Source organism: Pantherophis guttatus, chromosome 1 (assembly GCF_059756535.1).
Source record: "Pantherophis guttatus breed Tessera chromosome 1, ASM5975653v1, whole genome shotgun sequence".
In the NCBI taxonomy this organism is placed as follows: domain Eukaryota; kingdom Metazoa; phylum Chordata; class Lepidosauria; order Squamata; family Colubridae; genus Pantherophis; species Pantherophis guttatus.
The window spans coordinates 324,562,216-324,675,756 of NC_142063.1; the positions used below are offsets into that span (position 1 = coordinate 324,562,216).

Here is a 113,541-nt window from a genome sequence, read left to right on the forward strand (position 1 = left end):
TTTGCTTATAGCTGCTCCCAAGTAGGAGAACGCAAAGAACAGCATTCAGACTGTGTATACTCCCCTTCCATATTTTAAATTCATATTTAATCCACCAAGACATTCTCCTTGTGTTGTGTATGCCAACCAAACCTCAGTGGGGAAGGGAGAGAATTTGGGTTGATCCCTAGAGCTGTAGGTGGGGTGATACAATACTATGATGGCTTTATAAGCTCTGCAAATAGAAAGAATATAGACTTTTTGTGGTTCTAAATTCACTGTATCTGAATTACAAATAAATAAATTGGCTTTGCTTGTGATAACTAATACCCAGAAGGCAGAATTAAAATTAAAAATACATCAGCATATATGCATTACTTCATGCAGCATTACCCAGAAGTCAGTAGCGGGTTTCAGTGTAGTTTGCTACCGGTGTGCGCAACGCATCTGCACATGCTCAGAAGCTTTTGCATATGCGCAGAAGCCTCTGGGTGGGTGGGCGGAGCCTCCCGCCACTGCTACTGGTTCGCCCAATGTGGGGTGAACCGGTAGCAACCCACCACTGCCAGAAGTCAATTCACCAATAAATAGCAGCTGTAAAAACCAACCTTCTACTGTTAAAATCCAAAATGCTTTTGATATGCACAGAAAAAGGTAGAAGGTAATAGTGTGATTTATGACAGTGCAAAGTTCTTCATTTTAGGAAATAAAAATCAAATGTATCAGTGTAGGATGCTAGATACCTCAGTTGATAATAGTACTTTTTTAAAAAGAATATGAAATAACAGTTGATTGTAACTGTTACAAGTCAGCAGTGTGATGAGATTGCAGCAAAGACAATTTTAGGTTGCATCAATGGAAGTATAATTTCCAAATCATAAAAAGCTCTTGTTCTACTTTATTTTGCTTTTGTAGTCTCCATTTTGAATAATGTTTGCAGTTCTAGGCACCACATATTTTAAATAAAGATTCAGAAAAAATAGGACCTATGAACTAGAAACTAAGACTTCTTCGTCTTATTGAAGGACCTGGCTATGTTTAGCACTGAGAAAAGACTGAAGGACCTGGCTATGTTTAGCACTGAGAAAAGACAATTGACAGAGGATGCAATAGCACTCCTAAAATATCTGAAAAGATGTGACAGAAAAGGTCCGAACCTGTTCTTTCTTGTTCTAAAGATGCAGGGAACACACACACACACACAAATGGATTTCAGAGCCATGGTGGCGCAGTGGTTAGAATGCAGTACTGCAGGCTAACTCACCGCTCACTCCAGGATTTTGATTCTGAGCGGTTCAAGATGGACTCAGCCTTCCATCCTTCCGAGATCAGTAAAATGAGGACCCAGGTTATTGGGGGCAATATGCTGACCAGGAGCGGGTTTCAAAACCCTTCGCTACTGGTTTGCATGCGCAGAAACGTCCAGGCAGGTGGGTGGAGCCTTCCGCTGCCACTGCCGCTACTGGTTCACCCAATTCAAGGCGAACCGGTAGCAACCCCGCACTGATGCTGACTCTTCAAACTGCTTAGGGAGGGCTGTAAAGCACTGTGACGCAGTATATAAGTCTAAATGCTATTGCTATTAAATTACAGGGAGAAAAAATCCAATTGAATGTTAGGAAAAAAATCCTAAACATAAAGGCAGTTTGATACTGGTACCAGTTATCCAAGAAGGTGCTGGGTTCCCCTTCTGTGGAATGTATTTACAGAGTAGAAAACCATCTGCTGGGAACTCTTTAATCTATATTCCGGGCTCATGAGGGGATTGACCAACTTCATTCCACATCACTAAAGCAGTGGGGGGTTGCCCCCGGTTTGCACCGGTTCTGTAGAACCAGTAGTAAAACTGGCAGGAGGCTCCGCCCACCAACCCCGACATCATCAAAATGCTTCTGCGCATGCGCAGAAGAGCACGCGTGTGCATGAGCGAAGCGCGCATGTATGTGTGGCCCCATTGCAAACCGGTAGTAAAGGTAAGTAGAACCCACCCCTGCACTAAAGCCATTCAAATCTGTATACACCTCTAAATGGCACAGTTAGAACTAAACACATGGTATTCCAGGTGATGCCTTATCAGTAACAATAAGATGGATACATTCCTGTAAATTTATTTATTTATTTATTTATTCATTTATTGGTTCGATTTATATGCCGCCCTTCTCCGGAGACTCAGGGCAGCTTACAATGCGTTAAGTAATAGCCTTCATACTTTTGTATATACCTGCTTAGTAAGGCTTTTGGCCCCCCCTAAGCAGTGTTCTTTTTTATACAAAGTCAGCTTATTGCCCCCACAAACCGGGTCCTCATTTTACCTACCTCGAAAGGATGGAAAGCTGAGTCAACCTTGAGCCTGGTGAGATTTGAACTTGCAGTAATTGCAGGCAGCTGGTGCTACTTAATAGCACTTTAGTCTGCTGCGCCACCAAGGCTCTTAAATGCAGACAAATCTGCTGCTTACATTTTTTTTCTCCCTATATCATCCTATTGATTCAAGTTTAGCTTATGGTTAAAGATCCTTTTCATTTCTACCATTGAAAGATCAAATAACTGTTCTCATAGCTGTGTATTTCTTTTTATCTCCAATGCAAAACTTTGTATTGACCTCTGTTGCATTTCATTTCATCCTTGGTTTTCATTCTACCAAGACCATTTTGAATTATCTTTTTCCCTCCTGAAGCATATCTCCCCTGTATGAGATGTCAGGATAATATCTAGCATCCATTTTTTCCAGGCATAATTCGGTACCTCAAGACTGGACACTAAATTAATTGCCAGTAGGAAATTTTACAGTTTACTAAAATGTTATATATACTGTGAAGACTGAATTATTGGGATGAAACTTAGAATATATATCCAGAATTCAACTCTGCATTGTATATTTGAGTACCACTGGAGACATTAAAGCTCCTTTTAAGGGACTTAGATGTAAAACACTATTATTTTCTTCTGGCATTATACAAACCCAATATAGGTGTTTATGGCATTAAATCAATCTTTACATTTGAACACCTGCTCATACTAATCCTTCATGGTGCCAGGAAAGAATATACTAAATAATGTCCAAAATAAGTTTCTTCTCTGTGTAACTAGAGAAGCCATTTTACAGTAGTTAAATAATGTTTATGCTGAGCAAGAATCTCCATGAATTATTCACAAGCACTAGCTTAATAGTCATTTTCTGTACAACTATCTTTTGAAAAGTCCTTGTGAAGGTCAGATGCTCCCATTAGATGGCAGTATAAACTGATGTTATGTCTGGGTACCACTCTTTCTGATCACCCATTTTGCTATTCATTTCCTCTCCCTCTCCTAGAATGAGATAGTTTGCATTTTCAGAGAACGTGGAAACCTCTGAGAGCTATGTTTCATATTTCTCCTGAAATTGCCAAAGCAGCAATCTCTAAATTGCTGAGCAACTGGATTGTTCTTCTATCCTACAAGTCACCTAAGGAATTGCCATTTATAAATGGCACATGTTGTTATGAGATGTTTTATTTATTACTCTATTTTAAGTCACTCTGCCTCTTTTTTTAATCAGGAGCAGGTTGCAAATTATTATCTCTCTCTGGTTCTGACACTAAATTGCTATATATTTTATATAACTTAAGACCACTTTCTAATGAGAAAACACATTCCAAGCGGTGAACGATTAAAATGAAAACAAAACTTTCCATTGCATTCAAAGCAGAAGTGGGTTTCAGCAGGTTCTGACCAGTTCTGGAGAACCGGTAGCGGAAATTTTGAGTAGTTCGGAGAACTGGTAATAAAAATTCTGACTGGCCCCACCACCATCTATTTTCTGCTTCCCAAGTCCCAGCTGATCGGGAGGAAACGGGGATTTTGCAGTAACCTTCCCCTCAATTGGGGAGGGAATGGAGATTTTGCAGTATCCTTCCCCTGCCACGCCCACCAAGATACACTCACCAAGCCACACCACGCCCAAGCCACGCCCACAGAAGGTAGTAAAAAAATTTGAAACCCACCACTGATGCAAAGGACATTAAAATAATGAAATCAAAACCAATTGAAAACTTTTTCATATTAAACCTAAATTTAAAAAAAGCTATGGTGGAGGGAGGGAAAAAAACCATTCAACAAAGGGGCATAATTATTAAAGGTAAAGGTCCCCCTCACACATAGGCGCATGGAACGCTGTAACCTTCCTACCAAAGGTGGTCCCTATTTTTCTACTTGCATTTTTTATGTGCTTTCGAACTGCTAGGTTGGCAGAAGCTGGGGCAAGTAACGGGAGCTCACCCCGTTATGCAGCACTAGGGATTTGAACCGCTGACCTTTCTGCTCCACAAACTCAGCGTCTTAGCCACTGAGCCACCGCCTCCCACTGCATAATTATTAGATGTCTCCTAAATATTAAGAGAGAAATCATTTCAAAACATAGATGCCACTGCAGGCAAGAATGAAGGCGAAATGAAAACCTCATAGACTTTGAGGGACTGAAATGAGAAAAAGGCAGAGCTATTCTGGCTAAAAGCACAAATCCCCTGCTTTTGAAAAACCAAGACAGGATATCATCAAGAGGCTCAGGCAGACTTCCTCGCCCTGTTTTCCCTCATTTCTCTGGTACTTTCTATGATTTGAATTATTCAGCATCTACTTTTGTGCTGTGCCAGCTGTGGCTGCATTATTAATTCCATTAGCCCCACATGAAAGGGGCAACTTTCCAACAAACAAATTAAAGACAAGGGAATAGACAAGATGAGGAGAAGTGGAAGCACCATGCAGGTAAGTTGAGTGCCCTTGAGCCTTGAGCCATCTTTGCTGAGATGACCTGTACTGAGAAGAAGACCTTAGGATCAATTTCCTCCTGTGCTAGGAACACGCTGCTTTTCACATAGTACATAAGCAATATTAATTCAGGTGAGTTTGGATACCCAAAAGAGTAGTTCAACAATAACTGCAGACAGGCACTGTATTTATTAGTTAATAATTATTTGCAACATACTTGTAAATTCTAGCAATAGCAATTATGGGTTGATTTGTTCATAGAAGATATGGGAAAATGAGGAGGAAATCTTTCTTCTTCCAATTTTCAAAGCTCATTTTTTCACCTGCCGGAGAAAATATTCCATCACAGGTGATTAGAGAGGTTGGAGATTCAATACTTAATAAATACTAGTTTTGGTTTGATTAAACTAAGCCTTCTTTGTGGGGCGGGCAGGGAGAGTGCTTCATGTCAGTACGGACTCCTGGTTGACTGCCTGGACAAATCCATACAAGAGTTCAGAAGTGGTCTGTCATTCCTCGGCTTCCAAAAAAAGTCCAACATTGGTTTCAAGACTATGGTCAGTGCTTCTCTCTCCAGATACATTAGATCAGTGATGGCTAAATTTTTCTGGACTGAGTGCCCACAGCGCACACGTGTGCACAAATGCACATGTGCACACCCGGAACCCCAAAATGTAATGTGCGCGCAGCCCAAGCATCTGCCCCGCCCCACCCACACATGCATGTGCAACCCCCTACGTGCCCTGCCCCCCACGCATGCGTGGCAGAGACCCAAACAGCAGCTGGCTGGTGAGAGGCCCGCACGCATGCGCAGCAGAGCTGAACTGGGGCGACGGCTTGTGTGCCGTCAGAGAGGGCGCTGCGTGCCACCTCTGACACGCGTATCATAGGTTCACCATCACGGCATTAGATAATCACAGCTATTAGCTTTACCTCCTTTAGCAAAAGGATCCACAGCTGCTAATTGGGAAGACATGACCTTGGGGAAGAAATAATAGAGACTTTGCCAGTTTATAAGATTTAAGATGTCACCTCCAAAGGAGCTTATCAAAGATTTGTGTTGGTAAATTTTCCACCTGAATAAGGAGGCAAAGAGATTGGAGGCAGATGAAAGAAAATACCTTTTATCAGCACGCACAACTATAGTGATCATTGGGCTCCCAGACAAAAAGAATGCAAAAGAGATCTGAATAAAGAAGATTATAGGTTATATACCTTGGTTTTGTTACATAGGCGTGATAAAGGAAATATTGTAAGCCATACAACTAGAACACAGCATCTGTTGATACTATGGAACGAGAGCCAGTTTGGTGCAGTGATTAAGGCACCAGGCTAGAAACTGGGAGACCGAGAGTTCTAGCCCTACCTTAGGCACAAAGTCAACTGGGTAACCTTGGACCAGACACTCCCTCTCAGGCCTAGAAAGCAGGCAATGGCAAACCACTTCTGAAAAAATGGAAAGGTTTGGAAAATGTGCTGTTACAGTAGACCTATACTATTTCAGACAAATGGTTGTCCAATCTCTTCTTTAAAACTTCCAGTGTTAGAGTACTCACAACTCCTGAAGGCAAGTGGTTCCACTGATTAATTGTTCTATCAGGAAATTTCTCCTTAGTTCTAAGTTGTTTTTCTCCTTGATTAGTTTCCATTGCTTCTTGTCAATAAAACTCCAAATATTTGGCCAGGTAGTATCAGGAGTCATCACTGACTTGAAGGCACAGAAAGAACCTCTGCTCCCCACAACTTATAGGATCTTTTTACTACAGCGCCTCTATATTCCCCTAAACCAGAGCTCCTCAGTCTCAGCATGTTTAAGATGTTAAGATGTGTGGACTTCAGCTCTAGTCTTAAACTTGCTGAAGTTGAGAAATGCTTCTCTCAGTCAACCGGATTCTATTACTGTCCTGATTACAGATACCAACACCCTGTACCATAACAACAGCATATATACTGCCTCCCTTCACACCAAAGAAAAGACGAACAGTCTGGTTTCAGTTATCTGTCTCTTTTTCCTCCAAGGTCTTCTCACACTGCCAGCTTGCTTCTACTCATCCTAGTGCCACATACAAAACCGCAGTACATGTTATTAAACCTCCACACATCAAAGAAGACTGACATAGCTATGTTTTCTTTCTTTTTAAAAGTAGCTGTCCATTCCAAATGTTGATTGTGCAAAAAGATTCTAAAGAGTGCTGCAAAGAAATTACCAAATATCCCAATAAAATCTAAACTAAATTCACAAATATATTTATTACCTATGGTCCTAGAGAATATAAACGAAAAGCAACACTATTTACAGGTAGTCCTCGACTTATGTCCACACTTAACCAAAATTTCTGTTGTTAAGTGAGACATTTAAGTGAATTTTGCCCCATTTTATGACCTATCTTGCCTCAGTTGTTAAGTGAATCATTGCAGTTGATAAGTTAGTAACCAGGTTGTTAAGCAAATACAGCTTCCACATTGACTTTGCTTATCAAAAAGTCGCAGAAGGTACCACATGATCTTGAGACACAACAATCATAAATATGAACCAGTTGCCAAACATCTGAATTTTGATCACATGATCATGGGGATGCTAGAAAGTCGTAAGTGTGAAAAATGGTCATAAGACACTTTTTTTCAGTGCCATTGTAACTTTGAATGATCACTAAATGAACTGTTGTAAGTCGAGGACTACCTGTATTATGATATATGCTAAGAGCAGCACCAATCGGTCTGGCACAATATTGGAAAAGAGAAACCTTGCCATCAACACCAGATAGGGAGACTAAAATTATGTGGCAGTGGAAAAAAGTATTGGTTGGAGATACTACCTTTCACAATTGGGGTAGCCCAGGGATGAAATCCAGCAGGTTCTAACAGGTTCTGAAGAACCAGTAGCGGAAATTTTGAGTAGTTCGGAGAACGGCCAAATACCACCTCTGGCTGGCCCCCGAGTGGGGTGGGAATGGAGATTTTGCAATATCCTTCCCCTGCCACGCCCACCAAGCCACGCCCACAGAACCGGTAGGGAACAAATTTGGATTTCACCCCTGGGGTAGCCCTATTATAAATGCAGTGAAGTAGTGGAGCACATGCAAATTCCAGAAGGAAACAGAATTGTGCTGGAGAAGAAAACTTATCTTGCTTATTTATTTATATCCTGCCCTTATTTATTTTTTTTACAAATAACTCAAGGCAGCGAACATATTCAATACACTTTCCTATTTTCCCCACAACAGCTCTGTGAGGTGAGTTGCGCTGAGAGACCATGCTGGCCCAATGTCACCCAGCTAGCTTTCATGGCTAAAGCAGAACTTGAACTCATAGTTTCCTGCTTTCTAACTACATAGATGAAATTGGATCTCCAAGTCTGCTGCCTTCAGCTGCAGTGGGAAAACTGCAGCAGCACTATTAACCCAAAAATGCTTTTCAAAAGGCAATTGGACTTCCTTGGCTCCCCCCCCCCCCCGAAAATTTCATTCTCATCCAAGAAGCTTCTTCAGAACAGTTCTGAAGAAACTTCTTAGAGGAGAAGTGAAACATTTTCAAGGGAAAACAAAACCAAGAAAGTGCAGTTGCCTTTTGAAAAGCACCTTTGGGACAATCATGACCTGGATGATTGAGAATCTCCATAGCAGCACTATCAATTACCTCAGGAAGTCAAATCAAGATGATTTTCCTAAGAGGGAGCCTTTTCAGCCTCCCATCCCTTGTGCAGAGTATAATTTAATTAATTGTTTAGCAATAGCATCGTTAGGAACTTTTTATAAAATGCTGCAACCTGATCTGCTTAGAAAAAGGCTTGGCTTTTACTTTTCTTCTTTTGCCTCATAAGCATCTCAGATAATCCATGTCTATCCTCATGGTGCTCATTGTTTTCCTCTCCTCTTCCTCCTTTCCCACCTACTCTGGAGAAAAAGATCAGACTTTTCCATATAATGTAATTATGTATAATAGTAACAGCAGTGGTGAAATCCAATTTTTTTTTACTATCAGTTCTCTGGGCGTGGCTTGGTGGGCGTGGTGTGACTTGGTGGGCATGGCAGGGGAAGGATACTGCAAAATCCCATTCCCACCCCACTGGGACCAACCAGAGGTGGTATTTGCTGGTTCTCCAAACTACTCAAAATTTCCGCTACCGGGTCTCTGAACTGCTCAAAATTTCCACTACCGGTTCTCCAGAACCTGTCAGAACCTGCTGGATTTCACCCCAAGGAACAGGCAACATTGCTTCTATGTTGTGGATTATCTTAATCTTTTCTCAAAAGTGAAAGCTGCTTCCCCAACTAAGATCTAGCTCTGAAGACTCAGATTATAATAATGGGCTATCATATTCAAAGCATACCTCCATTATATTCTAACCCTATAAGAAAGAGTTTCATAATGGTGAAGGTTGAGATACAGTCACCTCCACCTATTTATTATGCAACTGGCTTGCAAAATATGCCTTGGGGATAGTAATTTTCATGGATCATCTTTTCTAGCTGACAGCTTGAATGAGGGCCAACACCTAATCTTTAAGAAACAGGTCACAACAAAGGTGCTTGCATGGCATATTAAAGTATAAACAATTTAGTTTACATGTTGTAGATCCCGTCTGTGTAGTTAGTCTGATTCTACTATATGTACTGTGCAAATTAGTACTCCATGGTCAGATGAACGATACTTACAGTAAGCATGTTGTGCAGGTAAGACTTTGTGTGAATAAGGGCTGCAACTTTTCAGATGTAGATAAACTCCGGATACCATCGCTCCCAAAGTTCAGAGAAAATAGTAATAAATTAGACAACCGTGCCTTGTTGGGTCACTTTTCAGAGGTATTTCCTTACCTAAACTGATAAACAGAATGACCACAGGCAAGTAAAAAAAAACAAACAATGGGAGCAGGAAGGACTTTTAACTTCCTTTGGGCTTCCTCATTGCCTTTGCTCCTCAGGGGGCAAGAGAGTGTTGGAAATCACAATCAAGTAACTGCAGGGATACTGCAACAGTTATACGTTTGTGGATAAAAAGTGATCTGAAGATCCTTGAAATTTCAATTCATGGGTTTTGCCTGATTGAAGGTTACAAACGGACAGGAAAGATTTAGCAGTATATAGATAACTCATCCAAACCTATATAATCCCCATCTCATCTCTGACAACAGGTCTCCAACACCGTAAGACAATGATACCCGTAGTTTATTTATTTATTTATTTATTGGTTCGATTTATATGCCGCCCTTCTCCAGAGACTCAGGGCAGCTTACAATGCGTTAAGCAATAGCCTTCATACTTTTGTATATATCTGCTTAGTAGGGCTTTCGGCCCCTCCTAAGCGGTGTTCTTTTTTATACAAAGTCATTTTATTGCTCCCACAATCCGGGTCCTCATTTTACCTACCTCGAAAGGATGGAAGGCTGAGTCAGCCTTGAGCCTGATGAGATTTGAACTTGCAGTAATTGCAGGCAGCTGGTGCTACTTAATAGCACTTTAGTCTGCTGCGCCACCAAGGCTGTTAGAACACTGGCATTTTTGAAACTATCTTGCATTACACATCCTTTAACTTGGTGATAATTTTCTGGTTTAACATTTTTATTGAGTTGTAACATAAAATACGTTACAAAACACAAAAGTAAATAGGAGAATGGTGAAGATGAAAAAGGGGAAGTGAGGAAGGGTAGAAAAAAAAGAAAAGGAAACATTGACTTCCAACTCTCTCTGTTGCAGTAAAATAAGGCATCAAATCACAACTTTTTGTTTTTTCATAATAATATAAACTAGCCATTTCTATAAAGATCTATCAGTCTAATCGGTAAAACCCAAAATCAAAATTTCATTCTTTTCCACTTCAAGCACAAAGTTCAGAAGCAGTCTCCATGTGGAAACAAAAGTACTTATATTTTCTTTAATCAAAATACTAAATTTTGCCATTTTAGCCAACTCCATCAACTTCTGCAATGGTAGGAATCGAAGGGTCTTAACCCTAACTTGGTGATAGTTTTGAACACGGAATTAAAAAGGAAAGCAATTCATTAGTAAAGTTACTCATCACAAATATTTGAATGTCAGCATAACTGCTACTATCTCCAGTTCTTAAAAAAGAACATATATGCTTATGTGAGAACTCCAATTTTCTTGCATATGGAGACTCTCAGTCATCCAGATTATGGTTGTCCCAAAGGTGCTTTTCCAAAAGGCAACTGCACTTTTTTTTTCTTTGAAAACATTTCGCTTCTCATTCAAAAAGCCGAAGAACAACAAACCCTAAATTTTTTTACGACCGGTTCTGTGGGCGTGGCATGGCTTGGTGGGCGTGACAGGGGAAGGATACTACAAAATCTCCATTCCTACCCCACTCCAGGGGAAGGATACTGCAAAATCCCCATTCCCTCCCCATTCTTGGGGGAAGGATATTGCAAAATCCCCATTCCCACCCCACTCTTGGGGGAAGGATATTGCAAAATCCCCATTCCCACCCCACTCTTGAAGGAAGGATATTCCCTCCCCGCTCTTGGGGGAAGGATATTGCAAAATCTCCATTCCCACCCCACTCCAGGGGAAGGATACTGCAAAATCTCCATTCCCACCCCACCCTGGGACCAGCCAGAGACGGTATTTCCTGGTTCTCCAAACTACTCAAAATTTCCGCTACCGGTTCTCCAGAATCTGTCAGAACCTGCTGGATTTCACCCCTGAATGTGGTTACACAAACAGTAATTTACTTTAGGTATGCAAACGCAGCAGGCAGACCTCAAGCAGCCACCCTTAAGGCTATGTGGAAGCAACACTTCCACCGCGCAGCATTTCAAGCGCTCCCTCAGTGGGCGGAGTTGGCGCACGTGCAAAAACCAGGCAGATTCTGCAGGGATAGCCAATCCCATCCGAGCAGACGCTCCTCTACCGCTGCCTTTCTCGCGACAGCATTCCTCCTTGGAGACGAGGCGTAGCGGCAAGGGGAGGGGGGGGAGGAATACGGGAGCGGGAAAGCGGGCAGGGAAAAAAAATTAAGGGGGCGTGTCCAGAAAGTTCGCCTCTTTGGACCCGAAGCCCAATTAGCGGCGTGGCCAAATGAATGGCAGCCTTTGAAAGCCAACCGGAGGAGCGGCATTGGCTAGTCCTGTCAAGAGCGCAAAGCGGGCCTTCTTCCACGCCGAGATGGAGCGCTCGAGTAGTTCCATCAGGGACGGCTCCAACCCGCTCGCCAAGAGTTTGCGGGGCCGCCGTCGGCTCTCGGCGCCGGCCTCGGCAACAGCCTTGAGCGGCGGAGGTGGCGCGGCCGCGCGGGCTGGTGCCGGAGGGGCCCTGGTGGATGTTGCCGAGCGCGACGCCTTCGAGAGAGGGCAGGTACCCGGCTGCGGGAAAAGAGTTTGCCGTGGGAAGCGGCGTGGAAGAGGAGGGAAAGTTGCCGGGGAAAGCGGAGTGGGTGGGTGGGGTGGGGTGATGCGTGTGTGTAGGTGGCACAAGGGGGGTCCGAAAGGATCAGGGTGTGGTTGGAACTTTTTACCAACTTTTCAGCTACTTTTGCAAACTTTCGGGCAAAAGTAACAAACTTTTGTTACGCGCTTTCATTGGCGGGTAACAAACTTCGACGGATTTTTAAGTGGGAAAGGGGACTTAATTTGTCATAAACCGGAATAAAGAACAAGTTTGAGCTTGGATGGAAATGTTTCAGTATTAACAGCTTCTCTTTCAATCCTTCCCTGCGTTTTGCCAGGGTCATTTTAGAGACTGGCTGTCACCCTTCAAAAAAGACACCCGGCTCCTCTTAACTAAAGGAGGAACATGGCTAGAAATATGGTAAAAAAATCACATAATTTTTTTCCCCCATTTAAAAAGCAAATAGCCCTAGGACACTCTTAAAAGGCTGGGCGGAGAAAGCTTGTACAGGTAGTCTTTGGCTTAGGACCACAGTTGAATCCCATATTTTTCACTTTTGCTAAGTGAGACATTTGTTAAGTGAATTTTGCTCCATTTTACCACCTCATGCCACAGTTGTTAAGTGAATCATTGCAGTTGTTAAATTAGTAACACGGTTGTTAAGTGAATCTGTCTTCCCCGTTGACTTTGCTTGTCAGAAGGTCACAAAATGTGATCACATGACCCCGGGACATTGCAATGGTCATAAATGCAAGTCAGTTGCCAAGCATCTGAATGTTGATCATGTGATTATGGGGATGTTACAGTAGTCATAAATTTGAAAAATGGTCATAAGTCACTTTTTTCAGTGCCATTGTAACTTCCAACAGTTATTAAATGAACTGTTGTAAGTCGAGGACTACCTCTAACTCCTTAGTGCAATGGATTCATTGCATTAAATTAAAGATCAGGGGGCTGGAGAAGTGGATGTAACTCAAGCAGACCATTTTAAAAAATTGTTTTAACCTATCTAAGAAGGTTAACAGTACAGCATCAACAAAATCACAACATTTATTTGTAAGCATTAATGGATGTGGCTAGAAATTATTGAATAACGATAATACTTTTTTCAATTCTGAAACAGTACTGTAACTATTCATCTGTTGCTTCAGAAGTTCAAAAAGAGCCCTATGATTTCTTGAAAATCAGTACTAGATACTGTTGTGATATGTAGTGAATATATACCACCAAGATAGGCAATGTAATGAACACTAATAAACTTTCAAATGCTATAGCCGATATTGTTACTTATGAAAATTAGTTGCCAAAATGGTGAAATGTATGCTTTCCTAATTCAGAGCATACTTTGGTGGGCAAGTTAGGCCAAGGCCAAACCACACAAGAGAGTTTTGTGGACCAGAGCACAAATGAATACAAGTCTGTATGTGGATGACCTATTTCTGGCTAGAAACAACTGGTAATGATAAAAATAAAAAGATGGATTGTTTATCATGAGACCTTTGCTCTAAGTCTTTTTTAGGTTGAGAGTGTCTTTGTCAAATTTTCCAGGTGGCTGGTTATGGGTTTTGGCAGACCAGATTGACAGAGTGGGAGTAGAAGTTACTCTTGCTTTACAGAACAACATTTCATATAACTGATGTTTTCCCCCCCTCTTGTATAAGAAAGTCTTCAGAGTTTGTGTGTGAACAAAAAAAAATAAATTATGAAACAAAATCCACTTTATGCTTTCTATTCTCCTGGTACGTAGGGTAGTATGCTAAGCCCTGATGGCATTTATGCTAAACGGAGGAACTTCATTCAGAAGTGTTGTGCTGCTATAGTTATATGGTTTACTTTTCTTGTATTACATATCTTCACTTTTTGGCTCTTCAGCCTTTGAGCAGAGGAAATAATTAGTGAGAGACCATAGAAAAACCATAGAAGCATGTTGCCTTCCTAGAGATTAATAAAAAAACCTACAACTAAATAAATTTTATAAATAAAGAAACTACAAATAAATAAATAAATAAAAGCTTTTCTATAGGTGTACAATGGTTAGTTGCACACTTCTTTTTTTGTTTTCTAGGGCTTGGTTTTTCTCAACTAAGCAGGTATTTATTTACAGTGCTAACCGTGGTAGAGAGCTGGCAAGAATCTTACTTATATCAGGAAAGCTGTTGCTCATGTCCCCTGTTAAACATTCTTATTTTCTGTTAGAATACCTAATTGTAAAGTTGCAGGATCAGGAATCCCAAACCAGGTGCTCTTTAAAGTTATTAGAATACAGTGTTTATCATTTGGCACTTCCAGCACTTGAATGTAGTGATAATCCAACATAAATCAAAGCACCAAGTTACAGAGCCAAGTTACAAGTGGCTAAACACCAATTTCTATAACAGCCTTTCTCAATTTAGGAATGTTCTTTGGGAATTCTGGAAATTTTGATCCCAACATATAGAGATTAAATCTTCTTGTGGGAGCCTATATTACAGTTTATTATGATATATGAAGTTAGCTGTTCGGTTGGCAGCACATCTAACTGCTGGAAACAAGTTGATTTCCTTGGGCAATGATTATTAATCCCAAATAACAAATATGTGAGGAATTTGATATGTTTGCTGTGACATGTATTCTGTTTACATCTTGTGGTATCATTGCTGTTGTTCAGGGACTGCACAGAGGTGAGCAAACTCTCTTGGTGCAATCTGGGAAGGTATATTGAGTGTGTGTGTGTGAAGTCTTCTGAAGGAGCTCTAAAATAAAGAAATAGGTATAGAAATAAAATTATTATTATTATTATTATTATTATTATTATTATTATTATTAAAATATAAGATGAAGTTTGTAAGAGTGAGTTTAAGAACGGTTTAAGGGTGGGCTGGCTTTTTCATGCTATAGGTGCATTTACTCATGCTGGTCTCCATAAATATTGAATAAACATGGATGGTCATGTATTAAAGGGGAGAGGTTACCTGAAAATCCACACAAATAGGTGGGATAATCTTATATGTAGAAGTCATTTCTACAATAGAGGAATCCTTTCACTTTTCTCACAAGGGAAACTAAAATGTTTTAATTTATTTTGCTTTATATAAATACTATTACCAGTATTTTTGAAGATTTTTTTTCCCTGTTAGGGAGTCAATAGTTGTTTGTTCTAGATTTATCTAGACAATACAAGATGTACATTTTGTTTGGCAGATACCCAATGTGTTATCCCTTGCTATATCAGCATTAAAAGAATCGTGCACAAATTAAACAGTATTGTTAGTTTTGCTTAAATTTTAGTTTTCTAAGTGATAAAACTTGAGGACACATGTTTCTTACTCCTAGCTATCTGTCAATATATATTGATTTGCTCTGAGCTCCTTGTGCAGTATGGGTGGCCATATAAGTCAAACAAATGTTGTCTATAGAAATCTGGCTTCTTTTAAAATGCTCTAACATTTAAACGGTTGTTTTAAACAGCTATTTAGGGTTTTTATTAATTTAATTTAATTTAATTTAATTTAATTTAATTTAATTTAATTTAATTTAATTTAATTTAATTAATTCAATTTATATGCCGCCCCTCTCTGAAGACTCAGGGCGGCTCACAATACATTCCAAAAAATCATTATAAAAAAAACATTTAAAAATTAAAAACATTAAAAATATTTAAAACTCATTCACGCCATTCATGGCCGGATCTCGCCAGATCACAAGAGCGAGATCAACTGCCCCAGGCCTGCCGGAAAAGCCAGGTCTTCACTGCTTTTCGGAAGGCCAATAGGGTGGGGATGGTCCGGACCTCAGGAGGTAACTGGTTCCAGAGAGCTGGGGCAGCCACAAAGAAGGCCCTCCCCCGCGGGCCCGCCAGCCAGCATTGTTTAGCTGACGGGACCCGGAGGAGACCAACTCTGTGGGATCTTACCGGTCACTGGGAGCTATGCGGCAGAAGGCGGTCTCGAAGATAATCTGGCCCTTAAAAACAATATATTTTTAAGAGAATAAAAACATTACAAATTTTGAAAGAAAAAAGTAAGGAAAGTAAGATAATAAGTAAATGAAAAAGTGCAAAGAAATAGAGAAGCTGAAGAAATAAAATAAGAAAACGAAGGGAAAAGTTATAAAAAGACATCTTCCTATTTTCTTGAAGCAAGTACAAGTACACATATATTTTACCCTCTTTTTCTAAAGTTACAATATAATTTTCTTATTTTCATAGTTTATCCTTTCTAATCCTCAAACCCATAAGTCACAAGTTCAGTTTTTTTTTTCCAGCAAAAAACCCATAAGGGATTTCTAGTCATTATCAAATGTAATTGTCCTTTCTGTAATCAAACAAGTCAATTTTGCTATCTTTGCTACTACTGTCTTCAATAGGCATTAGTCCACTCTGGGTATTAGAGTCTTTCTATTTTTGTGCATATAATAATGTCACCACAGTTATATATAAAATCTTCTATAACTCGCTTCTAATTGTCTCTCCAGCAATCCCAACAAGAAAAGTTCTGCTTTCAATTGAATATTAATATTTAAAGTTAATTGTATCACTGTGTGTATTTGTATCCATTTTTGGGCTTTTTTGCAAGCCCATCAGGCATGCTAAAATGGCCCTTCATGTTTCCACATTTTCAGCATACATTTGAAGTAATTATAAAAGAGTATCTTGTAATATGATATGGTAGAACTATGTAATCATTTTAGACCCAGAAAACCTGATGAATCTGGATGATTTCCTGCATTTGGGGGGTGGGGGGGGGGTTCATTTCATCCTCTACAATATTGTGAAGTCTTGATTGACATTATTGTTCCTAAGCATTTCCTGCCCTTTTACAGAGTTCTGCCATCCCCTTTACTAGAGAGCTAATCTCAATGAGGAAGATAGAACATCAGCTATAGTACTTGTGAATTGTCTCAGGATGCAGCAGATTGAGCACACAGTCTGTTTAAATAGAGAAAGCAATGAAGAACGTTATTACTTCACTGCCTTCATTGCTTCTGCATGGAACAACATGGCATTGCTTTTTCATATTATGAATCAACTCCTTTACTAAAATTTTAAGCGGAGGACTGAAACAATTTATAATCCATCATGGACAATAAATTAATAAATTTAATTCTGAATAAATTGGCCTTGGAGTCTAATGTTGGGGGAAGTCACAGGAATATAACTTGGCAACCACTTATGCGGTTATTTGGATTCTTTGGGGCTTGTAAATCTCAAGGAAGTCAGCAAGATGTATAGAGAAATTTGGACTGCCTTCCTACTCAACACTTGCTCTGCCTAGTTGTTTAATTTGACCAAGATGAGACTGGCCCCTTGAAGAAGGAGACGATCTATTCCCTTGCAGATGGATTACATTTACCCAAAAGATTTATGAGGTTGTAGTTCAGCTTCAAATACTCCATTTACTGGAAAGATCAATGAGAAGGCAGTGACCTTGGAATTTCAGACCCAATTGAATGATATTGATTGTCTGATTGCCAACTGAAAAGGGCAGTTCGAGTATGTTGCTGTCGTCACTTGTTTTATTGTATGGGTGAATGGGAGGACAGTCCTGCTAGTTCATTCTGGTGGCTTTCAGTATGGTATACAGCAGTGGTGGGTTGCTCCCGGTTTGCAAGAACCAATAGTAAAAATTTGTAGTAGTTTGGAGAACCGGTAATAACATTGGCTGGCCACACACCCGAACCTGTCCCCGGCCCGGTTCCCGTTTGCTTACCCCACCCACCTCATCAGAGGCTTTTTTTTTTTTCTTTTACTTTTAAAAGCATTTTTTCTACAACCTCTTCGGTCGAAAAAATACTTTTAAAAGTACAAAAAAAAAAAAGCCTCTGATGATCGTGCGGCTCAGCTGGGATTGTCAGAGGCTTTTAAAAGCATTTTTTTCTGCAACCTCTTCAGCTGAAGAGGTTGTAGGAAAAAAATGCCTTTAAAAGCCTCTGGCGATCCCAGCTGAGTTGCCTGATTGTCAGTGGCTTTTAAAAGCATTTTTTGCTGCAACCTCTTAAGGTCTTAAAAAAAAAGGTTGGCCATGCCCACCCAGTCACATTACCCCCACCACCAAGCCACGCCTACAAAATAAGCTATGCCCACAGAACCGGTAGTAAAAAAAATTAGAACCCATCCCTGGTATATAGTATCAATGCAAAATTGCTAGGAAATTCAGAATTTTGCAAAATTGTGAAATTTGGTGAAATTCAACTCAACTATGGTCTATTCCAGGAAGCAATCAGTACACTAGTATTTCGTCTAAGTTTAGTAATGAGCCAGATGAGGAGAACAAAGTAGTATTAAATTTGGACAAGATGGATGTTGGTAAATGAAAAAAATGGACTTGGAAATTGAGGTTTTGCCTGTTTACATGCCTCCAGAAAGAGCAGTTCCATAACCTAGGAGTTCTTCATCCTCATCTGTCACAGGTTCTCAGGTTCATAGTAAGGAAGATATTTGCACCACCTATGTCCCTTCCTAGGCTTGTTGGACTTGCTGGCAATTATCCATATCCTGGCTATATTATGCATCAACTATTGCAACATATATCACATATTGCCTTAGTGTCTAAAAGTGTCAATAAGTGAAAGATGCAGCTATGCTTGTAAACTTGTATTCCACAAATAACATAAAGAAACAAAAAAATCTACCTCCCTTAACTGTAAGTTGCTTACCGAGCATTATTTAAGATGTTGATATTTCTTTAAGTTGATATACCACCAACTATCAGAAGTTTACAAGAAACAAACACTTTTAAATCAAAACAATAACAGTTAAAGTAACAAAACAACAAAGCAAGTAAAAATCAACAGTTAACACTATAAGATTCCTTGACTCTGCAGGGAGTGCATTTCAGAGATTTGATAAGGCAAGAGTGAAAGCTTGATCCAGAGTCACATCTGGTCCAGATGTGCCAGCTGCAACATTTGCAGATCTCAATACAAAATTATATAGAAAGAGATGCTATTTCAAGTAGTCCCAGTCTAAGCCATACTGGGTGTTAATTGTAATAAGCAAGACTTTGTATTCTGCTCAGAAAATAATTGGCAGCTAGCTCTGTACTTTATGCCTAGGTAAAGTATTGCATGGGATTTTCTTATTTCTAGGAATAATCTGGTTGCTGAGTTTTATATCAATTGAAATTTCCAGATGCTAAACACAAGCAGTCCTATTTAGAGCAGGTTACTATAGTCAAACCTAAAATCTAAACTACTTACAAACTGACCAGCCAAGAGATTGCCTTTCTCATTGTGAACTTTCCTGGCTTTAGGTTCTGCAGGACGGGTTACTTAGAAAATAACTAGGTTATCTATAATAAGGTTGCTAGACAACCTTATTTTTAGTATGAAGGACCATATTCTTGGCTTTTCTTATATTGCTCCTGGATTATGGAATGTGCTCCATGGATGTTGCATCTTTGACTCCAGACTTTTAATCATAGATTAATGTTTGTACTTTGATTTATATTTTACTATTTCAATATATTGTTAATTGTCTTTGTTTGTTAGAATAGAAAGATAGGATATGTAGTACATTGGATATGAAGTTAAAAATAAAAAATCATCTACAAATAAATCACAAGGTACTTCATCCAAGATGGTATCTCTACTTAAGTAAGCAAATATTAATTGGCCAACAAGGAAATATACCAAAAGAGAAATGCCTTTAAAAATAGTTGATCAATTGACTAGATTTTGATTAACTAATTTGGATACCACTGAAAATTAATTATGAAGTATGGCAGTGATCTGAATTGGGAATGGGTATACAGATGGCACAGGCTTGCTAAAGGACAGTTAAGAATAGTTTCATTAAGGATGAATGGTATTCTCATAGTAGTATTTTCATTTTTTGTGACTTTCACCACATGTGAATATAATAAATCCATTGCATGTGAGGATAAGCTACTTCCTTTAAGGCATACAGATTCTGAAAACTGAAGTTATAACTTCTGATAAAAATAACTCCATTATTGTGGCCACTATTGACAGCCATCAATTTGTGTTCAGAAGATAATACATTAAATATTTATTATGCAGAAATAAAGCAGCTTTTAACAAACAAGAGAGGGGTGGGAGGGAAAAAACATCTTAGGGTTTAGTGGTTTTTTCCAGCAAAGATAGCACTATGTTTTCTAGAAAGTGCATGGGGTTATTCTGACTTTTATCTACTTGAAAACAGACCAATAAAATGATTTTGGAGAAGCTAATACTGTATCAGATGATGGGATTTATGTAGTAAATGTGTTAAACATGAAGTATTTGTTATCTTCGATATGAAAGAGTGCGTTGCTCACTGATCTTGATGGTCATAGTGCAGAACTATCATAGGCACACTATCAAGCGGATTTATAACAGGTAAAATTTTCAGCACACGGAATACACAGAAAAGGATCAAACTGTGGCTAAGGGCAGTTTTATATTGAAGTCCAAACTAAAGGAAATAATTGTATAATTTCATCTTTTTAGAGCATTTTATTTAATTTTCTTAGAGGTCTAGTGAGAGGAGTACTCTGTAATTCAAAAATTAGGTTTGCATATTATGCTAGAAACCATAATATGATTAGTTCAGCTTTAGCTTTATTACATACATATACACTTATACCTTTTTTCTGAGCACTAAAGGTGGGTGTACTTAGGGCCTCTCCACAATATTATTCTTCAGAGATTTGTTGGGCTACAAGAGTATTACTGGTACAGAATCACATAATGAGCTCTGTGGTCAAGTGGTGTCTTGATACAAGTCTAACAATTACAATTATGGTTTACATAATTGTTTAGTGTTAAGTGTCTTTATATTCAACAAGCTATGTGTAAACAAATCATGGCTTATCATGATTGATGAACTTCAACCATTAAGCATCACAGTCACTCAAACAAATGTGCTGTTAACAGAGCCATTGAGCTGGATAGGGTCTACCATCTTGTCAAGTGCCTCACTCCCAAACCCCAAAGCAGATGAAAAAGACCAAAATGGAGGCAACAGCACCTCCAAGAATCAATTGATCTACACCTCATGGGAAATATTCGTTCCATCAACCAACTCCTCTAAGATCATATCTGATGCAGATGACAAATGCTACAAGACAACACCATCCCCCTCCTGCCCTTTCTAAGGAAGCCTCATGGGGAAATGGAGTGAAACATCTGCCAGAAGCCTGCTTAGTATGTCAGTATTAATCCCCTAAAGTCTGGAGAATTTGACCACAAAGTATGTGCAGTACAGCAAACCTGGACCATCTTCTGTTCGAAAAATACATAACCTATTGGGTTAAATTGAGCTATGCCCAATTCGTGTTTTTTATCAGGTTTTTGAAGATTCTCTTGAGAGTCCCTTGGCTGAAATGAGAATATTGTAATCATGAAAGAAGGCTACATTGTTATCATTAATGGAAGAACCGTTAGAAAGAAATAAGAACAAGTCTGGGATTTCATGAATTTCTATATGCTGCTCCTACAGAATTTTGGATTGCAAAATTGGAGCTTTATTGTGAGATTGGCGGCTATATAAATGCAAGAAATAAGTAATTTTTAAGCATGCTGTTGATCACTTATTTTTCAAAATTCAGGGATATACTGTTTCTCATACAGGCTATCCAGAATGCAATTTTTGGACAACTTGTTCAAAAACTCTCATGTTTCTGAAGTCTAGGATGAGCAAAGAAAATAAGTACAAATAACTTTCAGAACAGAGACAAGTATGCGAGCAATAGCATGATACATATGTTTCTTTGTTATGCATTGAGAGTAGGCTGCATTGGCTGGAGTTTGTAGTATTCTGAAATCGGTCTTTATACTTCTGTATTTGATGCTAAATGTCAAAATTTCAGATGATCCCATTTTTTTTTTGTTCAAGGCAGGTAAGTGTTCGGTCCTGGTCACACTCATTAATTGAATGTGTGGTGATAAACATTGTCCCAATAGAAGACATAGCAAATGCTTCAGAAAATTATTGAAAACTCTTCTTTCATAATATGATTTAAAATTTCTCCTTTCTTTTCTTCCATTGCTCTTCCCCCCCCCAGAATAATCATCATGTGTGTTTCCATTTAACCCCTATAAATTCTGCATTCAGCCATTTGGAGTTGTCTAGTAGACTCCAAATATATTTTTCCTTCCTGATTCTTTTTTCATTATTAATGAAACATTAATGTCCATGGTTCTGATTTTTATAAATAAAAAGCAGTAAGTGAATGCTGCTGATTTATTGATTAAAGGTCAGATCCCCCTAATCGCTGAGATTTTCTGGGTTGGTAACTGAAAAGACAGTTTTGCTCCTCATTACATCCTCTATTGAGCAAGTAGCCCAGCTTGACATCTGTCATTTTTTCTTTCAGAAAAAGACCATTGAAGAAAATATGGTGACTAGCACAATGCATTTTGATAAGTAGCGTTAAAGAGGCTTTCATCTGGAACATTTCTTGACATAAAACATAAGCTAAAAGCCAATGGCAATCCTGAGAAGCAGAAGCAATATTTGGGAGCTATAGGCATCTCTGCTATCACGTTTTTCTTAAAGCTTGTTTTTTTCTCAAATATACAGCTACAACTTAATAACATTTTTAATGTTTCTATTTGATTTGTTTGATTTAAGCAGTGGAATTCACATACTGTTGACATCTGTTTTCTGACAAGTTAATCCTAATACTTTTGAAGGAAATTAAATATAATTCATGTCTATTTGTTATAGTCTTTTCTAATACTTTTGTTTTAGAAGCACATTAATTGTCTGGAATATTTTTGGCAGGAGTTTGACTTTATGAAAAAATAAGAAAAAGAGAAGAATTCAGATAGGGATATGGTAAAGAGAATATGCCCTTTCATTACTGTTTAAAAACAAATTTTGGTTGCTCATGTATGTTCTACTTGCTGTATAGAGAAACAGTCTTCATGAGATTAATGCTTTCTAATTATTTTGAAATGCCTTCCCCCCCCCCCGTAAACTCCATTTTTTAGGACTTATGTCTGAGGTATGTTCTTCAAAAAATGCAAGTAGCTAATGCTAAATAAGTGTAACATTAAAAATAAACTAATGGTATTCAATACATTCATGTTTTTATACAATAAGGGTCCCATAAAGATAATACATGGTATTATCATATAAACAATACCTATATTTATTTTATTTTTATTTTATTTTATTTAATCAAATTTCTATACCGCCCTACTCCCGAAGGACTCAGGGCGGTGAACAGCCAAGATAAAATACAGATAATACAAATATTAAAAATCCCTTAAAATTATTAAATGTTTTGGCCGAAACACAGATTAAAACACCCAATTTATAAAATCACGAATTTAAAAATTTAAAAATTTAAAAGAGGGGAGTTAGGCCAGGCCAGCTTGCTGAAATAAAAAAGTTTTGAGAGCATGGCGAAACGTGCGCAGGTCCGGGATCCTCCGTATCTCTGGGGGGAGCTCGTTCCAGATGGTAGGTGCCCCCAAAGAGAAGGCTCTCCCCCTGGGGGCCGCCAGTCGACACTGTTTGGCTGACGGCACCCTGAGGAGCCCCTCTCTATGGGAGCGTACTGGTCGGTGAGAGGCTATTGGTAGCAGAAGGCGGTCTCGTAGATACCCCAGTCCGATGCCATGGAGCGCTCTAAAGGTGGTAACCAAAACCTTGAAGCGCACCCGGAAGACCACCGGGAGCCAGTGCAGCTCGCGCAGGAGGGGGGTCACATGGGAGCGCCACGTCGCTCCCATAACCACCCGCGCAGCCGCATTCTGGACCAGCTGGAGCCTCCGGGTGCTCCTCAAGGGGAGCCCCATGTAGAGAGCATTGCAGTAGTCCAAGCGGGAAGTAACGAGAGCATGAGTGACCGTATTTAACGAGTCCTGATCCAGAAAGGGACGCAACTGGCGAATCAGGCGGACCTGATAAAAAGTCCCCCTGGCCACGGCCGTCATGTGCTCTTCTAAAGACAGCCGTGAGTCCAGGAGGACACCCAAGTTGCGAACCCTCTCCGTGGGGGCCAATGACTCGCCCCCAATAGTCAGTAATGGCACCAACTGACTATATCGGGATGTCGGAAACCACAGCCACTTGGTCTTGGATGGGTTGAGCCTGAGTCTGTTTCTCCCCATCCAGATCCGCACGGCCTCCAGGCACCGGGACATCACTTCAAGGGCATTATTGGGGTGGTCCGGGGTGGAGATGTACAGCTGAGTATCATCAGCGTACTGATGGTACTTCACCCCGAAACCACAGATGATCTCACCCAGCGGCTTCACATAAATGTTGAACAGAAGGGGCGAGAGGACTGACCCTTGTGGCACCCCACATACAAGGGGCCTCGGGGTCAACCTCTGCCCCCCTGTCAACACAGACTGCGACCGGTCAGAGAGAAAAGAGGAGAACCACCGTAGGACAGTGCCCCCCACCCCTAACTCCTCTAGCCGGTGCAGCATGATACCATGGTCGATGGTATCAAAAGCCGCTGAGAGGTCTAATAGGACCAGGACAGAAGAACAACCCCTGTCCCGAGCCCTCCAGAGATCATCAACCAACGCGACCAATGCCGTTTCCGTGCTGTACCCAGGCCTGAAGCCCGACTGGAACGGATCCAGATACGACGATTCATCCAGGTACTGGGGGAGCTGTCGCGCTACCACACTCTCAACAACCTTCGCAACGAAGCGAAGGTTGGAGACTGGACGATAATTTGCCAACACTGCCGGGTCCAGGGAAGGCTTCTTGAGGAGAGGCCTCACCACCGCCTCTTTCAAGGCGGCAGGGAAGACACCCTCACTCAAGGAAGCATTTATAATCCCCTGGAGCCAGCCTCGTGTAACCTCCCGAGAGGCCAGCACCAACCAGGAGGGACACGGGTCCAGTAAACATGTGGCTGCGCTCAGTCTGCCCAGTATCCTGTCCACGTCTTCGGGCGTCACAGAATCAAACTCTTCCCAGATAATACTCACAAGACCTGCCTCTGTCCTCCCCGCTGAATCTACCCAGTCAGAGTCCAGGTGTTCCCGAATCTGAGCGATTTTGTCATACAGATACTGTACAAAATCCTCGGCTCTACCCTCCAAGGGGTCCTCCCGCGCTTCCTGGTGGAGCAGGGAGCGGGTCACCCTAAACAGGGTGGCCGGGCGATTATCTGATGACGCAATAAGAGTGGCAAAATAGTTATACTTCGCCACTTTTATCGCCACCAGGTAGGTCTTAATATGAGACCTTACCAGTGTTCGGTCAGATTCAGAATGGCTGGCCCTCCAACCACTCTCCAGGCGTCTTTTCTGGCGCTTCATCTCCCTCAGCTCCTCGGTGAACCAAGGAGCCAGGCGAGATCGACGCCGGGTCAGAGGCCGCAAAGGCACGACCCAATCCAAAGCTCCAGCGGCCGCCCTATCCCAGGCGGCCACCAGCTCCTCAGTCGAGCCGTGTGCCAGAGCCTCAGGAAATGGCCCAAGCTCCGTCTGGAACCTATCAGGATCCATCAGGTGCCTGGGGCGGTACCACCTCAATGGTTCCGCCTCCCTGCGGCGGGGTGCGGCGGTTCGAAGGTCAAAGCGAAGGAGGGAGTGATCTGACCATGACAAGGGCTCAATCACTATATCCCCTATCTCAAGATCACTCAACCACTGACCAGAGACAAAAACTAGGTCTAGCGTGTTTCCCCCCGTGTGAGTAGGGCCATGAACTAACTGGGACAGGTCCATGGCCATCATGGAAGCCATGAACTCCCGAGCCACCTCAGACGTCTCACCGACGGATGGCAGGTTAAAATCCCCCATGACCATAAGCCTGGGGGTGTCAACCGCCACCGCGGCTATATCGTTGAGCAGCTCGGGCAGGGCTGCCGTCACGTGGCAGGGAGCCAGGTACGTAACCAGCACACCCATCTGCACCCCATGACCCCACTTCACAAGGAGGGACTCACAACCAGCCGTCTGAGGAACAGTGACCTCCCTCGGACCAAGACCTTCTCTAATGACAACCGCCACCCCCCCGCCCCTCCCCTGTGTCCTCGGCTGATGGAATGCGCGGAAACCGGGTGGGCACATCTCAACGAGGGGGACCCCCCCTCCTGGCCCAACCATGTCTCCGTAATACCCGCCAGGTCCGCTCCCCCCTCCTGAACAAGATCACAAATGAGGGGGGCTTTATTTACCACGGACCGGGCGTTGCACAGCATCAGCCGAAGGCCCAGGGCCTGAGGGTCTGTGCAACCTGGGGAACGAGGGGAGCATTGGAGGCCGGAGCGCGCCACCGCTTGGAGCCAGCAGGCGCGCGCTCCCACAACCTGATGTGGCCCCCTGCTCCCGCCATATCTGCCCCTCCCACCCACAGTACTGATGTAATGTCCATCCACAACACAAGCTCTAACCCCCTCCTTGACCCCGGTTCCCACATCTCTAGTGCCGTGCTCTTCAGCCGGCTCTGGCCTCCTCCCTGACAGGTTCTCCCCCAAACCCACCGAACCCACCCCCCTCCCAGAAACCTTTAAAACCTTATCTAAAAATTTCCCCCCAAAACCCCACAACCCCCTCCTCGCCACATGCCACCTCTCGGGATTCCAAAATCCGTCATCAAGGTAGGCCCTCGATAGTGAGGAGGGCCAAACCTGCAAGAGGGGGGAGTCTCGCAGCAGAAGCAGGTCAGCAGCCGTAAACATCGCACAAAACAGAGATGGAGAGTCAACTGGTCAGGGCTTCACCAGATCGTCCAATAATACTGGGTCAAAGTAGATCTTCATATCACTTATATAAATAAGTATTGTTTAGATGGCGAGACAAGATAACTGTTTTTTAATACAGTATTGTAATGGTGAAATGACATTCTAGAGAAAGAAAAGAAAAGAAAAACAAGCCTCTGGAATAGGCAAAATACCATCCTGATTATGCAACCTGCACACAGATTAGTAGGGCCGCTTTGTTGCAAAGCATTGCCTTAGGAACAGAATCAGTTTACTGGCAGTGGTTGAAATTATGGACTAAGATTGGGAAAATCCAATTATGGAATCTCAAAAGGCTATACTGGGCCTGAGAATATTTCTTAGCCTAGGCTACCTTATAGGACAATTGTCATGATAGAAGTGTTATGTATATTATTTGAAGTACCAGATGAAAGGAAGCAAATAAATTGAATAAATAAAAGCACAACTTATTACTCATACCAGTTGTGTACTTGATGTTTGCTTAGATAACATGCACTGAAAGGTTGCAGGTAGCTGTTTAAGTTGTAAAATTGGTAGCCTATCAAAGCAATAATTAACTCGTAGCTTTAATAGGGTTAATTAATGGGAAAAGGTCTATTAAGAGAGATAGTCTTGAAAACTAAAATCTCTCCATGTTGGGCACAGCATGCTTCTAAAATTCAGGTGCAAATGAACAGTTGCAGAAGAGTGATAAATCTTTCTTTCATTTACAAGCATCCCTGAGTTAGTGACCAGTGTGAGAAAATACTGGAGTAAACCTTGTACAACAGAAGTTTTCTTATGTTTTTATTTAAGAATTTACCAGGCATTTGTTCCCTTATAAGACCAACAGGATATTTACATTAACATTTGAAAAGCATGCATAATGTATTGAAAAATAAGCATTTTGATATTCATTTTGTAGTACATTATGTGCCTTAATATGTAGACAGGATAAAGTAATTGACGAGGTAGTGCTGCATGATGGCTCTGTCAAGTCCGTAATGTTCTTATGAGTAAGAGCTGAGTGGTTTATCTCAGGCCATGTATTCACAAACATGCAGAGGATTTTGCACAGTTTACTAGGGAGTTTTCAAGCAAATGAACAAGTGGCAAAGGAAAGATACATACAAACATGCATGCATGCATACACATGCACAAGAAATCAAGTCCCCAAAAGTACAGTAAGCTTGCCTTGAGAGAGAGTCCCAATCCAAAACAGCAGGCACAAGAGTGGTCAGGCAAAGTCCAAATATTGTAGCAGGGTCATCAGCCGATCTATATCCAGAATCACAGTCACAAGATTTCAAATCAAGACATAAGACACATGGAGTCTAGGTTAACTAAGGGTTGTTGCTAATGTCAAGTGAGCTTGAGCTCGCTTCTCTTCTTATCTGGAAGCAACCCTGGTGTTGCTCATTTTGGAAGTGTGAGGGTCTTTCTTGCAAGGAACCCTTGCTCTGTTCTCATGTCCTCACAGAGAGCCCTTGCACTGGGAGGGGGTGGCAACTCAGACTCCTCATCTGTGTCTCCTGGCTGGGAGGTGCCCCCCCTCCCACTCATTATAGAGTGAGGTGGCCATGACACTGAAGATCTTCTGGAGTACTAATGGTGTTTATAGCATGGGTAGACTACAGCATAGTTAGATTGGACATGGTTAGTTGCTTATGTTGCTATCCAGAAAAAGAAAATCTAAAGGAAACATAGTAGAAACATGGAAAAGCTCAACACAGTGAAAGACTGAGTAAATTGACTATACATTGACATCTTAGGCATCAAAGAAAAGAAAAGGACTTTAAATCAGAACATCAGACTGATTACTATTCAAGGTACAAACATAATGAAGTAACAATATTGTTTTTCAGAATCAGGAATAATATAGCAAGAAGACTACTTGGGTACAATACCATCAGCGATCAAATATTATCAATTATACTTTGCAGATAACCCTTGAAAATGATGTTTATTAAGAAGGAAAATATATTTGGATTGCAGAGTTTAGGAACCTGAAAAGAAGTAGGATTTTTGCTAATCCAAGAATTCTTTCAACCCTAACACAATCTTCCAACAACTAAAATGCCTATATGCATGGACATTACCAGGTTGGGTACACAGAAATCAAACTGGCTATATTATTGGCACAAGGAAGTGGAAGAGCAGAGTTACAACAGCAAAGAAATGGCTAAAGGTGTACTGTGGAACAAAACACAAACTGGTCACATGCTTGTTCCAAATCAAGCTAAAGTGGAAGAAGGCCAATCAGTTTCCAAATATGTTGAGCATACACCTACCATTTTCAAGAAGAAGAAGAATCATTTTGAAGTCCTAAACTTCATTGACAGGGAAACAGAGTGACTGGAATGAAATTAGGGAGGGGAAAGTTAACTCTTTCTGAAGTTAAAAAAGAGTGAAGAGATTGCCAGAAACCAAAGTATACATGAAAGGAAATTGGATGTCAGACTAAACAGAGAATTCCCAAGAAGACAAGAAAGATATTTCAGAAAATAACAATTTCAAAGAGCTGATAGACAAGAAAATAAGCAGTATTATGATGGTATCTGTAATGACATAGAAGATTATCTGGAGATCCAGAAAAACAAGGAAAGTATTCCAAAAGATCTTTGAAATCAAATGGAAGTTCCAATCTCAAAGTTAAAGGATGCAAGTGGATAAACAGCAACTGGTTCAGATATCAGTTAAAGATAGGAGTACACTAAAATTACGAACAGAAGAAATGACACTTTAGAAGATATTATTTAGAATGTTGGAGGTATTAACTAGATAGAATATTTAGTGCTGGGATGTGAAGTTAGATTAGCACTCCAGTCACTACCAAGTTGGGAGGCTACAGGAATTTGTACAATGTCTATAGAAATCTAGTAAGCCATTGAAAAAGAATCAATAAACATTCTAATCAAACAATGCCAGCAAACCTGAGATTGGAAGAGGTCAGTCTACTCTGAAATGGGCAATAGGAATTACCTTAAGGAATAAGAGGAGGGAAGGAAGAAGGTAGCATATTCAAATTTGCAAGAATCTGTTACTGTAACCTTTGGTTTCCTAGTCTGATCTACCTCAAAGGGCTGGCATACATGCCAATACTTGAAGAAAAAAGATAGCATAGTCTTTCATAAAATATCTTTAATTTCCCATGCCAGTAAAAATAATGTTTAGGATTATCCAATCCAGGTTAAAAATGAAAAGGGAGATAACCTCGGTCTTTTAGGATTGACTATTAACAATAAAGGAAGTAGCAGTCCAGAAATATGCTGCACACTGGCACTTGGTAAAGTAGCAATGAAAGCCTTGGAAAAGATACTCAGATACTCAGTATGCAAAGATGTTCTAACATATCTTTGCCTATAGAGATCAGAATAATTCGCAATAGGCAATGGTTTTCTCTATGACACACTATGGAAGTGAAAATAAAAGTTGGACAGAAAAAGGCAAGAACATAGAAAGAGAATTGGCATTTTTTAACTATGGTTAAAACTCCTGAGAATGTCATGGACAATCAAGAAAAATAAATGCTTTGTAGAATAAATCAATTCAGAATTCTCACTCAAGGCATAAATGACCAGGTTTAAATGACCATATTTTGGACACATTATACCTAGTTCTCTTGAGAAGTCTATAATGTTGGGGAAGTCTATAATGTTAGGAGTTGTGGTGGTGCAGTGATTAGAATGCAGTATTGCAGGCTAGTTCAGCTCACTGCCAGGAGCTTGATCCTCACCGGCTCAAGATTGATTCAGCCTTCCTTCTTTTTTTTTTTAATTTAAAAAGTTTTAACAATCATTACAACAATTTTCCCCATTTTTAAACTGTTTCAAATAATGAAATATTTTTCTCCTCTTTTGTGGTGAATTTAGGCCATTAACATTCCAGGTCAAAAATCTAGTTGCCATTCTTGGCCCCCTGAAGCATTTGGAGCATATGCTGGAAATCTCCATGCATTTTACTTTTTGGCCTTGCTCCTCCCACTGCTTCTGTTTTTGTAGTATCTTGAATCATTTAAAGTTGCTGCACTCTTAATTCTTCTTGACACTTGGCTGCTGCTCGGGTCTATCTTTGATTCTTAGGTTCTTCTATCTCCAAAGCTTGAACAGTAGTCGAAAATTGTATTAATTCTTCTTGAATAATCAAGTCACCCTTTTGGGCCTGTGCCAACAATTCTTCTTTCTCCCCCTTTCTTGCCCCCTCTATTTCCATCTTCCTTCTAGCTTCCTGGGGCTGTGGGCATCCAGCCTTTAATACATTGGTATAGAAATCTCTTGCCTTCCACACTGAATTGAGATGATATCTTTCTCCTGAATAATTCACCACTAGACCAGCTGGAACTTCCCATCTATACTGTATCTGACGGTTTCTCAGTTCTTCCACCAGAAAGGCATATTCCTTTCTGGCTCTCAACATTTGGGGGGGAATTTCTTTCAATATTAAAACCTCCTGCCCCTGCACTTGAAGTTTATTTTTAAAAGTGACTTGTAGGATTTCATTGCATAGTCTCCTTGTTGTAAAATAAACTACAATGTCTCTTGGTAGATGTTTCTGTCTGGCCACCCATGAATTAACACGATAAATTTTGTCAATTTGCCATTCAAAATTTGCTTTTTGATCTCCCATTATCTGTGCAAATGCTTCTGAAAAGATCTCTCTCAGATTCTCTTGCTTATTTTCCTTGAGGCCTCTTATTCTCAGAGCAAATTCCATGTCTCTATATTGTATCATTATCACCTCAGCCTCTGCTCTTTCCATCTTATCCTGGACCTCCCCCATTTTATTTTCCAAGTTCTCATTAGACTGCTTAATTTCTTCCACTTTTTCATCTATTGCTTCAATATGTCCTGCCAATCCTTGTACTGCCATGATAATATCTTCTCTAATTTCTTGATTTCGTTTTTGAATAGTCTCTTTGACTTGAGCTATCTCTTCAGCAACCTCTCGAGTTTGCTCCTGAAATATTGAAGCAATTTTTTTTCTGTAACAGAGGCTTGTGTTTTGAGGGCTTCCTGCAATATTTCAAATGTTAATATTGTTGGTTCCGTTGGAACAGAAAGAGATTGCAATCTGGACATTTGAGCTGACGAAGTCCCAGCACTTTTGGGGACAATAGCCTTAATTTGTTTTGAAGCCATTTTTAGTTTCCAATTTAAATTCAATCAGCTGCCAGAACGATTAATCCACCAAATCCAGAAATCAGTCTTTAAATAATATCAATCGTTTTTTTTAAAAAATCACTGCTGTAATCTTTGATCTTCTCCTTTTTTTAAAAACACAAATCTGTAATTTTGAACAGGGGATGCCAACACTAAAAGAAACTTCCTTTTTAACTTTCGCTTTCACGCCCCATTAAAGCTCAATCGCCATCTTGGTTTCACTTTCTCCCCTTAATAAGTCAGAAGGAAGTAATACACATTTGGAGTTAAAGTTCAGTATTTGCAGATCTAATCTCTCCTGAGTTTGCTCAGCCTGCCTCCGAATGATGTTTATTCCAAGCGTTGTTTGCAGGAGTGGTCGCGGCGTCTTCTTCTGCTTAAAGCAGAAACGTCCCAGATCCGGAGGTCTGTTGGGCTTCCAGGGAACTCTCACCCTTCAAGCCCCAGAATTGTTCCTGGGGCTCCTTGAGGAGCTCTACCTACGCCCGTCTGCTCTCTTCCTCCTCTTTTCCTGGAGAGAAAGTTTCCAAGCCGCTAGACAGCTGATTTGCGCTGTTCTAGCGGCTTAACAAGATTGCGGGACTGGTGCTCAAGAAAAGAGCATCCTCGGTGTCTGCAGTGCCACCGGAAGTCAGTCTGGCTCCTTATTTTACCAACCTCAGAAGGAAGGATTCAGCCAGATTGTTGGGGGGCAATATACACTGTAAACCACTTTGTAAAGCACTATGAAGTGGCTTATAAGTCTACGTGCTATTACTATTGCTAAGGTGGAAGAGAAAAAGATGATCAACAAGCAAGGTAGATAGAATTGAATACAGTGGTGATGGATGCACTGTTTGAGGATTTGAAAGGCCAGGTTGGGAATAGATCATTTTCTAGTGCGCTGTTCAAGCAGGAAATCCATTTCAGACAAGTGGTTTTCCAGCCTCTTTTAAAAACTTTCAGTGTTGGAGCACCCACAACTTTTGCAGGCAAGTTGTTCCACTGGTTTATTGTTCTCAGTGTCAGGAAATTTTTCCTTAGTTCTAGGTTGGTTCTCTCCTTGATTAGTTTCCATCCATTGCATCTTGTCCTGTTCTGCAAGCTGAAAAACTGCCACAAATATTTAAAAAAACACAAAAGCAAACAGAAAACTATCGTCCAATCTATTAATATTAATTTTGGAATGGTGAATAATGATTTGTTTTCAGTTGCAGACAAAATTAAATTTTCAGGTGTGGTTTTGCTACAAGTTATTCTGGCCTTTGGCAACATTCTGTGATTACATATTTTGATGCATGGTGTAGCCTGCTTTTAAACATGTATTTAAGTGGCTACTTCTTTAGAACTTGGCAGTCTACTTGGAAAGTCCCCGTGTGGATCATTTTCTCAAGCGTGAATTAATTTGTCCTATAAGATGACCATTTCTTGTTTTCCTTGCTGGTAAGCATAACAGTACCTTTCTTGTTTAAAGTTGTTGTTAAAGAAGGAAGATATTTTTTCCATAAATAAATGTTGGGAAATAAATAAAACAGGAAGGCAATCTTAGATTCATTCAGAATGTAGTAATAGAAGTAAAATTGGACAAACTAAGCTTTCTTTGTGGAAGGACATCATTTTAAATTCAGGGGAACTTTTTATAGTTAATATAGGACTTTGAAAAGAGGGAGGCTCTTAGTGAAAGGGAAAGAGTTGCTAAATCCAAGATTAAAAGGAGGGGGGAGTAAAATTGTAATTCACTATTTACATGCTGTCAAGTGGACAACAGGCACTGATAGAACAAAGTTTTCTTTATGAGCCATACTTCATATCACTTACTTTCTCAAATACCATACGTAGTGGGCTTTCAGTAAATTTTCATTCCTGGCTATTAGAAGATTTTTTTCCCCCTGTTATCAGCAGCCTCACTACTTGTGTTTTGTTGAGAGGAATGCAAAGTGATACTTAATGAAAAGGATGGTTTGCCTTTAGCATTTTGTTACTTCTGTGTGTTTGTGTGCATGCACATAGATTGATAATGAGTTGAGGACTAGCTGTAATCTCTCACATTTGCCTTTCTAGTTCTTCCTGAAATATATTGAAGTATTTTGTAAACCTGATTTTAAGGAATGTTACCCAAATGCATTATGCATTTGCAAGGAAAAATTACTCCTGTATCAGACTGCCCATTTAAAATGAAAACATTAAAGTTTGTTTTATTTTTCATTCTGTTGTCTCATGTATGATAGATATTAATTGTAATATAGACATTGGGGTGGATTTTTTTTTAAAAGCAAAAAAAGTCATTTTTAGGAATTGTTTAGTAGTTTTCCCTATTTTTTATTGTATAAGGTGAGCCACCAGAATTGTGAATTTGAAGCATTTTTTCCCCTGGATTGTGTACTACTTTTGCATTGTAAATATGCTTTGGGTGCAGACATTGGTCTTTGGGCCTTCCAAGGGAGGATGTTTTGCCAAGACTGTTATTCTTAGCTGTAGAGAAATAAATAATCGTGGTTCTGTATGTTTCATTAGACCTTTCACTCAAATTTCTTGGCATATTCTTAATTCTTTGTTCACATGAGATGGTTCTTCCTTCTCGATTTTGACTGCTGGGAAGTCTCAACTAAAGATAAATTTCATGCCTGCTCTTCATTTGAAATTGCCCATCTGTTCCCACATTGACACAGTGTCTAAGTCCCAGTAGCCAAATCCATTAGCTGGGTTCATCCCTTGTACCAATATGACCTGTATAAGTCACAAGCAATGTGAATAAACTAGTTTATGGCTGAGTAGGATATATTCTGCTCAGAGTTTGAATACTTTTCTGTTTTCTCTTAAGGTAGGGTTCCATTAATCCAAACTGATCCTAGTCTTCTAAATCAGTTGCTGTAAAATTTTGATAAGAATGTGCTATCTTAGTTGTTGCCTTTGGTGTAGGCAGGGTATGCTGAGAAATGTAAATCTTAAGAACAATACTGCAAAGACTTTCAGCTACAGGTAGGTACTTCTCTGTACAGATTAACAACAGTTGTTTAGAAACGTAGTTGATCTGCAACTGCTGCTTTTCTTTGTAAATTCAGCCATGGATGAAATTGCAGAAGGGTAGAGGACATGTCCCTTAGATTTGGTCTGAAATTATCTGTATCTAATTTTACACAGCCAGTTCCATCAAGGTTAAGTATAGGCAAAATTTTGAGGCAAATAAGAGAAAGAGGATTTATGTAACAATGGGAAAAATAGATTGTCCAGTTTTTTTTCTTAGCATTTAAGAGAAAGGCTGCAAGGAAACAACAATTCTCTCTTCCTTTGCTTCATCCATTCCGTAACCTTTATCATTCCTTAGATTGGAAAGAACCTGCCTACTTAGTCCTCTTCCTCCAGGTAAAGAAAAAAACTTGACTGTTATTTCCATTTCTCCGACAATGGCGCCCACGGCAGTCATACTGGGTATCGACACGTTCGCTATCCAATAGGACCGAGTCTACTGGAACTTTAGTCCCGCCTCTTCCTGCTTCAGTCCCAGTTTTTCGGCTCGGTCTCTATCAGGACAGCCGTGTCTGTAGCCTTTCCAGCTCTAATTGGTTCATTTAAAGATATTTCCATCGATTCTGAGAAGTTGGAGCGTTCCCAGCGAGAAAGTCGGATTCTGACTCCGCTGACGGCCGCCAAGCGGCGAGAGCTGCCGGCCGGCAGTCTCTCCATCGCGCGCACGGGCCTGCCTTGTCTAGCCCCGCCGCGCTTTGCCCTGCCTTCCCGCGCCTCATCTCTATTAATTTTGGCGACGTTTGGAGGAAACTGCTCTACAGCTGAGCGGCGCGCACGGGCTTGCTTTGTCTAGCCCCGCCGCGCTTCGCCCTGCCTTCCCGCTCCTCACTTCAGCTATTTTCGGCGATTTCTTTCGGCGCCACTTTGAACATCCCGCTCTACAGCTGATCGGCGCGAGGGCGATTCCGCGCTCCTTCTTCCCCTCGCTTCAAGCCGGACGGCCAGCGAGTCTGCGGGGCAAGATACCTAAGCTCATTTCGTCAATTTAACCTATTGGAAGGTATTGTTTGGGCTTCTGAATTACCTAATTTCCCATCTGTGGTAGTTTTCACGTTTGGCGCCTTTCTGCTTCGTTTGAAAATGGCGGACGCCCCTGTTGCTAGGCAGACTGGCTCGAAGGCGAAGAGCAAGAAGCGCCATTGTACTGAGGATCCAGGGGAGGGGCCCTCATCCAGCCATAAAGGAAAGGAGCAGTCAACCTCCAAACGTGCCCATTCTTCTAGAACCTCCTCTCTGGCCAGAGATGAGAGCCGGCGTCATAAAGCTATGGAAAAAGCTTTCCAGAGGGCTCATTCCCGAGCAGCACAGGAATCTAGGCTTCTCCCAGTGGCCTCCCACTCTCCCTTACCAGAGGATCCCTCAGTGGCCCCCCCGCTATCACCTGATGTTTCCGTGCAAGGGGATTCCACTGGGCCAGCTGATGCGGCATCAGTTTTTCCTTCTACCTCCACGGGATCCGGGTCGCAAATTCATCAAACTTCCTCGGTTTCCCATCCAGCTCAAATCTCCTCTCAACAGTTCCTCCAGGGAAACCAGGTCCCACCAGATCTGCAGCCTTCACTGGCTGACCTGATCTCTGAGGCGATCCGCCAGGGCATAGCGCAGGGTCTGCAGCAACACACCGCTTCCACCCAGACTGGCCACAGGTCTTCTCGGCCTCGACCCTGTCATGCGGAGACCATGGCGGATGACTATGCTCAGGATTCTGCTAGCCAGGGCTCTCTATCAGAAGAGGAGATCCTTCCTGAGCAAGATCTTTCGGAAGACGAAGGATTAGAGCCAGATCAACCGGCATTTGTGGGACTTTTCAAGCCACACATGTTTCGCTCTCTTCTATATAAGGCGAAAGCTGTCACCGGATTGGGTGGAGGTCCCACCGCTTCTGATTCCTCTTCTTCTTCGTCTACTCAAGTTGATCCAAAGTCCGCTTTGTTCCAGGAACCTCCTGTTCATTCCGAGGTGGTCCCGGCTCCGAAGTTATTTTCGGACGTGCTTAAGCGACAGTGGGCTTCCCCCAGTTCCGGTCCCGTCCCTAACAACCTGGACAGAAGGTTATTCAATCTAGCCACAGATTTCTCCTCTCTCTTGCAGGTGCCCTCTGTAGATAACCCGGTCGTGGCTCTCTCCTCTTCTACTCCTATCACCGGACCATCCGAGGAGTATCTGAGACCGGAGGAAAAGAAAGTAGAGCGGACTCTTATCAAAGGCCATCAGGCCTCGGCCTGGTCTGCGCAAGCGTCGTCCGCTGCATCTTTTTTTAATAGGGCGACTATTCTGTGGTTACGCCAACTGCAGGAACGTATTCCGGCGTCTGAGCAGCGCACTCACCAAGATATTGTCAAGATCTTGGCAGCGGTGGAGTTTTCCGCTGATGCCACACTTTCCGCTGCTCGATTTTCGGCCAAGGCCATCGGTTCCTCGGTGACTTCACGACGGCTCCTCTGGCTCCGCAATTGGCAGGCTGACGCCAGGAATAAATGGCGCCTCGCTTCCTCGCCTTATGCTGGCCCTAAGTTATTTGGAGAGCAACTAGAGCCTTTACTCATCGAGACCAAGGATCATCGGAAGATTCTTCCTTCTCTCTCTCGCCGCTCCGAATATCGCCTTCAGGGACCCTATCGTTCATCCTCCTTTCGAGGCTCCGACTCTACGGCCTTCCAGCACCGTCATCACCGGCCCTTTTTCTCCAGGGGACCGCTGCAACAGGATAGCCAGGTCAGACAGGGGCCCCGCTTTTCATCAAAACGGCCCTTTCGAGGCGGGAGGGGCCGCCCCTTCCGACGGTCCCGCTAGGTCTCTCCCTGACACCTTGATTGGCGGCCGTTTAACCTTTTTCGCCGATCAATGGGACTTGTCGGTGTCTGATTCCTGGGTCAGGAATACTATCAGGTTTGGTTTGTCCCTTGAATTTCATTCCATTCCACCTAGTTTCTACCTACCTTGTCCGATTTCCCTGGACCCGGTTAAACGGGCCCGGGTTAAGGAGGCCATCCAACACTTATTAACCATCAAGGCCATTCAACCTGTCCCTCTTTCGCAAAGGGGTAACGGGTTTTACTCCCGTTTGTTTCTGGTCCCCAAGTCCTCGGGAGGTTGGAGAGCCATTCTCGATTTAAAGTCCCTCAACCGGCACATCGTCTACCGTCGGTTTAAGATGCAGTCGCTTCAGACCATCCTGCTCTGCATCCGTAGAGGAGACTTTATGTCTTCCATCGATTTAACCGAGGCCTATCTCCATATTCCCATCCTCCCCTCTCACCGTAAATTTCTTCGTTTTTCCTATAACGGGCAGCATTTCCAGTATGCTGCCTTACCATTTGGCCTTTCATCTGCCCCCAGGGTATTCACTAAAGTAATGGCGGCCCTAATGGCCCATGTCGCTTCTGTCCCTATACGCGCACTTTTTTATTTGGATGATATCCTTATCCTGTCCCAGTCCCAAATTCAAGCAAACAGAGATCTTTCCTCTGTTATGGCTATTTTACGAAGTCACGGCTTTTCCATTAATGTCTCTAAGAGCCATCTGTCACCTTCTACGTGCCTAAAACACCTTGGGGCCATTATCGATTCATCCACCCTGCGGGTTTCTCTGTCACAAGAGCGCCAGTCCAGTCTCTCTGACCTGGCTTCCTCTGTCAGGGGGCGGGCCTCGGCCTCTCTTCTGGTCCTCTCTAGTCTGCTGGGTAAGATGGTCTCCGCTTACGGCATTGTGCCGTGGTCTCGCCTCCACAGCCGGGAGCTCCAGTGGCTATTACTCCCTTTCCAACGGAGTTTCCGCAGCACTTCGGCCTCCAGGATTGTCCTGCCGCCGAGAGTACTAGACTCGCTCAGTTGGTGGACGCCATCAGCGGTATCCCGGGGCTCTTTCTTCGGAGAGGCCGACAGGATTGTCATCACAACGGACGCCAGTCTGTCTGGATGGGGCGCGCACCTGGGGAATCTTCTAGCACAGGGTCTTTGGTCTTCTTCGGAGCAGACCCTCAACATCAACTTGCTGGAACTGCGGGCCATCTACCTGGCTCTACTGAACTTCGAACCTCAGGTCCTTGGCAGGGACGTCCTCATCCTGACGGACAATGTCTCTGCCAAGGCACATGTCAACAGACAAGGCGGCACCAGATCTCGTTCTCTGCTGAAGGAGTCTCTCCGCCTGGGGCTCTGGGCGGAGATCCACCTGTCGTCGCTCCGAGCGGAGCATATCTCCGGAACGGCGAACGTCTGCGCGGATTCCCTCAGCCGCCACATCATCGACCCTGCCGAGTGGAGCCTATGCCCCCTCCTCTTCAAGGACTTAATCTCCCGCTTCGGCACCCCGTCATTGGACCTGTTTGCCTCGAGCGAGAATCATCAGCTGCCCCGCTTCTTCTCCCGCTATCCTTCTCCGGGTGCGGAGGCGGTGGATGCATTACGCAGCCCTTGGCCAGTCGGACAGCTCCTCTACGCCTTTCCTCCATTGCCACTCATCTCCAGAGTCGTTCGGAAAATTCTCTCGGAGAGAGCGGAGGTCATCCTGCTTGCCCCACACTGGCCTCGCCACCCGTGGTTTCCCGACCTGAAGTCCCTGTCAGTTGCTCCTCCGTGGCGGATTCCCGACGATCGGATATCCCTACGGCAGGGGCCCATCCTGCACCCGGACCCTCAGTCCTACCAGCTGACAGCCTGGCGACTGAGCGGCTCTTATTGACCAGGGCCTTCGTTTCCACGGGAGCCATCGAAGTCATCCAGGCGGCTCGTAGGCCCTCCACTCAGCGCATCTACGGCTCTACTTGGAGAACTTTTTCTGATTGGTGCCGTCGCCGTTCCATCTCTCCTACTGAGGTCTCGATCCTCCAGCTCTTGGACTTCCTTCACGACGGTTTTGTGGCTGGTCTCGCTCCTAATACACTCCGTCGCCAGGTAGCTGCTCTTTCTTCGGTACTATTCTGCGGTTCCAATACTTCACTGGCCAATGATCCGCTGATTCGGTCTTTTTTGAGGGGCGCCACCAATCTGCGACCCCCCACAGTACACCGCTTCCCAACCTGGGATTTAAACAAGGTTTTGATAGCCCTCACGAGTCCTCCATTCGAGCCACTGCGAGAGGTTAGCCTCAAGTTCTTATCATTTAAGGTTTCCTTTTTAGTTGCTATCACCTCCGCGCGGAGGATTTCTGAGCTTGCAGCCCTTTCTGTACGACCGGATCTTTGCATTTTTCATACGGACAGGGTAGTCCTCCGCCTTGACCCTGCCTTCATCCCAAAAATTAATACCATATTCCACAGATCTCAGGAGCTCTCCCTCCCGAATTTTTGCCCAACGCCTCGTTGCCGGCAGGAACATGTCTGGCATAAACTGGACGTACGCAGGGCCCTTCGGATTTATGTACACAGGACGGCCCCATTCCGGAGGACCGAGGCCCTATTCCTGTCCTTCCAACCTTCGTCGATGGGATCTCGTGCCTCCTCGGTCACTATAGGACGGTGGCTCAGGGCCACTATATCATCAGCTTACGAGGCTCATTCCCTGGAACCTCCTCGTGGCATCACTGCGCATTCCACACGGAGCGCCTCCACCTCAGCCGCATGGGCCACCCAGGCCTCTTTGGAGGAGGTTTGCCGGGCTGCAACATGGTCATCAGTGACTCCTTTTATACGGCACTACCGCCTGGATTCATATGCGTCGGCTGACGCAGCGTTCGGCAGGAGGGTTCTGCAGCAGGTCCGGCCTTTCCCGCCCTAGGAGACACCACGCTTTGGTATGTCCCAGTATGACTGCCGTGGGCGCCATTGTCGGAGAATGGGCGTTGGTCTTACCTGATACGCCCCTTCTCGAGCAGGCGCCCACGGCAGTCATCCCCACCCCTTCTTTTTCAGGCCGTACCTGGTTCTTGCCTAGGGTGGGGGGGGATTTTTTCACTTCTCTGTTTCTTTTGCTACAGACACCACAGTCTGCTGGTCAACCTCGCCTCCAAACTGGAACTGAAGCAGGAAGAGGCGGGACTAAAGTTCCAGTAGACTCGGTCCTATTGGATAGCGAACGTGTCGATACCCAGTATGACTGCCGTGGGCGCCTGCTCGAGAAGGGGCGTATCAGGTAAGACCAACGCCCAATCTCATAACTGACAAAGGGCAACATACTGGAATTGGAAGTGATTTGGAAGTTGTTCCTTTTTTGTTTTCCCTTAAGAGATAGTGAGAAACAAGAATTATTGTTTGAGAAGAGATTTTCCTGTAATTTTTGCAGATTAGCAACTCTACAGTGATAAATAAATGGAATGATTTGAGACTATTTGCATGTTCCTATTGGGTCAGTTGCTGACAAGACTAAATCTGTATGATATAGTGAATATTTCAGAGAAGAGACCAACACACTAATGGCTTATATAATTTCAAAAGTCTATATATGATATAGTGAATATTTCAGAGAAGAGATCAATGCATTAATGGCTTATAATTTCAAAAGTAACCTGACACTTATGAATAATCATTGTCAGTTTTTCAGAAGGTCGTTTCTTGCCAGCAAAAAGTAAAAATAGAGAGGGAAAGCAGAAGAATTGAGTCAGTCAGTATTTTATAGTTGTATATTTTATCAGATAAATCAATTTCCGATTTCTCCTCTCCATAGTTCAAGAACAATTGAAACACAAGTTTTATAGATTTGATAAAATGTACTGCTTTTTCCAATTCTTCCACAAATCATATTGAGAAAAAAGCTCTGTTATAATTACGGTAGAACAACTTGCATCTTGCTTTCATTTCTGAACTCATGACAGGAAGTAATTTCCAAGTTCCTAAAAACTGGGTTTATAAAAAAAAAATGTATTTTGCTGTTTCTCCAAGCAGTTTGAAGCAGCTTATATATCATTTGCAGGCAACTATAAGTCCTGCTTATCTGCCAATCAATTTTCATTCAAATAATTGTGCCAGTGGCTTAGAATCTGACAGTGTTACACAGCCTATTCATAAGCTTGATTCCTAAAAACTCTGGTGCAGTCTTGGTCCAAGATGTGGTGATGGTGCCTAGAGATGTGAAATATGCCTCTAACACATTTGTTTAATCATGAACACAAAGTTACACCAGAAAATACAGTAACTCAAGAATTTTTTGTATTGGAGAGCTAAGATAACTAGGCTTTACTTATTTGTCCAGCCCTTTTGTCCAGCCCTTTTGGTAGTTTGTACAAAATTTGATAGTTTGTGTTGCTGAAATGGCACCATTGTTTTTAACATCTGTTGCCTTTGTGATTTTTATTATTTTTAATAATAGTTTTTTTTATCTGTTATCTGTTTTATAATCTTACGGTATGCTGCCTAAAATAACTTTTCAGGGAGATGTTGTTACTTGCGAAGTCGTGTCTGACCCATCGTGACCCCATGGACAACGTTTCTCCAGACTTTCCTGTCCTCTACCATCCTCTGGAGTCCATTTAAGCTCACGCCTACTGCTTTGGTGACTCCATCCAGCCACCTCGTTTTAGGGAGATAGGCTATATAAATTTGACGTATAATTAATTAATTAAACATTGGGATGTTTCTTCATAAAATAAGCCTCCTATATAATGTTTTGGATCAGCCTGTACTGAGATGAGATTTTTCGCTTCTATTTCTGGAGGAGTTGGCTGTTGGCCAATTGAGATTTAATTGTGAAGGAAATTGCATATCCACCCAAACCCCCATTCAACTCAGCTTGGCGTGGGCACTGTGGAAGCTTTCTGCTCTTGTTCAGTGTTATTTGGACAATTTGTTCCTGTTTGCTGCATATTGTAGCTTCCAGCTATGCTTTTTCAATAAAGAAAATTTGAGGTGGGAGACGTTGTTGAATACCCTAATACTTTAGTTAAATAATCAAGTTGAGGTTGGCAGTCTTTTATGAACATATACTCTGTATTACTCTTTTTCTAGCTGGTTTCAAAGCTGTTGAAGCTTTTTCACTGTTTTAAGCTTATGGAATCATAATGTGTTTCAACTCTCTTTTCTGAATAACAAGGACAAAAACATATACTTCTGTCTTCCCTGTGAAACATATTTTTTCTTTTGACTTACAGATTCATACAATGTACATACATAACAGCCTACATTTTCAAAGGCTTTTCTTTTTTGTAAGGCATCACTCCCCCCTTCCCCTTTTAGCTTTTTATTAACTTGTTTTAGTGACTTGCTGACTGTTTCTGCTTGAAATTATTTTCAGGTATTGATGTTGTGGATTGTGTTAATTTAGGCTTTAAAGATTGATTAAAAAGTAAGATGCTTATGGTCAGAATAAGTAAAACTGTGTACTGTAAAAGCATTTGTAAGAAACAAATATGTGCTCTGTAGAAGATACCAAAAAAAAAGAAAATCGTACATTCCTATATGTGTATGTGTATGAATTAACATATTGTACGTATTACAAGTCACTCAAGATTTAAACATCCTTTTGATGGCTCAGTGGCTAAGCTTGTCGATCAAAAGGTTGGCAGTTCAGCGGTTCGAATCCCTAGTGCCGTGTAACGGGGTGAGCTCCCATTACTTGTCCCAGCTTCTGCCAATCTAGCAGTTCAAAAGCATGTAAAAAATGCAAGTAGAAAAATAGGGACCACCTTTGGTGGGAAGGTAAAAGTGCTTTGGCATTTAGTCATGCCAGCCACATGACCACGGAGATGTCTTCGGACAGCACTGGCTCTTTGGCTTTGAAACGGAGATAAGCACCGCCCCCTAGAGTCGGGAACAACTAGCACATATGTGCGAGAGGAACCTTTACCTTTACCTTGTACATTCACATTAAATTCAAGTAAATTTCATTTACTGCTGCAGGATGGTAATAATGGAAATATATTTTTAAAGATAGATTGTGTAATTTGTCTCATTGGTAAAGTCTTATTTACAAGATCATGAGAATAAATGAAGGAAGCAGGCTTCCCAAATTTTTTTGGGGAGGAGGAGGGCTAGTTCCTAGCAGGGTGGATAAAAATCAATGATTTTTTTAAAAAAATCAAAAAAAATCAGATTTTTTTTATTTAAATCGGATTTTTTTGATTTAAATCGGATTTTTTTGATTTTTATCGAATTTATTTTAATAAAAAACTTTGGGGTAAAAATCTATTGTAAGATAGTTTTCTATTTAAGATACATAAATAATTTAGTTTATTCAGCATGAAATGGAGCTTAGTTATGTAGCATGAGGCTGTATATTCTGCAACACTGGGACTATCGGTGAGTCAACAGTGGGTCAAAGGAGTAGCAGAGATGACAGTTGCTCTTTAAAAATTATGATTTAAATCGAATTGATTTAAATCAAGCCTTTTTACTAGTGATTTAAATCATGATTTAAATTGTGATTTAAATCAACTCGATTTAAATCAAATCCACCCTGGCTCCTAGATCCAATTTGTTTTTGTTAGAGGTAAAATATTAATCTCAAATCTTCCAGTAGCAATGCTCAGGTATTAAAAATAGCACCCAAAACCTTTTAGTCAAAAATATTAAAACCTATATAATTGTACTAAATTTGCTTGACACATACCAAAATCATATTCTTTTTGGCCAGGGTGAGAGCCTGAATCTTTCCTATCATTTCTAGATTATTTTTTAGGGGGGTGGGGGAGAGAGAATGACTTAGCATTTGATGAGGGAGAGGAAGTAGAAATAAGCAGCCATGTGCAATTTTTGCAAGACTGCTTTTGCAATCAAGTGGGAAATCTGTACAGATGGGAGCAGAGGAACAACTTTAGGGCATTGAATCTGTCACTGCAGTGCAAAAAATTGCAGTTAGTAATTAGCAGGGCTGTAGGTCCAAATCGTTATGTAAAATTCAGTGGGATAAGAGGAATTAGCCCCTGGGAGTTTTCTTCCTGTGAAGACAAGAGTCCTGCCTCTTAATTGCAAGTGCTTCCCCCCGCCCCAATTCTGCTCTGTGCTGCTTCAAAATTCTGGCTGCCTATCTTTATTTCAGTTTTCATCTGGTAACTTTGAAGAATCTTTCATACCTTTCTGTGTTTAGTCAAACTCAAGTTTCCAATGTGATTTACAAGTCAAAATCCAAAATGAGCCTTTTTTGGAAATTTGCAGCCCTGTATGAAATCGGTGTTTGGCGCTTATGGGTTAGCCCGTTGCAGTTTGTTTTATTCAAATTACATGATCCACATTCTGTTTTCATCCGTGAAAGCGAAGGCTGGCGCTGGTGAAGTGAGGACAGCTCTATATTGGGAAGTTAGGATGCTGTTCCAAAACAATCATGAGAGCATCTAGACCAGTGTTTCTCAACCTTGGAAGCTTGAAGATGGGTGGACTTCAACTCCCAGAATCCCCCAGCCAGCGTTGCTGGCTGGGGGATTCTGGGAGTTGAAGTCCACCCATCTTCAAGCTACCAAGGTTGAGAAACACTGATCTAGACACAAGGCCTGGTGCAGCTTTGCCCGAGGCTCCCTCCCTCCCTTCAGCTTCAGAGGCCGTGGAATTTGATGGGCGCGAAGGGGGCGTGTTGGAAAGAGGCGGGAATTACTACTTGTCAAGTCAAACATTTCAGCGCCTTTCCTGACAGCGACCAAGACCGCTCGGCTAATTGATGTGGAAGAAGCGTGTTTGCTGTGACGGAGCATTGAACGGGACTGGGGCGGGAAAAAAAGGGGGGGTTTAGCCCCTTCGGCCGCTCTGAAACCCAGAGGAGTCACGCGCAACCCAGAGGAGTCACGCGCACACGGGTCTCTGAGGAGGTCTCAGGCTCAGTGGCCTCCAGCGGCAATAAAGCCACCCAGCCACCCCCCCCACCCCCTTCTCCTTTCCCGCCAGTCAGCGGCCATCCCTTTGCGTGCAAAAGTGGTTGAACGTGGCATTAAACCGGGAAGCCGCTCTGGCGATCCCTCCAGGCAGGAAAATCCTCCCTCTCCCGCGGGCGCAGCAAAAAGAAAAAAAAAAAAAGAGGGAGAGAAAAAAAAAAAAAACTCCTCCCTCCCTCCTTCCGCCGGGTTTGTGACGGGGCCTCGCCCGGCGGTGGCTTCTGCACGGTGCCTTTGTGCCGCCTGAGCATCTGCTCGGAGGAACCCTCCCTGTCCTTCGAGGGAGGAGGGAGGAGGAAGGGAGGCTGAGGCTGGGCGGGAGCGCCAGCGCCTTTTGTCATTCCGAGCACACAGGCAGACGCGTCCTCGCTCGCTCCGGCGCTGCGCCTGGCCGGGCGTCGCAGTCCAGCCGTCTCCTGGTCGCCCGCACATCCGCCACCTTCCCGCTGCCTCTCTGGAAAGCCCGGTCCGGAGGGAAGCGCTTGGCGGAGGGGCCGAACATGTCTATCTCGGCGCTGCGGTAGGAAGATTGCGAGAGAGACCCGCCCCGCCGGCCGGGGAGGCGCGGGGCGGCGGGGCCCGGGCGACAGCAGCCCTCCCACCATGGAGGTGGGCAAGATGGTAAGGCTAAGGGCATGGCCCAGGAGAGGGGCATCCTGGACCGGTCCTAGAGGACCGGTGGCCAATGGAGAGCGGGATAAAGGGCGTTTGAACTCGCCCTGCCTGTGCAGGTGGGTGATCTCGGGATGCTCTCCCAAGTGGGGCATAGGCAGAAGCTCTGAAAAGGAGGCAGGTCGGCTAAGCTGGCTACAGGATTCCTAGCTGAGCCTCCTTTCCATAGAAAAGCTGGTACGATCGCTCCTACAGCGGTTCCTTCGGGCCCTGGACCAAATCCAGGAAACCCGCTGGAGCGCTCTGCTTTTCCGTTCGTTGGCACTGGAGAAGGGACTTACGAGCTTGTCGCTTCCCTTCCATTTCCCGGAGAGAGTTTGAGGGAGGTGCTTGAGCCAAGGTTGGGATCACTCACCGTTTTTAATTCCACTCCTTCCCTGTAACATTTTTCTCTCCCTAAACGCCAGACTGTTTTTTTTCCCCCTCTTTATAGAAGGATCCTCTTATCCATAATCATTCCTGGCACATCCACTATCATCCTTTCTCACTCTTTTTGCCAATGGACTTTGACTAGAATGGGAAGAACATTTATCGATAGATAGATAGATAGATAGATAGATAGATAGATAGATAGATAGATAGAGGCATGAAGTTTGTAAGAAGTTTGCAGTTTGTTTCTACAGTGGAAGATTGCCTGCTGCCTTCCTTTTGAGACACAAGGCTGCTGTGGAAAACAGAGGGAGCATTTTCTTCTCTATATCCCCAAGAGAGCATTTTCTTCTCTATGTCCCCAAGCTAGAACTGAAGTCAGGCCAGTGCTGATTTTGAGACACAACATGCAAATACAGGTATTGAGATCTCCCTACCCTCCCTAAGAGAAATGGGAGAAGAGTCCTGCTGCAGCTTTCTGCAAGGATTGGAGCTGCTGTTTCAAAGGCTCCCAGAGACTTCTTGGGTTTGTGGGGAAAAGAGTGGGGGTGGGGCACAGGAATAATTTTCTCTCTTGCAATCAAAGCACATAAAAGGGGGGGGAATCAGAACTGCTCAAGCAACAAAAAGAAGGTAGGTTTTATAGCATTGGGGGCCATTCATATTGTCCATCATAGTATACATGAATTGTAAAGATTACTGATTGGTGGTTAGTGACATCATACTATTGTGGTAATTAAAATTATACTCCTAATTAATATTTTAAGGATGACTGGATACTACAGCATGGTGTTGACTAGGCAGAGAGTGTCTTGGTTAAAGCCGAATGAAAGTGAGTTGCTGGCATGTAGCTTCAATGGATTACCTTGGGCAAAAAACCTGATGCATTAAGAAGTGGAGCTAATGGAAAAGCATTGTGCTTCATATTCTACTTGCACATTCTGATATTTTCAAAAGGCAAAAATACTTATTAAATTTAGAAGATAGAACTGGATATCTGTTGCTTTCTGGATATTCTGCTGTAGTTCAGTAATGCTTCCTTCTTATTAGCTTTATAATAGTAGCAATATCAACATGATTCTTTTAAAGCAATGTTCTTTATTGAAAAGACAAAACTCCAGCTGGTCCTGATACTCAATACAAATTTTTAGGTTTATAAAGTCTAGGTGCAAGCTGCAAGGTTTTGGACTTTGGAATTCTGATTTTAAAACAGGTGGATCCTATAAGCTGACATCACAATGTAACACAGGAACTTACCTTAGCAACAGAAAGTCACTTGACTAATAGGATGTTGCAGTGTGTGAGATCTTTTGCAGGGTAGAAAACATATTTGGCAAAGGGATGCCAGAAAGGTACTTTTCCGTTCCTATATCTTGATTTAATATATATATATGGACATAATGAGGAAGATGTCTGTTTTTTTATTTAATAGCTGGATATTATTTGAAGTAGAGATAATACCTTATTTAGCCGTTCAGGATTTTCTAGTTAGCACCAATGCCTTAAAATCTAAAGAACAAAAATAGATGGTTGGCTTGTCAATGTAATTTCCTTAGGGCATCACAGCCTTAATCAAAGGGACCTATAGAGTTTAATGGGCGACTAGAAATATCATCCTTTAAATGATCATAGCTATAATGTTATCAGATTTAGACAAGGCATTTTATTTATGGTCACCCAATATGTATGACTCCAGGCAGCATACCAGCCACAATTTGAAATAAAAACAAACAAAAACCCAGCCCCCTCTCCCCTGCAGCTGTGACAGACAAAATGGAGCAAGCAACTTGATCTGCTTTGTATCAGTTCAGGGCCCCCCAAACCCACTGACAGAATCATGTCTTCAGGGCTTTTCAGAAAAGTAGCAAGGGAGAGGAACAATCTTATCCCCTTGGGAATGATGGTCTGCAAGAAGGGAGCCAATACAGAGAAGGCACTTTTTCTTGGTCCTACCAGATGTACTTCCTTAATAGATGGAACTTGCAATATGCCCTATCTTCCCATTCTTGTGGGCCAGGTAGATGTAACTGGGAAGAGGTGATCCTTCAGATATCTTGGCCCCAAGCCATATAGGGCTTTAAGAGTGATAACTAGCAACTTGAATTATATGTGGAAGCAAATCAGCAATCAATGTAGCTCCTGCAGAAGAGATAACACATGCACAAATTTAGGCTTGTGCAAAACTGCAGCTTGCTGCATTTTTGAGCCAACTGAAGCTTCCAAATGCTCTTCAAGGGCAGCCCTGTGTAGAGCACATTACAATAGTCCAAACAGGAGATGACCAGAGCATGAATGACTATGAGAAGGGTCCATTGATCTAGGAATGGATGTAAGTGGCGCATAACATGTCAGTGTTGACAATTTTAATCGTTCATTCTATGATAATTTTAATCATTTATTCTATGCTCAAAGCATAATTTAGCACTGTTATTCAGAAGTTGATACTAAATCTTCAGATTAGGAGCCATGAACCTCAAAGGTTGAAATTAATATGGGAGATGCTTTCTCTAATTGCATATTTTTTTCTTAAATTTACTATGGTTTGGATGAAGCAGGATATAAACTGTTGGAGTTAGAAAAAAAAAACCTGGTATAAGGCTAGATTTTTTTTGGGGGGGTGTTTTAATATGTAGTAATAGAAAAGTAAAAGAAAGAGCAAAAATAGTATAATTCATATATAAAAAACAACTCAGTTTTAAACACAGCATTGGACCTTAATCACATGGAGTAATATTGATTAGTCCTTCCATTTGATCAATAAAGGACTAATTTATAAATAGAAAGTGAATCCATATTATCAACCCAGCATTGTAAATATAAGGTAGTATTGTCCATCAGATAGGGAGGCTTCATCCTGACATCCTTCCTAGATCTGCCCATACTTGTCAAATAATCCTAGTCTTCAACCCTTTTGAAGAATTTTGTTGACAGAATTGGGGGGGAGGAGCCAAGAGGAAATGAATTATCTAGATTTTTTCAATCAGAATTTAGGTCTGGGCATCAGATGGGAGACTGTAGTGACCTTCAGTACATTATTGCCTACCAGGATCGGGACAATGATTTTCAGTAGTTTTACACCATGAGCCATTGCAATAGTTATGGGGCAGGAGAAATTGGCATGTATATGATGGAGTTATTTTTAATATTTAACATTGTCACTAGGAGAGATCATTTTTTGGTTCAGAATATGGTATCATCCATATGGCTATTGGTTATATGGTTATGATACCCAGTTGTATCTAGGTCGAGGAAATGATGCAATTGAAATTTTGTCCTGATGTCTGAATACTTTTGGGATCTGGATGGGATGAAATTGCTGAATTTGAATTCAAACAAGACAGAGTTGCTGTTTGTTCATCAATGTGTTTTCTCTGCTCCAAAGTTTATTATTATATAAATCTCTTTAAAAGAAGCTGGAAAAAAAACTTTGTTCAAAAAGCCATAATGATAAACCTCCAAAGCATATAGAAGCAAAACAAATCAATATATATGACTTATATTACTCAGGTCCAAGACCTTTTCCTGTTTTCATAGATTTAACAGTATCTATTATTTCCACAAGAGAAAAAAGTACAGCCATATAAATTACTTAGTCTGGTGTAATCTTTGGAGCAGCTTTTTTTTTTTAAACCCAAACAATTTCTCCAGTAACCTTCAACTCAATATTATGAAGTTAAAGGTACAATTGAAGAATTTTTTTAGATCAGTATCATTAGATAATATGTTCTGAGGCCCGGTAATAATAGAGATGACATTACTTTGTTGCTGTTTAACTTAGGAGGCTGATAATTTACTAGGGCTTTTTACTTCCTCCAAATATCTTTGCTTGCTCCAATTCAGTTAATATTCTACAGTATGTACACAAAGGAATGAAATTCTAGTGTAGGAAACATAAAATTTCCAGTGTCATAGTATATGTTTCATATATGTCAAAAGTTTCTTAATTTCCTTCAGTTCATTTTCCTCAATAAATTGTTTGACTGAGAAAATAATGAAGCAATGTGTTATTGAATTTATAAAGAAAAATAATTGCAGGTGAAACTAACTCAGAGAAAGAAAAATAGGAGTAATTATAACATTTATGCTAGGTTTTGAACGAGCAACCTGCTGTTTATAAGATAAGTGTTTTAACTATTGTGTTGTTATACATTCCTGGTAAAAGTAGCTCTGGAAGATGCATGGTAACAAATACCACTGATACAGTTGAGGATGCATTCCTGCTTCTGTAAAATAGGCAATGAACTGCTGGGTTTAGTCCAAAATGAAATGGCCAAAACAGACAGGAGTGCTTGAGGCAAGGTGATGGTTGTGATGGGGAACACTTTTTGTCCTTTCCATGGGGCAATTGAGCTTCAATCTTCTCTTTTCAGAGCTAAATATTTCCAGTTCTTTCAGTCCTCTATACCTATCATGCAAAAGCTACTTTGATACTATCTATCATGCAAGAGTCTTGGTGGTGCAGCGGACTAAGTGCTGTTATGTAGCACTTAGCTGCCAGCTGCCTGCAATTAGTGCGAGTTCAAATCTCACCATTCTCAAGGTTGACTCAGCCTTCCATCCTTCCGAGGTAAGTAAATTGAGGACCCGGATTGTGGGGGCAATAAACTGACTTTGTAGAAATACCGCTTATGGGGGGGCCAAAAGCCCTAATAAGCAGTTATATACAAAACAATGAAGGCTATTGCTATAAGTGCATTGTAAGCCGCCCTGAGTCTGCGGAGGAGGGCCGCATATAAATTGAACTAATAAATAAATAAATAAATAAATAAATAAATAAATAAATAAATAAATAAATAAATAAATAATACTTTGTATCTGGATAAATTGCATTGGATCAAATGGTCAATTTCTACTTCAAATAGGTGCTATTCACTTTCTGTGGTGCTGTAGCAGGATCAGGAGCATTTCTAAAGATTGATGTCTAAAAATTATACTTAGGGAGTTGGTGCACCTTTGAGATGATTTGAAAGCTAAACATGTATATCATCAATACCATCTGTGTTTGGTTTCTTTGTGTTCTTTAAGTCTGCTTTTCTTCCTGCAGACATTTCATTACCAGGCTTGGTAACATCATTGGGGCATAAGAAAGTAGAATTCGGTGGCTGTTTATCTATGGTAAACTATCCCTCTGTGATGTGAGCTAAGCCTGAATGAAAGAGGAGATCCTGAGGATGTGGGCCTCTTCCATCTGGCAAAGACTGGAGGTGTCTGGAAATGAGGGTGGATTGTGTACACAAAAAGCTCCATACTTATCAACCTTACTGTCTGGCACATGATGAATATTCATTCCATTACTCAAGTTTAGTTTAAATGGTATCAATAAAATATTCCGGTTTTCACTTCTGCTTTTATATTTAGCTTTTTTTAAATGTCCCTTTTAGATTATTTCATTGAGATACAATGTCTGTCCTGGAAATATTTTTTTACAAAAAATAATTGCCAAAGAATTTGCTTTTACTGTCTTTTAAAATCAGATCTGGAACATAATAAACACTTTTCCAGATATTAATATCATAAAATCTGGATCCATGCTGGCATTTTGTTTTTTTCTTCTGTCAGTTACATTGTAAGCTGGGCCAGAAATATTCAGGCTGGATGATTGGACAAATACTGTATGTTCTATGTGTCTGAGCCCTAAATAAATTATTGTGTGGGCAAGCATTATTATTTGAGAATACAGTGACATGTACTTATGGGTTCAGGGGTATGTATGAGGTACGTATGTCCTCTCATTTTTCAGCCTATGGACAGTTCTACTATACTCAAAAATCAGTAGTCATTTCCCATCAGTTGAGGCAGGAAATCTAAAATATCATGCATATAAAAGCATCAAAATGGGTAGAATAGAGGGTATTTTTTTAAAAAAAAGCTCTCAAAAACTCCAATGGAAAAATACAAGAAAACTGACTTCATTTGTATGTGTGAATGTCTATCTCTCATCATAGCTCCCAAGCACTCCCAATAATGTTAATATTGCCTCCAAAAGGTTTCCTACATCACATTAGAAAGTTGGAAGAATAGAGAAGCATCCAGTTAGTTTATCGTTTTCCACTGCATTGCTCTTAACAGCCCAGTTATTAGCCAAGCTGTCCACTTGACAGCTTGTGTGTCACTCAGATTTGGCATTGGAGAGAAAAATTCTTCCTTTTGCAGGATTGGAATTTCCACCTGTTCTTTGATTAAGGCCATTTTATAAGTTAAGTGTACCTTCTATTAGTTCTCTTGGACAGTTGGAAAGATGGCAGAAAGGACCTGGATTATACTGAAATGAAACCTGGAAGTATAACCAAGCTAGAACTGAAGAACAGTCTACAACTGAGGTTCCACAGGCTCTATTCTTAATAGCTTAGGTACTCTGTATTCTATAAAAGGAAGCAGTCTTCTCTGTTTATTGTCCCTGAATTTAAATTTAATCTGCAGGTTCCCCCTACTATTTCTGAGTCTACAGACATCCTCAAAAGATGTAATTAGCTGACCCAAGATTGTCTGCTTCTAAAGCCAGTCACTTACGAGTTTAATCTTTGTATAGAGCCAGTAGTAAATGTGTCCCTCCTTGACCCAACTCTGTCTAATTTTCAGCTTAGAGTTCATGAGCATGGATTGGAAAGTAAGCCATGCAATAGAACTGGCACGGACAACTTTTTGGTGGCTGAGACACATTCCTTTTTCATTTGGCAGCCAAACTACTGTGGGTAAGAAATGGTTAGATGATGCAGATGGTTGGGTTTAGCCTTCTCAATGCTATTTGTATCTGAAAATCAGTAAGAAATTGCACCTTGGTTTATTGCTGCTTTGCCATTTAATTTTCAGGGGTTTCAGAGCAGTAAAAAAAAGGGGGGGGGGGTTTGGCTTTCCATGAGAGATACTTGCTCCCCTCTAGGATTCAGGAGTGAACTTATATTTGGGTCCAGACTTGCATGTCAAATTATACATATGATATGGCTAGAAACTCAAAAAGATTTAAACCAAACAAGTTTTTTTTTTTTTGCAGAACTTATAATTAATAGCAATGCTTCAAGATGTTTCTGTAAAGAGAAAGAGGCAAAGTGCTGGCATTTTGACAGCAGAGATTTCCATATTTGTGTTATACTAGGAACTCTTATATGGCTTTACTCTGTTTAGGGAGGGATAATTGAAGAGAAGTAGGAATATCCAGTGCTTGGTTTTCTATTGCTATCGTAGCTGGTGAAGGGGAGGTACATGTGTGTCACCTAGCACACAACATTGTGCATGTTGCAGCTGATAATTGCCTTTTTGGAACCTGTTCCATACAGAGTTGTTGAAACAAGAAGTGCTAAAGAATGAAATTCTTTTGGCTGAAGATTGACTGTTTCCCTCCTTTGTGAGTTATGGAAGCTTTCAACCCTGAGAATGTCCAGTTCTGTATACAAATCTAGGAAAGAGAAGGCTGGCTCTTCAGCTGGTACAGCAGGAAGGAAATGAGGCTTCAAAATTCGGCCTTGCACCCCCTAGTCCCTCAGTTGAGTCAGAGAAATCTCATTCACAATTCTGCAGCTGTGATTAGAATTCCTCCAAAGGAAACCTTTTTCAAAGTTGCATTTACAGTATTGGCTGTCGACTTGGTTCGCCAATGCAACTTCCTTTTTCCTTCCTTCCTTCCCTCCCCCTCCAATTGATAATGTTCCTTTGTAAGATGTCAGGGGAGGTTTAAATACTTCATAACAAGGCAAAGGATCAAGATCTCTGTGGTTTTAAAAAGAGAACTTGATGACTTTCCAAAGAATATTTCGTCTGAGTTTAAATCTAGACTCCACTTGGCAGAGCCAGGAAAAAAAACATTCTTAGCTTCCTAAGAGGCAGGATCCGGTTCTCAAACATTGCAAATGCCCAAGGGAATGTTTCAGATTCCCTGCATAAGCACAGTGGCCCAGCATTAGGAGGGCTTTGGTTAAATGTTTTAGTTTTTCAGTTTTCCTTCTTGTGGTTAGATGTTAAAATAAGAAAGATTTTTATAATGTGCACTTTGGATTTCTGAGTCATGACTATTTTCTTCCTACGTCAGAATCCTAGAAGTTTGTTAAAAATGGGAAGTTACCCTCCATTCTACTACCTTGGTGGTAAATTAATCAGTTATTCATCTTTCCACTTCTTCCTCGGTTTATAACCACCTATGCTGTCAGTCACATATTAAAATCATTTTTGAGTATCCCAAAACAAAAGACTGCATCTCCCAATACCAGAATAGGACATGATGGTCCTGATACCCTATCTTTGTCATTTCCTAAGGCCTTCTGTTTTGGGCTATTCGGAATAAATTCTCCATATACTGTCGCTTATAGCACAGGAGGTAATGAGTAGACATTTTAAGGGCAGGTAAGTGTAGCAATAAAATGATGCAAATTGGGGAGAACCGTGTTATGCATATGGATACGGTTAATGTTTTCTGTCTTTTTGTCTCCTGAGTTATACATACCTTAAGGGGGCATTTTCACTATGGAAATCTGATTTAGGATGTACTGTATATTGTCTATGTTTTCCTTAAATGGCAGGCAACCATGCCATCGTTTTTTCAATCATTCTTGATTAGCAACTGCTTAGGATCTATAAAATAGATCTGGTTATGATCTTGGTTCTTCTGCTTACCAACTATGACATAAATGGTTGAACAGTCTGTTTTGATCCAATTTAGCACTGCAGATATTGAGGGTTGGGAGTCCATTTGACTCTAGATTAGATCTACTGATCTGTGAACTGAAACAGTAGATATCCAATGTGACAATATGATGTTTAAAACAATACAATTTTATTTTTTTTTACAAAAGATGAAAGCAAGCTCCAGTTCCTTTTATGATATCCAAATATGGAGCAAAGTAATGGACAATGCTGAGTCATTTGGGGTGATAGCCTTGACAGGATACAAAGATAGCAAAACATATAATTACTCCTGTGTTTATCTCCATCGAGAGACCTCACAAATAGGAGAGTTGTTTTCTAATTGTTGAAATTACTTGTTTTTTTTCTAGGAGCTACAGTATCTACACTAGTGAAAAATATCCCTTCATTCCATTTTTGTAAAAGAGTAAGCCACTTTAAAGTGAAGTGATTATGAGATTTTCCAGGGGTTTTCTTAATGGAAACAGCTACTAATGAATTTTTTAAAAAATCTATCAAAATAAAGTTACAGTATTTTATAAAGGCAGTTTAAATTTCTTTGGAACTGCTTTTAATTGTATTTAAGCCCAAACCTGCTGGCTTACACATAAGCAAAATTGAGAGTCTTTCTCTCATATCTCAGCATAGTTCTCTCTTCACCCAATTCCTTGCTTTCTAGTGGCAGTTTTCAGCACATCATTGGACTACCAGTAGGTAAGCAGGTCTTCCTACATATTATGGTAGATAAACAAACTAGTGCAATCTACTATGTGGTTCTTCCACTTAAAATATGCCATAAATTTGAAGTTAGTGTCAATTGGTTGTCATGTTGTACCCCCAAAATATTAGTATTCATTCATCAGTTTATGAACCAAACACAGCTAACTTTATGTTTTTAACAAGTGGAAAATATGGCCCTATAAATTAACAAATTGGTAACAGTTAGAGCAATAATTATTATCACCCTGACAAATATTTGCCTCTATGCTCTTGCACCAACCAAGATGGGCTGATTTTGCCTTCTTCCAGCCTAGGAATTCTTTTTTACTCTGACTGGAATCTTTGCATTGTTCTAAGCGAACATTACTTGGCACTTGCTATATATGGCAGCCTGCAGTTGCTTCCCAAAAATGCGTCCAGGAATTTGCAAGATTATGGAGGGCTTGGTGTGAGGATGGGTTTCTGTCTTGATATGATCATATTCTCTCTTACTAACATTTGTCTCCTCTTCCTTCTCTCTCTTTTAAAGACTGTCAGCATCAACAAGGCCATTAATGCTCAGGAAGTTGCTGTCAAAGAGAAACATGCCAGAAATATCCTTTTAAAATTAGAGCTCTGGAAAAAGGATGCTGAAGCTGGAAAGGTGGGATATATCTGGCTGGAGTCAAATTCCATCATGACCTGCCTGTGACAGACTGGAATGAAATACCTTATAGCAGGGGTCAGCAACCCGCGGCTCTGGAGCTGCATGTGGCTCTTTTATCCCCATGCTGCGGCTCCCTGTCGCCGGTCGGCTCCACAATTGATAGGGCTTTCGGTTAGGACAGGTAGAAGAAAAAGGATGCCATGCTAGGAGGAGACTATGGTGGGGGAACTGGACTTCCGGTCGGCTCCAGAATTGAATGGGAGGCTTCCGGTTAGGACCTTTGTGGCTCTTTGAGTGTTTAAGGTTGCTGACCCCTGCCTTATAGCATTATAGTATGAAAAGGAGCTTGCTCCTAACTTTTCTTTGTAAAAGAGTACATGCTGTGACAGTGTGCCCCCCACAGCTGAAAAAGAATATGTGAGCAAGGTTTGAGTTTTAAGACAAGTACACATTTAAGACGAGTACGACATTTTTCTCCAAGATTCTTAGCTTGAGTATAGCAAACCTAGTCTTTACCCTGAGAAGCCATCAGTTCTTGGAATAGTTGAGATATTTTCTCACGTCTGGAAGGATAATTGACAACTCCTAATGAAAGAAACTCCAGCTTGGTATGGAAGACATAATAGCTACAATAGATCAGAGCTTTTCCCCGTGTATCTTCAGGCTAGTTTCCCATCTGGAGTTCTGTAATTCTTATCATGTTGCTGGAGAATGAAAGAAAAGGATATATCTGTGAATTCAGTTAAGTAATATTAAGACAGATTTGGTAGAACTTGATTTTCCAGGCCTCACTTCCCTCCTGCTCATTGATGCTCTTTCTTCACATTATTCTATATCCTTCGTGCTGCTTTTCTCTCATTTTCCTTAGCTTGTCTCTCACCATGCATCCTGGGAACACACCATGAAAAAGGAGCCCACACCTTCTGGTCTGTTGTAAACCGCCTACCCCTTTCCAGCAATGCTGTCCTGTGCTGGAAGTTTTGCCATGTCTTCCACAAGCTTCTCCGTGATGGACACCCAAATGTAAGGCCATACCCTTTTTTTCTGTAAAACTTTTGCTTTTTTTGGTAAGATGAAATAAGTTACATATCTCAATATAATGTCACCATTAAAATCCTAAATAAACCTGGTAAAATGTGTAATAGAAATGTCTTTAAAAGATAAAAGATAGTAAGGGCATCTTTAGATCAAATAGGAGGAATATACTGATTAGGATAGGATAGGATAGGATAGGATAGGATAGGATAGGATAGGATAGGATAGGATAGGATAGAATAGAATAGAATAGAATAGAATAGAATAGAATAGAATAGAATAGAATAGAATAGAATAGAATAGAATAGAATAACAGAGTTGGAAGGGACCTTGGAGGTTTTCTAGTCCAACCCCCTGCCTAGGCAGGAAACCGTACACCACTTCAGACAAATGGTTACCCAACATCTTCTTAAAAACTTCCAGCGTTGGAGCATTTACAACTTCTGGAGGCAAGTTGTCCCACTGATTCATTGTTCTAACTGTCAGGAAATTTCTCCTTAGTTCTAAGTTGCTTCTCTCCTTGATTAGTTTCCACCCATTGCTTCTTGTCCTGCCTTCAGGTGTTTTGGAGAATAGTTTGACTCCCTCTTCTTTGTGGCAGCCCCTGAGATATTGGAACATTGCTATCATGTCTCCCCTAGTCCTTCTTTTCATTAAACTAGGCATGCCCAATTAATTTTTGAACTTGTTGGTTATAGAATATGTTCAGATTTAATATCATAATTTCTTAATGTAATGAGCCATATCGCTTTAACAATTTGTTTTGCTCCACACAAACCTCATTTTTCAATTCTTGAGACTTCACTTTATGACAGTTGCAAATACTAATACAGTAAAGACATAATGTTTAACCATGGTTAACACTAACTAATGTTGTTGTCTTACTCCAGATTGTAATTCTAAATTCCAAATCCAATAAAAAGAACATTATTTAACATATTGAACAAAACTATCCCTGATGACACCAAGAAACATCTGTACAATGAAAAGTACAAAGCTGGTGCTCTGGTCATTTTCCTATGTGCCAATGAAATATTTAAACATACACATTATGTTTCCAGTTTACAGTTTATAGCCAATCCTTAACAGTAGCTCAGATGTGGGTATATACGGTAATAGGCATACAATAGTTATTGAAGCAAAGCCAACCATTATTCTCTCTACATGCCTTCCCCTTTTCTTTCAGTTGACAATACCAGACAGTTGATTAACCTCTTAGATTCATTTTTTTCCTGGTGCTTCTGTTGACCTGGGGGCATTTGATAGCTGCTCATATAGGCTATTTCCCTTCTTTTTGCAGGTCTTGAAGGATTCTGTGAGATACAAGAGTGAGCTCAGTGACATGAGCCGCATGTGGGTAAGTATGATTTGGGCCTACAAAGAACTTCTTCTTTTAATAATAATCATATCTTTCAAGTTCTTGTTCATTTTGAAATCAGGAGGGCACAGAGATGTTTTAGGTCATTTGGGTAATGTAATGTATTTTCTGAAAATTTAGGCTAGAGAAGGTCCACAGATCAGTGAATTGAATTTAGACAAATGTGGCAAACTTTGGCCACGTTGAGGATGGAAGCGGATAGAAGATATGGCATTTCTTGGTGTGTTTCTTTTGCTGTCTTTTTTGTTGAATCCATACTGAATGGGAAGCAGTATTTACATTGCATATACTAGCTGCTAATAGTTTCCTAGCTTTACTGGTCTGCTTATCTTTTTCTTGAGTATTTAGTAGCTCTGAAGAAATGATAACTCAGGTGAAAGAAGGGACTACACATAAGAGTATGTGTTTTTTCCTTTAAGGGACACTGAAATTTTAGGAGTGAATAAATTTTGTTATTTATTTTTTTTACATTTAGAAACAAACGGATTAGTTTATTATTAAACTAGTAAACTAGTAAAAATGAAATCAAAGTTCTTCTTGGAAAGATGCACAAACTAGTATTCAAAACCTCTCTTCCTATCCCTGCTCTTAGCAGGTATTTCGAGGTCTGTGTTTGCCAAGTTAGCATGTAGACTTTTGTCAAACATTACAAGTGATAATTGCCTTCTGGATATTAGTTGCAGCACTATCTCCATTGTGGGTGGAGACAGCAGCCAGGATGGGGTGTGCTCTTCTGTTCAGGTTGATAGACTGAGCCTGTCGAAGTTGCTAAGTCCCGCCCTTGTTACTGGGCAGACCCAGCTTTTGGCTCAGTCTGTCAGCCTAGACAGGTGTGTGGGACTGATCCACTGGCTTTTTTTTTGGCTATTCTTCACAGCTACCTTGCAATTCTTATTGTGATTGCTGGTTTTGACTTCGGACTGTTATTTGGACTGTGTTTTGGATTACGATTTTATTAGTGAACTGTGAGTTTGGTTCCCCAGTAACAGGCTTGTCCATTTCTGGGGAAGGGGGTTGTTTTCCCTTCCTCTTGCCCCGTTCCTTATTCCTGCCTGGGACTTAGTTTTGTTGGGATTGTGTGGTATCGCGTTCCTGTAGGAGCATTGAAAACGGCTTTTTCACGACGTCTCCTTCCTCAGGCAGCCTGTGGAGCTTTCGCGCTCCCTGTCAAATCTCCGAGCCGCCATTTTTTTTTTTGTCAATTGCTTGCGATTTTTCCTCACAGCTCCTTTTCTCTCATCGCTGCCTTACAAAGCCCCTATTTTTTGTGTCAGGGTTTTTTTTCCCTTCGTGCCGGCTTGTGGAGCTCCGTGCCCCCAGCTGTGGCTGTTTGTGCGCCTGACCACAAGGGCTAGGTCCGCTGCATCGGGGATTCACGCGCCGCTAACGGCTTTTGGCACGAAGATTATTTTGCCGCAAGTCGGCCCTGTCAGCGCTTCGCGCTGCCTGCCTGGCGTTGCATTTTGCACCAACGTCCTCAGAGTGGCAAATTTGGTTTTAGAAGCCTTTGGTGGAGCTTCGCGCTCCCCTTCCTTGTGCGTTTCTTTGTGCCTATGGTACAGGCATGTCGCCTCTGAGTTTGAGGAAGCTTTAGTGGAGCTTCGCGCTCCCACTCACAGCATATCCGGCTATCCACCAAGGCGAGCAGTTTTTTCTTGTGAAGCTTTCCACGCTCCCCCATTTACGGGTTTCATTCGGCGACCTAGGGAGGCGGATACATTATTGTGGAGCTTTGCACGCTCCCCCATTAACGAGCTTGGCTTGGGAACTGCTCCAGTGGACTGCATTATTGCATTATATCTACCGTCGCCTCTGCCTCTGGGCCTCCAGGCTGTGGCCTGTGCCATCCACGTAAATTTCTTTGGCGGTACATTCCACCTGCCCTTTTTGTCGCCGCTGACTTTAGGCCTCCAGGCTTTGGCCTGTGCCATATAAGGGCTTATAACTGCCTGGGCATCGTTTATTGTTTGGGCCTGCAACTGCAAGCTCCCTTTTGGGTTTATTCACCGTTTATCAATCCTAATTGCAAAATGCCCAAGGCGTCTCACAAATCAAAACATGGCCGGAAAGCGGGGCGTTCGGGGAGCCCCCATCACCAAAAAACCGGAGCATCTCCCGCCAGGAGGGACCAGGATCTTGCGCCTTCCTCCAGACCTATAACTTCAGTGTCCTCTCGGTCTCATCATAAGTCATCCCTTTCCGCGCCTTCCTGGACCAAAGCCCGTCGTGATAGAGTGCTCACTAAACTCTGTGCTAAGGCGAGCTGTCTGTAAGCTTCAGCGCAAGAGGCTGTCACTGCCTCTTCCCGAACGGCTGCGGCACCTGATTCTCGGGCTCTACCTGACCAGGTATCCCTACACGATTGTCCTATACTTATCCAGCCTACAGCTTTGTGTGGCCCGGAAGCGGCTCCAGCTCCGAACTTGCCGTCAGCCCCTTCTCCGGCTCCAGTCTCGTTGACAGATTCCCCTGAGACGGCTTCAGTCCCTCCTCCAGAGGGTTTGGGTTCGATAGCTCAACAAATCTTTCTCTCACCAACCCAAATACAACAAATGATAATGGCAGCGGTTCAACAGTCATTGGTTTCACAACGTCTCTCTGCCAGCGCGGCGGCCTCAGTACGATCTGACATCTCTGCTAATCAGGCAGCCATCGCTCAGGAGGATACCCTTTCCATTGCAGCCTCAGCTTCCCCCTTCGGGCCTCTGTTATCAATATACTGGTTTTCTTTCAAGAGGGTCTCTCCAAGGGTCTTTCTCCTAATACATTGCGGAGACAGGTGGCGGCAATCTCATCGATACTTACCTTCAGATCATTGTCCTCCTTGGCCAGCATCCCTTGATTCGTTGCTTCCTGCGGGGCACTACCAACCTACGACCTCCGGTTCTACACAGGTACCCAACATGGGACCTGTCAATCGTACTCAATTCTCTTACAGGTGAACCGTACGAGCCCTTGTAGACAGCTAGCCTGCGGCTGTTAACATGCAAAGTTGCCTTTTTGGTGGCTATCACGTATCACGAGGTTGCTGCCCTCTCCGTTCGGGATGACCTATGTGTGTTCCACGCGGATCGCGTGGTGCTTTGATTGGACCCTACCTTTGTCCCCAAGGTCAATTCCACCTTTCACCGCATGCAGGAATTTATCCTGCCCAACTTTTGCCCTCGCCCAACTCACTGGCTCGAACGACGCTGGCATTCTTTGGACGTCCGGAGGGCGCTACGGATTTATATTAAACGGACCGCTGACTTCCCCAAAACGGAATCCCTTTTTATTTCCTTCCTGCCGGTATCTCTAGGTTGCAAGGTGTCCTCCACCACTATTGGACGTTGGATTCGCCAGATGATAGCCACGGCCTACGAACTGTGTTCTCTCCCGAGGCCTCCTCGACTGACTGTGCATTCTACCCGCAGCGCTGCGAGTTCAGCGGCTTGGGCTACGCAGGCCTCCTTGCTCGAGATCTGCAGGGCGGCGACGTGGACTTCTCTGTCTCCCTTCATTCAGCACTATAAACTGGACAAGTTTGCTTCGGCAGATGCCGCCTTTGGTCGTAGGGTGTTGCAACGGGTTGTTTCAGGGGAGGGTTCTTCGGACCAGTCTGGTCCCCCCCAGCTGTAAGGACAGTGATCTTTGGTATGTCCTGTCCTGGCTGCTATCTCCACCCACAATGGAGAAGGGGCATTGGTCCTACCAGAGACGCACCTTCTCGTTGGGTGGAGACAGCATCCAGGCCCTCCCATTGCCAGTCTGGTCTCTGTTTCTCTATCTGTTATCTTTTTTGGCCTCCCACACGCCGAACCTGTCTTCTTGTCTTCGCCAAAAGCTGGGTCTGCCCAGTAACAAGGGCGGGACTTAGCAACTTTGACAGGCTCAGTCTATCAACCTGAACAGACGAGCACACCCCATCCTGGCTGCTGTCTCCACCCAACGAGAAGGTGCGTCTCAGGTAGGACCAACGCCCCATTTCACAGGTTTTTATTTTTATAACTAAATAGGATACTATATGGAGAATAAAAAATGTATAGCTTTATTTTAAAATTACTGTTGTAGTTTTAACAGCTGTTTGCACAAGAATTTGATGGGTGAAAAGTAGCTAAGTGGAGAATATGTGTATCTTTTTCCTCTGAAAAGGGGGAAAGTATAAATGCTGAGGAAATTGACCCATTGATGGCAGCAATAGACCCTTGCTTCTGAGTTTGCCCAAAAATGCTGGCACTTTGTAAGGTTCTTAAAAAACTATTTCTACCTGGCTGATAAATCCCTATTAAAATAGAGTGCTTTGGTAGATGTGGATATGGCCTAATCAGCACAACATATGTGGAGATCAGTGACAGACACTGTCAATGATGCCATACCAGTGTGGATAAGAGAAGAAAAAGTAAAATATACATTCTCCCAATGGACTGCGGAATGGTCCAGAAGTGGGTTTGATACAGTGCAATCTGCCCTGAGACTGAGTCGTAACTTTTTGGGCCACGCCCCCTCTTGTGACCGTTGGGCCCAGTTCTTGACTCAGTCTTCTGACAGAGACACCATTTCGCAGTTGCTCTGTTCAACACACTTCTGGACATTCTGTCTGGTCACTGTCAATGATGCCATTCAAGTGTGGATAAGAGAAGAAAAAGTAAAATATACATTTAATATATGTGTCCTGAAATAATGGTCAAGGTGGTTATGATACATTTTTACACAAAGAGCTATGAACTACATTCTCCCCAGTTTAAAACATTGTGCAAGTAAAGCTATTAAGACACAGTTCTCCAACCTTTCCAGTTTTGCGGATCAGTGGGGGGTGGGGGTGGGGAGAGGGGATTGTTCTGCACGAGTGGCACACAAGCGCACGCTGCTCCATTTGCACGAGTAGCAGGCATGTGAACCCACCACTCGTGTAAGTGGAGCATATGCGTTCACCTGCTGCTTGTACAATTGGGGATGCACACGTGCTTGCCCACCGTTTCAGTGAATAGCTCATGGCCCAATAATGGGGCCAGGGGTTGGGGTCTTGGGGACTCCTGTATTAAGAGATTACTCCAGCCTTGTTACTTTATTTTTTTTCCTTAGGGCCATTTGAGTGAGGGTTATGGACAGTTATGTAGCATCTACCTCAAATTGCTGAGAACCAAGATGGAATTCCACACAAAAGTAAGTTTTTCTTTATTGCTTCTGCACTTACCAGTTTCTTTTTCTCTGCAAAGCACTTTGGATAGCTGTAGAGACCATGGGATGAACAGTAGCCTGAACTAGTGTCCAAACTAGGTTAGAAGTAGGAGCAACTTCCCTGATGAAAACCGTAGAGTTAAACTAATTTATAAATAAGATTCCAGAGTTTTTAAGAGTATATCATAGGCTTTATGCGTATCATTCATTTTGAAGAAAATAGAATATTGTGGAGTATGTCTGTGTAATTTGTAGTCCTGGTTGCTTTTATTGAAGGATCGGTACTCTTTTTGACTGCCCTGAAGATTTGTAGTACAGTACTAATTTATTGATCCCATAGATAAAGTGCTAGGCTAAGAGAGAATGGTCTGCTATATTTTAAATGTTGTTTTTTAATCTGATTGCTATTTTTACAGTATACTCCAGGATCTGATACAGGCTGGTTTTGCTAGCATTTTAATATCAGAATTGTCTAATCAATATCTCTGCCTGCTTGAGCAGGATTTCTTCTTTGCCAGAGAAAGAAACTTTCCCCCAAATTTCTCACCGTAGTATTGCCTATTCTCATGATTAATACAGCCAAATATATTTCCCCTATATATTTTAGAGGAAGATATGGATCAGCCATTTCAGATTCTCTGATCTGTAAATTTTGTGACTCCAGGTATGTGAATTTAGGGTCAGAATGGTTGATTATAGGAGGTTAAAGAGGACTGTGATACATCCATATGTTTGTATGTCTATTCACTTGTAAATAAAGCACATATGAGTTATGCATAACGATGTAGGTGGATTCCCCCTCTCCCCCCCACACACACATTATCTGTCTCTTATCATTGGTATATAGCCCTCTTAATGTTATTTTATAGGCTTTACTCCACTTCTTAACTTGCATTGTAGTTTATATTATGATTAGTTCCAGGCCATCCCATTTGACTCAAGGCTGTATCACACTTGGGAGTGGAGATGGCAGCAGGTATTTATAGAATGGAATGTGGCTAGTTGGAATAGGAAGCTTGGATTATATGAGCGTCTTCATGAAGGCAGGCCTCTGGTTTATAAGCAGTTTCATAGGCTAGCAAAGTGCAGCTTACATGTATGTGTGAGAGGAGGTAATTCCCTCTTGTGGTTGGAGGATGCCTGTGAATAGAAAAACAGTAATGAATTACTGCTTTTGAATCTCTGGCAAAGCACCAACATATCCAGCTGCCTGGATTATTTAATTCTTTTGAGATTGTGTTTCCTTAAAGCCCGCATTGTAGGCAAGTCTTCGTTGTTACCGTTCTCTTGTTTCTTTTGGAGTTGCTGTTTATGATTCCCTATCATTAAGAAATATGCTTTTTTGTCTCCTCTGCATTCCAAAATGAGATTCAAAGATGCACTCACTTCAATTTAAGAGTAGAGTGAGGGAAGGAGATATGTATGCTTCTTCTATATATAAAGCCTTATACCAGGGGTCCCCAAACTTGGCAGCTTTAAGACTTGTGGACTTCAACTCCACAAGCATAGCTGGCTGGAGAATCCTAGGAGTTGAAGTCCACAAGTCTTAAAGCTGCCAAGTTTGAAGACCTCTGCCTTATACTATCCACAGTGATTAAATTGCCAGGCAGAGTTACTCTCATCCCAATTATCCTCTTTGCTTTTTGGGCACTGAAACTCAGATGACTCTGAGAACAGTATCTGGCAGGAGCATATTATCCAGACCTGCCTTGATCCAGATCCTTAGTACTGTTCTTAATCTTTGTTTCCTTTTGTGTAGAATCCCAGATTCCCTGGAAACCTCCAGATGTCAGACAGACAACTTGATGAGACGGGCGAGAATGATGTGAATAACTTGTAAGTGCTACTTGGTGCGAATTATGGAGCAGTTGTGGATTTAAGGATGCACAATTAGTTTGTGGGGTTCTTTCTCAGGTAAACCAGAAAGATTAAAAATCAGGTTGTATGCAGCACCTGTGGGCCAGTAGTGGGTTCTACTTACCTTTGCTACCGGTTCGGAACTGTGAGCGCGCACATGCGCACGCTTGCTTTGCTTGCTGCGCTTCTGCGCATGCACAGAGCATCCATGATGACGTCCGGATGGGTGGGCGGAACTTCCCACCGCCACCACTACCAGTTCGTCTGAACTGGGGCGAACCGGTAGAAACCCACCATTGCTCTGGGCTCTTCCAGAATTTTCCTTCTCAATATTGTTGGATTGCTATGTAGAATATTGTTAGTTTACTCTCTTGGACAACAAAGCTACAAAGTGATTCTGCCAAGTTGAACTTCATTTTACTTTATAGAAGTCTCTATTCAGTCTCTTCTTTCCATTTTAGTTTCCAGCTCACTGTGGAAATGTTTGACTATTTGGAATGTGAACTCAACCTATTTCAGACAGGTAACGTTTTACAGAGGACAACCATTTTAAATATTATAGCAAGATACTTTCCAGAAATTGTTTGTTCACTCTTTGTAAGTTCTGACACACACTCATTTTTATCTCTCTAATGGGGATTATGGCTCATAAGAAGTTATCCTAAACTTTTCTTCTGTTCCAGTGTAGACAAACAAGCAATTTAGTTGATGATAGAGAAAACTGAGGTTAGGAAACTAGTTATGTGACATATGAACTCCAATTCCCAGCATCCACAAGAAGATGATTAATTCTGAGGTATCTGGAGAAGTTTAGGGACATTGTGGGGGTTATGACTAATATGAAAAAAATATTATGTTTTTGCTCATTGGTTTAAATGTAACCTAAACAATAAAATTCACATACTCTTAAGGCCAGGCAGTTGGATTATACAGCTTGGCATATAAGGCATCTTGTCTGGCTTTTTTCAACATAACTCAAAGCCTTTTTCAGATGCAGATTTTTGTGATGCTTCTATGCTTATTCTGCAGATAAGCCTAACATTAAAAAAAAGAATATTTTAAGTCCATTAAACTGAAGGAAAAACTGTAACATCAGTGTTTCATAATTTTATACACTCCAGTCCAGACTAAGAGGAGTAAATACGCCCTTTCCAGACGTCTTAAGACTATCAAGTAGGCTTCAGGCTGGGAAAAAGGCCCTTCCCCTGTTCTCTGTCTCCTCCTGCTACTAAGAGGGGTACCTTGTGTATCTTGGTTCATGACATAGAATTTACCTACTTCTGATGCGTGGCCAATGTCTGCCCCTTTCCTCATTCTTTCAGTCTTTCTCTTGAGCAACAACTGTCGCTGCAAATTACTTAGCACTCTGAATCTCATGAAACAGGCTTTTGCTCTCTGGTACTATAGACGGAGGGACGTGGTGACTCAGTGGCTAAAACACTGAACCTGTCGATCGAAAGGTCAGCAGTTCAGAGGTTTGAATCCCTAGTGCCACGTAATGGGGTGAGCTCCCGTTACTTGTCCCAGCTTCTGCCAACCTAGCAGTTCGAAAGCACGTAAAAAAATGCAAGTAGAAAAATAGGGACCACCTTTGGTGGGAAGGTAACAACGTTCCATGCAGCTTTGGCATTTAGCCATGCCGGCCACATGACCACGGAGACGTCTTCGGATAGTGCTGGCTCTTCGGCTTTGAAACGGAGATGAGCACCGCCCCCTAGAGTCGGGAATGACTAGAACATATGTGCGAGGGAAACTTTACCTTTACCTTTACTGTAGATAGTTCTTTAGAACTATGAAAAATGTTGTAATAACATCTTGTCACTTAGTTCTTGTCTTTAACAGTTTAGGAATTAAATCAGTTCTTCAGTTTTTAGTGTCAGTAAATCCTTGCTCTTGGTTGCCATTTTTAAAGCTCTTTCTGCTCATTGCTTGGACCCTCCTTGTGCTGCATAATTTCCAGACCCTTGTGGGATTTTTTTTTTTTTTGTATTCGTGTTCTCATTTCTTGCTTTCCTTGTCATGTACATTCAGTTGTTTGAGTGCAGGTTGGGTGGCCCAGGGTCTATCCATTAACCTGTTTGTGTACCCCAAGTGTATAATTGAGACCCAATGTATTTTGCTTTGGAGGGCTTTGACAGCTAAAACAAGTGTCTTTAACATTTGCAGAGAGGTAAAGGAGCCATAAGATCTCTAGCTCTTTCCCTCCTCCCCGCAACACCCTAAGTCAATTTTTCCCTTGTTTTTAACTTCACCTTTAACCTTTTACTCTCTTTTTTTGGAGCAATTTTCCTCAAATTTAACTTTGTTAACTTTTGTTATGACTACTCTCTGGCCCTCTTTAGAATATTGTTAATTATGGCATTTCTGGAGGGTTCCTCCCCCCTCCTCCCCGTGATTAGAACATGAATTTATCCATCCTGTCAAGATAATTGAAATAATCCATGGTGCTGGTGTGGTTCCCCTTCAGTGTTCAGTTCCTTGGACATGTCTCGCTCTGTGTCGGTCACAGCTGCCGGGCAGTGCCGCTTGGCCCCTCTGATTCAGGTCATTCTAGACTGCAGCCACCTCTATGACTACACAGTAAAATTGCTGTTCAAGTTACACTCCTGTAAGTACAAACTTATCTATCCTTTTTTGGCCTGAATTCCATCACCACTTTCATTCTTTTTAGCTACTGTAATTAGGATGACCAGGACACTCTCCATCTGATCACCTACAAGGTTGTATTACTATACAGTAAAAATGTCCTGGGAATAGTATATTAATTCATAATATTTTGGTTTTGTTTTAATCTTGAAATTGTTTCACAAACATATTTTAGAAATACAGTCTCACAGTATTATTGTTTCCATATTGGATTTGTTTCTTTCCCTTTTTAAAAAATTCCAGTGAGGGCAGAGGAAAGATGATAAAGTAAGATGTAATTGAATATGATGGGAATCATTCATTCAATCCTTATGAGTGTCTTAAAACATGAGGTATAATGAGCTGAAGAGAAAGGGTTTTAAAGGCAAAGGATGTAAAGATCCGTTGTGGCATTGTGCAACCTGAAAAGACAGGCATTATATATACATTAGTAATTTATCCATCCTATCAAGATAATTGAAATAATCCATGCTGCTAGTGTGTTTCCCCTTCAGTGTTCAGTTCCTTGGACAAGTCTTGCTCTGTGTCGGTCACAGCTGCTGGGCAGTGCCACCTGGCCCCTCTGATTCTCTTGTTTGCATGTCCACACAGATACGGCTAACTGAGTCATCCAAATACTCTGCTGTTCACTCTCTTTCTTGATATCTTTTCTCTAGGTCTCCCAGCTGATACACTCCAAGGCCACAGAGACCGTTTCCTGGAGCAGTTCAAAAAGTGAGTGGTGTGGAGAGGGGGGGAGTTGTTTGTTGAGATGAGGAGGGAATAGAAATTATGTCTGTAGGAAAGTGGTCACTATGCATTTATGGTAAATTCAATAGGCTGTTTATATTCAGCCCACTGAATATAAATAGTCAGATGTTCTGTCTGATTATTGGATATGACACAGTTCTCAACTTTGCAGGATGCAAGGTGTTAGAATGAGAGAATTTTAGGGAAATATTATGTGAAAAGTAGAACTAAACATAGAATCAGAACTAAAACACAGCATTATTCCATTTCAAGATAATTCCTGCTCTTGCTTCAGCTACCCTAGCAATCCAAAGAATTGAATAAATTGGATAAAGAATAATGAATTCTCTAGCAATCCATTACAGGTACTCCTCGATTTACAACCACAATTGAACTGAAAATTTCTGTTACTAAGGGATACAGTTGTTAAATGAGTTTTGCCCCATTTTGTTTGTTTGTTGCCAGAGCTGTTAAGTGAATCACCGCAGTTGCTAAGATAATAACACGGTAGTTAAGTGAATCTGATTTCCCCATTGACTTTTCTTGCCAGAAGGTTGCAAAAAGTGACCATATGACCACAGGACACTGCAATCATTGTAAATATGTCAGTTGATCACATGAACATGTGGGGATCAGAGGTGGGTTTCAGCAGGTTTGGACCAGTTCTGGAGAACTGGTAGCGGAAATTTTGAGTAGTTCGGAGAACCAATAGTAAAAATTCTGACTGGCCCCGCCCCCATCTATTCTCTGCCTCCCAAGTCCCAGCTGATCGGAAGGTGCAATGTGTTACACACACTCTGGCCCCTGGATTTGAAGTTTTCTACTTTCTACTTTCTGATACTACAAATCTTTGTGTATTAACAAACTGATGTTTTGAACCATTGATGTTAACAACGGTCCTTAATAAATTGATGTTTTGAAGCCATACAAGATCTGATTTATACTCATGATATTATCTATATTTGGTTATTGAGTAAAGTGGTATTGAGTTCAGGGGTTTTTTTTTGTTTTGTTTTTTAATCACAAAATTTCCAGGGATCTCCTGCTGCAGTTATGCACTCTTATTGGTAACACTATCATTGGACTATCACTATCCCCTACTCCTAGCTTCTGAGTCCAACTTACACATTGTACAGCAGCTGCCATAAAGCTACTCTTCCCCATAGAGGTTCAGCATCCTGTTCCTAAAACTGTTCCAATCTCTTTTCATATATGCATTATCTAATACTTATACCTTCCCTCCCCCAATTGGCAGAGTGATGTGCAGTCTTGGTCATAGCCAAGTACCTGGATGAAAAATTGCTGCTTGCTGTCCTGCCACCTTTGTAAATCACAAGGACGTTGACTTTCCCTCTGCAGCAATTTCAGAGTTATTGGTTTATTTTGGCAGACCATAAAAATGTATATAAATAGAATTGTGAGATATGTTGCATACAGATGTCCCAAATAAATAAATAATATGTGCAAAAAAATAGAGGTCATAGAAAGGAAGGCTTATTTCTTTTTGTGTGATATGGTAAGGAGAATTTTATTTTTCAAGACGTGGTAATTCAGGGAGAGGACACCAATTTAAAAATATTATTTACTTTCTTCTATTGGTCAGCTAGAAGGAAAAAGGAAGAACACTCATTGGATTATGTTCTCTGTCATCATTCAACTTACAAGTACCACAAACATTGGTAAATGTTCAGCATAATTTGATGCTGATGCTGATTTGAGGATGATGTTGACTATGCATTTAATTTCAAATTGCCTTGTGAGGGAATGGGTTGTGTAAATTCTGATGGTGTGGATATGCTCTTTCATAGCACTATCTCACGGGTGTCAAACGCGATTGTGTCACGTGACATATCATGACTTTTTTTGCCGTTGCGGAGTAGGGGTGGGCGTGGCTTGTGCGTGATCAATCCGACCTGCGGGCTGCCAGTTTGACAGGCCTGCACTATCTGATTAAGGAATCTCCTTTGAACTGTCTTCAGAAGGAATCAGACCTGTCAAAATAGGCTGCATACTAATTCCCAGATGAGCAAGTCCCCTGATCAACCCTACTTCTCATTTTGATTGTGTTTTTGTTTTCTCCTCATTCAGCTCCTTATAGCCATCAAATCAACAGTTAGGAGTTTTTATCTTCTATTAACAAATGTGTGCCTTGAAGTTATATCTTTATTTTGGTCATTGACCAGCATATGGAGAGTGGGATACAAACAGCAATTTTAAAGAAATTATTTTTAAAAAGATTAAAATGTACACATATCAGAGGTGGGTTTCAGCAGGTTCTGACCAGTTCTGGAGAACCAGTAGCGGAAATTTTGAGTAGTTCAGAGAACAAGTAGTAAAAATTCTGACTGGCCCCGCCCCCATCTATTCTCTGCCTCCCAAGTCCCAGCTGATCGGGAAGAAATGGGGATTTTGCAATAACCTTCCCCTGGAGTAGGGAGGGAATGGAGAGTTTACAGAATCCTTTCCCTGCCATGCCCACCAAGCCACGCCCACAGAACCGGTAGTAAAAAAATTTGAAACCCACCACTGACACATATACCCCAATATAAGGAGGGTGGAGTACACACAGGATTAAAAAGCATAAAATATACATCAAAGTCTAATTTAAAAGATGTTGTAGCAGGATTAGTACTATATCTTCAAGCAGCAGAGAGGTATAGAATTCTCCTGTTTGCCCTGGGTCCTCCCTCCCCTCACAGTGATGGCGAGGGGAGGTAGTACCAAATCAATTTTGACTCCTGGCAATAGCCCTAAAGTACTTTGCAGTTTTTTGGGCAAGATTTTTTGAAGTGGTTGTTATTTCTTTCTTCCTAGAACTGAGTGAAAGTCACTGACCCAAGGTCACTCAGATGGTTTTGTGCCTAAGTTAGGAACTCATACCCTGGTTTCTAGCCTAATGCTTTAACCACTATGCCAAACTGGCTCCCCCCCCCCTTATTTTTATAGGATCTAATAAAAATAAGAAATTGTATGCTTATTCTGTGATTTCACTTTCTTGACATCCTCTTTATGGTTCTAGGTTATGTCTTAGAGACCTGACCTCCTTTTCATTTCCTATATGTGTCCTTTTTTGTTTCAATATTATTTTTGGCTGTTTCTTTCCTTATTTTTTCCCTTAATAGGATTAGTATTTTCAATTATGCTTCTAGTATGTTTAGAACCTCTCATATATCTTGAACTCTTTCGTATTTAGTTTCTCTAATTCTACTTGTGACTGCTGTTTTTATTAAAGTCCACATTTTCCTATACTTCTTTTTAGTTCTACTAAAAATGAAGAACTCCAGCATTACATGGTCACTTTCCTACAATATTTCTGTTACTTCCGTATTAGCATAAGGACAAATATAGCTGATTCTTTATTTTCCAAAATAGAAAATGATTAACAAGCAACTCAGGAATTTCCTGGAGGGACAAACTTGGCAGAGTGTTTCCCGACTGGTCAAAATAATTAAAATTTTCTAGCACTTCTACGTTATATCTTTTTGAAAGATTTTCAAAAGCATTATTGAAATGCTTCCTCCATACCTTATCCTTAACTGGGCATATCAGTATGATAGCAATGGCTTCATTCATTCCCCACTTATTTTAACCTAGATACTCTCTCCAGTGCTGCCATATAAATTTACTTGGATGTTTAAGGAGGACATGTCAAGGATTTATTTTTATTAGTTCTGTTCCTTTTTAAACATATAGTATTCTTTAACTATATTTGAATTGTGGGCTCATCCCTCTAGAATTTGTCAATGACAATTCTGCTTTAATTTCTAAACTATATTATTATACCAATATGCTTTTGTTCTTTTATGTTTGAATAAGACAACACTGACTGCTCACCAAGAAATAGTGGTTCTTACTCATATTTAGAAATTTCATTCCTATGCTGAGTTTACTAGGGCTTTTCCAACTGAGCAAGGCCTTGGGTTCAAGTTATGTTCAAAGAAGAACCCAAGAGAAACACTATTGGTGGATTTGTAAAAATCCACTATGGATTTGTACAAAACTATAAGCAGGATATATGGGCAATGATCACCTACGGTTGTTGATTGTGACAGCTGATATTCAAGCTACAGTTCCTTTTTTATTATTATTATTTTGATTTATATGCAGCCCTTCTCCGGAGACTCAGGGCAGCTTACAATGCGTTAAGCAATAGCCTTCATACTTTTGTATATTTTATACAAAGTCAGCTTATTGCCCCCACAAACCGGGTCCTCATTTTACCTACCTTAGAAAGGATGGAAGGCTGAGTCAGCCTTGAGCCTGGTGAGAATTGAACTCGCAGTAATTGCAGGCAGCTGGAAGCTAAATACTACCTTTAACAGTAGCATTAGTCTGCTGCACCACTCAGGCTTTTAATTTACTTGAATCTCATTAGGTGATTTTAGTTATAATATTATGAAAGAGGGAGAGCAATATCTATTTATATCATATGCCTGTGATGGCGAACCTATGGCATGTGTGCCCGAAGTGGCACGCGGAGCCATGTCGCCTGGATGGCATCACCCGTTCCTCTTCCAGGTTTCTGGCGTGCACATGCGTGTGACGATCAAGCTGGCTTTTTTGCATGCGGCAGTGCCAGAAACTAGATTTTCTAGCTGGTCTTCCATTTTCCTATGTGACTATGTGCACCGGCCAACTGATAGTTGCGTGCACATGCGCACCAGAAACCCGGAAGAATAGCTGGCTGACACCGGAAGTTCAGTAGCTGAAACCGGAAGTTCATTTTCGGGGGGGGCGCATGCGCCCTGGGCAGTTCCTCTTACGGGTTGCAGCCCAGATGCACGCATGCTCCCTTTTTGACACTCAGTACCGAAAAGGTTCACCATCATTGCCATATGCTATAGTATTTATGTTTATACCACATGAAAGTAAGAACAATTAATCAATAGAAGAGCTTGCCTCCCAAGAGTTGTGGGTGCTCCCATCACTGGATGTCTTCAAGAAAAGATTGGACAGCCACTTGTCTAGCATGAAATAGATTCTCCTGTCTTGGGCTTGGGGATGGACTAGAAGACCTCCAATATCCCTTCCAGCCCTATTATTCTATGATTCTATTTATTGACATATGCATGCACATATTCAATTTATATGACTGCACACATTTCAAACAAGTGTTTCTGGAGGAGCTAACAATAATTTTAAAAAAGCAAAAAAACAAACAAACCTGCAAAATAAATAGACAGGTGGAAACTGAAATAAGAATAACAGCCATAGATGCAAATATAACACCAAAAACTCAAAAAAAAAACCCCACCCACTCTAATGCACAGAGTCCAACACACATTGTTTTGTATATTATGGATTTAATTCATTTTTCCATTGGCTGCTTTCTAAACAATCTTGAATCTAGTACAAAAAAATTCCCAGAAATTTGGATTCAGCTTAAATAAACACAAAATTCTATCGGTAGGACAATATTGGGCCCAGTGCTGTTATTTGCTGAGTATGATGAGTTGTTTTGCGAATCTAAATATTACAGTGAGTGGTAGGATGGGTCAATATGCCTCTACACCAATTGCTTCGCATTATCATTTCTTCATTGCTGCTATTTAATGTCTCTTCTCTGACCTTGAATGACCTTCCTGGTTCTGGATTGCCATATCATTTTGCTTCCCTCTGAGTCTGACAGACTGCCCAGATTATTGTTTAAAGTTTGCTAGACTTTAATATATCTTTCCTTAAATTTTGCAGGCTGAAGGATCTCTTCTATCGCTCCAGCAACCTGCAATATTTCAAAAGGCTGATTCAGATCCCACAGCTGCCTGAGGTGAGGACCCATGAGTTTCTGTAAATGTCATCCATAAAGTTGCTGTTCTCACTTTTGTTCATAGTGTCTATGCTGAGGCTGCTTCAGCTATGACTTAAGGGAACTGTATGTCATAACCAGGTTCTACTTACCTTTACTACCGTTTCGCAACAGGAGTGCACGCAGATTGCCAAATATGACGTCAGGGCGAGTGGGTGGAGCCTCCCGCCGCTTTTACTACCGGTTCTCAAGAACCAGACAGAATCGGGAGCAACCCACCACTGGTCATAACTGAACTATGACATTTGGATGTATGAATAACAGAATAAAGGGGACCTTGGAGGTTTTCTAGTCCAACCCCCTGCTCAAGCAGGAGACCCTATACCATTCTAGATAAATGGCTGTCCAATTTCTTCTTAAAAACCTCCAGTAATCAAGCTTCCACAATTGCTGAAGGCAAGCCATTCCACTGGTTAATTGTCCTCACTGTCAGGAAATTTCTCCTTAGTTCAAGCACTTCTTAGTTTTCCTTTTGGTCCTTCCTATGGCTAATGTTGCAGTAGAACTTAAATGCAAGTGAGGTTGCTCTCTAGATATAATTTGTAACCCACAGATGTATTAAAAATGACAGATGAATAAAAGATGAAGAGTAAAATCTCAGCTGAAAAGAAAAAAAATAGTATCAACTGAGAGTAAAAAAATGAAATATTAGCTTGTATTTAGTGTAAAAGATTATAGAAAATTAGTAATCTAATAATACTGAAGAGGTTCTTTCCTGTTGTAGTTTTTATAGTTTGTAATCCACAGAAGAAAGTGGAGGGACAATTGCAGCTAAATAGAATCTTCAGTGTCTTATTGCAGTTTAGGGCACAGTTTTACAATCCTCTACAACCCTCGTAAATCAGTTTATAATCTCATAAATTTGCAGTCTTTCTTTGTGGTTAGTGTAAACAGCCTTGATTTGTAATAGTCAGAGAGTCTATAATTTAAGCAGCTAATCTAAACAAAAATTTGAATAAATTAACTGGTATATAATTGCAAATGAATTAGGTGCAAATCTGTTTGCAAAGGTGGTTTTTTTTCTCCAACCACAAGTAGTTTTGGAATGCTAAAATGGGCAATGAGCAATAACGTTGGGCACTACAGTATTGTCTTAGTATATGCGATATGCTTCTTCAGTGCAACAGTTCTGTATCATTCTTCATTCCATGCACTAGAATCCCCCCAACTTTCTGCGGGCCTCAGCACTCTCTGAACACATCAGTCCTGTTGTTGTCATCCCATTGGAAGCTTCATCCCCAGACAGTGAACCCATCATGGATCTTGTTGAGATGGAAACTTCCTCACAGCAGGTGAGCGGAAGGGCAGAGTTCCTTTGAAGAATAGAAAATCTAGGCCCATCCCAAGAAAAAGGTATTTGTTCTGGTTATGATGATGTGAAATAGTATTTCAGTTTAGCAAACTTTGTCACTATTCAGCTTTTGCCTGACTTGTTGACAGAGATTTTCAAGAGTTGGAAAATCAGTGCTAAGATTTTTTTTCTAGGCTTTTCTGCTTTGGGTAATAGATGGAGAGCTGTTTTCTATGAAATAGAAAGATCTGATTACCCTCTCTCTCTCTCAAAAAAAGGGGGGAAGCAGAGTGGAGAAATCAAGTGGATTTGAATGGTTTTCCTGGTGACAAAATAATGGGGAGATTATCTTCCAGGTTGCTGATTTAGAAACAATGCCTGCTCTCCACTATCTGTAAATTGAGCTCCAGTATTGATGCTTCAGTATCAATAATTGTTGTTCCCACCCTCTCTTTCTGATTAGTCACTCTACTGAAAATTCCCTGAAATTTAAGTCAAGTCCCTCTTTCCTTGAGTTAGGATGGTGTGCAAGGCAAGTTTATCTTTTCATGAAGCTAACTGCTTCCATCTTATCTTTCAGAGTCTCTTTGACAATAAGTTTGATGACATCTTTGGCAGTTCTTTCAGCAATGATCCCTTTAACTTTAACAGCCAGAATGGGATGACCAAGGATGACAAGTGAGTGATTATTATTCATTTCTTACTATGCCCTTTATTAATTTAAAAGGAAACTTTACTTTCATTATTGCTGACAGATACTTTTTCATATACAATGAAAACACCAAAAATAGCTTACCAGGAAACATCTTCATAATCTCTGCTTTATGTATGGGACAGTGACAATTGCAAGACCTCCTTTTGGGATGGGAGTAATTTCTAAATATAATTACACAAATAAGTATCCTGTTCCTCTCTGCAACATGGAATATGTTTGTAAAATACAAATTAGTACTATAGAAATTTGTTTTCTTTTTGGGTTTATGTTTTCTTGCTTCAGAATGTGGATTTTTTTTTCTTCTGCACAGTATTCCTGGCACTGGCCATGCTCTAAATCCCTACACAAATGGCATTGTGATGGAAATAATAGCATGACAGCCAAGCATCTGTAAGCTTTATTGCCTTTGACAGAGAACGTAATGTGTTTACTTTGAAGCATCAAGAACCTCTTCTTAAAATATGATGGCATAGTGGTTAGAATGCAGTACTGCAGGCTACTTCTGCTGACTGCCTGTTGCCTATTCAGCAGTTCAAATCTCACCGGCTCAAGGTTGATTCAGCCTTCCGTCCTTCTGAGGTCGGTAAAATGAGGACCCAGCTTGTTGGAGGCAATATGCTGACTCTGTAACTGCTTAGAGAGGTCTGTAAAGCACTGTGAAGCAGTACATAAGTCTTAAGTGCTATTGCTAATAATTCAACTGCTTTCTTCATCTGCATGTAGTCATGAGGTCTGACTTTGTTTTCCTCCCATCCAATTTAAAAATATTTATATCCAATTTGCCCAAGTGTTTCTCCCTCCTTCCAGGGACAGGTTAATTGAACAGCTGCACAGAGAACTTGATGCCCTTAAGGATGAACTCAAGAACTTCAAAGCTGAGGTAAATTTAAAGTCTATTATCACAGGGATGTTTTTTCTAAGCCCAAATACAGAAACTCACATTTGCTTTGGACTCTAGTTGGGAGATGAAAGTATGTAGGAAAACCAGAAAAATACAAAATCCCAAGAGATACAGAAAAGAGGGATCTGCTGTCCTTTGCTTTAATATACAGAAAGAAGTCATAAAGCATTCCAGAAATGCAAAATGCTACTTTAGCTAGAACTGAATATAGACTTTCATTTTTGCTGTCATAATAGTAATCAGAAGCAAGGGCCAGGTATTTCCTTTTAACCTTCTCTGCTCTCAATTACATTAGACCAGGATGAATTGATCCATAGGTATGCAGGCTAAGAATACGGTTTTTTGCATTTGTTATCACTTAAAGCACCATTGATAGACTGCATGTAGACTGCTAGGATGTTAAGACTTCCCTCACAGACCATTGTTCCAAAGCAGTAACCAGAAATATTGATGGTAGTTACCTTTTTCTGTTTGTCTATGTTGTCAACCTTTCTAAAAAGAAAGTTTTGGAATGGCATTTTTAAAAAACTAATAGTGGCAGAGTCCAAAGTTAAGGACCAAACTCCAACCTGATATGCAGTCTTGATATATTTGTTGCGGTGTGTGTTTAACTGCATAGCCAGAACAGTGTAAACGCTTCAATACCATGAGGTTTTTGTGATCTTTCTGTTTCACCCTCTCTTTAAACATGGTACCTGTAGAGTCACCGCCTGGTGATGCAGCTGAAGGGGCGTATCAGTGAGCTGGAAGCTGAGCTGGAAGAGCAGAAGCACCTAAAGCAGCAGGCACTGGATGAGAGTGACTTCTTGCACACAGAACTGGATGAATGGAAAAAGAGGCACGAGGACACAGAGAAAGCCCAGCGAAGCCTGACAGAGATTGAGAGTAAGCAATGAAAAAAATTTGACAACTGGGCCTTTTTTCATCAGAGATAGAAAGATTGTAGTTTAGACATCAATCACAAATTGCAGATATGTGGCCCATTCACTGAACAGTCATTTTACTAGAAAGCAGTTAAAATTAATTTCTTATAGAAGTCACATAGACCATGATAGCAAACTAATTGATACCTATTTTGGCTCTAATTTTTAAGGAACATTTCAGAATGTACTAAAATAGGCAGACTAATAATCTGTCAGCCTCCTTAACAAATAAGCTGGTTCACTCTGGCTGCCTGGCCTCAGTTTATAGAAGCAGGACTTGTATTTGGATTGAAAATGCCATAATAACCATCCCAGAGAAGAGTTTAATCAGTTCCCAGTGAGTTTTCTTTGGGCTAACCAGATGTGGCACTCAAACTGTTCTGAAGCAGGGCTTCAGTTTTAGAATTGATCTTCCAGTTTAGAATTGGAGCATGTGAGAGAGGAGGATTATTCAGATATTCCTTTGGCAGAGGGGCTGAAGGAAAAAGGCCCCAGGCCCCAGTCCTCCCTAGTTTTGGGCTGAAGTGAGAGCTGCACTGGAGGGAGGTGGTTGGCTCAGCTTGTGTTATGAAGTGATCCTCCCTCCCTCCCTCCCTCCCTCCTTCCTTTCAGTCACAGGCCAGGTCCTGTCTCTTTCTGTTATAGGGAAAGCACAAACCACAGAGCAACGCTATGTGAAGCTAAAGGAAAAGTACAGTGAGCTGGTACAGAATCATGCAGACCTCCTGCGCAAGGTAATGCTTTCCTACTTCCCTCAATTGTTCAATGCTAAGAGAAAACTAGGGGTCATCTTGCTTGGCTCTGCACGTTGAAATAGGATTATTCACTGATTGCAAAGCAAAAAGCCTTTGAAATGAGTTAAGGTTAAACCCTTATTAACAGTTGACATACTGACACAAGAGATTTGAGATTGTCTGGGTCAGCTATATGCTTCTTTGCCATCCTCTGTAGAAATATACACTAAGTAATATATTTTTCATTCACTTAGACAACCAGTTACAGTTTCAATTAAATCTGTTCAAGATAGTCTAGAAAAGTAACAGTCAGGCAAAGATGGAAAGAAGGAGGAATATATTTTTGAACTGGGCTAAGTAAAATTATTTGGTATGCCTGCCATTTTGAAGAGATCTGCAAAATTTTCCAAGTATTAATCAGAAATTAAAAGGACTCAAGAAAAAGCTATGTTGAATATTAGGCTTCTCCAGGAATCTTCATCATGGCACATGTGCTCCAGCCAGAAGAGTTACTAGAACTCCCCCCAAAACTTTTACGAGGTGAGGAGGCAAGGAGAAGTTTGTTTATTTGTTTTCTGCCTTTATTATTTTAATAAATAACTCAAACAACGAACATACATAACACTCCTTCCTCCTCCTATTTTTCTCATAACAACAATCCTGTGAGGTGGGTTGAATTAAGAGGGAATGATGGGATCAAAATCATCCAGCTGGCTTTGATACCTAAGGCAGGCCTATAACTGATGGTATCCCAGTCTCTAACCTGATGCCTTAACTACTAGGCCAAACTGGACACTCCCTTCAGAGTGTCCCATAAGGTAGGAGGACTCCACTTTATTAGGACAATGATGGCCAGTGGCTAAAACCTCCCTTTCTTTCTTTCCTTGCCTTCCTGTTCTGTCCTTTAGAATGCTGAAGTCACCAAGCAGGTGACTATGGCAAGACAGGTCCAAAGTGACACAGAGCGTGACAAGAAAGAGCTTGAGGACTCCTTTCAGCGGTTGAGTGAGCAAGCCCAGCGAAAGGTAAGGAGATGCCAAGAGAAGTAGAAGGATCGTCATTTCTGTTGGAAGAGAAATGAAATGTAGGATGACAGTGGTAGGAATATCAGAAAATGGTAGAGGGAGCTGTTTGAGAAGAGCACACAATCATTTTTTGATGCTCCTATCATTTTCTCTGTAGACACAGGAACAGGCAGAGATCTTGGAAACATTGAAGAGAGAGCTCATTGCCAGCAAACAGGAGCTTCAATGTCTCCAGAGCACTGTTGATTCCACTGCACAGGTGGGTCTTTCTTTACCCTTCTGTGATAAATATAGCTGTAAAAGAGCAGGACCCCAGCGACCATTTGAAGAGTAGAAATGAGTAGAAACAAAAACCAGAGGCATGTGGAATGAAATAGAAAATTAGATGACTCAGTTGGAGAGAGAGGACCAAATGCAAATAGCCAATGGCATCCCTGGAGATAAATAGGGTTATGGCTGCCATTTTGTATGCTTTCTTTGGAACTGGTATACTCCAAGGGAAAATAAGATTCCACTTTTCCTTCACTCTCCTCCCTTGCCTATCTAGTCTGAAGAAGAGCACACCACTCATCTGGCTGTCCTGAAGCAAGAGAAAGACATTCTCACTGAGACCATGGCTCAGCGTGATCAGCAGATGGCGGCTTTGGAAGCTGCACTACAGCAGTTAAAGGCTTCACTTGAAAAGGAAAAGGAATACAGCAGTAAGACAATCCAGGAGTTGCAGAACCGCTTGGGGGAAACAGTAAGTTGGCTGTGATTACATGGATAGTATGTTACTGAGAGAGTCCAGAACCAGCTTTCCTTCAAACCATGGAAAGATCTGAAATGTTCTCACCCTCTTCTCAGTTGGGATCTTAGGTTCTTTCCAGAGCCAGGAGAGAAGATGGTCACCAATAGTCTCTTCAACATTCTAACCTTCTAGTGATTTTTCTGATTAATTGAGCCTTAGTCTTGAAATGCACCAATATTTTAGTCCCGTTTCCTATTGTGAAGTGAATGGAATGTGTATTCCATTCCATATAATTTTAAATCAGTGGTGAAATGTAAAATTTGTTACTACCGGTCCTGTGGGCATGGCTTGGGGGGGGAATGTGACTGGGTGGGCATGGCCAACTTTTTTTTTTTTTACTTTTAAAAGCATTTTTTCTACAACCTCTTCGGCCGAAGAGGTTTTAGAAAAAATGCTTTTAAAAGTAAAAAGAAAAAGCCTCTGATGATCGCACGGCTCAGCTGGGCATGGGGGGGTGGGGCGGCAGCACGGATTTTTGCTACCGGTTCTCCAAACCACCCGGCGCCATCGCTACTGGATCAGGCGATCCGGTCCAAACCGGGAGCATTTCACCCCTGTTTTAAATGCAATTGTATAATTCTATCTCTTCTATGAGCCTCACCAACCACAATCAATTTAATTTGCAAACCGTCCCAACAGAAGACATACATGGTTCACTGATACTTTGCATCACTGTGTCTCTTCATTTGCTCTTAGGAAGGCAACACACAGGCTCTTCAGCAGGAGCTCCTGGACAAACAGTTTGTGCTCCTTCAGTGTGCTGTGAAAGAGGCTGAACAGATGGTACAGGATGCTCTCAATCAACTCGAAGACCCCACTCATATCAGTAGCACAAGCTCTGCAGGTTAGCAGGCAGGGTTAAATGAGGTGTAGAGCCAGTTGCTGTTTCCTTCATTACTAAAATGTCTAATTTTTAATTTAAAAATGGATATAGTTGTGTGTGTATATATATCACATTAAAATTGTGCTTCAAGTTATACTTCTTAGAAGAGCTTATGTAATGTATACTTTTGTTGTTGCATAGATTACCTTTTATCAAGGACCCGTGCAGCTTCTGAATGTGTGGAGCGGCTACAGGAAGCATGTAGCCAATACCTTTCTGACCAGTCAGGTGAGACGTTCATAACTACACAAGTTGAACAGCAGTGTACATAGCAAGCATGCAGATAGAAAGTCTTGACAACATACACAATTAATGCATTCCTGAATGCATTATTCCTGCAAATGCAAAATTCCTAACATTTTGAAAATGGAAAATGGAAAAAAGCATAGGTCACTGTCGTTCATGTGGCATTAAAAAGCCTTGGTGAGCATGTGTGTCACCCTTATCCATTTTGGTTCAAAAGGTTCAGGGTTTTGTTAACGTTCCTTTAATTCGCGTGCTCTCTTTTTTCCATCTAGATGTGAGCAGTTTGTTATCATGTGTGCCTCTTTTTGCTCACCTGATTGGTGATGCCATTCTGCAGGCTAGTGCCACATCGCACATGGCCCCCATGGAATCTGCTGATTGTGAGTATACATGGCAGGGGGCCTGATTATTTAAGGGGCCATCTGTCCTCCATTGTTTTTTACACGCCTGTAAAACTGGGTAGAATTGGCATGCTTCAGGTTTTTCCATTAAGCAGTGTTGCATGATAGAACCTGGAAAACATACCTTCTCTGTCATAGCATCTGCCTTCTGGAACATCTCTTTTGAGAAACATCTGGCCCCCACCCTGGCCATGTTCACCTCTAAAAACATGGCTTCTTTCTCAGGTCCTGAGTGGTTGGTCCTGTGTGTTCTATTGTTTTTGAATGGTTGTTCTTCCAGATGTTGTGTTTTTAATTATATATCAGAAATGATTTACTGTATGCTAGCCAGAGTTGTTGTAGACTGGGGAGATACACACACACTTGCTGATTGCATGCTTACATGCGTGTATGCATATACACACATACCCATATCTATGTATATCAGGGGGAGAGAGATATAAGCATCTTCTAGGTCATACCAGTGAGAATAATCCTTTTCTTGCCTGCTTCCAGTGCTGTTGGAGACCAGCAAGCAATGTGGGAATGAGACCTTGCACTACCTGGGAATGCTGAAAGATAAAGCTACCTTGGAAAGTGCTGATTGCGCTGCTGTCAGGAATTGTCTCAACCAAATCACTTCAATTGGACAGGTGGGATACCTCATGGCATAAGGAAGAATGAGAAGCAGGAGTCCTTGTCTGATCCAGGGGCAGCTATCCAGATCAGTGAGCCACTGAAGAGAAATCTCTCTTTGGGGAGTTTTGAGGTCCTCTTTTGTTACAGAGGAAGATTCATGTGAAGACAAGAGGAACAGGAGAAAAAGAGGATCAGTTTATGCATTATCTTTCAATCTGCAGGATCTGCGGCCCAAAGGCCTGGATGTTGAGGAAGAGAAACTGGGGGATCTGGTCGATGAAGAGATGGCAGCAACGGCAGCCGCCGTTGAGATAGCAGCTGCCAGGATTGAGGTGAGATGCTGAAATGTTAGATTCTCACTCTGCCCCACGTCCTTATGTGAAATTACTTTAGAAAGAGAATTTCTAGATTGAGAAATTGGGAGTTTATTTGCAGTTCCATGTCCTGGAAGAATGGGTTCTGGGGTTAAGGTTTAAGTCGGGGGTATCGAACTCGCAGCCCGTGGGCCAGATGCATCTCCGCCTCCCGCCCGGTTTAACAAAGGGGGAAAAAAGTCTTGATATGTCACATGACGCTGCTGTGACGATGCGAGTTTGACACCCCTGGTTTAAGTGGAAATGATTTTCCATTGTTTGAGATATTGGATGTGTTAATCTGAACTCTGACCCACCTCTCCCCCTTGTTAAAACAGGAGATGCTGAACAAATCACGAGCAGGGGACAGAGGAGTCAAGTTTGAGGTTAACGAGAGGTTGGTATTAAAGGCTGGCACTGATGCCTTCAGATGCTAGTTATCTCCTGCCGTTTATAAAGAAGTTTGAACCTGGTGAATTTAAATGTTGGGGAAATTATGGGTGAGAGGGAGAATGGCAACATCTGCCATGCAATTTTCCCCCACATGGCATCAACAGTATTTGAAAACTGGGCTGTATTGCTTTGTCCATTTAGCATTGCTTATTCGTGTGCTTGTATAATGGATTGCAGACCCACATGTGCCCTTGCAACCTCCTTCTCATATTAGCATTGGGACACCAAGGAAAAGTCAAACAAATGCAGACTTCCCATAGATTAAAGCAGAGACTTTTAAAACCATCACCAGCTCATTTCCCACTCACATATACACAGCTTTACCAATTGCATTTTTTAGGATACAAAGTTCTAGAAGGGAAAGATAAGCCTCCTGCTGTCACTCTAGTTGAAGAATGGAAACTGTGTTAACTGCATTACTAAAGTGATGCAAAAAGGTGCACAAAAACATCAGAAAAAAGCTTTTGGGAATCCTACAGTGAGATTACTCTGTTTGTCTTCTCCTGCTACCATTGGTTTTGTATCTTGCAGGATTTTGGGGTCCTGCACAGATTTAATGCAGGCCATTCAGGTTTTGGTGTTGGCTTCCAAGGATCTCCAACAAGAGATTGTGGAGAGTGGAAGGGTGAGTCTGTACCAGTCTTGTAACAGGATAACTTTCACTTCCCACATGCTGTGCTCTACTGTCACCACAACATATTTCTATGAAAAAATATACCAGCAGTTATGGTAGTGCTGATTAAAGGTAAGACAGGCAAACATACTAATTCTTGCTTAAAGAGAGAGCGAATGAAACCTCCTGCTGTTTGTTCGTTTATTGAATCATGTAATAAGATTGGGTGGCAGATTTAAGTATTTATTAATATTTTAATTTATATTAGATTTTTATCCCATCTGTATTTGGTCAACACAAAGTGACATACATACCAAATACTTCTATTTTCCCCACAACATCATCCTTGTGAGGTGGGTGGAGCTGAGAGAAAGGCACTGGCCCAAAGTACTTGCCTAAGAGAGGACAGTCTCCTCATTTCTAGCCCAGCTCCTTAGCCACTAAACTGGTTGCCTCTCTATATTTCACTTATAACACTTAGATGTAATTCCTTTTCTTCTGCAGGGAGCAGCATCCCCCAAAGAATTCTATGCCAGAAATTCCCGTTGGACAGAGGGCCTGATTTCTGCTTCCAAAGCTGTAGGCTGGGGAGCAACGGTGATGGTGTAAGTTTCTGCAGCATGGTCCCAGCCAATTGTGGCATTGTCATGTTGCCATTCACGTTATGTACAAACATCTGTGCAGTGTTGCTTTGAGTCATGGCTAGAAGAGTAGAAGAAAAGGATTTACTGTTCATTTGTATTTGTTTCCATAGAGATGCTGCTGACCTTGTAGTTCAAGGGAACGGGAAGTTTGAAGAACTCATGGTTTGTTCACATGAAATTGCAGCAAGTACAGCTCAGCTTGTTGCTGCTTCAAAGGTAGGCTTTTTCACAGAGATAACCCTTGAAATTTGGTGCTAGAGGATGTAATTAATGACTGTTCATAGTAATGAGTTTTTGATAGGTGACGGAATCATTTCTTGAACATCAAAGGACTTTTAGCCTGGGAGCAAGCTATTCCATTAGTATGCAATAGTTTCTTTTCCTTTTTAATCTATTGTCAGAAACAAATTGAAGAAGTTTGGTTCTGATGGTTTCTTGGCTTACAGTATGGTCTTATAACTCCATGCCAATCTTTGGAAGGATTCCCTGCTATTACTGTTTTCTATGGAGTAGCCTTCCACAACTAGACATTCTCTAGTTGTGGGGACCAACCTCCAGAACTTCCATTAATGGTTATAATGACGGACATTCTGTGAGTAGAAACCCCCATGTTCTGGATGTTGCCAAAATTGAAGAAATTTGTTGAATAAAAACTGTATTAGAGTTTTCTGGAAACACAATTTGGGTATCTTGAAAACATGGAATTTGGGATGGACAGAAGCATTTTTTTGTCATTTTATTTTAGATAATGGTATTGCCATCATTTGCCATTCATTGGCAACCTTCAGTCTCAAAAGACTATGGTATCGTGCTCTGGAAAGAGGTCCTAAAACAGCATCTGGTGTGACTAAAAAGGCCAATTCGAGAGTGGCAATCTCTTCCACACCGAGGTATACATTCTGTCCACTGCCCAGTCCCCAGATTTCACTGGTTCCAGGACTGCCTCTTTGCCTCAGCCTGCCGAACAAGTGTCTCTTTGAATTGGAGAAGGCCATGCTGCATCTTTAGCCTCCAGGCTGAACGATCAGAGGTCAAGGTTTCCCAGTCATTAATGTCCATTCCCAAAGCCTTTAGATCCCTCTTGCAGATATCCTTATATTGTAGCTGTGGTCTCCCTCTAAGGCGCTTCCCCTGCACTAGTTCTCCATACAGGATATCTTTCGGAATCTGACCATCAGCCATTCTCACGACATGCCCAAGCCAGCGTAGACATCGCTGTCTCATTAGTGTATACATGCTAGAAACCCCAGCATGTTCCAAGACTGCGCTATTTGGAACTTTGTCATGCCAGGTAATGCCAAGGATACGTCGGAGACAGCACATATGAAAGGTGTTCAACTTTCTCTCCTGCCGTGCGTAAAGGGTCCAAGACTCACTGCAGTACAAGAGTGTGCTCAGGACACAGGCTCTATAGACCTTTGTATGTTCCGTCAGCTTCTTATTGAACCATACTCTCTTTGTAAGTCTGGAAAATGTGGTGGCCGCTTCAGCTCAGTATCTAAAGAGAGAGTATCGGATATAGTTGAATTGAGGTACACAAAGTCATGGACAACCTCCAGTTCTTGGTCAGGATGTGGATTTATCTTCCTGGTATTGCCATAATATCATCCCATATGCTTGTGATTAGTTATTGAATATTATTTTCAGTACCTGTCTGTCTCACATCTTTGTCTGCAAGAGCTTTTTTTTTTCTTCTTTTAATAGGTTTTGAATTTTCTGTGAAGGCGCATGTTATGGAATGTCTATTTTTTATCTCATTTGTACCATATAATTTTTTTTTCTCACCTGGAAAGAATTATCTGAATCTCCCATTTGATCTCACAGGTAAAAGCAGACAAAGACAGTGTAAATCTCAGCAAGCTTCAGATTGCCTCTCGAGGAGTCAATCAGGCAACAGCCAGAGTAGTGGCTTCCACTAAGTCAGGAAAATCACAAATACAGGAGAAAGGTAATTTTCTTCACTGCACAGGTAGATGGCAAAAATCCCTTTCCTTTTTTGAGAAGTAATTTTATAAGGGTGAGTGGTAAAAGATCTCTAGCTCTCTCTGAATACAGTTACTTTTCATATTCATCCAGTGGCTTATGATCCATTGGCACAATTATGCTTGCCAACTATGTGGCAAGAAACCTCAGCCAATTGAGGGAAGGGCTGGGGAATGGCACCTTTTAATGAAAATAATAGTGAGATATTCCCCTACAGATAGCATGGACTTCTCTGACATGACACTAACACAGATCAAACGGCAAGAAATGGACTCTCAGGTAAAGTGGGCAAGTAACAGAAGGAAGAATGCTTGACCAATTGGAGAAGAGACAAGATGACAGTATAGGAAGGGGTCAGAAAAGGGCCTGGTACTATGGAAAGTAATATCTTTCCTGCTAGGTCCGAGTCTTGGAACTGGAGAGCCAACTGCAGAAGGAACGCCAGCGCCTGGGTGAACTCCGTAAGAAGCACTATGAGCTGGGAGGCGTAGCTGAGGGTTGGGATGAGAATGGTAAGTAAGATCTGATAGCTGTCTTCCTGACTGAGTGATTCACAAGCTCATATATTGCTCCAGAAACAAGGGTTCATTTATTGCTTCAGACACAAGTTTTCTTCTTCAGTTGCAAGGCTTTAGCTGTCCTTGCAATTCTTATCTCCGCTGATATTGTGGAAATTAAGAGGAAAAGGAACATTATTGGCATTTCTCCCTTAACTTTTTGAACTAGAACACTTTGAGATGACACAGGGCAGAGATCCAGAAATAATTCATTCCAATCCGAAACATCTCTAATTCCAAGACCATAACAAGGAGCAAGTTAACAGGCACGGAGACTGAGTCCTTGAACTTGGCCTATAAACATGGGATGAGATAAAGTCAGACTTTTATTTATGTAAACTAAAGCTGGAGATAAATGAAGTAGATTGTGACTGAATGCTAGGATTCTTTGCCTACATAAACAAAGATAATGATTTCAGGACTACAGTTCTGAATAAGGACTTTCATCGGAAACACTACAAATCACACCCTTCTAACTGCACATTTCAGGCTTGTAATCCTTCCATAAATATTTCAGTTGCCTTAGCTCACAAAGAGAGTTGAAACCTATGTGAAGACCTGCCCCCTTTCTGATAGATCTGAAATGATCATTGTTCCTCTTGTTCTTCAGGAGCAGATTAGAATCTCTGAGAAAGCATGCAGAGAAGAAGACCCTTCAGTTGGTGTGACTACTTCTGAATATGAATGATGAACTCATTTGAATATACCACAAAGCCTGTGCTCATCAACAATGCATTCATACTTGGGGCTGGCCCTGCAGGGTCCTCTGTTGACTTAAGAAGAGAGCAGCAAAGCTGTGGGGGAGAAAAATAGTTTCCTAGCCACAACAGTATCCATAGTATTGCCCTGCCATAGCCATAAAACACAAATCCTGCATTCATATGTCTATTACAGCATTTCTGCAGAGTTGGATTTCCTCTTGCCTCTTCCCAGGTCACTTCCTTATTTTGCACAGCCTCTGATTTGTTAACTTTGGCTCTATACCATACCAGAGATAGTGCTGATCTTGCTGCTCATTCTCTTTGGTTGCCTTTTCTCAGACCCAAGATGGTGGCAGGATGTTGGTTAAAAGTCTGAGTCTATCTATACACATAAAGGTACCAGTCTCTCCGAGGGCCACTTCAGTCTCTACAGAAGAAGGGTTTATGTAACCTGGTCTGCCACATCTCAGGAACTGTGACCTTCTCCGTTTCTCATTCTGCTACCCCATCCTGCCTTGCTCCAACAAAGTGGGACGTTGTCCATTGCCTCAGAGTAGTTCACTGTGCTTTGAGCAGCAATAAAGAACTGAGAATCTAGACGTAGGAATTGCTAGTGGGGAAGAGAGGCTGAAGGGGCCCAAGGAACTGACTTTATATTTGACAATTGTTAGGGGCACCAGCTGTTAGTCCACATACCAGCCAGTTGGCCTCTTGACCACCTGTACTCCATGAGCAAAGCAGAAGCTGCCTAGAGCCAGATGACCTCAGCACAGCTTGTTAGCTTTCCTTCAACCATCTAAGAAATGACCAGTAGCACTAGACAGCTGTGCCACCTGGAAGGTGAACTGGATTCTTTTATAGATGATGTGGTTTCTCTTCCCACTGCCTTCTATACCACTGCCTTCCATGACAGCTGTCTCAGGCACCTCATGATCACTGTGAGCCTCTAAGGAAAGAAAATGCAGAAGAAAGAAGAATAAAGATGCTGTTGCCTATAAATTGGATATTTCCTTTCAGTCTTCTTTTGCTGTATAGGGAAGGGCCTGAGGACTAAGCTCTTCCACCAGCATCAGGCAAAATGTTATACCAAAGGAAGTCCTGAGTGAAGAACATCTGTAGTCTGGCATTAGATTAGTCAAAGCTGTCTTAGTGGTTTTCAGATACGGAACATTTTATTTACTCCCATCATACTTGTGTGGACTAGTACCATTGTCAGCCAGACAACAGAAAAACGAGCAGCAAAACCTATATCGTCTCGTAAGTGAAGCAAGACTGCTGAGGGAACAATCTAACCAAGTCTGCTCCGTATCTCAGATGGGGCAATCAGCCTGAAGCCATGTATCTTTCTGGTGTTTTGGGTAGGGCTGCCTTACACCTGATTTTTGCAAGCTGGCTGATGTATGTCAGACATACGGTTGGGGGCCTTCAGGATGTGATCCAAGTAGAATAATTTGGCTAACTCATGTTGCCTAAAATGTCTCCGAAGTGGTGCTTATGTTTAGCAGGTGCTGCCAAGGGACCTGGGGTTTTTTGAAAGTTCAACATTAGAGGAAGCCATGAGAAGGCTACTGAGTCTGGTATCAGCTATTTTATGGAGACTAGAGGCCATTTTGGCTTTGCCTTCAACTAGAGAAGCTCATAAATCTCGTTCCTGAATGAGCTGCCATGGCCTTTGGCATACCCAACTCCTTGCCAACCTCCTAACTCTGTCTCCCAACTCAGATAAGCTTATCTATTGCACACTGCCATTTGGGGAGGGGGCAAAAGACCTAGGGCTTCTTCTCTTCTTTCTCAAAGGGTCTGTCCACCTATCTTCTCTTCTCTTCTCCCCCACCCCAAGTTCTTTTCCTAAAAGCACTGCATAGGCCAACCAGCCTATCAAATACTGGTGCCTGTTATGCCCCAGGTCGCCTTGCCATATGGCTGGCAGCCCAAATACCAAATAGCACTTCTCCCACCGCCAGCTTGAATGAGGCCAATCAGCTGCCTGTCTGCCTCGCTCCAAAACATCAGGTACTATCCTGTTGCCACAGCACATGAGGCATTTCCTATGGCGCTGAAATGTCCTTGCTCAGCCTTTCCAGGGACATCCCTTCGACGTCTGGTGCCCTCCCCAACTACCTCAGGTTTTCAGGCTGACTGGCCATGCATGTGGAGGACAAAAAGGAAGAAAACTAAGAGTGATTTAATGTGAGACTTGGATAAGAACGGTTTTGTTGTGCTAGAACGTGATTTCCTCAGTGCTTGCTCTTTCTTGGTTTTTTTTTTTTTTTAACTTTTCCTAAATTGAGCAGGTGGTAGTGAACAAACTTCCATTAGAACAGTTTTCCTTAAAATGACAAAAAATGCTACCTTGGGCCCAATCTCCAACAACTGACCCAGGCAGCCAGCTCTTTTCTTTCCAAGAAAACTTTTAATTATTGTATTAAATACATTTTTCTTTGTATAATATGTTACATGTGTGTGTTCAATTTTTAAATAAATATTTCAATCCATTCGTATTGGGTTTTAACTTTTGGAAGTTTTAAGAATTGTAGTTCTGTCTTTCGTATACTTTTTAACTAGCTATGAATCCTGCAAAATGCCAAAAGCAGCAACCAAATTTAAATTGGCTGAACAAGATATTATATAGATCAGAAAGGCACAAATTGAGGGTCACACATTGCCCTGTAAAATCTTAGCCATAGATTTTCAGTTTATTATCCAATTGCATTTTTAATGTAATAGGTGGGACAAATGACTAAATATATTTCAGACATACATTTAATTGTTATTACATGTACATATATTATCAAATGTTTTTGTTCTGACCCACCAATTTTCAGGGTTGACCTTCAATACATTGCTTAAAAATCAAGGGCAACCTCTAACCTATAAAAAGTTGCATTTATCTGAGAAAGTGACAGTTTCTCATTGCAGATTGCAATTCCCATACCTAAAAATTTATATTGACTTTGTGCAATTGGGGTCAGAATTATGTAAATTCATAGCAACTGATTTTGTTCTCCTATGTTATAGCATGATGGAAAGCCAGCACCTATTATAATCCCCTGAACACCTTATCCATGACTGAATATGAAAAGTGAGGTGCAAAAGCATTGCCTCACTACCATAATAGAAATAGCTTGTATAGCTTTAAAATATTGATTTTAGTTGTGTGTGGTTCAAATGAAAAAAGATTGTAGAGAAACAATGAATACTTTATTTTCTATCTTCACAGGAGAAAAACGGGGGCACACCCAATTCTCCGGAAGGGGATCAGATGAAATGAGCCATATAGGGGTGATGAGAACTGTGGTAGGCTTTATTGACAAACTGATCTTCAACAAAGCCATCCAGAGTAGCCCCAGGGTGAAATGAGCGGCAAATAAATTTAACAAATAAATAAAGCACCAGACCCCAGTGGCATCCACCCAAGGGTTATTCAGGAGCTTAAGCTGAGATTGTGGACTTTCTAATTAAAATATGCATCCTGTCTCTACACTCGGCCTCTGTAGTTGAAGGCTGGAAGATGGCTAACATAGCACCAACTTTTAAGAGCTCAAGGGAAAATCAAGAAAATTATAGGCCTGTTAGCTTAATGTCCATCCCAGGGAAGACTGCTATTAAAGATTAAATAGTCAAACATTTGGAGACAAGCTTTGCTCAAGGATACCTGATATGGCTTCATTAAAGGGAAGCTTCTGCCTAACTACAATATTAAAAATTTTTGAGGGTGTTAATAAACTTGTGGGTAGGAGTTTGACTTTCCAGTAAATTTAATAACCATGCAATAAAAAGACAGTGACTCTTGTGAATAAACAACTGGCTAAAGAATAGAAAACAAGAATAGGAATAAATGGAAATTTAAATGGAGCATGTAAGTAATGGGGTTTCCCCAGGGTTCTGTCCCAGGACTTGCTTTTTAACCTGTGTAAATGATCTGGAATCAGGCATGACTAGTGGAATAGCCAAGTTTGCTTATGACACTAAAATGTACACAGTGGTAAAAATAAAAGACTGCAAGCATCTCCAAGGGATCTCTGCATATTGGGCATCAAAATGGCAGATGTCATTCAACACTGCAAGTGTGCAATGATGTATACAGGTGCCAAAAATACTAATTATTCATAAAACTAATGGGATCAGAGGTAGCAGTGACTGATGAGGAAAGTAATGGTAAACAGTTCAGCGAAGGTAACAACACAGTGTGCATCTGCTATAAAAAAAGGCCAAGAGCATGTTAGATAATAAAGTATCACAATGCCCTTATAGAAATCAATGGTAAGATTGCATCTGGAATACTATGTGCAATTCAGGTTGCCAGGCATAAAAAAGGGTATAGAGGAGCTAAAGACGGTTCAGAGAAGGGCAATAAAGCAAGGGCTGGATCCAGGAGGGCATTGTTTATCCTCATGTTTTATTTCCTGCTACTCTTTCTGAAACTCCTACTAGTTGTCTAGTCTAAATGGAACTCAGTCCTAAGACAGCCAGGTCCTTGCCCAACTGACAAATATCCATTTATTTGCCACAATTCAGTTATATGCTGGAGAACTTCAGCTATCTAAGCTTTTTATGCCATTTTAATACAAATACAAAAGGTTGTTTCTATTTAAGAGCAGGGATATAATTGTCTCTGTATCCCAATTCCCAGGTCAATGGGAAAAAAATGAAAACAATTCCTTCAACTTAACTATGCTTTTTCAATTAAAAAAAAAAACCCTGAAATTCCAAATGCAAAACAAATTTTCCTCAAAGAGGGAGATCTTCGTATCCTTCTTCAAAATTTAATCTTGGTTTCCTTAGTGTCACAATGTACCATGGCTTGCACAATTCTGATATCTGTAGGTATAGACACATCATGGCACTTGGATACCTTTTCCAATGATTTTGCTCTCCCAAGGACTAGTCTGTTGTGTTATTTCTTACCTACTTGTTTCTTTGCCATTGATGGTTGATCCTAAAATGCAGAAGCTATCCAATGCAGAAGCTCTTCAATATCTTCATTGACAGTCTAAGGCAGACTGTCCTACCTGTACTCATTAGTTCAGTCTTTATATTTTAGTCCCATTTTTTTCACTTTGCTCCATGACTTTCATTATGAGGGCTTGCAGATCCTTTACATTTTCAGCTATCAGGGTTGTAATCAGGTGTCATCAGCTATCATCAGCAAAGCATTGGGGTTTCTTCCTCCAACCATGCTCATCTTCTTCCAACCCAGCTTCCCTTAATATATACATTGAATAGAAATTGAATAAGCAAGAGGAGACTATACAGCCTTTTCTTCTTTGCCAAAGTGAAGTCAGTCTGTTTCCCTATGTCCATAGGGAAGCCCCAGTCCATATTAGGGCTTCCTAACCTATACCTGTTTCTTATGACGACAATGAAATATTCTGGGATTCCCAATTTTCCCATTTTTCAGAGTTTTAATATGATTGATGCATTGTTATTGGGCTTTCTCAATTATCAAGTGTGCATCAACAGCAATGTCTCGTGTTCCTTGGCGCTTTCTCAAACCAGTTTTGAACATTTTTCACGCTGAACCTTTGCACATTATTATCTCTGAGAATTCTTGAATTGCTGTTGAAGTGCCTTTCACATGAATAACTCCTTGAAAACACCAACTTTGCCGATAGATATTAAAAGTACTAGAACCTCTGCCCTCGGCAATATCATAAGCTGCTCTTTATATTAAGATAAAGCGCCATCAGCAGGTATAATACAAGATTATCACTCCAGTATTCCCCATCGGAAAAAAGTGAGAGAAGAGATAAACAGCACTCCTTACTCAGAATGATGATGATGTTACCTAGTTAGGATAATGAAACATCTGGAAAGAAAACAAACAAGCTCAGAGAGCAGCAAGGATCTCCTCAAAAGAGATTCTGCTTGTGCAGTCCCTTTTAGGATGACATGAGTTGTTCCTTCACTTCAGAAGTCCCAAAGGTGCTTTTTCAGGAGACAAATGGACTTTGTTTTTTCTTTTGAAGACGTTTCACTTCTTATCCAAGAACCCTGTGTCCTCAGGGTCACCAAACCTCCAAGTGCTTTAGTGACCCCTTAAAAGGATGCAAATGACCAGCTGTCTGCAAGGAATATAAATCCTTCCATTCCCCACTATCCTGTCAGAACTGAAGAAGCTTCTTGGATGAGAAGTGAAAGGTCCTCAAAAGAAAAAACAAGAAAGTCCAGTTGCCTCCTGAAAAAGCACCTTTGGGACAACCATGACCTGGATGACTGAGAATCTCTGACAGACTTTTAGCTGTACAGTTTGGGATGAACACCCTTTGAGTGGTGTGGAAGGGATTTCCAGAGAAAAAAAAGTATTTTATTTTATTTATTTTTATTTATTTATTTTTGTCAAGAAAGTATTTGGTAATAAGTTTAAGCATGGATTGGATACATAAAATAGATACAAATAGAAGAAACATTAGGACAGGGACAGTGCAGTGCTCTTATGCACACCCCTTATAATTGCAGACTACAGGAACCAGGAACACCACTCAGGTGACCCTGAGGACACAGATAAACCTCCAAGTGCTTCAACGACCCTCTGAAAGGATGCAAATAACCAGCTGTCTGCAAGGAATATAAATTCTTCCATTCCCCACTATCCCTGTCAGGGCTGAAGAAGCTTCTTGGATGAGAAGCGAAACGTCTTCAAAAGAAAAAAAAAACCAGAAAGTCCAGTCGCCTCCTGAAAAAAGCACCTTTGGGACAACCATGACCTGGATGACTGAGAATCTCTAACAGACTTCCCTTCAGAAGGAAATGGGCGGAAAGAGAAGCCGCACTGACTGAGGCCGCCTTTTGGTCAGGTAGCTAGTTCAGACACCAGTCAGTGGACGGGCGCTCCCCCCTCCCCCGCCTCCCCCGCTCCCTCAAGGTCTCTCTGGCTCTCTACGCCGCCGGCAACCGCCTCCCCCCCACCTCCCCCCCCCCAGTCTACGAGACGCCACGCCCCCTTTCTCTTCGCGCTAATTCCTTCAACCTCGAAGGCCACGCCCACCCCCAGCTCGCCTGCCCGGCTGCCCGTCGCTCGCTCCTCTTTGGCGCGCGGTGCATGCCGGGCAAGGGAAGGGGAACCGCGAGAGGAAGGGAGGGCTAGGCAGCCGTCGCGGCCTCGATGTCTCGGGGCGGCTCGGCGCCCGGCTGGGGCTGGTGGCCTCCGTCGCGGCGGCGGGGGCGGCAACAGCAACGGGCCAGGAGAAGGGTGGCCGCCGGTCCCGGCTTCCTGGAAGGAGCCTGGGCCTTTCCCGTGGCGGTGCTGGCGGTGGCGGGACTGGCGGCGGCGTCGCTCTCTTTGCTGGTGCTCGTGTTGGGCCTCTCCGGAGCTGCGCTCTCCCTGATCGTGGCAGCGGCGGCTGCGGGATCCTGGATAGTCTCCTCGGGAATAGGCGGCGGCAGCAAGGACCGGAGGGGGACCCCCTTGCTGACCCACCGCATCTCCTTTGCTTCCAAGAGTAGCGATACGGTCCTGGCCAACGGGGGGCCCTCCATGAGCTCCTCCTCGCCCGGACTGCTCGTGCCTGAAAGGAGGCGGGGGCAGATTTACGGGTAAGGGGAATTCACTGTACAGGAGCCCCTCAGCTTTTTTTCCCCTTCCTTCCTTCCTTCCTTCCTTCCTTCCTTCCTTCCTTCCTTCCTTCCTTCCTGTCTGTCTGTCTGTCTGTCTGTCTGTCTTTCTTTCTTTCTTTCTTTCTTTCTTTCTCTTTCTTCCTTTCTCTTCCTTCCTTCCTTCCTTCCTTTCTTTCTTTCTCTTTCTTCCTTCCTTTCTCTTCCTTCCTTTCTTTCTTCCTCCCTCCTTCCTTCCTTCCTTCCTTCCTTCCTTTCTCTTCCTTTCTTCCTTCCTTCCTTTCTTTCTCTTCCTTCCTTCCTTTCTTTCTTTCTTCCTTCTTTTTTCCTTCCTTCCTTCCTTTCTTTCTCTTCCTTCCTTCCTTTCTTTGTACCTTCCTTCCTTCCTTTCTTTGACGAGCCCTTGCTGAGATTTGCATTGCAATCTGTACATGCTCGTGTGCCTGTGGTGCCGGAATGGAGGGGGCACTTGGAACAGCGTTGTCTGGGTTCTTTTTGGGTCCTCCCCGTTGTGAAAGGGAAGAAGAGCATAAACTTGACCGGATAGATTCTTCTCCTTCCTTTGGGCACCCGCTAATATTCCAGTGACAACGCTTACACTTCCTTCAAACTTGGTTAAGGAACCACTGGAGAAAAATCAGGCTAGAACCTGGTTCTCTTCTCCCCATCTGCTTGTACACAATATGGTAAAACGTAGCTGTATACATTCAGACTGCATGCATATATTTGCGCAGCTCTTATTTGAGTGGGTATGTGTATATAAAACTATAAATACACACACATGCACACACACGCATATGTACATACAAACATACAGAGAGTTCTTAAAGCATATTTTGGACCAGGCAGTTGAGCTTAGTATTTGAACCTCTTATATGCAGAATGAGTCATTTCTTCTATAGAAGTTGGACTACTTTTTGCTGTTCATACCCGGCATTCTTTTTGTTCTTTCTGCTTTGTATCTTCTCCCATTTTATGGGCTTCCTGTAATTAATGGTAGGGTTGGGTTTTTTTTTGTAATTGTTAACAATTTCATTCAGTCCCTCAGGTTAGAGCCAGGTTCTCATCCCATCCTTTTCCCTTTACTGAGGCTCTTTTCCTTCCTCTCTATACACGTTTCATTTTGTTTGTCAGAGGTGGTTACTGTTTTGCTTGACCTTGGTTTTACGGAAATGAAAAGCAGAGGTTTGGAGAGATTGGGGTGCTTTATACTGCCTGGGGAAGAGGAATAATTTAATCATAGCATCTTCATCATACTATGTTTGATCTCTCAATTCATTCTGATATTAAACGTAGCTTGATTTCACTGCATTCCCCAAGACGCTCTTTTGTCCTTTCCCTCATCCATTACTATTGCCTTATCAGAGCTCTTGTCAGTTTCCTCTTCCATCTGTGCTCTGGGTTTCCCTGGTAGAGAAGCACAAATTCCCTTGCTGCTGCATGTGTCTATGACACGTTTGCCAGCTTTCTCATATTGTATTCAGACAAATGTGATGGAACGGAGAGAGTTGGAAGTCTAAGTGGATCTTGCTAGTAACTAAGAATCAAGGTTTTTCTCAAGGTTGTAAGCAAGGCTGAATGTATTAGCCGAGGTAAACAGCTATTCTGTGTGCATGACAGATGTTCTGTCCTTATTGTAAATCGGTATTCTCCAGTGATTCAGTTTTCACTTAAATTGGGTAATTAGATAAAAAATTCAACTCAAAAATAAGCAAATGAATTCCATGGCTGAAGTTTGCTGCAAACCATCTTGAATACATAATGCTATCACTTTCTAGATTTATTGATCTTCATGTTGATGTGCTGAGAATAGTGTGATAGATTTTCTATTTGCACTTTAAAATAACTTTATGAACTGATGGGAAGTGATATCTTTCTATTGCTGAATGAGAAAACAGGACTTAAAGCATTTTGGTTTTGTGTATCTATTCTTTGCTAACAAGAGTAATAAATGAATATAAAGGATGCTGTATATTTAGTCTGAGATGCGTTTCCTGCTGGCCTTTTGAACAGGAACAGTTTTGCTGCTTATATCATTTCTTCATTTTCTTTGATTACATGTTTTATTCTCCATTCTTTCTAGGGATCACCTGAGTCCATCCACTCGTTTTACACTGACTCCTCGGCGGCGCTATCCTATCCAGCAAGCCCAATATGCTGCGTTGGGAACCTTGCCTTCAATTTGCTGGGATGAGTATCGGCGGAAAAACAGGCTATCCATTCACCATTCTAGCATTGCCCACAGCCCTGTAACAGTGAAGATTGCTCGGCCAGAAAGCAGCATTGGCCGTTCTCCGCTGTGAGTTTGCTTCAGTAATTGCTTTTGGGCAGTTTTTAGGTTTGCAGGCTTGACTGCAGAAAGGGTCTTCTCTTGGAGTGATCCCATTTCTCTTCCTGATTTATAGTGATATATGTAAATGTTGTGGAAAGCCTGGCGATCTTCAAGCTATTTCCTTGTGGCCCAGTTACTTAGGACACATCTTGGTTAGTTGATTGGTGGAACTGACTGAGCTATTCCTCTTCCTGTCATCAGCCTCCACAATTCTTGGCCCTAAAATGTTTTCTTAACCACTCATCATATTACCTTAGAAGTATTTTGTGAGGTCACAAGTAAACCCTGAACTGATGTGAACAGACTGCCTATATTCAGCCAGATTTCAACTTGAATCCCATTGGATAGGTCCTGTGGGCATGAGGAATGGGTAACTTAGTTCCTGGGGCATCATATGAACAATGAGAGGAAATTCACATTCTTGTGACTGCTGTCATTTCATCTGACAGGTTGGAGCAGTTGGTTTCTCCTGTGGCTTTCTCTTCAACGTCTAATACTATCCTGGATCCATGTGCAAAAGAAACTGTCTTGAATGCTCTCAAAGAGAGCCGGAAGAGAGCTGTGGAGGAAGAAGAGGAGGACCAGAACTTTCCAAATGGTCAAGAGAACAAGAAGAGGTAACTAATGACTAATGGTCTCCTCCTGCATGCTGCAGAACAAGACTCCGGAAAGTTAGCACAGTAGTTAAACGCTTTGGTTAAAGTTGAGGGGAACTCAAATTAATCTGAACAAAACACTCTCTGAGACGGATCATAGCAATACTGATTACATAGGGGCATGTTTTAGTATTTTAATCCTCAGATCAAGATTCTTCCACATTCCTTGTAAAAGTTCTGTATGAGAAGTTTAGCAGGGTCTACACTACAACAAACAGATAATAGATTTGCAGCAAACATAGTTTTGTATGTAAACAAGCTGCGGCCAGGACTTGTTCTACAAAGCAACAGGGCTTAGAAGAATTAGAATGCTTGCACCAATATTTCCTCCAATACCTTCTGTAAATTAATATCAGATTACCCCACACTTTGACTCTAATTACTCTGTGACCATACTACTACCATGCTAATAATTGAAAAATCTGACAAAGGCAGGCAGGAATGAATGTACAAAATATGCACCTTATTATGGTTTGGGACATCTGATATCTAATGTTCTCTAACATCTGGAACAATCATTTTTGCCCATTATTTTTTGGGATATTCTTTTTATTTTGAATACAGATAACTTATTTTCAGAAATTGCAGTTGTATTTCTTGATCTTTTGATATAAAGCCAATAAATTGTTTCATAGACTTTGTACAAACTATTTTCAATAAGACTGCTATACTTGGAGAATTTTTTTCCCTGCGATGAAGGGTTATAGCACGTGCGATAATAGTACTGGAACTGCTACCATTACTCATGGCATTTTAAGTTTAAGTTTTAAATATTTTAAATATTAAATAACTTTTTCAAATTGTAATCTGTTTCTGATTCATCTTTGAAAAAATGCCAAAATGTGTTTTCTCTTCCTCTGATCAGCCTCCCTATAGATAGAATTGAACTTGTTCGTTATAGTGAGCTAGTTGAACCAGAGATCTTTGGGAATGCTGGTAGACTGAATGTGTTCTTGATCCCACCTGAAATCATTCTTTTAATCTTTTTTTATTTTCTGCAGGCGCCATGATAGTACTGGAAGTGGTCATTCTGCATTTGAGCCCTTGGTGGCCAATGGAGCACCTGCATCTCTTGTGCCCAAGTAAGTGCCAGGAGCTCTGCTGTGAATGAGAAATGTTTTCCTTTTATAGTGCTAACAAACGATCAAATAAATTCTGGAAAAGAGACAGAATATTTGCTTGGGGGACATGTTTAAACCCTTTTCTCCCTATTTGTTACTTCTCCTGTCAGTTGAAGGATTCAGATTATAGTGTGTGTGTGTGTAATTCAGTTAAATAAATTAGAGAAGTAGGTGAAGCAGACATTTTTAGGAAAGGTGGTAGAGAAAATGGGGACATTGCAACTCCAGAGGGTCCTGGAAGGAACAGGTTATCTGGATCCTTTCAGTCGGGTTGCAGGCCTGGATACAGGACTGAAACTGTATTGGTCACACTCATGGATGATCTCTGGCGGGAGCAGGATGGAGGTGGTGCTTCCATCTTTATTCTCCCTGTCCTCTCAGCTGCTTTTGATACCATCAATCATGATGTCCTTTTGGGCCAACTTGAGGAGTTGGGGTTGGACAGCAAAGTTTTGTGCTGGTTTACCTCCTTCCTTCAAGGCTGGTCCCAGTCAGTGTTGATAGGGAGTGAGAAGCTCCAACTCATGGGCCTTCCTTTATGGAGTGTTACAGGATTTGGTGCTCTCTCCGCTCCTTATCAACATCTACATGTAACTGCTGGGTGAGATCATCTATCTCCATGGGGTGAGGTATCACCAATATACTGATGACACCCAGTCATATATCTCCGTCCTGGGTGAATTGAGTATTGCAGTGGACATCGTTTTACAATGGCTGGAAGCCGAAGGATCTGGATGGGGAAACGGCAGACTTCAGCTTAACCGCGGTAAGTCCAAGTGGCTGTAGGTAGGCCCCTCTGTACCCAGGAGTTTATCATCTTTGGTCTTGGATGGAATTGTACTACCCCAGACAGACCTGATGCTTGGAGAGCTGATGGCCATGGCCGGAAGGGCCTTTGCCTAACTACATGTTGTGCTCCAGTTATGCCTTTTCCTGGACAGGGAGTCTCTATCTCTGGTCATGTCCTGATTGAACTATTGCAATGCATTCTACATGGAGCTACTTCTGAAAAGTATCTGGAAGCTTCAGCTGGCACAGAATGCAGCTGTCAGCGTTCTAAGAAATGCACCCATAGAAAACAGAACTCGGAGGTAGGCAGGTTCTTCAAAGAACAGTTTATTGGATATTTCATATTGGCACAACTGGTGGAAGCCGACTCTGGAATTTCCCGCATTATTCACCTAATTAAAAGTAAAAGTTTCCTCTTTCCCCCCAAGTCACTGGTCACACTGTCCATTCCAGGTGCTGGCCGGTTGCTGGGTTAGTTGCTCCTCCTCTGGCCAGCCACCTGTGAGAATGTCTTTGGTTCCCACAGGAAAACTTTATTGTTTTGGCTACAAAACCTTATCTAACTATTTCCCCCCTCCCTCCGTTGTGTGGCAACTCTGAAGCCTCCAAGATAGCTTCAGCCAGGTTCACTTCAGGGTTGACAGCAGCTGCACAAGCCATACTGGGTGCCTGAAGAAGAGCACATATAATACCCCTGCTCTGCAAACTGCACTGGGTACCATTTTGCTTCTGGGTCCAATTCAAGGTCTTAGGTATCATCTATAAACCCTGCATGGCATAGGACCAAAGTACCTATGGAACTGACTTCTCCCAATCTCATCAATGCATCGCAGGCAGGGAAAGTATGCTACAGACCCCATCAGTCGAAGAATTTTGACTGGTAGAGTCTAGGAAGAGAGCCTTCTCTGCCATTGCCCCTGCTTTATGGAACATCCTGCTCCCAGAAATGAGGAAAGCCCCCAATCCCTTGGCCTTCTGCAAAGGGATCAAAATTCTGTGAACTTGCATGTTGGGGCACAGAGAACCATGCAACCATGGGGCTGGCTAGTCCCTTGAGAGCCCCTCCCTCCTATAATAATCCAACATTAAAAGGCCATTTTAGATTTGATTTTTAATTTTAATATTAATTTTTCTATGTCATTTTACTTGCCAGTTATATTGTACAGCACCCTGAGTCCTTCTTTGGGAAAGCTTGGGGGAGTCTAGAAATACGAAAGATGAATATATAAATAAGATTTTAAATATCTGGTTAAAGAGATTTAGTTTCACAGATCTTTCAAAGGTAGGGGTGTGAGCTGAGCATTTTTATCTTTCATACTTCTAGAAAACATATAAAAATATATTTATGAAAGATAAATACATATATAAGATTTTAAATACCTGGCTAAAGAGAGATAGCTTCACTGAGCTCTTGGGAGAGTGCATTCTGTACTTTGAAGTTATGGAAGAGAACGTGATTTCTTTTGAGTTGGATAAATGGGCTCTGAAAGCTGGAACATAATTCCAAGGGCTTTTTCCTGGAGAGAAGATTCCAGTTTGGCTCTGCTGGAAATGTATTCTGTAGTCTTTGTGCTTGTAAACCATAAGAAGCAAGGTAAGTTTCTTCATTGCACTTTGGAAGTTGTGCTTCTGCAAAATGCATCTAATTGTCTTGCAGCAAACCTATAACAGCTGTCTCTTTTCATAGACCTGGCTCTCTGAAGCGGGGACTTGTTCCTTCCCACTGCCTAGAAGATTGCTCCTCTAAGAGATCGCGCACTTCTTCCCTCAGTTCTGTGAATAGTCTGTCTGTGGGTGGTATACCAAGCTCCATCCGCAATGCTATTGCCAGCTCATACAGTTCTACCAGAGGTCTCTCACAGGTACATTGTTAGATGATTAACTCCTTTAATGCATAAGATACTGTAGGTATTTCCCAGTTGTATTTCCCAGAACAAAGATGTGATGATAACTTGCTGTTCTCTTGAACAAAACTTGATTAATCTGCATACAAATATTAGTTTCTGTGTTCTCAAATTAGAAGAATAAATATAGCAATAAAGGATTTTACTCTTAAAATGTAAAAATATGACTGCAGATCAGTGAAGTTTAGTTTGCCAGTTTTCATAAATTATTGTAAAATGATCTATGAATTCAATCCAAGATTTTCATGGGATCTGATATGGAGTATGAATGGAAGGTATCAGAAGAGGGTCTGGAGTTGCCTACTTATTTGGTGGATTTATCAGAGGTGGACAAACCTTGCTACTGATTTGTATGCTGAAAGTTACACTACTCCATTAAATCCTTTCACGTAGTCTGATAATTGTTATCCAGGTTGTTTACTAAGATCCTAGTGACTTTGACAGTCCCAGTTGGCAGCTGAACCTGCAGGGCACATATGGATATCCATACCTGGTGATATCTTCATCACATATCCATCCAAATAATAAAAGTGGAGTATGTGCAGCCTCTCTTGAATTGTTCAAAGGTCCTTGGTTTTATACCCATCAGCCATTGCAGAAAATGATCAGGGCTCTTGTAGGCAACAGACAGAATTAGAAAAGCCCATTAGAATCAAACAGCCAGGAAATCTGGCAATCTAGCTGACAGTTCCACAAAACCTGAAGGTAGCCAGCTGCTATGGCTATACTTGGGCAGATTCATCAGGGGAGTAAGTCTAACTTTTTCCTCACAACAAATAAGCCTACTGAATGCTGATCTATCCAGGCAGAGTCTACCAAGAGACTGAGACAAGGAGATACAGTTGAGTTGGGGAACCTAGTAGAGCAACAATATTACAGGGGCCAGCAGTTGGATAGGGGTTGAAGAATAAAAGTGGCATGAGGGATTCCAAGGCAAGTTTATTATAACTGTATAGGTTTTAGATGGCAGCGTTTAATCATGGAAAATCCTTTTTGCCATTCACTTCCCGTGTAAGTAGATCTCAAAAGGGATTACATTAATTTAATTTCCTCTCTATATAAATGTTCTGCTTAAAACCTAAATAAGATATTGAAAATATTCTTCTTGTTTCCAATAGTATTTCATGCTTTATTTTCTCTCCTTTAGCTATGGAAGAGAACGGGACCAAGTTCCTCTCCTCTTTCCAGCCCAGCATCCTCTCGGTCTCAGACACCTGAAAGGCCTAACAAGAAAGCAAGATATCCCAGTTCCAACATCACGTAAGGGCAGCTTTTCTTTACCCTTTTTGATATTCCTTAGACTTACGGTTCTCAGTAGCTGGAAGGATGCAATTCTTTTGAGGCCTCTTTCTGGTAGATACTCTGGTTTCCATAAACTTGCCTTTTTTTGTGTTTTCAAGCCAATGTTGACTTCTGGCAACTGCCTGCAGAAATCCATACAGTTTTCTTGGCAAGATTTAAAAGTGGTTTTGACATTGCCTGCTTGCTAGGGCTGAGAGTGAGTGACTGGCCCAAGGTATCCAGTTCACTTTATGCCTAAAACAGCACTCAAACTCAGAGTCTCTCAGTTTCTAGCCTGATGCTTTAACCACTATATCAGCAGTTGGTGCTCTCTAAATATATCTACGGCATATGTTTCATCCCTCCCCTTGTTTAATTGCAAAGTTAACCAAGACATCTTTCCTGCGTTTAAACATATTGTGAAGATCAGTCTTCTGCAAAAAAGAGAAGGTTTTTGCATGTGATTTTTAATAGGCAAGATCCTGTCTGAGCTTTTATGGGGTGGGGGGTGTATTTATTGAAAAGAGAGTTGACTATTAAATAAAAAGCATTTTCCATGACATTTTACCAAACTGCATTTCTGAACTTTACCTAACCATTAGATAAATTGAAAGAGCTAGCAATGATTTGGGTTGTTGTCTTGCAATCTGTTGCTTGAAATTTTTTGTTACTATGGGGTCTTCAGAGCAACACACTCGGGCGACTGCTTTCATAAGATGCCTGCTTGCATTATCCTGAGAATCTCCTCAAACCAACATCCAAAGGGTAGATGGCCAGCTACTGTCCATAAAATGAATGACAATAGTATATGGGAGGAAGAATGGTAGGGATGAGGGAAGCAGATCATCCTCCTATCTCTGACTGTCCCTCTGCAAATCTTCGAGCCAGAAGTTCAAAAGAAATTGCTTAAGCATTCTCTTTCACTTGCTTTCTCCTGTTGCTACAGTGAAGAAGAGCCTCAGAAATCCAACTCGCAAATGCCTGTGACAGCAGACAAAGAGACAGAGGAAGAGAAGAGTAAGTTCTGGGGGTGGGATGGGCCAAGAAGGATTGGAGAGCAAAATGGAGGGGCCGCTTTGAGTCTGGGGTGTGACGGGAGGATCCTAAAACAAAAAAGGTAAATAAAAATTACATTGTCAGTAAGGCGGGAGAATGCCTCTGTTTCACAACAGAGTGACAAATGGATTGACATGACTTTGCAGTTGCTCAGAATTTTAAAAAATCACCTATGCAATAATGGCAAAGTAGTGTTTCAATATTTCAGATCTATATTCTGAGTCCCAGTTCTTTACCTGTGAAGACTGCTAAGAGATCTTAGCACTGTATTTTTCTTCCCTCTGTTGAATGCTTTCTAATCAATTGGGAGGTTTTGTTAAGAACACTTACAGAATATATTGATATCTCTGAGGAAATATTGAAATTTTAATTGATAATACTGATTCATATAAATATTCTTACTGTACACCAGCCTAGCTTCGTTCTATTTACTTTTTTGAAGCCTCTATGTTCATATTATGCTTGTCTGTTTTTAAGTCTTCAAAGATTTTGTGTTTAGACATAGATCATTACTACTGCAGAAGCCTGAGCTGCTTCTGATTGGGTAGCCACATGCATAACTTGTCAACTTGGTCTCAGTTTCAGAATCACCCTTGAAGAATAAAAGCAACTATGTGAGTTCACCATCTTCATCAGGAAGCAATGGCAAGCGCAAGCGGAAGATTCAGCTACTTTCAGCTCATCATGGAGATAATTTTGCCTTGGTATGACTCTTCAGGGACTTCTTTCTTTCCCTCCTTTTTTCCAGGAATAAGAATTGTTGAGTACATAGTTGAGTTGAGTACGGAAGACACCATATGGCAGGTGATAAAGTATCCAGCCAAGAAGACAAGATAGTTAGATTGAGTAGGATGGGTGTTGCTAAGCTTTTGACTTTAGTCAAACACACCACATCCCTTGATGCCTGAGAAAAAAGTGGGAAGCACTAAATTCATGTAATCTTTAGGTTTATTTATACATTCCCAGAGCTAGGGGAAGAACACCTCTGTCTTTTGTTTGGTGCTATTTATGAAAGTGCTGTTTTGCGCCTTCAGAACAAATGCTTAAGATGTTGTTTTCTTGGCAGCCTCCACCACCTCAACTGGGCTATACAGTCACCCCAGAAGACTTGGATGCAGAGAAGAAAGCAACACTACAGTGGTTCAACAAAGTCTTAGAAGAAAACATTGGTAGGTGTTCTTGTTGTCTGCTCCAGGCTGTCCTTTGGGAATCTACCCCCCAAATAAGAGATTTATACAAACTAAATAGGGGGTGCGATGGCTCAGGGGTTAAAGACACTGAGCTTGTCAGCTGGAGAGCTGACAACCTGGGTTCAGAGACCCAACAGAGTGAACTCCTGTTACTTGCCCCAGCCCCTGCCCGTCCAGCAGTTCGAAAGCTTGCAAATGCAAGTAGATTGATAGGTGGGAAGGTGACTTTGGTGGGAAGGTAACAGCGTTCCGTGCATCTTTGGCATATAGCCATGCTGGCCACATGACCACGGAAATTGTCTTTGGACAACACTGGCTCCCTCATCCAAGAAACACGGATGAGCACCATGTCCTAACGTCGGTCACGACTGATTGGGAAATCTTTACCTTTACAAATGAAAAGTGGGTAATGAGAGTGACTTTCTTTCTGTGCAGGTCTTCTTTGTCTTCTTTGCTTGTTCTGTTGGTTCTTGCTAGTCAGATTCATTAGTTGGCTTTAATGTCAGCAGATGCTAGATAGTGGATTCTAGTGACTTTGAAATTGCCAGAAAGCTCTGATGGTTTTCCCAACAGATTCTACCCCAAGCCCACCCGTGGAGACCACCTCTTCATCCCAAACTTTGAACTTTCCACTGATCTCCACCAAACCAACACCTGTGTCATTGCCCATCTCTACTGCCGCAACCAATCCCCTTCTGGAGAGCTTGAAGAACATGCAAGAAGGAAAGAGCTCTTCAGCACAAGCAGGTGAGCAATTTCAGAGGGAAAGGGGCATTCATTGCCTGCCTTTGAAGAACATTGGAGTGCAATAAAAGGCCTGTGGTCTGAAACTTGTGGATCTGAAACTGTTCTTAAGTATTCAGCAGCTTCCTATAGAATTGGATGTTGATGAATGAATGCAAGGGGATGAGGACTAAATTTCCTGTAAATAATCTAGGCCTAATCTGGTGACTCTAGAGAGGGATAGGGTTAGAGTTTTGATTTATGTTCATTAAAATATGGATGGTTCCATTAAAAAGTTTATTCTGAGTATTCTGTGTCAGAATACAGACTCTTGCTTCCCTCTCTTCCTTTACAAAGAGCCAGAAGCAGGCTGAACTTCATAGCCTTAAAGCTTAGCTTTAAAAAAAAAATCAGATGGTCCCACAAATTCATGAATTCCTTGTATTTATAATGCAGGAACTATTCAGCTAACATGTTTAACTGACAAGGCTGTTCCTTTCTCCTCTTTAGCCACAGGGGAAAGGCAGAAGCAATTTAAGCTGGCAAGTATGCATTTTTCCATACAGAAAAAGGATTGTTCCTCACCTTCTTCATAAGGAAAAATGTTCTCTTTCTTTTAAAATATTTTTTACAGTTATTAAGAGAAAAGGACTAGAGATCTTCTTGCCCACCAAAGTTTCTGGAGACCAGAATGCAGGCTTTCCCTGAACTCAGTTCTTTACTCAGATGTTGGAGATACTTGAACTCCTCAGGCCTGGCAAATTGCCAGCTTTGTTTTTACTTTTGAGAAATTCCTTCCTCCAGGGACCTGTTCAGTCCATTCATTGGTTTTCTTTTAAAGAACTGGAGTATGTTCTTTTTAGGAGACATTTAGAGCAGTGAGGGGTTCTTGGTGCTCTCTGATCTTGGTTGTTTTCTTGCAGACATTTCATCACCCAAACTAGGTAACATCATGATGTTACCTGGTTTGGGTAATAAACATCAGCAAGAAAACAAGCAAGCTCAGAGAGTACCAAGGACCCCTCATTTCAACCCTGAGTTACAAATATTCTCCTTTCTTGGCTCATTTAGAGTAATTTGGAAAATTCTTAAACAATGTTTTTAATGTTCAGTTTTATAGAATTTTAATCAGCTTTTTATCTGATTTTATCAGAATTTCTAATTAGATATAATCCTGTTAAACTAGTTCCTGAATGCCAAATAGCTGACTGTTACAGACCATTTTCTGGAGATTAACAAACAGAATGGCCTATATCACACAAGAGAGGATAAAATAGATTGTGAAATGTTTATAATGCAACCTAAAGAAATGTTCTCCACACTCCATCCATGCTGGACAATAAATCCGAAATATTTTTGCCTTTTTTATTTATCCAGAAATTTAATTCTTTAATTTCAGGTATTTAATTCTTGAGCATCTCCCCTGGTTGTAGTGACAGATTAGATTGTTTAAGAGGGTTAAAGTATGGAAATTTCACCCTTTTCCTCTGTCTATAAAAAAGCAAAACAAATTCTTTTCTGCAGTAAATACAGAAGGAGGAGAGAAGTTAACATTTATGTATTCCAGATTGTCTGATGTAAATAAATAAGTTTTCTTAATGGTTTACTGTGGAACAGTGTCTCCTAATTACAGTAATGGAGTGCTTTCTCCCTTTTCCCTTCTCTCCCCTCCAGCCAAGACAGTTCCAGGGACTACAGGCAGCCCTCAGCTACCAGCTTTCTCTGCCTCACTGGATTTGAGCTCCTCTGTGACAGTGACATCCCCTAAGCCTCTGGCTCTCAACGCACCTGTTTCCACTGCTGCTCCTCCTTCAGGCACTTCCCTCCCCACCAGTAGCGCAGGCAGTTTGGTGACAGCTGCTTCTGAGCTGGGCCATACTCCAGCCAGGCCCTCATCTGCTCCAAAACCCAGCATCCTTTTTGGGATCCTCACAAGTCCTTCAGCCGACAAACCTCCAGCTGCAACAACGCCATCATCTTCTGTGCCCAGCACGGTGCCTGTTTTCAAACCAGTGTTTGGCAGCCCAGCAAAAAGTGAGAACTTTGGCTTCTCAACAAGTGGCACCACTGTGGTTTCTGCCACTGCGCAATCTGTGCCTTCTTTGGCACCTCCTGTTGCTCCCAGCGGCATATTCAAACCCATCTTTGGATCACTGTCCACACCAGCAACTGCTGTCCTGCCTACCACCACATCATCTTCTCCCTTCACATTCAGTCAGGCCCCTCAGCCAGCAGCATCGTCTGGCCTTCCTGCCATCAATGCCTCGAGCAGCTTAGGGCTCCCTGTTCTCCCAGACGCCACTGTTACCACCTCGGTGTCACCCCCTGGAACAGCAAGCGTGACATTTGTCTCCATGAGCAAACCTGTGTTCAGTTTTGGGCCAGACATCCCATCCCCTGCCACTGCCCCCAACAACAACAGCAGCAATAACACTCCTGCCACTGTTGTCTCCACGCTGGCATCCCAGCCCATGCTATTTGGGGCTGCACCCAATGCCAGCACAGCTGCCATGTCCCTTTTCCAGTTTAGCAAGCAAGCTGCTCCTACAGGCGCCGCTGTCAATCTCTTGGCGCCCTCCAGCACCACTAACTCAGCTCCCACTATTGCTGCTGCTGCTGCTGCTGCTGCCGCCGCCACCACAGCTAATACTTGCTTCAGCATTTTTAGTGGCAGCAGCAGCAGTTCCACGCAGGCTTCTTCAGCACCATCAGCCACCACACAAGTTCCACTGACATTTGGATCTTGCACCTCTGCGTTCAGCAGTACCTTTGGGGCTGCCTCAAAACCACCCCCTCCATACCCTGCAGCTACAAGCCAGCTGGCTTTTGATTCAGGTGTCTCTGAGGGCCAACAGGCAGCTCTCAAGCCTCCGGCAGCAGGACCCCTGAACTTTGGGACTCCTTTCAGCTTCACTGGTTCAGTAGCCCAACCTGCAGCCCAGCCAGCATTTGGTAGCTCTTCGCAGACCCCTTTTGGAGGGGCTGGCCCCTTGGCATCTTTTGGAGCCAAAAGTACTTCCCAGCCAGCATTTGGAGTTGCATCGTCCATCTTTTCTTTTGGGACAGCCACCACATCCAGCACTCAGACTACGAGCAGCAGCACAGGAAGCTCTGTGTTTGGAGGGTCAGCCCAAGCTCCGTTCACCTTTGGGGCATCGAATCCCCCAGGTGTGGCAGGCAGTGCTTTTGGTGTTGGTGCCAGCGCTACAGGCACAGGAGTGCCCACAGTTGGATTCAGTTTCGGCAGTGGGCAGAGTGGAGCTGCAGAGGGAGTGACACCCTTTGGAACTTCCTTGGCACAAAACCCTCTGGGTGCCCAGAACCAAAACTCTGCCTTTGCTTTCAGCATCCCAAGTACACCTGAGAGCAAGCCAGCATTCGGAGGTGAGTCCCCTTTGCTTGGCCTCTTGCCTGTTCAATACTCCTACTTATTATTCCGGGGTGGCGGGGGGGTGTTGCTCGGGTTTTTTTTGTAGTTTTGCTATTCTGGTGGGCTGTTTTGATTCCTAGGGCGTGGTCTAGAGAGGGCATGAGAGTAGGTGAATTCGTATTTCTGCTCAGGAAGACACATGCAAAGATTTTTCAGCTCTGACCAGATTCTGTTTCCATTCTGTCTCCTAAATCCAAGTCTCATTTCCTTCGGCTCTTATTTGTTTCCCTGTGCTCACTACAACAAACATTGCTTTAAGTGCAGGTGATTGAGATGAATAGACTTGAGCCCAATTTAGGCGGCCATAGATTGGACCAAGTTGCAGGTGAGGAAATGAAGGAAAGGCAGGCATTTCTGGGCCGACGATGCCTTGGCTGATTTTGGGAGGAAAGTAGAATGGAGGTGAAAGGGCTGATAGACTCCTTTGCTGTTCTTGTATTGGGATAAAACAATCATCTTTTGTATAAAACATTCAGAGAAAGTGGTTCCTGTCATTCAAGTGTGTCTGACAATGTCAGGCAGGGATTGGTGATCTTGTTTCTCCATAATGTGACTTTGTTCTCCAATAGACACTTTGCTTTGCTACTATTTTGTGATTAGGAACTCCCACACCTACATTTGGGCAAAGTACACCTACACCAGGTGGTGGCACAGTAGGGAGCTGCAACCTTTCCTTTGGAACACCCAACACCCCCGCCTTTGGAGGAGGGACACCTGGTTTTGGTAAGGATTTGGAAGTTGATTCTATTACAAGTCTTTTTGCAACATTTAGAATGCAGGGATCAGACAGTAAAATAGTTAAATCGCTGCAGAACAATTTTTGTTTGTTTTGTGGGTCTGGGGATGAGAGGATTTAAAACAAAATGCATTATTAATGCAAGGGTTAACATCATAGTTCTAAACCCAAAATTATTGTGGCATTATCATGGATATTGCCAGATGTTGATGGCACATTCTTCGAAAGAGGCTAGAGATTAAAAATCAGTCATGAGTAACAAGTTATGCAACCCCACAAGTTACTTGGCGTACTTTCTATGCCCAAACAGCCTTTGTGAAAAGGCTGAAGGGAGACCTTTTACTTTTCTGTCCCTCCAGGGCCAGCGACAGGCTCCTTCTCCATTGGAGCAGGATCCAAGACAGGAACTCGCCAACGGCTGCAGGCCCGGAGGCAGCATACTCGTAAAAAGTAACCAGGAGCAGCTTCCTGCCTGGATTTCAACTCCCAGTTGATCTGCTGACAGATCCTCCTAATACCGTACTACCCAAGGAAGACTTATTCAGCTGGACTGTCCTGGGAGTCTCTTTTTCTATAACAACCACGGGAAGCTATTCTGGATCAAAGAGTGATTTTTACCCCTTCAAACGGGATAGGAGAAACTTAAGCCCTTTTTACTTGAACAGTCTATGGCTGAGTCTGGATGAAAAATTTGTACATATCCTCTATTTTCCCTTCTCCCTGTGGACCTCTCCCATTAATCTTCCCTTCTTTCTCTGTTCTTAACTTCATTCCTTTTTGGCTGCTTAGTGAAGGGTGTCGGGGAAAGTATTTGGCTTGCAGCCATATAAACATTTCTGATTGAAACCAACTGTTAGCTCCCATCCTCAGTTTCTTCTCTCTTTGGGAGCCTTTTCCAGAGAATCTTCAGGGCTTCCTTGATCCAAATTCACATCAAAATACGGTCCACAGAAAGACCCCCTCTGTCCTATTAGGATAGCCACCCTGTCTTGCCAATGCTTTTTGGCTTCATGTGGTTTTAGCACTGAGTTGGGATGTTAATCATTGTTAGCTGTGGCTACAGAGCCTAACAGCAGAGATGTAGTTGGATAGCAACATGAAATGGAGAAACATCTTGGTATCGGAGATCCAGGGGGAATCTCCCTCACTGGTCTGCTTTTTCCATGACCGTTTGGTGAGGAAGATGGTGCCATTCACCCCTACAGCTTTTCATTTCTGCAGCCTTTCCTTTCCCTCTGCCCTCCTCCCCCCCTTCAAATGTCTGTGTTTTGCTCACAGTATGTTTGTGTTCTTTTTTTATTGCTCTGTGAATTGAGTTTGGAGGAAGAATTGAATTGTATGTGTGGCGGCATGTTGGTAATGCCGGACTTGTTGTAAACATTTTTCAGGGTACCTGTCTCCAACGGAGACGAACCCTGCCTAATTGGGTGTGGACAGTCACTGCATGGCTACATGTGCTGAATGAAATGTGAAGACTTCAACTTTGGAAGGCTGGAAGTGCCACCTTGGGTCTGGACCCAAGGCCTTCAGAGGAAGACATACCTCCCTGATGTTTGGTGGCTCCAGGACCTTGTGAAAAGTTCTCGTTCTGTGCTGAGCTTTAGAGTAGGGAAGAAAAATGTTTGTAAGGTGGAAGAGTAAAATCATAAGCCCTGTGGGGCTCTGGCTGAAATCTGATTTTTTTTTTCCAACTTAAAAGAGTCACAGCAGTCAGCCATTGCGGGTAGACAAGCAGCTCGGCAACA

General features: G+C 41.8%; 2 protein-coding genes across 11 annotated transcripts; both read left to right on the top strand.

The window, feature by feature from the left end:
* The first annotated feature begins 11,610 nt into the window (after positions 1-11,610).
* HIP1 (huntingtin interacting protein 1) lies at positions 11,611-91,519 on the top strand. 10 transcript variants are annotated; one of them, XM_034421063.3, is made up of 31 exons: positions 11,611-12,035; positions 56,469-56,532; positions 57,466-57,608; positions 58,921-58,977; positions 64,060-64,140; positions 65,915-65,991; positions 66,474-66,535; positions 68,480-68,620; positions 69,315-69,372; positions 75,079-75,154; positions 76,351-76,485; positions 77,065-77,162; positions 78,007-78,079; positions 78,802-78,985; positions 79,669-79,757; positions 80,666-80,782; positions 80,940-81,041; positions 81,330-81,524; positions 82,269-82,416; positions 82,597-82,683; positions 82,974-83,081; positions 83,598-83,734; positions 83,942-84,052; positions 84,412-84,470; positions 85,058-85,151; positions 85,644-85,744; positions 85,894-85,999; positions 87,608-87,731; positions 87,984-88,045; positions 88,167-88,278; positions 88,934-91,519. In XM_034421063.3, exons 1-31 carry the CDS (start codon positions 11,847-11,849, stop codon positions 88,942-88,944), a joined length of 3,201 nt encoding a protein of 1,066 aa, XP_034276954.1. In that variant the 5' UTR covers positions 11,611-11,846; the 3' UTR covers positions 88,945-91,519. The 10 variants fall into 10 exon arrangements, with proteins under 10 accessions (XP_034276954.1, XP_034276955.1, XP_087739517.1 ...); XM_087883388.1 differs by having other exon boundaries at positions 11,712-12,031; XM_034421065.3 differs by lacking the exon at positions 11,611-12,035 and adding an exon at positions 45,167-46,186.
* Positions 91,520-95,979: 4,460 nt separating this feature from the next.
* POM121 (POM121 transmembrane nucleoporin) lies at positions 95,980-112,389 on the top strand. Its single transcript, XM_034421061.3, has 13 exons — positions 95,980-96,560; positions 98,662-98,877; positions 99,360-99,527; positions 100,568-100,648; positions 103,164-103,338; positions 104,528-104,640; positions 105,608-105,678; positions 106,297-106,421; positions 106,784-106,886; positions 107,481-107,654; positions 109,305-111,014; positions 111,661-111,783; positions 112,156-112,389. Exons 1-13 carry the CDS (start codon positions 96,130-96,132, stop codon positions 112,248-112,250), a joined length of 3,585 nt encoding a protein of 1,194 aa, XP_034276952.1. The 5' UTR covers positions 95,980-96,129; the 3' UTR covers positions 112,251-112,389.
* Positions 112,390-113,541: the final 1,152 nt, after the last annotated feature.

Bases quoted from the DNA above. Each gene is read 5' to 3' on its own strand.
- HIP1 (XM_034421063.3), top strand. From the start codon at position 11,847: ATGGAGCGCTCGAGTAGTTCCATCAGGGACGGCTCCAACCCGCTCGCC. The intron at 78,986-79,668 runs GTAAGCAATGAA...TTTCTGTTATAG, and splicing joins AAGCCTGACAGAGATTGAGA to GGAAAGCACAAACCACAGAG. The intron at 79,758-80,665 runs GTAATGCTTTCC...TCTGTCCTTTAG, and splicing joins ATGCAGACCTCCTGCGCAAG to AATGCTGAAGTCACCAAGCA.
- POM121 (XM_034421061.3), top strand. From the start codon at position 96,130: ATGTCTCGGGGCGGCTCGGCGCCCGGCTGGGGCTGGTGGCCTCCGTCG. The intron at 96,561-98,661 runs GTAAGGGGAATT...CATTCTTTCTAG, and splicing joins AGGCGGGGGCAGATTTACGG to GGATCACCTGAGTCCATCCA. The intron at 106,422-106,783 runs GTATGACTCTTC...TTTTCTTGGCAG, and splicing joins ATGGAGATAATTTTGCCTTG to CCTCCACCACCTCAACTGGG.